The 141,594-nt window shown below is 45.8% G+C and overlaps 3 protein-coding genes and 2 long non-coding RNA genes across 16 annotated transcripts; 2 read left to right on the top strand and 3 right to left on the bottom strand.

Moving 5' to 3' along the window:
• Positions 1-15,365: 15,365 nt before the first annotated feature.
• Positions 15,366-32,711, bottom strand: LOC125334770. Of its 7 annotated transcripts, none has more exons than XR_007207224.1 (3): positions 30,717-32,711; positions 21,003-29,797; positions 15,366-17,134 (listed from the first exon to the last, which is right to left on the bottom strand). It is a non-coding gene; the product is annotated as an uncharacterized LOC125334770 (long non-coding RNA). The 7 variants fall into 7 exon arrangements; XR_007207222.1 differs by having other exon boundaries at positions 21,003-30,460; XR_007207223.1 differs by having other exon boundaries at positions 21,003-29,466; positions 29,643-32,711.
• Positions 32,712-36,884: 4,173 nt separating this feature from the next.
• PFDN4 (prefoldin subunit 4) lies at positions 36,885-39,304 on the bottom strand. Its single transcript, XM_048322185.1, has 4 exons — positions 39,199-39,304; positions 38,157-38,264; positions 37,585-37,728; positions 36,885-37,302 (listed from the first exon to the last, which is right to left on the bottom strand). The coding sequence occupies exons 1-4, from the start codon at positions 39,244-39,246 to the stop codon at positions 37,171-37,173; spliced, it is 432 nt and encodes a 143-aa protein (XP_048178142.1). The 5' UTR covers positions 39,247-39,304; the 3' UTR covers positions 36,885-37,170.
• Positions 39,305-43,159: 3,855 nt separating this feature from the next.
• On the bottom strand, positions 43,160-48,810 carry LOC125334946. Its single transcript, XR_007207286.1, has 2 exons — positions 48,726-48,810; positions 43,160-45,477 (listed from the first exon to the last, which is right to left on the bottom strand). It is a non-coding gene; the product is annotated as an uncharacterized LOC125334946 (long non-coding RNA).
• Positions 48,420-57,195, top strand: LOC125334945 (1,25-dihydroxyvitamin D(3) 24-hydroxylase, mitochondrial). Its single transcript, XM_048322183.1, has 12 exons — positions 48,420-48,605; positions 48,750-48,940; positions 49,274-49,367; positions 50,045-50,141; positions 51,280-51,371; positions 52,115-52,226; positions 53,558-53,703; positions 54,007-54,173; positions 54,352-54,430; positions 54,854-55,048; positions 55,142-55,253; positions 56,006-57,195. Exons 1-11 carry the CDS (start codon positions 48,420-48,422, stop codon positions 55,250-55,252), a joined length of 1,470 nt encoding a protein of 489 aa, XP_048178140.1. The 3' UTR covers position 55,253; positions 56,006-57,195.
• A 21,333-nt stretch (positions 57,196-78,528) lies between these two features.
• On the top strand, positions 78,529-114,501 carry BCAS1 (brain enriched myelin associated protein 1). 6 transcript variants are annotated; one of them, XM_048321888.1, is made up of 13 exons: positions 78,536-78,630; positions 82,045-82,118; positions 82,210-82,291; positions 86,614-87,140; positions 91,894-92,046; positions 92,552-92,596; positions 94,778-94,918; positions 97,775-97,810; positions 98,072-98,272; positions 102,692-102,859; positions 105,229-105,288; positions 108,549-108,800; positions 113,581-114,501. In XM_048321888.1, exons 2-13 carry the CDS (start codon positions 82,050-82,052, stop codon positions 113,653-113,655), a joined length of 1,809 nt encoding a protein of 602 aa, XP_048177845.1. In that variant the 5' UTR covers positions 78,536-78,630; positions 82,045-82,049; the 3' UTR covers positions 113,656-114,501. The 6 variants fall into 6 exon arrangements, with proteins under 6 accessions (XP_048177850.1, XP_048177847.1, XP_048177851.1 ...); XM_048321893.1 differs by lacking the exon at positions 94,778-94,918 and having other exon boundaries at positions 78,529-78,630; XM_048321890.1 differs by lacking the exon at positions 97,775-97,810 and having other exon boundaries at positions 78,530-78,630.
• The last annotated feature ends 27,093 nt before the right edge of the window (positions 114,502-141,594 follow it).

The following is a 141,594-nucleotide window of genomic DNA, read 5'->3' on the forward strand; positions in this document are numbered from 1 at the left end:
AGTTTCAAGCACTGAAGCGCTTTCGCATCGCTGCTCTCCTGCAGACACATCCAGGGACCTTCCTGCATCTGCAGAGCGGGCTGGGGGATCAAACAGGGTCAGGGGGTCACCATCCATCCTCCCCGTGCCTGTAGGGGATTTATCAGAGCCCGCAGAGCATCAAAGCCCGGCTCTGAGCCGGGGCTGTGGCAGCGCTGGGGTGAATCAGCCTGTGCTGATAGCGCCTGAAAATTGCATTTCCCCCACTGCCTGCTTGGGATTTCCTGCCTGAGCCAGCACAGGGACATTGATCCCAGAGCTGGTCCCAAAATCTGTGAGCGCAGCCTTGGTGGGGCCGGCAGCGGGCAAAGCAGCGCTGCCAGAGGCTCAGACCTCAGCAAGGGCTGGGTTCTGATCATTCCCGTGTGCCTGAGGGTTGGGATTTCACTGTGCTGCCTCTGGAGGAGCATTTCACTGCCCCACAGCACCTGGAGTAACTCCTCAAGGGATCCTTCCAAACAGGACCTGGCCCTGCTGATGGCAACATCAAAATCTCTGGGATCAACCAGCATTTTCCCATTCTCTCAGGGCTGGAAATGCCAATGTCAAGCTGGGAGATTTGGCAGCCAAATGTGTAGAAATCCTACCATAAATTCATGTTTTGCCTATTGTATGTTCACAAAGGAACCCAACTGGGAGAGTATTAATGGCACCCAGGGAAATATTTAAGGCAGGACTTGTATTTAATGGTGTCTGATATTTTAAACGACATTCTGTAGGAATCTGAACCTTGTAACCTTGTCCAGAAAAAGATTTGGGGTTCCTACCAGCTCTCAGGCTGTGATCAGTGCTGGAACAGGATGCTGGTTGCTATTACACAAAATTATTACATAAAGTACATCATATTATTATTTAAATAATTTGCCATTATTATCCTGCAAGAAAAGCACCAGCTAAGTTTCAGTTGAAACCCAAATGTTCAAGTGCTTTACTTGAAAATTCAAGTAGAAGCTTCTTTGCTTTACATCACAAATTTAAACACGAGCTGTTTCTAAATTGGACTTCAATGTACACATTTATAGATTCCAATACCAGTTGGTTCCAGTGACATTTCTTACCTATTGTTTTGCCCTAAATACTCATTCCTGAGCTAATGTCGAGCTAATCTGATGTCTGTGTTAACAAAATAGCTGTAAGGCAAATCCTTCTCCTGCCTCATGCTGCTTTAAGCATTTAATGCTGCACGTCTACAGAAAATTTATGCTTGGAATTTTGTTTTTTGATCTTTTTATTGCTGTTAAATGAGTTGGGGAAAAGGAGATATTCTAATTATAGTCCTCGCAGATGGCATTTGGAAAAGACACCAAACAGTGGCAGTTTACAAGGCAGTTTGTTACTCTGTGCTGCCTCAGGAGCAGTAGATTTGGGGGCTGGATTTTAACACTTCCTTGGGCAGGGTTGAATTTGCAGGAGCATTTGGGCACCTGAATAAAAGGAATTGGTTTGAAAACAAAGAGCGTTCCCCAGGACTGCGGGTAGGAAAAGCCAAAGCTCTCCCAGTGCCCTGGAGCTGGTGGGAAGGTGGGAAGGGTGGATTTTGTCTTCCTCTCTCTGCAGGACGTGGTGCAGGAAACAGAAGTTTGCCAGAGCTGATTTCAGTTTTGTGTCAGGTCGCCCAAAAACAATGCACAAACTCGGGGGTTCTGACTGTGGAACATCTCAATAACATTATTTGTTTATTATTATCCAAAGTTTATCAAGTTTTCCAACAAAGCTGCCACGAATTGAGCACCTGCCTGCAGTGGGGTGGGATTTGCAGACTTTTCTCATGCAGCTCCTTCCCCGAGGAACCGAGCAGAACCACTTAATACCCAATTATCCTTGATTTCCCTGCAATTTACACAGAAAATATTGCAAATTGTGTCTCTCGTAAATGATTTCAAACGAGGCCTCATGAACACAGGTGGCTTTGCTCGCCTGGCTCTGGGGGCTCATCATTGTCCTGACTGGGGGACACACACGGATCAGCAGGAGCAGAGAGGGGAGAGAGGCACAGCTATAAATATACAAAATAAATATACAAAATATACAAACCCCACTCATTCCTAAACTAAAACAACAAGGACAACCTGAGAAACCTGCCCTGCCCAACATTAACAAGTCCTGCCAGCAGTGCCTCTGTTTCCTCACTGATAGTTAAATGTTACATTAATTCAGATTTCACTCTGTCATCATTTGTGGCCAGACACGTCTATCTCACTTTATGCTCACATTTTTTCAATCAGTAGTTTACAAAGCAGTTTAAATGTTACATGAATATTAATATAAAAGTGAATTTGGGTGGCAAAAAGCACTGAGGCAAAAGGTTAGAAATTATTATAAAATGCAGTGCTGAAGAATTACTGAACCTGTGTTCTCCATAACCCACAACAAAACATCTGCTGAAACTTAAATATTGTGTTAAAACCTCATAATATCATTATTATGGGACTCTTAAGGGTTACTCAAGGGTATTGAAATTCAAATTTTGGTCATTCAGAGTAAGTCCTTGTGAATTTCTACACTCAGAGCTTCCTTTTTCAACACAAACCACTGCCAGAAAAAACAAAAGGTGGGAATGGGAGAAGTAATTTTAAATTGCAGCTAATCTCGCTGTAACAATATTACCTGTCCCTTCAGACTGCCAGGGCTGGAGGCAGCAATGAAAACCTGGCAGCAACCCTGCTCCTGGCACTACTGCAGGAGTCGTGGGCATGGCTTTGTGCTCCAGAAATCACCTGTGTGCTTTGGGCTTTGCAGAAGGGCTCAAGGAAGCCCAGCTCTTAATGGATTTTCAGTGGGGTTTGGCCGCCTCCCTCTGCAGGGTCCTGGGGGAGCCTGGTTATTGCATTTGGAGGGAGGCTTTGCCACATGCAGGATTTTCCCATTTTGCTGCGGATTTGGGAGGTTTTAGACACAGGTATAAACTGCAGTGAACAGGGCAAAGAGCAAGCAGGGCCTGGAGCTCCTGGCAGCTGTGAGAGCAGATTCCAGGGGGTTTTATTGTGCTTAAAGCGGTGCCAGGCTCCCCTCTGCCTTCATTCAGGAAGATGAGGGGAGGGATTCATTCCTCTCCTGCAATTCTTGGGAATTTCTGACCACGAGCACTGAAAGGCACAGCCCTGACTCATCAAGAGCCTTCACTGTGCGCCTAAACCAAAGCACTCCCGTGGTGGCATCACAAATTAATGGCCTGACTCATGGAATGGTGTTTGAGCAGTGCTCAGGCCATGGCTGTTCCAGGCCTCCTTCCCTGAGTGATGGATGAGTAATTCCAAAGCCCTGGTTTCACTCTCCATCAATAACAGCAGTTATGAGGGTTTTTTCTGGAGGAACTGGTGTCTGCTTGTTGTAACTTTTGGCTGGAGTCTCAGTAAATCCGAACTGGCAGAGTTTGAGTGCCTTCAGCCCAGCCTGCACTCGTGGACACGTGGGTCTGTCCTTTGTCTTAAGAGTTTTCCTCGTGGTCTCCAAACAGGGAGGAATTCCTTCCCAATATCCCACCTAACCCTGCCCTCTGCCAGTTTGAAGCCATTCTCCATTGTCCTGACCCTCCATCCCTTGTCCAAACTCTCTCTCCATCTTTCCTGCAGCTCCTTCAGGTCCTGCAAGGCCACACTGAGGTCACCCCAAAGCTTCTCCTCTCCAGGCTGAACACCCCCAGCTCTCCCAGCCTTTCCTCCCAGCAGAGCTGCTCCATCCCTCTGCTCGTCCTGGTGCCTCCTCTGGGCTCTCTCCAGCAGCTCCAGGTCCTTCCTGGGGACCCCAGGGCTGGATGCAGGATTCCAGGTGGGCTCTCACCATGTCAAGTTCTTCTCCACAATTAATCTTTTACTGCAGGAATTCACAGAGGAGCAAAAATGTTCCTGCAGAAGGTGGGGACATCAATAATGACATTCAGGCTGTCAGGGCCACTCCTTTGGGCACCAGCAGGATTTCCTGGTCAGCCAGGAAATCTCTCATCCAATCCCTTGGATGTGGAGAGATGTCACCCCCTAATCCACTTTTCTGGCAGCTTGTTCCCACTTTTCTGAACATCCTGGAACAACACACAAGCCAATAGTGGTTATCACTTGATGAAAATAGGGCAATTTATCTCATGGAACACATGGATGTTTGTGGCTCCTGGGGACAGTTTGAGTCCCCATGGCACAGCCAGGCTGCTGTGAGAGGCTCAAACGTCTTCTTGGTTAATTGGGAAGGTTAATTGGGAGGGTTAATCTCACCTGCCTGGCGAGATGGATGGGGCACTGGGACTGATCAGCTCCAGTGAACCCTAATTCCCAGCTGTGGTTCAGTTCAGGACAGCAGAAGTGATGCTTGGATTGAGTCATGGCAATAAATCATGGATGAGTGCTTGTTTCCATGGCACTGGAGCAGCGTTGGGCCTGGAACAGGCACTGCTGTCATCCCTGCTCAGTCTGCTCACTCCTCACACTCTGAGGCACTTCCCTTCCTGAACACCAAACTTTAACAAATTATATTTCCTCTGATGAGAATCAGCACTTTCTATCAGGCCTCCTTTGGGCAGCGTTGCTAAAAAGCATTTCTGGGTAATATTTAATGTCATCATCACATTTTCTTCTTTGTTTCAAACTGTTTGCCACCAAACAAAATGTATAATTACAAATCTAATTACATAGATTGTCATTGGAAATGTGCTCAGCAATTGGGTATTTTCATGAGCAAAACACAAACCTACAATTGCTATTATTAAAGGTTTTGTGACACTCTTGCTTTAAAAGTGTGAGGAATTGGTGATTTTGATGAATAAAGTTCTTTTGTGGCTTTTCTCCTGGAACTTTTTTTCCTGTATCCAACTTAAATTAAGGAATTTGACTCCACTGCATTGTAACAAATCCTTGAAACCACTGCCAGGAAATAATAAAATTTATATCCAGTGGAATCTCTAAGTCCATTTTAAATACATTCAGATGTTGTTGACACCTCTCAAAAACAGACTGAAAATGTGAAAATCTGACTTTGTTTAACATCACCAATTGGTTTTTTATTAAGTTTTTAAAATCACATTTCTAGGCATTTTCACTTCAGAATCACAGCATGACCCTGAAGAACAGCTTGGTTTGAACCATCTTTTAGTCACCATAATCAGAATATGTGTGTGGAGTTTTGATTTAGTCCTGCCCATTTCTTAATGGACATCTCAGCCCAGACAGCCTCAATAATCCCAGAAAACATTTTGCCGTGGATTCACTGTCATTTTTTGCTTGTACCTTCATTTCTAGAAGAAAGGCAGAGAACTTTTTCTATATAATTGTGTTGATTTTACTTTACTGACTCTTTTTAGGGAGTTTGAGCTAATGCTAAGCAGGATGAAAACCTGATCTGGTCTCAGTAAATTCCCTGAACTTCAGCAGAAGCACCAGGAGCAACAATAAACTGCTCTCACATGGGCACTTTTTGCTCTAAGATTCCCAACCTAATCCAAAAGGAAGATTATCCTTTCACTCAACAAGTGGCAGTGCAGAAGATAAGCAATCATGCCAGCAGATTAGAAAGACTCCAAAATATCCTTGTAAAAATAAACTATTAAGGCTTTGATGTGTCCTTATCTGGCAGGGAGAGATTTCCCAAACATTCCAGAACACAAACAATTGCACTGCAGGGCTGAAAGGCAAAGCAATCAACTCTGGGTGCACTTTTGGAGCCTTTCATAACTGAGCCAGTAAAAAAAAGCAGTCCAGGCTTTAAGGAAGCACAAACCACACATTAAAAAAGAAATCAATATTAAATAAAATACAACTTGCACATATGGAAACTAAATAGCTCCTTGTAGCTTAATTCAAAGCATTAATTGAGCTGGGAAATATTTTTACTGATAAATATAAGAACGGGGGAAAAAACCCCTAACAGTTCAATAATAGAATTTAACAGATACAAAACGTATAAATTAAATCAGCCTACGTGGACTTTGCAATATTTTGAAAGATATTTGGGCAAAAAGGTTGCTCAAAACGAATGAAGTACCAAAATCCAGTGTGGTGAAGCTAAAAGGCCGGTCCTGCAAATATGAAAAAGATCAAAAGAGGGTTTCAGGTTTATTTAAAAATCTGATTAATTGAAAGTGAGTAACTGCAAATGGCCACGCTGGCAGAGCGTTGCATCAGAGAAGGTTTCAGATGGCTAATGGTAATTATGAAATATGTGACAAATTAACTCCAAGCAAGTGAAAATATACATGACAGATAAAAGCAAATATTACAGTGCTGCTCACAACTCCTCAGTCTTTCAGTGACAAGAATTTTAGAATCAGTCAGAAATTACTTAAAAAAAAAAATAAGATAAAAGCAGTAATTTGGGAGATGAAGCCACTGCAGTTCCAATGGGAGCATCCAGTTTGATGTCCCCTGGCATTGTGGAGCTGATCAATCTTCGTGGCTTTGGGGAAAATTAAGAATTTTTAGAAAAACAACCAACCCAGTCAAAAAGTCACGTTTGTGATTGACATTCCTCCCTGTAACTCTGCTTCCCTGTCACACAGTCAGGGCTGGGAAGAGCTGTGAGAAGAGCCATCAGCATCTCTGATATTCCAGAGGCAACAGGACTTGCAGGAGCTGAAGTGAGACCTAAACCCCACTGGCTTTCCTCTAAGCACCACCCTCCCAGCATTATATTTTTTATCAGTAAGTGGTGGAGTCTTGGCTCTTCTCCTGCCCCTGACGTGTTAAAACCGGCACAAATTCCAACAAAACCGGTGCTGCCCTTTAGTGCTGTGCCAGAAGCAGTTCTGGTCCAGCACAGTAGCTCACAGGAGCCAGCAAGAGGCAACATTTGGGATGTGCCACCCCAAAAGCTCCGTGCAAAGAGGCTTCCTGGGCATCCAGAGGCTGGAAACGTCCACTCCCTTCCTCCGGCACTCGGAGAGGTCCTGGTGGGGATCTCCCCGGAGGGAGACGTGCCTGGTTTGTGCTTCAGAGCAGGTTTGATTACAAGAAACATCCTTGTCTGAATCACTGCCAGGTAGACGAGCACAAGGCAATTAAAAGCACCATTTGTTAAAGCCCCATAATTGCACTAAGCCCCATAATCGTCTGCCACGCAGGTAAAGTGCTCTGGGTTGTTTTGGTTGGTTGGTTGTTTTTAATTTACAAGTACTAAAATGCAGGAGAAACGTTAAACCACCTTTTTTTTTAGTACAATTTTCCTCTCTTGGCATTATCCCAGCTCTGCAAACGATGCTGGCGAGCAGACAAGGAGCATTAGGAGCACGACACCCAGCCCAGACAGCAGCTGGTGGAGGCTCTCACCTCTCCCTAGCAGGGAACAGAAGGAAAAGCAGAGCAGCTTTACAAGAGGAAAATGATCCAACACACACCGGGAGCTTAATGGGATTTGCATCAAACCTGCAACTCGTTGAATAAAAGCGAAAACAACAAGACAAAGAGCTTCATTTGTGTGCTGGAAGTGAGAAAAAGCCCCGTCCCCCAGGGGAAGGAACAAGATTCCAGTGATGGCATCACTGGAATGGAGGGGCAGGTTAGGAATGCGAGCTCAGGTGGTAAAGATGTGAGCAATCCCAAAGCTGGCCATATTTTAGTGAGCTAAGTGCGGATCTGCCTTTCCCCCGTGGGGAGGGAAAAGCTGAAGGTGGCAGACGATTTTTCCTGTGTAAAAGTGAGTAACCACACAGAGGCATCAAGTGGATGAATGGGCCTCTCCAGCCAGGGCTCTCTCACAATCACTCTTTCAAACGTTACTGAATAAAAACATTTCTTTAGTCTTGCTCCAGTTGTTCACCTGTGACTGCACAGAAATTGCCCCCACCACGTCCTGTGGGGGAGGTTTTTATTCCTGCTCGGGGGTCAGATGTGGTCCAGAGCCAGGCAAGGGCCTCAGAGGAGCATCTGACAGCCACGGCTGTCACTGAGGGGGATGATGTGCAATAGGGGGATTTAACCCCAACATCTGGGTTTTCTACTGGTATTTATTATGGCAGAATTAGGATGGACTGTGACTAAATGATTAATCCCACAAGGTACCTATCAGTCCTCACAGTCACACCAGAGCAGCCCTTTGAGATCTGCATGGCCTCAGGTGTCACCTGCTCCCACCAGGGGACCAAGAAGAGGTTTTTTATAGGGAAATCAATCCTGAGGATTGTTGTGATTTCTTCAGAATAATCAAAAGCATCAGTGACGTGGAGGGGGAAGAGGAATTCATTTAAAATTAACAATTATTGGTGTGACACGATGGCACGAGGTTAAAGAGATGTCTTAGTGCAGACAGCTCATGTTTTAAAAAATTCTCATTACGTTTTGCCCTGGAGTAATGATTTATGCAATTAGGATGTTTCCTTCAGCTAACCTCTCTCCCTCTTTCCAGGTTTTCCAACCATCTTCATTATACTGGAGCACCCTCAATGCAAAATTCATAGCAACTATCAAGTCTCTAGGAAGTTCATGTTCAGTTTTTTTTTTTTTTTTTAAGTGCCTCAAATTAAGGAATGAGGACAACAAAATCATTTCACTGCTCAGTCTTAAAAATGTTGGAAGGACTAATCTTAAATCAATCCATGGATGTCTCTGATCCATCACAGAGACCACTGACAACACTGCAGGAATGCTGAATTTCTGTAATGCTGCAGCTCAGCCACACTCCGGCATTCCTTAAGGACCATTCATTTATATTTTTTAGGACATTTAAAGAAATTCTTCTCAAGGCAAATGTATTTCTTCTCCCACTGTTTGGTTCCCAGTCCGGTGCGTGTTACAAAGATCACATTACAGTGAATGAATCACAATAACTTGAAACCACAACGTGCTGCCACCTCCTTTTGAAGGATTTGTTCATGAATATGTACCAGAAACCCAGCGCTTGCCTTTTGGGCCCGAGCTGATCCTCACGTGGCTGTCACACAGCAGCATCCCAGATCAGGATCTCACTGAGAACTGGTCCAGCAGCGTCTGCCAGCACATTCTGAGGAGTTTTAGAGAACAGAGAGGCTGCATAATTAACAAGTCAGCACCCTGCAACCACCCCGAGGCAATGTGAGAGCTAAAAATGACTGGAGAAATGCAAGGAGTGGCAGAAGGACTCGTTCTGTTCGTTCAAATAATGAATTGGCTTCAAAGAATCGAGTGGGGCTGTTGTCTTAGTAACCCAGTCCGAGAGAGAAAATCTTCCGGGAAGTTGGCAAGCAGTGCCTGGAACATCTGCACACCCAGGCAGGCTGGCAGATCCAGGTTCTCTGGGAGGACCTGGCAGCAATTGTGTTGGAATTTAGCAAGTGCTGAACCAAACAGAACAAAAGAAGTTGCTTTTGCTGCCCCCATGACCCCTATTTCCCAAACAAACAAACAAACAAACAATTGAACTGGCAGGTCAGCTCAGGACACGCCTCGCTGGGCTGTACTTGGGGTTTTACATAAACGCAAACACAGCCCAGACCAGAGCCAAACCCTCCTCGTGCCCAAATTCCCCACTCAGTCAATAAAACTCATCAATAAAACTCAGAGCATTTCCTGTTACCCTGTTTGAAAGGATTTTCAGTGTTGTGCAAAAGAGAACTATGAAAATATGCACTAAAATCAGAAAGTGTGTTCAGGCACTGAACTGTCTGTCATGGAAACGTGTGCTGCAATTACGGTTTGTTAAAAATACATCATTTCCCTCCGGCTGCGCCATCTGCAGGAACTGAACTCACCTTTGTGGACAAGCCAGGCTGCCATCAGCATAAAAAACCAGAAAATTTATATAAAAAATAGTGTGGCCAGCAGGAGCAGGGCAGGGATTGTCCCTGTGTGCTGGGCACTGGTGAGGGCACACCTCGAGTGCTGTGTCCAGTTCTGGCCCCTCACTGCAAGAGGGGCTGGAGCGTGTCCAGGGCAGGGAACGGAGCTGGGGAAGGGTCTGGAGCCCCAGGAGCGGCTGAGGGAGCTGGGAAAGGGGCTCAGCCTGGAGCAAAGGAGGCTCAGGGGGGACCTTGTGGCTCTGCACAAGTCCCTGACAGGAGGGGGCAGCCGGGGGGGTCGGGCTCTGCTCCCAGGGAACAGGGACAGGAGGAGAGGGAACGGCCTCAGGCTGGGCCAGGGGAGGCTCAGGGTGGGCAGCAGCAGGAATTTCCCCATGGAAAGGGTGCTCAGGCCTTGGCAGGGGCTGCCAGGGAGGTTTGGAGTGCCCAACCCTGGAGGTGTCCAAGGAAGGGCTGGAGGTGGCACTCAGAGCTCTGGGCTGGGGACAGGGTGGGGATTAGGCAAAAGCCACAAGATTCTGTGATTTACAGAGAGGAAAAAAAAGAAAAAAACCCCCTTCCAATCCAAAAATCAATCTTCAGTAACCAAACTATTCTTTTCCAACCCCCACTGTTATTGTAAAAGAACAATTACTGTGGCAATCAGAAAGATTTAACTGGAGTGCCTGAAATGATCTCTCCTGGGCAATATTTCATAAACACGTCCATATTTCATTGGTTTGCTCTGCAAACAGCAGAGAACGCTGCAAGTCACACAACAAGCAGCCCTTTGCAGCATCACTTTGATTTTGGAGTGATCTGAAGTGAGGGTTGAAGAGCCAATAAAGCATTCCAGATCATCTGGGATCCCTTGCTGGAATTCTAAATGTGTTCCCCAAAGGAGAGAGTGATGCTCCTGAACCTGGAGTTCAATTTGCTTTAGCAGTTTAAGTGCAAAAGAAAGTTAATTAGTCATAAAAAAAGAAATGCTCTGTGATAAACATGGCAGCCCGATTTGTATTCAAATATGACTTTTTCTGGTCTAAAATAGAAAGCAAAGCAATTAGCCTGCACAGGCATTAACTGCTGGGGTTATTCAGTGGATAATGAGCAAATGCAGCCGCCCGCCACTTCCCTCTGCAATGCTGTTTCTCATTGACTTTAATGCATTCCTAACATTAGGGTTTGTTTACCATTATGGTGATTAACAACAGGATCAAACCCCGCTCTCAGCTGCCTTACAAGACCAGAAAATTTATTGCAGGAGCAGCACTTGGCCCACTGCAATTCCTGAATTTCAACCACAGCTTAGCAGAGAAGCGATCTGAGTGCTCAAAACGCTCTTCAAAGTGTGCAGGCAGTGCTGAGAGTTTGACTTGGTGGCTTTTAAAATGTAAATAAGAAATTATCAGAGATCTTCAGCTCGTGGAATGTGTGGAAATAAACAATGTCTTCGCTGAAGGAAATGCAGAAGTGATGGAAACAGCAGTGAATGACCCAGGAAAGAAGCACTGGGCAGCCCAGGGCAGAGCTGTGGAGAGGTAGGACAGGGACATGAACAAGGACACTGCAAATAAACCCCTGAACCTCTTTCTGGAGGTGTTTCACTGCAGCTGGACATCCCTCATGCAGAATGACACCTTCAAGGGGCACCTAAGAGATTGAGAGGGAGGAATCCCAAATCTTAACTCAAGTGATTTAACCTAATTTGAATTGCATTACTTTTCTCCTCCCTCTTGGAATATTCATTGGGAATTTTGACAGATCAGTTTACTGCCAGTGAGACGAAAGATATGCCTGTCAGCCAATGTTTACGAGTCAGTCTTCAAGCTGAGAGAGAAAATTAAAACCATTACCATACCACCAGTCTGAAGCCAAACTTAATATCACACCACATATTTGGCAATTAAGCTGAATTAGATGAAATGAAGGGAAGAATCCTTCACCTTGGCTGGAATTGGAGTTTTTGCCTCAGCACATCCTCCAGTCACATTTAAATTACAAATCTGAGGAGAGGGGAGAGGGAAAGTGAGCTCACCAAAACATTCTGTGTTGTACAATCATGTTTTCAGAGTGTTCTTGTTCCAAATCTGCCAGGAAGTTCTGCTGGGGTCAGCTGGAGATGGAGCAGGGTGTGATATCCTCATCCTCTGGAAGTTCTGGATTGCTCCACTGAATAACCCCAGCAGTTAATGCCTTTGCAGGCAAATGCCTTGCTTTCTATTTCAGTCCAGAATATCTGAATACAAACTGGGGTGCCAGAGCATCCTCTGGAAGTTCTGGATTGCTCTGGGCATGTGCTGCCAATGGGAATTGTTCTCTCTGCTGCTTTTGCCCAAATTTTCACCCAGCTCTGGCAGAAGCAGCCAGACAATTTGATTCTTAAAAAGAGCCCCTGATCTCTGGAGAGAAACAACAGAACCACAGACATCCTTCAGCTTCCTCCCCCTCTGCCTCTCCACACCCAGGAGAGGCAGAGTGAGAGCCCCTGGGATCAGGGACAGCAGGATGGGACCTGTGCCCACCCCAGCACTGACCAGGGAGGATTTTCCTGCTGTGTCCCAGCAGATTCTCAGGCAGCCCTTCACCCCCAGGATGAAGCCCAGCTCCTGGCTGAGGGCTCTCAGCTCACCTCACATCGAGGAATGGTCCAGGAATAACCAGATGAGACAGGAGGAGCCCGAGGCGCTTCCCCAGGCCCATGAGAAGCACCAAGGCAAAGATAAAACGGGGATTTGCAGCCCTGGTTTATCTCGCCAGCAGTGCACATCAGCTTCAGAGTTTGTCAGCAGTGAGTCAGGGCTCGCTGACAGGTGGAAAGGTCAATGTTTTCCTCTCTCTGAGCAGAGGAAACTGAGGCTGCTGACTCAAAATCAGATTTCCAATTATTGGCTTGGCTGATTCATCATCACTTTGTCCCAGCTTTAGCATGAAAAACGTGGGGCTGTTGGGAAGAGTGAATTGGGGTTTCAAATACTCTCAAAAATTAACTGTTTGGTGTCTGTTTAAAAGCATCCAGAGTTAAATGGGAAGGGCAGGTAGGGAAGGACAACGCTGAGGGAAGGAGGAGTAGGAAGAGAAGTCTGGTGGAGTTTCGGCTTAGAAAAAATCATGTAATCATAGGATGGTTTGGGTTGGAAGCGACCTTAAAGACCATCCAGTTCCACCCCCCTGCCATGGGCAGGGACGCCTCCTACCAGAATATTTTCTATTTGATTATTGGCTGTAATTACATTCCAATTTAACAAGCTCCAGTAACTTTTTCTCCCACAGAGAGCAGCCCTACTATCATTCAGTAGACTGTGTTGCCCTGTATTTTAGCAGGTTCATGTTTTGATTGCCACAGGACTTCCCGAACTAAAAAACTAAGATAAAGTCCCTCAAGGCATTCAAAGTGTATGTTGCAGCACTAAATACTGACATAAAAAGTCCTTTGAAGCACTTTGGAAATATGGGAGCAGAAAACGATGTCAATAATTTTTAGCTCAATCGTGGCAATTTTGTGACAAGAGCAGGGGGGTATTTTGTGGGTTTTTAAGAGCTTGTTCAGGGTCTTCAGTTTAAAAAGGATTAGCTACCACTACCCAAAATGGTGTTTTAGAGGGAGGAATTCAAGGTTTTAAGTGCTCCTCTTTGTGGTGTTTCAGACATGAATCAAACACAAACCGAGCTGACACCTGTGCAAAGGGATTTTTTCACTTGTTCACTCTGGGACCCAAACAGAACAGCTGAGCCCCCAGCCCAGAGTGGCACAGAGCAGGATTTTCCTCACCCCTTACAACCTGCTTGTACTTTATGAGCAGCCCAGGGAACCACACTCCTGCTCTTGTGCCTATAAACCTTTATTTGAGCACTCTGGGTGCAGCAGGAGTTCAAAACCAGGCCAGACAATGCCAGTACTGTAACAGGTGTTCATTTCCTTCTCCAGCATGTTCGTTTTGAACTACTCCAGTCTGGATGTTTTCTGTGGGCAGGCAGGGAGAAGAAGGGAGAATCCAAGTTGCTTTTGCCAGTACAATGCCTGGCTCGTGCATTTTCAGCAGCCAGCACAGGAATGAGTTCATTTGGAATTGAAATTCGCTCATTATAATTTCTTTTTATTACTGGCTCCAGACCAAGCGAGGAAGTGCTTTCTAATATTCAGAACATGCTGTACAATTCACTGCTTTACAAACAATTGGAGAAAAAAAAATATTATGATCAGAAAAGGGTATTCTAGTTTGGGTTCAGTTAGACTAGAAACAGGAGTGGGAAAACAGAGAGAAACTCACAAATTTTGGTGAAACAATTCTGTGAGTCTGGTGCTCACCATGCTACCTGTAATATTTCAGTAGTGATTAACACAGCAGTGCTCCATGAACCTCTTTGCTTTCCTCTATTAAGCTATGCTGGCATTGCCTGTAAAAAAAACCCCAGAAAAACACTTTTCTGAGCATTTAAAAAACTCCAGCAAAAAATTTTTGGTTTCCACTGCAACATGGTCCAGGTGAGATTCTGACCCAATAAAGCAAAATTTACATTTTTGGAGGGAATTTCAATGAAAAAATGGCAAAACCAGGAGCCAAAGTGCTGGGCAGTGGGGGGAGAGGGTGGGGAATAGGGGGGGAAGGTTCCCGTGGGCGCTGACAGCTCAGGAGCATCCCTTGAAAGGATTCAGGATCCAAAGGTTTGGTCAGCACCAGCTCAGAACCACGAGTTCTGCGTGGCTTTGGCCACCACAAAGAGTGAGCCTGAGCCAGAGAGGTCCTTTGGTTCCCTGCACCAAGAAAGAGGAACCTGATTCCAAGCAGATTTCCCCCAAACCTGACAAACTCATGGATGAAACCCACCCGTGCAGCAGCCAGCAAAGGTGAGAGCTCCTGCTGTTCCCAGACTGAGCAGAAGTGGGAACAGCGGGAATTCTGCTCCTGTCTCACTTCCACGGTGCTGCTCAGTCTGGAAAACAGCCTGATTGCCCAAGGAGATGGGGTTTGATCTGCCCTTGGTCTTTTCCCTTCACAGGGAATTCCTGAGACTGCAAATAATGCCAGGCTTGGTTCTGTAGGATGAGCTTCCCAAAAGGCACTGCTTGGGTTCTTGGCAGCCCTTGGGATGCTATGGAGCTTCATGTTTTAATGAAGGAGCAATCCTGCCAAGGAAATAAAGAGAAGTGCCAGAGAGAAATTTCTGAGCAACTTCCCATTTCCTGACAACTGCAGAGGTAGAGGCGAGCCCTTGGAGTTTGCTGGGTGGTGAGAATTTGGGCTCTTTTCCTCACACCTCCTGGCACTGCCTTTTCATTTCTCGCTGGTTTGTATCCCAGCATGTTGCTTCTGCAGCTCTGTGTCCCCAGGAATGTGGGAAGGGGCTGCCAAGTGTCCTGCTTTTCCCATGTGCATTCCCTGCCTCCCGAAAAACCAACACCTGGAGATGTCAGTGCGCTCAAACCAAAAATCCTTCCATTTGTTCTGCAGGTCCAGAAATTCCCTGGTGTTCTATAAAACCTGGCACAGCTCATGCCCAAACTGAGATCCTCCAGAGATGTTTTGTTGCGTCCGAGTCAGAGGTTAAAAAAACCCCACAAAAATTCCTTATGGCTGGGTCATCCCAGCAGTGAGATAAGGAGCTAAACTCTTCCAAGGGACAACTAAAAGAATACATTATTAGATAAAACAAATTATAATTCTATTGAGTTATTTTAATGAGCCATTGATTTCAGCAGCAAAGAGAGTGCATTAAGGTGTCAGAAATGTAAATGGCTAAAAGCACAGTGGGGCATTTGGGAAAAAGCACATTATCCTAGTGACATATTGTCCTTGTGAAGTGCCACCAACTCAAAGGGGAAAATAGATCCTGTCACCAAATTTACACTGGAATTGTCAGAATTAAGAAGATCTCTGAAAGATAATGTATTATATCGCTGTATTCAGTGTTTGACAGAAAGTCTTTTCTTTCCACGGTTTCTCAGTGAAGTCAGACACCTCCTTTTTCCTGCTCTGTGGTTTCCCACTGCAGATGAGGCCTGTGCACACCAGGAGTGGGAATTTGATAAACTGATGATAAATGCCCAACCTTCTCCTGCCTTTATTGGGGATATCACCTTGTGCAATATTGCAGACAGCTTTGATTACTGTCAGAAAACCGGAGCAGGGTGAACCCCACCCCACCTCACACAATAATTCTGTTTCCTCTCTATTTTTAATCCCTACGCTTGGGCTTCACTGAAGAAATAAATTTTCTCCTGTAGCACTTGCAGAGCTGGGATTTCTTAGGAATGAGAAAAGTCTGACAGGAGCCACATGAGCAATCCAGGCAACCTGGCCTTTGCTGAAATTAAAAAGTTGCCTCTTTCTTCCAAGGATCACAAGCAGTGAGAAAGAGCCTGAAAGAAGAATTTAGCTGACAATGTAACTGCATGAGCCTTTTTTCTGCCCCCAACAGCTCCACTTTGGATCCCAGCTGTGTTTACTGCTGTGGCAGAAAGCATTCTTTGACTTGTAAGCTGATTAAATTTGACCCAGAAGTTAGAGAAAAATGAATGTAGCATTCTGTTAATCCATTTTTTTTCTGCTAACCATCCGGCATCTCATAAACAGCCTAACTCACACAGCAAGCTGAAGAAGTGGGAATAGTTTAATAAAATATTACAGCTTGCATTTAGTCCGTGCTAAATCGAGAGGAATGCTATCAGAGCTGCTGCTCCAGAGATACAACGGGATCAAACCCACAGCACATCTCCGAGCTGCCTCCCAGGATTTGCAGACAGCACCAAAGGGAAAAAGACTGAAGTGAAAAATGAGCTGGCTGGGGATGGCTGTGCCACCGAACCTCCCTCAGCCCCACAAACAGGCCCTTCCCTCATTCCTTCGCTGGGATATTTTAGTGGGACTGCCTGGGAAATGCTGTCCTGTGTTCTGCCCCTTGGGGATGGGGCAAAGGGTTTAACTCTGTCTGTTCAAGCAGTGCTGGTCAGGGCCATCCTGAACAAAACTCAGGAGGATTTGTGGGACTGCAGAGGAGTTTTCCAAACTGAGGGTGCCACTCAGGCTGGAAATTGCTTCTTTCCCCAGCAACACCTTTAGGTGACCCCTCTGGATCATTTCCATACATTGTTCTTGGCCTGAAGCACGAGTTCTCTGCTGGAGCAGAAAAGGGCTGGAAAAGGGAGGGAAGGCTCAGGGCTCTGCTTTCCTGCTCGTTTGTGCTCCCCTCGTTTATAGGAAACTCTACATCTGCGGATGCAGCTGCACCTCTTTAACATTCCCACAGTTTCATCTTGATTTTCATCACCAAAATTTCATCTTGAGGCAGAAGAGTGGGAATCAGGGAATATCCTTCAGCTTGTCTGCTTTGAAAGCAGCTTTTCCATTCTCCCTTCCCACAGGGTCATGTCCAGGCAGGATCAACTTCTGGCTGTTTCCTTTCTCTTTGCCTTGCAGAGGAGAGCTATAAAAGGCAGGAAAATGGGAAATAGAAGGGCAGAACATGGAATAAACCAATCCTCGGTGTCACACACTAAACATGAACCCTCTGAAAACCATCCAGGTGATTACTCAGTGCTTTAAATCAGTGTCATTGTCCTGTGTAAGTCAGATGGAATTTGGAGACAGTCACCATCTTTTTATCTTTCAGGTTGTGACCTGGAGAATTTTACCTGCTTCTGCTTTTTAAATACTTCACTTCAGTTGCACACTTGATTTCCAACACCCAACAGAGATATAAAGCTGGAAAAGCACTTACAGGACCTGGTTCAGTGCCTATTTATTTCCTTTGATTGAAATATTTGAAATACTGTCAGGAGAATTTTAAAATATCCCATTGCTCCCCATACAAAAATCCCTAAGATGATGATTAGCTGCTAGAAATGAGATTGATACTATTTGATTGCAGTGTAACTTCAGATATTTAAAAATTCCCCAGATTTGTGCACGCAAATGCTCAGCCCTGTAGCTCTGTGAGGAGCAAACAGGATTTGTATATGTGAGCTGTCAGCTCCTTTGATCTGTGCATTCACTCAAATGCTCTTTGCAGCAAGTGCAATTACACATGTAAAGTGCAGAGCAAAATGGATTAAGCAGGTTTGGAACCTCTCAGAAAAAATTACCCCACGTACATTTTAAGCTACCCTTTTCAGAGCAGCTAAAATAAATTCTATTTATTTTAGAAGTGTAATACAGTTGCCAAGAACCCACTCCAAAATTATCAGGGGTAAGGATTATTGGTTTTACACATGATTTTGGGAACTGAGGCACCTCTGAGTTCAAGGATAACACAACCAGGATCAGCCTCTAGAAACCCTGTCAGCAACTCCTTTATGAAAAATTAAATGCTTGTTGCTTGATTTTTTTTTGCAAGGTCCCACAAAGATTTCCTGTCCAAACTGCAGCAAAGTTAATTCAAAGTCAGGCTGGAAAACGGGAATTAAACCCAATGTGCAGCAGCAGCAGGGGTGAAGGAAGACATGCAGAGTGTGGTCAGTCTCTGATCCAGCCAGGGCAGTGACTTGAATTGTTCATGGGAAGGATTTCAGCATTTTTCCCAATCCAAACAAACCCCAAATTCATCAGTGCCAGGAGAGAATAACTATCAGCTCGTGCACAGGTAGTTGTGCAGCTAATGACCTGGAGATGGGGTGTAATTAAAGCCTTCACTCGGAGGCTTCATGAACTCTCATCCACTTCCCTGTGCCCTCATTGATGCTCTGTTCATTAAAACTGAGCAGATCATTAACTCATTAACAACTGCGGAATGCAAACGCGGGGAAGCGAGGGAAGGTGATGTCAGAGGGAAGGCGATGTCGGAGGGAAGGCGATGTCGGAGGGAAGGCGATGTCGGAGGGAAGGTGATGTCAGAGGGAAGGTGATGTCAGAGGGAAGGCGATGTCGGAGGGAAGGCGATGTCGGAGGGAAGGCGATGTCGGAGGGAAGGGGAAGCGAGGGAAGGTGATGTCAGATGGAAGGTGATGTCAGAGGGAAGGCGATGTCGGAGGGAAGGGGAAGCGAGGGAAGGTGATGTCAGAGGGAAGGCGATGTCGGAGGGAAGGCGATGTCAGAGGGAAGGCGATGTCGGAGGGAAGGCGATGTCAGAGGGAAGGCGATGTCGGAGGGAAGGCGATGTCGGAGGGAAGGCGATGTCGGAGGGAAGGCGATGTCAGAGGGAAGGCGATGTCGGAGGGAAGGCGATGTCAGAGGGAAGGCGATGTCGGAGGGAAGGCGATGTCAGAGGGAAGGCGATGTCAGAGGGAAGGCGATGTCGGAGGGAAGGCGATGTCGGAGGGAAGGCGATGTCAGAGGGAAGGCGATGTCGGAGGGAAGGTGATGTCGCCGTGCTTGTGAATTGTGTCCCGGAGCTGGGGTGATAATTTTTTACAACTGCTATTAGAGTGGTCCTGTCAATGAAAGCAGCTCAAAAAAAATGACGAATGAAAGCTAAGAGGAATGAATATTTCACTGTTAAATAGCCAGCAAATTGCTGCTCTGGAAGGTACAACTCAAAATGCTGTTGGCTCTGATGTCTTGAACCAAAAGGTGCCCTTTTTTCTGTTTTAATACAGGAAAAACTCCCTGTGTCTCTTCACCAAGGTTGTACCATCCTGAAACACACGGACAGAGCTTGGGTAGAAAATTTTGTGGACAAACTGGAATGATTTATGCCCAATAATGAGTTACACACCATGATGTGTGCCAGAGGGATTTGTCCCCAGCTCTGCAACCTGCTTGGGACAGAGGAGAAACAGTCAAAGAGGAATCCTGATGGAATCAATCTCGTTTTTGAGAGTTAATCATCATCTTAGGGATTTTTATATGGGGAGCAATGGGATATTTTTAAACTATCTTTACAGTATTTCAGATATTTCGACCAAAGGAAATAAATAGGCACTGAATCAGGTCCTGTAAGTGATTTTCCAGCTTTATATCTCTGTTGGGTGTTGGAAATCAAGTGTGCAACTGAAGTGAAGTATTTAAAAAGCAGAAGCAGGTAAAATTCTCCATGTAAAACCCCCACATTCCCCCAGATCAGAGCAGTGCCCTTTTCCAGGCTGTTCAGCTGCCTTTAAAAAATGACTCCACTTTTACAAGTACCAGAGCAAAGGAGTTAATTAACAGGGCACTTAATCACATTTCCTGGCACCAATACATCAGGTACAGGTGTCATTTCCATTAACATCCTCCAATATTTATATTTTTCAAGACTCTGTAGAAGTGCTGTTAATGGAGTTGAGAAGAAGAGATAATTTTCTTGCTGCAGCGAGTCTGGATGATTAAGTGCTCGGGCTCTGGTAACAAATGAATGCAACAACCTTTAAATCCTTTCCATACAGACAAATTAATGTATTTCTCATAATAATATTGCTGGAAATCCAGCCAGGCCAGTGCGTCTTTGTGACTTTCTCTGCATGAGTCAGATTTACACCGCTGCACTGGGGGAAAAAATAAGAAAAGGGCTGTGATGACAAGTTGATAAACAAGGTAAAATAATATAATTTGCACTGTGCCATTTGTATGCTGTCAGCATGCACATAATTCCAGAAATTACTGTGGTGGATAAATCCACTCCAGGGCTGCTGCTGGGTCCAGGGAGCCCTGGTGCTTCCTCCCTGTGAGGAATTTGCACGACAGAGCCACCCAGCCCTTCCCTGCAAGATGAAAGTCACACTTCTCTTCCAGCAGTGCTGACATTTAAATGTGATGTCAATGTTACAGTCTCATCCTAATTTCCAAATCCCTTGTGCTAATAGTGCTTAAGCCTTAATTGCACATTTAATCATCAGAATTGCAGAGTGGCTCGGGGAAGTTGGATGGGAAAAATGCGGTGGGCAAAGACACCAGAGCAAATCAAACAGGAGAGGGAGAGAAAAGAAGTCATCTTCTGCTTTGCAGAAAATGTTAAACATGTTTTCCAGCCAGTGGTGAAATGAGATCCCTGTAAATACCAGCTTCGTGCTGCTGAATGCTCTCTGCTTACTGGAACTAATTATCTACAAATTTATCTGTTTGGCTACAATCTAAAGGACACACTGCCATCACCTAAACTCAAGCACTAAAAACTAAAAAAATTGTGCTCTGGACTCAGATTTTTCTGTAGCTGGCTGTTTTCTCAAAGCTCTGCACAGCAAATCTCCACCCCACATAAGAAGTGTTCTGTGTTTAAAGGAAAAGACAGATTTTTAACTTGATAATTAAAATACTTCAAACAGAAAATCTATCTACAGGCTGTCTGAACCCAGCATTTCAAGAGTCTCAATGAACTTGCCAAATGACTTCAGTCACCAAGGAAATAAAAGTGACAAAGTTTGTGAAATAATGAACTGAACCTGGGAGCTGGGATAGTCAGGAACGTTCAGCATTGATACTGAGATGTCAGAACTGCAATTCCTGTCTCAGTGCCTGGATCTCCTACAACACAATTATTTTGAGAAAAGTCAAAATGAGATTTTACAACAGTCCACAGGCAATAGAATAATTCTTACTACAGAGTTACTGTAACCATTTGTTACTGACACTTCCTCCTCCAGTGGAAGTCTTTTGGTGGCTGTGTAAAGTCTGAAAAATGAAGCTCTGGCTTCATAACTGAGCTGCCAGCTCCAATCACTTTGTTAGAACCAGGCAAAAATACATCTCCCTTCTTCAGAAAAAGTTGTCCAAAAGCAATTTGTTCAGCAAAACTTTAAGAGTTTTTTCTAAATAATCCAAAGGTATGAAGCTGATCTGGAGGCTGACCAAAACCAGGGTGAAGGACACAATCCAGCCCCGTGTCTGACAGTGGGAATGGCTTTGCTTTTGTGTCCAGCTAAATTCTGAAGTGTTCACCCAGAAAATCAATTCCTCTTCCGGTTTAACTGCCACCAACCCCAAACTGATCCTGCAGGGGAAAACTGGGATGATGAATGAAGGTGGGTTTGACCTTTTTGCTGCCATCAGTGCCGTTAGAGAGACGAGCACCTCTGAATCACAAGCAAGGCATTGCTGTGCTGCATTCTCAAATCCAGGGTGGGAATGGCATTCCTTCCTTTCCATGGGAACTCAGGGAATCCTGGAACCTCTGCCCCGTGGGTTTTCAGAGCCTTTGCTTTGGCATCAGCCGCACGTTGCTGCCCAGCCCAACCCCAGCAGAAATTGCTGTCAGGAATTCCCAGCTCTGTTGACATCAACACCAGCCTGCCTGAGGTTGTGCTTCTCCCTTTCCTTCAGGATTCTCCTGCCTCTGCCCAGCTGACATCTCCCTCTTTCAGTTCACCAAACCTCATCAGATTTGAAAACCTAAATTGTCTAATTGCACTTTACATACACCGGCCCAGGGAAGGGCTGGAATGATCCTCATGGTGTCAGCTCCCTGGAATCCTGATAGGCTTTACAACGATTTAAAGGAAAACTTCTTCCTCCTCAATGCACCAGGTGATAAACAGATGGAATCTCTCCAGAGCCCTATGAATTATCAGTAGCAAATCTGCACCTTCTTGTGTAGAAAATCCGATAAAGTATCTACTTCACCACCTTTAATTTAATCTACAGACTGACACCATATTGCTCCAAGCTTTATCTCTTTAAAAAAACCTCACAAAAGATGGACAGGCTGTGCTAATGATATTTGACAGCTTTTGTCCAGGAGAACACCCTCCAATAATGTATTTCCAAACTGCAGAAATTTCCCTGGCTGACATATGCTGTGAGTTCAAATGACTAATGGCAGGCTGGGATACAAAGTGGCAGGGATAACAGCCTCCTTCCCCCAGTTTATCACGAGCCCAAGCTTCTCAAACCAAGCTCAGCAGCAGCTTCATGATTTTTTGGGGGTATATTCTTGTTTTGGTGGGGCAGTTATCAGCCAATCAATGGGACAAGCTGAGAGAGGAGGTTTAGATGGGATATTGGGAAGAAATTCCTCCCTGTGAGGGTGGGGAGCTTGCCCAGAGAAGCCTGTGGTGGTTGTTCTTCATTTATAATTATTTTATAGCTTTAACTGTTTGCTTGGCTTGGCTTCGGTATGGAACAGGTTTTTATTTGGGTGCCTGAGCAGCTCAGAGCTGCATCCAGAGCCCTGATTCCAGCCCAGTCCCTTTCTCTCTTGACACTTCTGGATCAGCCTGGGCTCAGCTGTGGTCTGACACTGAGGAGCTGGAGATGAATCAGCCAGGGCTCAGTGTGCATTCCGTGTTCCTGCAGCCCTGGTGTGAGATAAAAACCCGGACAAAACACAGCCCAACTCCACAGGCAGCGAAGGTCCCACACTCTGCACCCTGTGTGTCACCTTCGGGGTTTTAATCAGTGCATGGGATCACACAGAACATCCAGAGCTGTCCATGGGGCCTGCTCACTCCCAGTTTGGGCACCTTTCTGGTGTGAGTAGAAACCAAAATATTTACAGGAAACAGATGCTATTTGCCTGATCTATTCCCTGCTGCTTCTTCAAACTTGCAACTCTCCACAGTTCCTGGCAGCTCAAGATGTTCAGCATTTGTAAATACCAAACTCTGGACAGAACTGAGCTCCTGGTATTGGTGGTGCAGTGCAGTCTTAAAAAAATCAGGGAGAAAGAGCAGCACCATCAATTCTGCTGTCCCAGAAGCCAAAAACAAACTGGAGAATGGGAATTGTTCTGGTCCAATTATTTAATCATTGAACATTGTAATGAATGCCATAAGAAAAAACATCATCACCTTCCCACAAAGGTTTTAATTATGCACTGTAAGCAAATAGAATTACATCCCATGTTCAGAATTATCTGGTGAGCTCTAAAACACCTTTTACTTTGTACCAGCCACTCTGTGTATCAAACAATCAAATCACTCTTAAATCTCAGCCAATGAGTTCCCAAAGTCATTGAAGAGATCATAAATGAGGTTACAACACTCGCCTGGTATACAGATAAATGTCTTTCGTATATCTTTAAGTGGTTATTAATGTCTGAATCAGTTTAGAATACATTAACCTTCAAGGTAAATTAGATCAATCAAGGAAATGACTCACAAGTCTGGGTCTATCTTTTTTGCTGAAATTCAGTGTGTGCCAAGAATTTAACAGCATTCCAGAGCAGCTTCCCCCTGAGAGGATGGCACTGCTCATGGAGAGGGGCTGGACACTCATTTCTGGAAGCTGATGATAAAGTTGTTCCTCAGGATGAGAGGAATCAATGATCAGGTGAGAACAAAATGTTCACAGTTGTGCAGAGGGGGAGTGATGCTGTCAACGTGGAATGACAAAGCCCGCGGAAATCGGGTGCAGTCGTATCCTCAGCTCCATTTATCTCCCACTCTGGGTTTATCTGAGCCTTGTTTATTTTAATTGTGGAAGTGGCTGAAAGCCTCAGTCTGGTCCATTTTGCCACAGTCCAGACATTGGTCACATTCTGCTTCAGAATTACTTCAATTTTCACCTTTTTGACAACAAATGTTACAGATAAAAGGTATTGAAACACTCAGTGGGAATGTGCCACTATTACAGCCACAAACGTCATCCTGTGCAGTGCTGAGAACCTGAGAATTCCACGCTTAGCCACTGTTTTCCACAGGAATATGAGAATATTAACACTGAGCACGAGACTAAGCTGAAGTCAAGTGGTTTTTAACATGATAATGGTGAAAGCTTTGGGGGGCTTTTGTTAATAATCGATTGTGCTGTTGCAAAAATGCCCTGTGTGCCAAGGCAGGGCACAGCTGCCAGGAGATAAATCCCTGAGACAAACTCGGGCTCTGTGTGAGAAAGCAGGGATAAGGATTTGAGAGAACCCTTCAGATCCCAGCAGTGATCAGTGTCACACCTCCCAAAACTCCACTTCCATCATCAGCTGGGAGAGGAGTCACCAGAGCTGCCCCTGCTTTTATACTCATAGCACACTGAAAATTGATGTCTCAAAACCTTTCCTGCCTGCTAAGGGGATTGTTGGATTAAAACTTCAAAGCCTGCAGCTTGCCTTGACATCAAACCACCTGCAATCACCAGATTTACCTCACTGATAGGTGACACACGGACGCAAAAGGGACAAAAAAGACCCTAAACCAGAAATCAGACCAGCTTTTAATACAAATACAGGTGTTCCAAGGGAGCAGATGGAAGTGCAAAGTGGGATCTGAGTGCGTGCTGGAAAGGAATTCATGCTGAATATGGGCTGTGGTGTGCTCACACTGCAAATGGAACACCTGACTTAGGACAGCATTTTGCTGTTATCCAACTTCTGAAACAGTTGTGGAGTTCTGTTCTTCCTTTACTGAGGACCTCACTCATTCATTGGCTGTGGAGAATTTCAGCCCAGGAGGGTGAACTCTGCAGAGAAAAGGGAGATCCAGCTACAACTAATCCCAATTTCTCCTGTGTTTGGGATTTAGCACAGAAATCCCATTTTGGGGGAGAACCTATAAAATTCCAGCCATTCAGCAGCAGGGCCCAAAAAATCTGCTCTTGAACTCTTCCCCTTTCAGCTTTCCTGTACCTGCTGAGACAATGTTCCCACTCCATCCTAATAGCAGGGAATTGAGTGAAAGCTTTGTCCTTGTGCATCTGGGGATAAAAGCAGCACTTCAGCAATCCTGTTGCAATGAGACACAAGGCTGAATGGGCGATGCTGCAATTAAAAACGTGGCTGTGTCGTTAAAACGAGTCAGTGTCCATTGGCATGCTAATTGAAAGCCTATTAAATATAGAGATAAATGCTATCTGAGAGATTATTTAAAACCCTGACACCTACATGATGTTTTACAAAGCTCTCAAAACATGGACTAATTCCTCCTTGGAGTAGCTGAGACATGAGTAAATAATCCAGCTAATCTGAGGAGGAGGAAAAGAACTGAACAGAAATTCCAGGAGCATTCTGGTGTTGGTTAAGTGTTCAAAAAAATGAGAAATTCAAAAAGTTCTTCTCTGGGAATTCCATCCCAGGGCCTCCCCACCCTCACAGGGAATGATTTCTTCCCAATATCCCATCTAAACCTCCTCCATGTCAGTGTGAAGCCATTCCTGTCACTCCTGATGGGAGCTGTACTCCTGCTGCCCTGCCTTCCTCAATCAGAGGGATTATTTTGGTGATTTTTATGTAGAATATAGGAAAGTCTCCAGTCAGTGACTTTGAAATAATCCATCTGGAGAGAAATTCTCTCCTCTCTGTGTTAATGGGCAGCTTACAGCAAATCCACCAGGTAAAAACAATGAAAATGATTTCCTTGTTGTGTTTGCACCCCTAATTCCTCATAGAGGAATTTTTGTATGGATCCACAGCCGTGAATCCAGGAAATCTGCCCATGAGAATGAAGCTCAGGTGTTTTTCCAAAGCCCTGTTTGGTTTTCCACGTGTGTTTTCAAGGGAATGCACTGTGAGCAGAAGACACGGCTCTACCACTGAGTATAAAACACAATTTAAACACTCCAAACCCTGCTGCTGTCACCTTCTCCCAGCAAGGTGGGTCTCAGCTCCTTCTCCTCCTCCCTTCCAAACGAACCAGAGTGGGTGTGAAATGCAAATCATTTTGTTGGGGTTTTGTGAGTTGTTGCACATTTCTCTGTTTGCTTTCTCTGTTGCTGTGTAATTATTCAGACTCCTCCAGCTCATTAATTCAATTCCATTTCACCACCAAAAGCCTGAGACTGCAGCGTTTTCCAAGCTCAACCACAACTTTCTCCTTTCAGGACAATTTGGTTCCCATGTTTGCTGAGGGTAACTGGTGTTGATGCCCAACAACCCAACTCCGTGGCCTGATTTGAGAAATATGAAGTGCAGAATAAACTTTGATGTGCACATTAATGCTGAAACAGTCCCTGGAAATGGCTGAGATTTTCAGGAAAGTTGCCTTTATACAGAATATATTCTCCTTCAGATTCCATTACAGCTGAGGGGCACTGATTTGGCTCTGAATTAATCCCTTTATCCTTTTATATTAATTGTCTGATTAATTTGTTTTTTCCCATTTGTGAATTATCTTTGCATCTCTACACCTCCAGTCATTAAAATATCAACATTTTACATTTTACAGGTCCCCATGTGAGCAAAGCCAAGAGCCTAAATCCCTGTTTTCCAGCACACTGGGAAGAGTGGGAACAGCCAACCTGACCCAGAGCTCACCACCAAGGCATCAAATCGAAAAAGATAAAAAGCAAACTTTGTATTCTCCTTTGCAGCACAAAGGACAAATGAAAATAGGTTACAAAATACCCTGGGAAAATTCCTAACTTTTATATCTAGAAGAGTTCCACCAGAGTGGGATCTTTGTCCCTGCTGTCCTGTTCAGTGTAAGGAAATCTTTCCAAGCTGTTCCTATTTGACATCAAACTCAGGAAATTCTGGAGATGATTCCTGAAGTTCCTGCATGTTGCCATGGCAACGGGCACCAGCTGAAACTTAGTGGGGCTATCCAATAAATCTTTGCTTTGCTAGGAAATGAAAGGCAATTTTATGTTATTAATGTTTGTCAGAGCAAATAGAAGGCAACGAAATGATGTGTTGGGAAGTGCGAGGCAGTGCCAATAAATAAATCCAGGCTGAGGTGACATCCTGGTGCTGATGTCACCAAGGAGCACCAGGAACACTTCCAACACTGGGCAGGAGCTGGCTGGGGAGGTGACAGCTTAAAAAGCCCAAAGTAAATGGAAAAAGAATGCAAAATACCAGCAAATATCACTGAGAATGCACGTGGCTGAAAGGAAACCACTGCTGGGGAGCAGGAGAAGCAGGGGGTGAGTTCTGAGTTTCATTTCAGATAAATTTGGCCATCACAGTGCAATATCAGAGTGAAAATACTGGGTTTTGAGCTTTGTTAAATTCTGACAGCTCTGTGTCCAATGAAAAGCTGAGTATAAATTGTATTTTGTGCCCTTAGTTAATTCTTCTTCAAGAACTTAAGAAAAAACTCACAAGCAACCACGCCACAATTTAAAATATCCTAAAACCTCCTTCATCCCAAGGTACTTTGTACCTGCACTAATGAGGTGCCAGAGGAGTGATGGAGAGGGAAAAATAGGTGCTGTAATCTCCTTGACTATTCCCAAATATTCCAATTCCTCCATGGCCACATCCCATAGGAATGAACTGTGAGGAGGATAATCTGGGAGAGGATAATTCCAAGACTTCTGCAATCTCACAGCAACATCCACAAGAAATATATCTTCAACTGTAGCTCTGTCAAATTAAATAAATTGAGCAAAATAAATTCTGCAGTTGATTTTCCTACCACTGGTCTAAAATGAAATATCCTGACTGCAATAAAACGTCATTAGGACCAAAATTCTTCTACACTGAAGTACATGTTGTTCTTTTACATAAAAATAATGACTCTTAATATTTATATTTTAAAATAGTAATTTTAGGATTTCTATTTGCACATGTGTTGCAGCAGCATTTTCTGCAAAATAAAAGTCAACTCCTCAAAATGCCATCCTGGACATCTCCAACTCACCCATTACTCTTCAAGAGCTGAAATGGCCACAATTATTTCACCTGGGTAGCACCCACATAAAAAACACCTGAGTATTTCTCCAATCCGTACAAGAAGAAACAAGCCCTAAGTTTAAAACCTCTCCCAGAGGCAGTTTGATCCCTGACATGTCAACACTGGTGCTGGGACGCATTTTCAGAAGCGAACCAAAGCTCTTCTGGCTGAACTTTTAACAGCAAGATTAAAAACTGGGGGGGAAAAGTGCTTTCACAACAGAACTGGAACTGAAAGCTTTATTATTTTTCCCCCAAGTGTTAATAAAAAGCAGCGTTGGAGGTGCCAGCAGTCCTTGGCCATGTGTGCTGGGATTAATAATTTTCCTCTGAGTTGATTGTACCCAAAGGCAGTCAGGTTTTATCTTATATATAAATATATATTTGTGTGCTAGACGTTGCTGTTCAAAGGCCAGGCCATACACAGGAGCTTGGTTAAATTCAGGCTTATCCCAGATACCCAAGGGACAGCAGAAATTTCAACTCTAATTAAAAAAAAAAACCAAACCAAACCTGTGCTCTCTGTCAGAGCATTGTAAGTCAGGTGTGCACAACCCTGTTTGTTACAGATAAGGCAGGAAAAGCACCCAGATTTGATGATTTGATGGAATTCTGTCCTGTGCCTGAAGGACAAAACTTGTCAGACCCTAAAACTCCACTGAACAAGGTTATTCCTCGCTTTGCTGGGCTGTGCTAAGAAATCCAACAGGAATTTTTCCTTAAGGAATGGCTGAGAGCAGTCCTGGCCTAGCCTGGAGTCCAACACTGAGCACATCCTGAGGTTCTCCTCATGTTCATAATTTTTTTACTCCATTTTTAATTGCACCTTTTAGCAGCTGGGTGAAATTCCCCTTAATGTGAACCTGTTTGATCTCCTGCTGAGGGAATCCTCCCCAGCCTGCGTTTGGTGCTCTGTGCAGCCCCATCAGCAGCTAAAGTTTAATTACGAAATAATTTGGTTTTCTGCATGACTCATGCAATCTAAATAAAGACAAAGTTGGTCATAAATAATTTCTGTCAGGCCTTATTATTCCTATATATATTCATATTTTTTTCTCTCTCATGAATCAGACTATTAGAATGACATTAGATAAATTATCTGAACCACTGACTCATGCAAACCAAACTGCTCAGCTCTGTTGTTCCTACAGAAAATGTGGCTTCAGTATTTAGAATTCAGTCTCTTTTTGCTCTTGGAAGTGATTTTATTATCACAAAATTATCAGTGCTTCGGCTACACACCGCTTCCTGTAATTACTGAATAATTATCCATCTCATTTGTATAGTGGAGTGTAAAGGGGTCCCAAATCTGCTCTACAAAATGTGGATTAATAAACATTGCACTGGAGGTTATGCTGGAGATCATCCTGTGGAAAACAGTTTTGTATCAGCTGAGATACAGAATCCCAGATAAGCCCTGAAAATACCTTCAGTGCAGGAGCTGAACCCCACCGTGTTTGACAGAGGTTTTACCAACCTTTAAAAACCTGGGGTCTCCTTGACAGCAGGAGCCAAGATGAGCTGAATTTCACCTGCACTTTACCTGCTTTAACTGCTGCAGCCAAGTGAAAAACCAGCCATGGGCGACTCTGTGACTTGCAAAACAAAACCTGTGTTGAAGTTGTATTTGAAGACGAAAGTAAAGATGAAGAGGTGATTCCATCCCTAAGGGATCCTTGGCCCAGCACTCTAAAAGCCCTGAGATTAAAGAACAGCACTTTGTGACACATTTCATCCTCCAGGTGTCTTACAAATGTCACTCCCTTGCCAACACAGAGAATGACAATGAACTATTTGCATTCTGACCAGATATTTAAACATTTATATTGCTACGTGCAACTAAATGATTCATGAGATTAGAGGGGAACAGAGTATCAGGGGTTTGTTCATGGGCTTCTATCACAGTTCTCTTGTTCAGGTAAGGGAAACATTATTAGAGATAACACATTCCAAGCCACCAAAATAAAAAGTACTTAGAACATGGGGTGCTGAAAAGAGTAAGTGCCAACTCAAACACAATTGCCAATCTTCATGACAGAAAGGTTATTGAAAGGCAAAACCAGGATGCTGTCAAATCTTTCCAAGCAACTGATGCACCATCTGCAAAGTCACTTCTACAATGACAACTCCAGAATATAAAAAGTGTTTCCTGCATGTTCTGTTTTACACATATAAAAATACCAAATGATAGCTTGGCACAGGAGCTCTGCAAACTACAAAAATTCAGAGGCTGAGCTGAAAAATTGTGAGGCGTAATGACTTGCAAACACAGTTGTCCAAAGCACACGAGGAAATTGGACAGCCCAGATGCAAGAAGGCCCCACTGAGCCAACAGGAAAGATGCACCACACACATAAACCCCTAAAGGGAGAGAAAATAAGGGGAAAATCAGATCTGTGGCACTGAAGAGTCTTCCCTAAACACCAGCACTGTATAAATGGCCAATCCCACTTTCAGGACCAAAGAGCAGCAAGCTCTCCACACCCTGCCATGGCAGGGGGGTTGGAAATAAACCATCTTTAAGGTCCCTTCCCACCCAAACCATTCCAAAACTCTTTTTTTTTTCCCCACAATGAAGCCATAGCCATACTGTGGCCTAGCTGGAAATGAGAGTCACCTGAAATCCCTGCAGAGCTGTGAAATGCTCAGCACAGCCGTGACTTTGAAACTGTCACCATCCAGTTAAGCAGCCTGGGATCCCTGCAGCCAAAGCTTCACTTCACTCAAACCAGCAGTGGCACTCCCCAACAGGTGAGAAATACGAAATAAGCGATGTACTTTTAAAGCCGATCTTTTGGCTGTACAGGTGCGCCTTTGGCTCTCTGCCGAAGCAGCCGGCCGTACCGCCCTTTGTGCTGTTGTCTCCGAATTGTCTCTTTTCTTAAACTTTCCTTCAAATTTTACAAATAGCAAACCTCGTGTTTCACAATTTGGGGCCCGTACGGGGATAAAGGCTCAGCTCTGGGATCTCCCGGGGAACCCAGAGCAGGGGGGTGCCCCCGCCGCTTTTGGCGGCCTCGCTTTGTGCTTCCCGGCGGGGTCAGGGGGCTTTGCAGTCAAACACCCGGAGCGCAAGAGAGGAGACAAAGTAACAAGAAAGGAAAGAAAAGGCTCCCTGAGGTACCACGGTAATTAAACACGTAAAATCTTGTGCACCAAGACTCCGAGAAAGGTATTTTTTCTTTTCTCTTTTTGGGGGGATAAAGGGGATGAAAGCGTGTGCATGAGACGCGGGCTGGTTACCCCAGAGCTGCGAAGCGAGTGTGGAGCCTCTGAGGCTGCGGCTCTGCTCTGCCGCGAGGGAAGCAGTCAGTAAAGAGGCGAAGCCAAAGATAAAAGGAGTGAGAGAAGCCCCGGGTTAACTGGGACGGGCTTTCAGGGGAGGGATTGGACTCCTTGAAGGAGGGGAGTCAAGAATTTCCTATTATGGGATCCGAGAAATTTAGGGTTTAAGACTGCCGGATTGAGGGTTCAAAAATTCAAGACATCTGGGCTTAACTCTGCTAAATGGAGGATTGGTTCCGAGACATTTGGGTTTTGAGGCTGCTGGATTGAGGGTTAAAACTTCAAGAAATCCAGGCTTAATTCTGCCAAATTGAGGATTACTCCAAGAAACCTGGAATTATGGGCCCAGGGGTGAATATTGGGCAGCAATTTGAAATTAAGTCTTGTGTGGTTGTGACTGATAGCGCCTGAGAAAGAGAAGTTGGAACAATAAAAAGGAGTGAGTGAGAATGAATGAGAATGTAGGTGATAGAAATGCTAAACCTTGAAATAGAACTTTATTTTCTGGAAGGAGGCGTATTTTATTAAGAGGCGGGAACTTTTGTATTCTAGGAGAAGAAAGGGGAAAGAGGCAGTGAGGTTTGAATAGTTGTTTGTTTTGCTGGTTTTTATTAAAAAGGTGGGAAACAAAGGCCTGGGGAAGATAGATAAGATTCTGAGAAAATGGGACATAAAACTAGTAAGCAAGAGTCAGGGAATAAAAAAGGGAATAGAGGCGTGCCAGCGGAAATACCCCAGGAAAGCCCTTGGGGAGTGATGCTGGCTAACTGGAATACAAACCCAAGTACAAAGGAAACGAGCAAAGTCAAAATGATCCAGTTTTGGATGTTTGGTTGGGCCGAGAAGGAAATAAGATCCGACCGTGTCTTCTAGCCCAGACATGGCTCTTGAAGTCTGGATCTGTCAGGCTTTATAAGTATTTGTAAATTCAAAAGAACTCGTTACCACAGAAGAAAGCAAGTACGCTTCATGCTGGGTGGGAAACAGAGTCTGAGGGGATAAGAATTTTAAAGTTGTCCGAGACCCAAAGAAAGGAGCAAAGGGAAAGCAAGAAAGAGAAGGGCTGGGAGCCCCTGGCAGCATCGCCCCCTCCATTCCCGCCTGCCTCGCCCCAAGCCCAGGCTCCTGTGGCGCCGCTCGCAGCTGCAGCGCCGCTCCCGGAGCCCGCGGTCCCGCCTGTGCCGGCTCTCAGGCACCGCCCGCGGCTCCACCGCTTGTCCCGGCGGCGGCGGCTCCGCCGGTAGCCCCGCTGTTCCCGCCGCCCCCTCCAGCCCCTGCAGCTCCAGCGGTAGCGCAGCCCGCCGCTTTCGGTGTCCCTGTGCCCGGCCCCAGCCCGGCTCTCCGCTCCACACCAGCCCAGCCCGCCGCTTTCGGTGTCCCTGTGCCCGGCCCTAGCCCGGCTCTCCGCTCCACATCAGCCCAGCCCGCCGCTTTCGGTGTCCCTGTGCCCGGCCCCAGCCCGGCTCTCCGCTCCACAGCTCCCAGCCCGCCGCTTTCGGTGTCCCTGTGCCCGGCCCCAGCCCGGCTCTCCGCTCCACACCAGCCCAGCCCGCCGCTTTCGGTGTCCGTGTGCCCGGCCCTAGCCCGGCTCTCCGCTCCACACCAGCCCAGCCCGCCGCTTTCGGTGTCCCTGTGCCCGGCCCTAGCCCGGCTCTCCGCTCCACACCAGCCCAGCCCGCCGCTTTCGGTGTCCGTGTGCCCGGCCCCAGCCCGGCTCTCCGCTCCACAGCTCCCAGCCCGCCGCTTTCGGTGTCCCTGTGCCCGTCCCCAGCCCGGCTCTCCGCTCCACACCAGCCCAGCCCGCCGCTTTCGGTGTCCCTGTGCCCGTCCCCAGCCCGGCTCTCCGCTCCACACCAGCCCAGCCCGCCGCTTTCGGTGTCCCTGTGCCCGTCCCCAGCCCGGCTTTCCGCTCCACACCAGCCCAGCCCGCCGCTTTTGGGGCCCGCCCCGGTCCCCGCCCCGCTCCCGATGTCCGCGGCCGTTCCAGCAGCCCCTGCCCCCGCTGCGTTCTCTGCCGCGGCTCCATTGAACCCGGCTTCGGCCCCGCGGGCCGCGCTGGGCCCGCCGGCAGCTCGGCCTCCTGTCGCCGTGGCTGCTGCGGACCCGTGCAGAGGCTCCACGCCAGCCTCTGGTACCGGCCCCAAGAGCTGGTGCCCTGGGCGGTGCCGGCAGCAGCCTCCGCCTTTGCTCCCCCGCTCCTGGAGGAATCGGCCTCCGAGAGGATTCCCACCTCCTACCCCCCCTCCCTCCCTCGCCTGCACCGTTCCCCTGGCACCGACCGCTTCTGCCGTTTCTTTTTTTTCCCCTTTTTTCACCCCAAAATCCCCTTTTTCCACCTCAGATTCCCGATTTTTCACCCCAAATTCCCCCTTTTTAACCCCAAATTCTCGACTTTTCGCCCCAAATTCCCGAGTTTTCACCCCAAATGTGAAAAACAGAGGGATCCGCCGGAGGGACCCGCGGTAATGCGGCCCGGCCGCGGAGTGATCCGCCAGGAGGGACTATTTGTGATGCGGTCCTGCCGGCGGAGGGATCACCGGTGATGCGGCCCCAACCGCGGGCGGATCCTTTTTTTCACCCTAAATTCCCGAATTTCACCCCAAATTCCCCCTTTTTCACCATAATTTCCCGATTTTCACCCCAAATTCCCGATTTTTCACCCCAAATCCCTGAATTTCACCCCAAATTCCCCTTTTTAACCCCAATTTCCCGAATTTCGCCCCAAATTCCCGGATTTCACCCCAATTCCCCAATTTTTAACCCCAAATTCCCGATTTTTCACCCCAAATTCCCGATTTTTCACCCCAAATGTGAAAAGCAGAGGGCTCCGCCGGAGGCACCCGCGGTGATGCGGCCCCGCCCGCGGAGGGATCAGCGGTGGCAAACGAGCTTCGCTCCCGGTACAATTTGAAGGGAAGTTTAAGAAAAGGAGACAACAGCGAAAAGGGCGAGGAGAGGCGGCGGGGGCGGCAGATTCGCCACGGCTCGCGGCGCCGCTCTTCCCTCCCCGCCCTTGGCATGAGGAATTCCATCCCGAGCGATTCGTTCCGGGCTTTTTGCCGGCGTTTTGGGGCCGTTCCGGGCGTTTCTCGCGGCCCAGAGGAGAAGGGGGGAAGCGCGTGTGGAAAGGGCGGCGCTCAGAACCGATCCGCCTCAGCTCTGCGGTGGTTTCCGGGTTCGAGCCGCTCTGGCCCGCTCGGAGGACCGCGAGTTCCGTTATCCCTAAGGAGCCCTCGCGGCTCTATGGTCATTCCTGGTCCGTGCCGTTATCTTTCTGTGTAATTTCCGGCTTGGAGCCGCTCTGGCCACCTTGGAGGACCAACAGCCCCCATATTATCAATGACCCCCTCTCAACTCTATGGTTGTTTCCCGTTAAGGGCCAATGGAGCCGCTCTGGCCCGCTTGGAGGACCGCGAGTTCCACTTCTCTAGGCCCAAACTGCCCCTTTTGCGGGTCCAAATTCCACTTTTTTGGGCTCCAAATTCCCCTTTTAGGCTGCAAATTCCACTTTTCCAACCCAAACTTTCCTTTCCTCTCTCCAAACTCCTTTTTTTTTTGCTCAAACCTCACATATTCGGGGGCCAAACTCGCCCTTTTTGGGCCCAAACTCTCTTTTTTGCTCAAAACTCCCCAGTTTTGATCTACCAAAATATGAAGATCGATCTAATATCGATATCCAACTGAGACGGACAAAAACTCTCTAACAGTTTAAAGTTAGAAAGTGCATGTTTTATTTGGCACCGGGCACTGCGTGGGATAGCTCCCTAAGATGCAGGGCCTCGATCCAAGCAAACACGATACCTTTTATTTCCAAATATTATGAATATCCAAAATACAAATGTATATTCATAACATTAACACCTCCCATTCTCTGCTTCATATGGAAATGAGCTTAAATGTCATTAAGCATGCACAGTGTGTGTTCTGAATGGAGTCGGTGGTCTTGAATTGGGCCAGTGGTCCCAAAGAAGATGAAGTAACCCATCCTCCTCATTTTGACCTTTTTGCTTCTCTGAGTTTTAACAATCCTAATTACTTTAGTGACCTCTAAGTTTCCTCTTGCATGACTTTTGGATGGGCTCCCACAAAGGGAGGAAATTGGTAATTGTGAAAAAGGAGGTTCACTCTCCTGTGAGAATTTGAAGGGTTTAATAGAAAGACAATAAGAGACACATAAAATAAAGCAAAGGGATAACGGCCGGGTGCCTTGGCGCTCTGCCAAGAGCACACCTGATGCCCGAGGTGAGTCCTTTTTATACCATTTTTACTGTCTGTTCTCTATTCATATTCAAACTTTTCCCGGAGCTGTTCTGCATGGCCACTCCTTGGTTCCGCCTTTTTAGAGCATGCGTAGTCTTCTGCCTTGTGGTTTTATTTCTTTTGATTCTTGGGGTTGGGCCCGCTAGGTAAGAGTCGATGGTGGGGTGGATCTCTTAATTCCCCACAGTCAGGGCTGATTGCAGCTTTGGGCCTCTTTGCCCCCCGGGCAGAGCGGTGATAGCGGCTCTGGGCTCTCCTGGCCGCCCGCTCTCCGGGCGGAGCAGCCTTTGGGCCCTTTTGTTCCCTGGACAAAGCGTTGGTCAGCAGCTTCTCGGGCCTCATCCTCTGTTCGCTTGGAGGTTCTCTTACTTGCTCACACTTGCTAATATCCTTGTTAAGAGAGAAAACTGCATCCACACAGCAAAAAGCATTTCTAACATTATATAATATCTGCCTTTATACTTGCGAGAAGCCAATATTACAATGTATGTTGATAACACGAGGAACTCTCACAATCACCGGACCGAGGGTCCCTGCCCGCGCTGGGAAACACAAAAAACCAACGGGGAACGGGGCTGACCGGGGGAAGGGAAACCCCTGTGTCCCCTCAGGGCCCCGCTCCCAGGGCTGGATTCCCAGACCTTGGATGCCATCTGCTGGGTGCTCCTCGTTATGGGTCAAACTCCAGCAGTTTTCACCTGGAAAAAAATACCCCTTTCGTAATTTCTTTGGTTATGAAGACAAATTAAGCCAATTAAGACATTTAAAAATTATATTCAACTCCTCCTGGTGATGGAGGCACAGATTAAGGATTGATGCTCACACAGCGACACAACCTATGAACAACTCTGACATCAATTTGCTACATAAATATGGATTTAGAAACTGCTCAGGAAAATTAGAAATTATGACTCACCACTGTGACTTGAAGCATCTTTTGGGATTCCCAAATAAAAAGCAGTAAATGACTGAGTATGGGGGCTCCAGAAGATTTTCTTCACTACCAAAAAGAGCTTTAAAGAGCCCTTCTTTGTCCTCTGGAAAATTCCTGACACGTGAGCTAAGGGTGAAACACATTTAGGAGCTCCAGGAGGGCTCTTAGAAACACCTGAACAGCACCACTGCCTAATCATGTCCCCTATACCACACAGCTTTTCTACAACAGCCACTCCAAAATTCCCTGTTTCCACTGGTTTGACATTTAAACCTTTTCATGCGTGGAAAACAAGACCCAGGAAACTCCAATTCATGCCTGACTTTATTACTTTAACAAACAATGCAAGTATTCCGAACTTGAGGCTTTACCAACAATGTGAAGCCAATGCTTTCCTGAACAAATAAATAACTGCAATAACCAAAATAAGGAGGTTCTTATTAAATATACAGAATTTTACAGGAAAGTAAAAAAAAAACACAAACCAACAAAAAGAAAGGGATGGATTTTCTTTTCTCAAATGTAATTGCAGCAATGTTGTCAAAACATTTAATAACCTAAGGAAAGGTTGGGTGTTGTGTTTAGAAAAGCTCTAACTGTCCTCAGCCTCCAGATTTATGTTATTTCCAAACTTTGCATAGAGCTGAACTTTGAGGTCAGACAACACCCTCTGGATCGATTCCACTCGGGATTCCAAAGCTTCGATTTCCTCTTGTAAACTCCTCTGAAAAAGAAATTAAATAAAAATCAACCAGTTCTGTACAACAAACTGAGCCAGGTTTGTCAGCAACAGGGAACCAACAAAGAGGTGCCCCTTTTCCAACTTATTCCCAGGTCTGGCTGCAGGATTTATTGCTGGGCCAAACAAAGCCTGGAGTGACGCTGGAGTGACTCAAATCCTAAATCCAACATCAATTTTAGACTGTGAAAGCTCCAAAGGCTGAACAGATCATCCCATCCCAGTGCCCAGCACACAGACAGCGCCGTCCAGAGGCTCCAGACAAACCTTTGCCTCCTCCAGCATCTCCTGCGTCTCCTCCAGGGAATGACTGATGAAGACATCTCCAATCTGGTAGGGAATCAGGTGGGAATCATCATCATCCAGCAGCATGATGTCATCACAGGCATCTTCCAAATTCTGAAGCTGTTTCTGTTTGCCAAGACACAAGAAAGAGGCTCCCTTTGTAAAGCATTTCACTGGACACTCTTGTCACAGCTGGATAAGGAACTCAGGGAGTTTGGATTTGGGGAACAAATCCCACCCACCACCAGGATATCCAAGAGACCAGTTTCAGAGCTGGAATTCAGCAATTCAATCCAGTAGAGACTCCTAGTCAGCACTCATTATCTGTCATTAACAGAATAATTAACTGTCCAGGCAAAGGCAATACAGCAGATTTAAATGTCACCAATCTCTGATATGCTTTTACCATTCTCTATTTCCAAAGGATCAGAAGCCTCATATCAGAACCCAAGCATTACTTACACTCATAGTAACTCGCTGCCCCTATTTTCTGTGTGCCAGCTGAAAATTAATTCAGGCCAATAAAAAGTTAATGAGATATGAAGCAAATATACCTTTTTCACTTCTATTTCTTCTTTCAGCTCTGTGATCCTGCTGGTATTCCTTGCAAATTTGTTAATTTTCTGTTGATCTTCAAAGGTGACATTGACATCTTCTGCAGCCTGCGAGGAGGAGAGGTCAAAAGGATGGATGATTACAGTACTTACGTTAACCTGAGTCTCACTGCAAAGCTACTCCTACAAAGTGTCTGGAAATCAGGCTGACAGCCACTACATTCTGCTTATGCACCTGATTGCTTGAAGTGCCTCTTCAAGGATATCAGAAATACCCATATTTAGCTGGGTAACATCCAATTAAAACATTGGCCATCCATAGCATCCTAAAGTCAAAGGTTTCCTTGATACTGGTGGCTGAACTGGGCACCCTGCTCCAAGTTTTCTCTGGAGAGAGACTATTGACAAGGGGGAATGGCTTCCTACTGCCAGAGAGGAGGTTTAGATGGGATATTGGGCAGGAATTCCTCCCTGGGAGGGTGGGGAGGCCCTGGCACAGGGTGCCCAGAGCAGCTGGGGCTGCCCCTGGATCCCTGGCAGTGCCCAAGGCCAGGCTGGACATTGGGGCTTGGAGCAGCCTGGGACAGTGGGAGGTGTCCCTGCCCATGGCAGGGGAGGAATGGGGTGATCTTTAAGACTCTTTCCAACGCAAACCATGATGATGATTCCGTGATTAGCCACCCTCTCGAATAAATTTTTCCTCACATGCAGCTTGACCCAGCCCTCGTTTACAGCGAGCCGCACCAGCAGAGACTCGGCAAGGCCACCAGCCCCGCAGGACAAGCGCGGCGGACAGACCCCGATCCCAGCGCCCTCAACTCCCGAGCAGCGACCGCGGCACTCTGAGCACGGCCAGCCCCGGCCCTGCCCACGGGCACGGACCAGCCGCGTTCCGGGCCTGCGGGAGCCCAGGAGGCGCCTCTGGGGCGGGAGGCGGCGGGACACAGCGGCCCGGGACACAGCGGAGGAGCTGAAACCTCCTCGGAGGGGATCGATCCCTGCGGAAAAGGAACCAAACCGCACCGCTCCCGTCCCCACTCACCGCCTTCTTCATGGTGGCGGCCATGTTGTCACCGTCGGGCTGAACCATCCGCCCTCCGCGCAGAGGAGGAGCAGCGGACAGGGGAAATAGAAAGAAGACAAGGAAAAAGTTCAGGAAGAGGTCACAGATCTGCTCGAATCGGGGATTTTCTCTCTTTTCATCGCTCTTAGCTCGGCGGGATGCCCCGAGAGGCCTCGGAGCACGGAATGAAGATGAAGCCACCCCTGCGGCGCTTGGTACAGCCCGGTGAGAGGTGCGGCCGCTTCTGGGCGGTGGGGCCGCCAGGGGGCGCCATGAGACGGGAATGGGATGGGATGGGATGGGATCCATGGGATGGGATGGGATAATGGGATGAGATGGGATGGGGTGGGATGGGGTGGGATGGGATGGGATGGGGTGGGGTGGGATGGGGTGGGATGGGATGGGATGGGATGGGATGGGATGGGATGGGGTGGGATGGGATCCATGGGATGGGATGGGATGGGATGGGATGAGATGGGATGGGGTGGGATCCATGGGATGGGATGGGATAATGGGATGAGATGGGATGGGATAATGGGATGGGATGGGATAATGGGATGGGATGGGATGGGATAATGGGATGGGATGGGATGGGATAATGGGATGGGATGGGGTGGGATGGGATGGGATGGGATGGGATGGGATGGGATGGGATGGGATGGGGTGGGATGGGATGGGGTGGGATGGGATGGGATGGGATGGGATGGGATGGGATGGGATGGGATGGGGTGGGGTGGGATGGGATGGGATGGGGTGGGATGGGGTGGGGTGGGATGGGATGGGGTGGGATGGGATGGGATGGGATGGGATGGGATGGGATGGGATGGGATGGGATGGGATGGGGTGGGATCCATGGGATGGGATGGGATGGGATGGGATCCATGGGATGGGATGGGATAATGGGATGAGATGGGATGGGATAATGGGATGGGATGGGATAATGGGATGGGATGGGATGGAATAATAGAATGGGATGGGGTACATGGGATACATGGGATACATGGGATGGGATAATGGAATGGGATGGGAATGGGATGGAGTAGGATGGGAACGGGATGGAGTAGGATGGGATACTTAATTCTATAATATTGCCTGAATTAAAATGATGTTGGGCTTTTTTTTCTGTTCCAAACGACTGCTCATTTCAAAACTCCTGTTCCAAACCAGTAGAAAAATGGAACAGTAGAAGATATTTTGGATGACCCTCAGGCTGAGTGTTACATTTTATCTTGGTGCATCATCACCATGCCTTGTTTCCCACTGAAAGAAGAAGTTAATCACCAAATTTCTCCCCAGAGAACCACGTTATTAATAATTTATATGAAATCATAATCCTAGCTCTAAACCTCTCTTTTCCTCAGAAAACAAACTCTCATCTCTCTGGCCATTCTGCTGCTCTTCCCTAAGCCAGCTCTTCCCTCTCCTGGAGGATCCCTCTAGGCAAGGACATAGTCTAAGCCGTGGTTATTTCCCTGGCTGGATTAACTGGATAATACACATTAGCTTGGAGCCAGTGCAATTTCCTTCAAGAGAAAAGAGGTGGATTTCACAAGAATTTGATGACTCGAAGGCTTTGAAAAGAAATCTTTTTCTCCCACATGCTCGGGCAAACTCTGTGGGATGAGCATTGCCAGGAGCAACTCACTGCAGACCTTTCTTATGTAAATAAAAGTGAAAACAGCGCACGAGTGCAAACAGCCAGCGTGGAGTAAGAGAAACCCAGTGAACCCGGTGCCCTCATTTCTCTCCCAGTTGCATAAAGGACTTGCTCCTTCTTGCTCTGGTCCCTGTTGTTGTTGTTGTTGCTGTGGTTGGCTTCACCCTGCTGGGATCCCGTCCATGCCCTGCCCTGCATCTCACATCTCCTCTGTGGTTCTTTGCACATTTTCTCCTTCCCTGCTCCAGCCTTTCGCAATCCAGCTCAGTGGGGAAGAGCATTCCCTTGCTTCTGCTGCCTCAGTGAGTCCTTTGGAGGACCCAAATTCTTCTCCCCTTTCCCTGAAGTTCCACAGACCTTTCTCAGGCTTTGGTGATCTTGAAACACCCACACATCAACAGGGTTGTGAATTCAAGGTGCACTGGAAATGGGGAGAACTTAATGGGGGTGAAGGGGTTGGTTTATCCAGGTTTAGCCTGGATGAAGGAGGTCACCTGGAGCAAAATGCACTATTTTAATTGTGCCATTGTATTAAAGGAGTGCAGCTTCCATATGTAGGCACAGGGATAGCAGGAGCATGACATTCCCAATATTCAGCAATGGGATTTATTGTGGAATGCAGGTCCTTGTCTCTGCCCTTCTTGTACCAGCAATGGAGGGGGGATGGAGGCTGAAGAAAAAAAATCCTTCTCTAAGGGTGTTCATCTTTTCAAAAAAAGATCTTAATGAGACAGCTCCTAATTATTTGTATGTCAAATCCCCCAATCAGAAATGTTTTATTCTTTTGTAATCTGAGGGAAGGAAGGCAGATTTTCTCACATCTCTACCCTCATTCTTTCAAAATATCCCCTCTTAGTCAAAAGCAACCTCACCATTTCCCCATTCCAGCCTCTTCTACGTTCACATATCCAACATTAGTTATTAAATTTCATTAGGTTCTTTCTGCAGGGCATCCCAATAAACTTTATCCCTGGTGAGGGAAAGTTCTCCCTGCCCTGCCCGTGGTGCTTGGCAGAGGTTCTGCAGTGTCCGCCGGCCACGAGGAGCCCAGGGGAGTTCCTGCTGCTCTTTGTGCCTCAGGTGGGAGCTGGAGATTCCCTTCTGCTGGGAAATCCCTGTGGCTGAGCACATTCGAAGAGCTTTACTCCACCTGTGTGAACAGCAGAGCACACACAGTGTTTTACAACCCCATCGTTCTCTCCCAGCAGAGCAGCTGCTGCCTTGTGCTGGTTTAATTCCAAATAAAAAGGAAAATCTGTCTCTGCTACCCTGCCCTTCCTCACGAGGACTTGGCTTCTCAGTATCGACAGGGAATATTCCAGAGTCCAAAATATTATCTCTATATTTCTCTCCCTGCACAGTTCACCTTGTTCAAGAAATATTTCTAGTGGTGGAACATCTCTGTTTTCCAGGAACTTTTTGTGGAAATCTCTCTATGGGACCTGAAGCTGCAGCATCATTCTTGCCTTTTTTTAACTTTTGTGCTTCATCTTCAATGAAAACTGCTCCCAAACTGCCTGAAATTAGGTCTGCAGTCACACCCATGCAGGTAGAAATAACTTCCTTTCTAAGAGCAGCACCAGTTTCAAAAATCAGTTTGTATTCCTTGAAAAAGGCACCTAAGGAGGAGCAGTGTTCCCTGCACAACCATCACCCTGCTGGATTCTTTCATGTGAAAGCACCACAGATTTATCTGCCGCTGAATCTGAAGGCTCTCAGGGGTCTGTCATTAATGTGTCCCGTCTGTGGTGTTACTCAGCGTTTTTTCATCTGTACAAATATCTTTTTCCTCTTTTATCTGTCCTTTTTTTTTCCTTTGGATGGGGGAAGTGTTGGCAGAAGCACAACAGAGCCTGGAAGAAGCTTTTCCTCAGAGACACACCAGAAATGCTCCTTTGCTGCTTCACCAACCAGAGCCATAAACACATAAAGCATTTTCCCAAGGGCAGCGTCGCACTCAGCACTCGGAGACCTGAAACCAAACCCTTCCCAGGAGAGGGCTGAGCTGAAATCCAGGGCAGGATTTCAGGCATTTTATCTGATGAACCAGCTTTAATCCCTGCAAAAGCAGGAACCAGGATGTGGCCCAGAGGGGACTGAGTTCAGCCAAGCACAGCCCAAGTGCCTCTTGCCTGACTAATGGCAAAGGCAGGCAGAGCTTGGCTATTTCTTATGGCTCTGAGGGAGGCAATGGAAGCCAAATGCACTCAGCTCACAGCAATCCACGGTTAAAGTCCAAACTCATCTCTTTGGGGTTTGACAGAAGTGCTTCTGGATTCATGGTATCTTCTACATATTTATTAGAGCTTTCAGCAGAAAATACTCCAGAGCCGCAGACAGGGTTGTTCCACCCTCCCTCTGCCCTGGGATGAAAGAGCAGTTCTCTTTAATAGTAAAAACATCTAAAATCTCCTATTTATTCGCTGTTTCTCAGAAATATAGAGACCAGGTATTAATGCAAACAGTAGTCGTGGGCAAGGTGGCGATAAAATGAATAACCAGCACCCCTCCTCTCTGAACACGTGCAGGGACAGAGCTGGGTGGGCGTCATTCAGGAGAAATTCACCAAGAATGGCACAATCAGCAGCTGGGGCTCAGGGTTCTGTCACCAACTTCACCTCCTAAACCATGTTCCTCACTTCTTGGCAGCACTTCCAGGCGCTGACCTCAGCAGAGCACCAGCTTGGAATTTCAGGGGAATTTAGACACCAGACATTAATATCTGTGAAACTCTAGAAAGATAACGCAGTATAATGCAAAAATAACACGAAATACTACATTCACACAATGGAGACTTTGTAACATGCCAGCACAAGAACAAGAAATGTTTCTTTTTGTGAGATAAATGCAAGCAAATGCCCAAGCCCAACATTATTGCTGCCTTTTCTTTGACAAACTGGATAGCAGCATCCAGCTGAAACAGAACCCTCAAACCCTGAGCAAGTGACAAGAATTTGCTTTCCAAGCCTTGGTCTGAGGTCAGTTTTACCTCAGCACAAACACATCCAGCAGATCGAAAGTGAAGCGATCTGAGCAAACACTGCGGCTTCATCCACAAATCCGGTAAATGGCAGCAGCTCGGGTGTGATTCAGGGGCTTGCAGAACCAGCTGGAGCAAATTCCTCCAAGGAGTCAGGCAACAGCTATTTGTACAGGCAATTAGACACTCATAAAACAATTAAAACCTTCAGATTCTCAACTTCATTTTAGATATAGAATTTTATTTTAAATTTCAAGTGTTGATGCTCAACATCCCCTGTGTTTCTTCCCTTGCTGTTGGCAAACAGGTTTTGGTCACTTATGTTGTACAGTCAGTAATTCCACTACAACTGAAAATATTCAGAATTTTTCAGTGTCAGCACACAAGTGCTGCTTTGGGTGTTAATACATGTTAATACATATGTTAATACATCTAATTGCACATAAAGGATAATGTAAATTACTGCTCTTCAGCACAGTTTTTCTGTAAGCAGAGTTAAACCAGGAATTTTTTGCATGGGCAAAAATCACCAAGATTTTATATACTCACAGAATCACAGGATGGTTTTGGTTGAAAGGGACTCAAAAAATCCTCTTATTTCACCCCCCACCATGGGCAGGGACAACTTCCACTGCCCCAGGGTGCTCCAAGCCCCGTCCAACCTGGCCTGGGACACTTCCAGGGATTCCTAAATGCTGCTTTTTAAATTAAATAAATGTTCCTTGCACAGCTCTGAGAGGAAGGTGGCAAAACCTTCCAGACTCCTATTCAAAGAGAAATATTCAGCCTGGGACAGTAACTATTGCACAAATCCTTCACTCCCACACCTCCCTTCCCTGCTCAGGCAGAGCAATACTGCTAAAAGAGACCAGAAACTGAAACATCCCAGAGAGTAATTCTAATCTTCAGGGAAAAATGCAAAACCTGCCAAGTCCTGAGTATTTCCAAGCTGGCTGTCAGAGCATCTTGTCCTGGGCCTCGATTCCTTGGTCTGTTCTCATCACTTTCTCCCTGATTGTCCCCCTGCAAGCTCCTCTCTAGAGGATGCAGAGTGTGTGAAGCATTGCTTGCTCTTCCAAAGCAGGTAATAAATGTTTACTCACAGAAAAGATGGTCCAAGTTTATTTTTTTTTAAGCAATCTTTGCTTGATTTAAGTCAAGAAACCTCTTCATTTTCTTGAGCTATGTGCTTCTTTGGAGGCTCCTTCAGTAGTGGAGTGTTGCAATGTTTATGGCTGAGGTGGACATCTCCACACAGGTCACAGCCAGCTGGAAGATTCCTTGGCTGGTGGAATTTGAGCTTTTCATCCATCCCTCTGTTTTTCTGGATCCCTCTCTCAGGATTACCTTGGGCTCAGTTTGCTCAGCAGAGCTTTATCTTCACACTGCTACCGTCATCTTGGAGGGGAGTAACCATCCAGAATGTGAGATAAGAAGAGGAGTTTAGAGGTAAAAACCAGTATTTGAGTAAAACTAGAATAAAGGTTTCTTTTGCTTTCATTTCCCAGTGAATGTGAATAACTTGGAGATCTCAGTTTTCAAAGCCATTTCAGTTTCTCTTCTGCAGAGTGGGAATTACTGTACTTTCCCATCAATATTTACAGAGCTCTAAGATCTTCATCTGGAAAGAGAATTAAAAGAATTGACACAGAATTAAAAGTGTATAAACAAACCCAAGCAAAGCCTTCAATAACAACCAGAGTTTGCAAGTTGCAATCAATTTGCCTTCCCCACATTGTGAAATACCCTCCTGTGACAGACACTCTCCCTGTGTCATCTTCTCGTTCTCCTGTGGCCCTTCAGTGTTTTGTATTAATTTAGAAAACCCAGAGACTTCACAAGAATTTTAAGGAAAACTTTTCCCAACCAGGAGACAGAGCAGAGGTCAGGAGACAGGAGCTGTGTGAGGTGTCACAGAGCAAACCTCCTGGAGTCACAGCATTAAGAAGGAAAATCCACCACCAATTTAAAGCTGTTTCCCACTGAGGAGTTATTTTGGTGATATTTGGTGTATTTGAAGTGAAATACATGAAAATCACTCCGGTTACTTTGCATGAACGCCAAGGTTTTGATCCGGAAGTTCAGATGTTGGTTTTAATGAGCTTCCCACGCACACCTCAGTCTCCTAAATCCAGGGGAGGAGCTCTGAGTTTGATGAGATTCCCAAGCTTTGTTCCAAGAATATGTTACAATTGTTCCCAAAAGGTAGAAGTCGCCATTACCTCAGCTCAGAAGGCAGCTCTAAAACTTGGACTTCAGGTACTGAGGGAATATTTAGTGGTGAAAAAGGTGTGAGCCAGCTGTGTGTACCTGCACAGCAGGTCTCCCACGGAAGCATCCCACTGGCAGATGGTTTCTTAAGGAATATTCTCTCCTGACATCCAAGAGAGCAGAAATCAAACCAAAAGCATAAGAGAAGCATAGAAAGATCAGCTCTTTAGTTTTGATCTGAAGCTATTTCCTGGTCTTTGACCTAAAATCTTCTTTGCCATAGTGGAGGAGTGAAAAGGGTTTTTCATTTTTCACTCATAGCTGTCATTTGCTGTTACATTGGAAAATATTGGGAAGTCTTGCAGACGGGCATCTGTGGGACAGTGGTGACACCTTCGCTGTTCCAGGTGCCTCAGTGGAGGGATACACCCAAAATTCAGCTCAAGAACACTGAACTGCTCTTGCTTTACTCTGGAGATAACCCTTGATACATTCTAAAGGTCACAAATTAAAATTATAGCCTTGGGTTTAAGATCTCTTAGAAAGGAAGGAAGAAGGGAAGGCTGCAAATGCCCTTGGAGCTGCACTTGAGCAGGAATTGAGGCAATCATTAGCTGTCCCAGCTCCAGGCCCAGCCGAGCTCCCAACACCCCGGTTTCCCTGCCAGGGACTTACAGCACAGCCACAGGAGTTAAATACAACCTTTTCCATTCTGTAATTTAAAAACAGCTTCAGAGAGAGAAGATTTCATATTAACAGGGTGGTTTCCTTCCCATAGCTGTGAAGAACATGGAAAAATTGACCTGTGCCCAGTTTAGTCTTGACTTGCCTGTTCCAGACTCTTCCAAAGACATCGTTTCACAGGCACGAAGCTGTGACCTTTCAAATGAGTTCATTTTCACTCCTTAAATAGGCAGAGGGCACAAATTGCCTCTTCCTGTCTGGTTTCTCAGAACTTATCGTTGAATGGAGCCTGAACTGCCTCCAAGGACAGCAAGATGTGTTTCAGTAGCGCTGCTTCAAAGCAAACAAATCACAGGAATGTCAGCTTGTGGTGTTCCCCCCAAAAAACGCAAACCTTTGAACCAGCTAAAACTTTAAAGCCTGCCTGGGAAGTGCTCTGACCTCGTGGCCCACAGAGTATGATCCCATTGCAGAAAATCGCTGGGATGGAGGGGCAGGATTGGGAAGGATGTACAAAACTCACAGAAAAATTCTGCACTGTACATTTTCTTTTCTTTTGTACATTTTCTCTCTGCTGATCACTGCTGCCTTGGTCTTTGTATTGTTACTAATTTGACTTTGAGACGTGTGCCTTTATGTGTCAAATCCATCTTCTGATCATGCTCTGTCCTACACACCCATTGTCTGCACACTCTGCCTCTGTCAAACCCTCACATAAAGGGGATTAGATTTCCCAAGGGCAGCTTGGAAAGAAGAGAAAAGGTGGTGTGGGGTGCAGGAAAATCAAAAAAATCCCCGTGGTAGCCAAGCTGTCTTTCCTGAAAATCCTCTGGATTACAGGTAGCTCTGTCTTGCAGCAGGATCCAGCCCTCTCCCTCTCCCTCTCCCTCTCCTCTCCTCGTGGTTCCTTTACCTGTTCTTGCTCCTCTCCTGCCTTCTCTTAGCCTCAAACTCTGAGTATTTCTGCGGAGTTTCTGATTAAAACACTGGCATTAACTCATTTTTGTCAGGATTTAATGGCTAACAACACTCATAGTGAAGGGAATTTTGCCTTCTCCGATGATGCCCACTTGCCCTTTCCTGGTTACTCAGCCAGACAGGGTAAGGGCAGTTCCCACCCCGCAGCTTGTTGTTCCTCAGCTCCCTGCACTTTTTTATTCCGTCCTTTTAAAGTGCAAATGCTGCGGGAAAACTGAACTATTCTGCCACCTGTGCTCTGCAGAGTGAACACCACAGCCCCTGCACGCTCATGCGGGTGCTCGAACTCAAAAACACGAGTTAAAAAAAAAAAAAAGAAAAAAAGAAAAATAAACCGAGAGAGAGCTACGAGATCGCTCGCACGAGCGCCAGGCGGGCAGCGGTGTCGCTGCGTGCGGCGTGGCCGGAGATGCGTCCCTTCCTCCGGGGGACCGGAGCCGCGCATCCCGGGCTCCCAGCGGGTCCCATCCGCGCATCCCAGGTTCCCAGCGGGCGGAGGCGCTGGCGCGGTGCCTCTCGTGCCTCGCCTGAACCTTTTCATGACCCGCCTGCCCCGCGGGCTCCGCGGGCAGGGCCGGGGCAGCCGCCCCACCTCACCCCACTCAGGGCTGCCATTGGCGCGGATGAAAGTCCAGCACCTCGGGCTGCTATAAATGCACCTATGCGCGGCCGGGGGCCGGCACCGTGGCCATGGGCGGCTGCAGCATCCTCCTCCGCCGGCTCCGCGCCCGCACCTGCGGCCGCGCCGCCGCCGCGTCCTCGCTGAGCGCCCTGCGGCCGGCGGAGACGCTGCCCGGGCCGCCCAGCTGGCCGCTGATGGGCAGCCTGCCCGACGTGCTCTGGAAGGGGGGGCTCAAGAGGCAGCACGAGACGCTGGTGAGGCGGCGGAGCGATGGGGATGCGATGGGATGCGATGGGATGCGATGGGATGCGATGGGATGGGATGAGGATGGGATGAGGATAAGGATGCTGCGGCGGGGAGCGCCCCGCACTCACCGCGGGGTTTTTTCCGCTCCCCAGGCTCAGTACCACCGGAGGTTCGGGAAGATCTTTCGCATGAAGCTGGGCGCGTTCGACTCGGTGCACATCGCGGCGCCGTGCCTGCTGGAGGCTCTGTACCGCCGCGAGGGCGCCTGCCCGCAGCGCCTCGAGATCAAGCCCTGGAAAGCCTATCGCGACTACCGCGACGAGGGCTACGGGCTGCTCATCTTGTAAGTGGCAGGCGCAGCATCCCGGCCCCGGGGAGGTACCGGGAGGTACCGGGAGGACCTGGGGTGCGGGTGCGGGGGTTCCGGTGCCTGGGGGATGCTGCGGACGGCGGCCGCTCCCAGCCCGGCTCCGGGGGGCACCGGGGGGCTCGGGCTGCGTTCCCGAGGGTGGCCGTGCCCCCGGGGCTCGTCCCCCGTCCCCGAGGATCCCCCGCTTGTGCCGTCGGTGCGATGGAGCATCAGCGGTGCACACGCAGCGGGTTTGGGGTTTTCTCCTGCTCTCGTTTTTCTTTGAGCTTTTCGCTTCCCAACCCCGCTGTGGTTGTTTCAACCCAGGGAAGGAAAGGACTGGCAGAGGGTAAGAAGTGCCTTCCAGAAGAAATTAATGAAGCCCGGGGAAGTTGTGAAACTGGATGCGGCGATCAATGAGGTACCGAGCTCTGAGAAATCCTTTCTCTCCCCCCGCTCCCCCGGCAGCATGGGGAATTAAAGCAGATCCGGTTTATCTGGATCGATGTTGATTTGCTCCACAGTGATAAAACCACGAGTTCAGACTCTGATCATTCAGGGAATAACAAGCACAAACTGATTGCCAGGTCTGAGACCACACAGAAACCTGTAGCTGAGACTGTCTCCACAGAAAAATAGGATTATTCCATAAGGGTACAGGCTCCTGCAAACAGCTTTTCCCTGCTTTTCTTGCAGTCGGTAGTTTTTGCCTTCACCCCTTCAGTCTTCTGCTCCTCCCCTCAGGGAACACGTCTGTCCTTAACCTCTGTGCTCCTCAGGGAGTTTGAGGAGCATCTGTGATAAACAGATTAACCCTGTTGTGAAACCCCCGTGCTGCCCCAGAGTGAAGGATTCCACCCCTGCGGAGGGAAGCTCAGTTCATCGAAGCACCGGTAGCACGAGAGTTGTGTCAGATCCAAACATTTGTTCACAGAGGGGGAAGTTGAATCTTGTTGAAAGAACAGGGAACAAAGGGATTCCTCTCCTGCAAGATTGTTATCTGCTGAAAAGGCAGCTGAAATGTTGAATTACACCGGATTTTTATTAGTTGATGTAATTTTATCCCCTTCTTTTCTCTCTCTTCTCTCCACCCTTTAGGTCCTGGAGGACTTTATGTACAGAATAGATGAAATTTGTGACCACAATGGACAGATGGAAGACATCTACTCAGAATTCAACAAATGGTCATTTGAAAGTGAGTAGTTTTTTGCCTGGAGTGCACCTGCCAGGGCATTTCAGCTAAAATATGATCAGGGATGAATGTGTTGGCTGATTATTTCCAAACTCTCAGCTATAATACCATAGAAAGAGAGTTGCAGAGCAGCCAGGGGACTGTCAGTGCAAAATTCATCAGCATAGATAGAAACTCTTCTGTTGAGCTACCTGCATGGCTTGTAAAAAATTCAAACATTCCAGTGACTTATAAATCCAAAAACCGGGGAGATTTTGGTTCATTTATCTGGAGTGGGATCAGAAAACACACGGCCTTTCTTTGTCCATATGATATTTGTTAATTATCAGCAGTGCAGGATCAACGAACTATTCCAATAACAGAGTGTTCACAGTAGGCAGGGATTGGAAAATCCCATTTCCAATGTTCACATTGGGATTGAGAAGCACTGGAATGAGTTACCAAGGCAGAGCCTCATCCTTAGAAACCCTTCAGAGCACACTGAGGAAAGTGCCAGGAATGACACAGGGCAGAAACTGGCTCAGTGATTCCCAAAAAAAGGGATGGTTGGGTGTAGTGACTGAACCAGCTCTGCCAGACCTGGCTGCTCTTGGCTGGCTCATCTCAGCAGCCTCTGGACTGAGCTCCTCAAAGTGGGGTTTTTTTCCACTGTCAGTGGTGATGGTGCATTTGGAAAGGGAGAAATAGGAAGTGACAGCTTGAAAAAAAATGAGGAAAAAAAGGCAAGTGGAAAGAGGAGGAAAGTGGTGAGTGTGGGATGCTGCCAGTGTTTGCAAGTGGTTTGTGGCTGTGGAAAGGAGTAGGGAATGCTGGAGTAGACGGCCTCTTCAAGCCCTGTTCTCCTGCCACTCGGTTCTCTTCAGTAAAGTCACCAAATATATGCCAAATATCCAGATCTGCTGCTCGTGGGGATCAGTGGCAATCCTAACTTGTGCAGAAATACTGCTGTAAGGGCCCTTAGCTGGAAACCCTCGATGGGGCCCAGGCCAACGAGCAGGAGGTGTTTTACAAGTGCTGCTCTAACAGGTCTGTGTCAAGGGACGTTTTCAAAGGCTCATCCAAGCCATTCCTTGGTAATAAACGATGCATCCCACGCCGCCTTTTGTTTATATAATTTAATTACAATATTGCCCAACAACAGGTATCTGTCTGGTGCTGTACAGAAAGAGGTTTGGCCTCCTGCAGCAGGACGTAGAAGAGGAAAGTCTGAACTTCATCAAGGCTGTAAAAACGGTATGGAAGAGCCTCTCCTGGGGCCGTGGTGATTTTCTAGCCCTGCTGCGCTGGTTTAAAGGAGGCAGCTGGAAAAAGCAGCTCAGGCTTCTGTGCTACGTGTCCCAAATGACTCCTGTAGTGCCCAGCTGATCCTGGGCTTCTGCTTCCTTTATGAAATGCCTCAGTCTGACAGGAAAAATGCTGTGTGGCCATCAGGGCACTCCTGGAAGGAGAGCTCTCAGCTTGGATGGGTGACTCTGCTCCCCACTGAGGCACCTGTGGTGCAACCCTGCTGTTTGCAGGGCGGGACTGCTGCCTTTGTGGGGATTATGCAAACACTCAGGATTTGGGGTTAGTCAGTCCTGCAGGCAGAACTGCCGTGCCTTTGGGGCTCTGGGGTAGGAACCTGCCTAATTTTAGTCATCAAACAGAGCCAGCCAGCCCTGCCTCAGTTTTTACCTCCATCTGTTGTCAAGGGAGAGAGAGGCACTGCCAAGAAGTAGCTTGTCCCACTTTCAACAGGTGCCTAAAATAAAGAGGATGAGTTCCCTGCTGAGGAAGCTCCTGGCTGTCCCTAATTTTTAGCTGGATATCCCCTAAGTGGACTGAGACCCATCCTCTCTGTCCAGGATGGAAAAACCACCAGAATTTTGCCTTCTTGAAAATTGCCCCCAACTTTCCAGCCTCGTTTTGTTCAGGGATTTCAAGTAGGTGGATTAAAGAGATTAAAGAGAGATTTCCCACCCTCTTTCCCACCACAGATGATGGGCACTTTTGGAATGATGATGGTGACCCCCGTGGAGCTGCACAAGAGGCTGAACACCAAAGTCTGGCAAGCTCACACTAAAGCCTGGGATGACATATTTAAAACAGGTCATTATTTAAACCCAATTTATCTCCTTTCCCTTTATCTCTGTTTTCTCCTTGCTGGAACTGATTTTTTCACACTTGCTGCTGTTAATCCCCGCCTTCAGCACGGTTTAAAACACATTTGTTGCACCTAAACACAGATCTATTCCCACGACTAACACCCAGGTTGTGGGGCAATATCCAATTCCCAGGGAAATCCCAGGATTCTGGCAACCAGCAGTGTGATGGCACCACTTTAATCTGTCATAAAAATAAATTTAAAATGTGTCATCTCTTTAAAGGCAAGGGTATAAATGAAAAGGGACTTCCCTCAAAGACTTGTTTTCTTGAGAAACAAGAATTGTGCATGCAACAAAACCATGTTTGCTAAAAAAAAGAAATTAGAGGTTTTCTGAACAACCTGGAACATGGTTGTAAATCTTAAAACCAGCAGTAATTTAAATTATAAGGTGCAGTTTGGCTTTTGCCATCATTTTTTGACTATTTAAAATGAGTTGGTCTTCAAAGCTCAAAAATTTCTCTAACTCCAGATATGAAGTTAAGTTTGTATTTTTAATATTTTTAAATTTCATTGATTTAAACAGTGAGAGGCATAACTAAAGGTTGAGAAAGCTTCTGGAAGGTTGTAACACTGAGATATTTCCCTTGGTGTTTGAGTCCTGGATACTTCAAGGCTTTTGGTCCTGCCAGCCACACATGCACTCATTTTATTGCTTCTTAGCTTATGTGCTTTAGGAAAGATGCTTCAAACCAGTTTTGCTCAGAAAAACCAGTTTGACACCTCCACTTAAAATGAATAATTCCTTACAGGAACTGGTTTTAAAAGTGGGGATACTCATGAGCAAAATCTATTTATTTTTATTTAAAAAATCCCCAGCATGTTGAAATTTGGCATCTTTGTGCCTTCCCCCGGTAAACCCAAGGTTTACATTTCCCCTCAGGGGGTCTGGGTGCTAAGTCCCTTTGATTTTTTAACACCTTGATCCCCTTTGAAAACCCTAGGTAATAAGTTTTACACACTCATGTTCCTGGTTGCTGAATATTTCCCTCAACATATCACCAATTTCCTCCCCTAATTTAAGAGAGCAGAATTCCCAAGAGCTTGCAGGAGCTCCTCTGTTCAAAAGGGATTTTGGGGACTGAATATTTTGTTTTAAAAGTGAAAATACCATCCTTTATTCGGTATAAATACACTCACTATTTACCCACGGCTTGAAAATAGAGCACAGCTCGGCACTTCTTTAAAACCCTGCATGTGGGACGTGGGGTTGCTGGTATTTTTATGGGATTTTGAGCGATTTTCCATTAATCCTGTGCTGCTCCTCCCTCCTCAGCCAAGCACTCCATCGACTGCCGGCTGCAGAAGCACTCTGCCAGCCCCCAGGAGGATTTGCTGTGTGACATCTACTCGGGGGGACAGCTCTCCAAGAAGGAGCTCTACGCTGCCATCGCAGAGCTGCAGATCGCCGGGGTGGAGACGGTAAAGCGGATTTCCCAAGGGTTTAAAATCTTCCCAGCTCCCCCCTTCCTTCCACAACCTGACCACCAGCATGCCTGGAAGTGAATTAATCCTGCAGCTGCCTCAGTGGCCCAAGTGCAGAGGAATTTTTACCTGAAATCACTGGATTTTTAATTCTGGAGGACAACGGGGACTGCTCATAATCCCTTAGGCTGTCAAAATTCCATAAAGCTGTGACCAGCCACAAATGTTGCTTTGAAGTTTTGACACCTTCTTCTGTCCCCACAAAAGGAGGATTTAACCTTTCTTTTCACCTTCTTCCAGACAGCCAACAGTTTGCTGTGGGCTCTGTACAACATTTCCCGCAATCCACACGTCCAGCAGAAACTTTTCCAGGAAATCCAGAGAGTTCTGGCTGCTCAGAAGAGCCCAAGTGCTGAGAGCCTGAGGAATATGCCTTACTTAAAAGCCTGTCTGAAAGAATCCATGAGGTAAAATTCCCAAAAAACTGGCAAAACCATCACCAAGCTTTTCACCAGCGTGTGTGCTATAGGGAGAAAGAATTTTCTAGTACACAGGATTTTGTTCACTTTGCTGTTTGAGGTAAAATATGAGAGATAAAGGAAGGCAAATTGCTGGGAATTTAACCCATTGTTCTCTTTCCTGCAGATTGACTCCATCAGTGCCTTTCACCTCTCGCACCATTGACACAGAAATGGTTCTGGGAAATTATGTGCTGCCCAAAGGGGTAAGGCAATTAATTCAGCTTTTTAGGATGTTTTTCCATTTATTAACTCCCCTTTAAACCACAGAAGCTGCTCATATTTCAGTCTCAAATTGGCTTTGCAAAAGTACCAGGCCCAGGATAAGGAATGAGGAATTCACCCCCAGGATTCCCATAAACACAAACCCACTCCTACCTGTGCTGCTGTTGGATTTAGGCAGAAATAATTTGCCTGACAACATTTTGATGCGCTGTTTCAAAATATTTCAAATTTTCCTGTGATTCTCTGAGGAAACAATGACCTTTTCGATGTTCCAATTAAGTTTTTGGGAATTACATGACCTCTTCTGAGGAAGCTGCTGCACTATATTTTTCCATGCCGGATCTGACTCCCTCGGGAGCTCAGGGCTGATTTCTAACGCTCTTCTCTCTCTTGCTTTGCTGCAGACGGTGCTGATGATAAACAGCCATGCCCTGGGCTGCAGCGAGGACTATTTCAGGGGCTGGGCTGAGTTCAGGCCCGAGCGCTGGCTCCAGAGGGGCTCCATCCACCCCTTCTCCCACGTCCCCTTCGGCATCGGGAAGAGGATGTGCATCGGGCGCCGCGTGGCAGAGCTGCAGCTGCACCTGGCCCTCTGCTGGGTAAACACCCAAAAAGGGGGTTCTGGGGGGGTTTTGCTCCTCCAGCTGATCAGATCCAGAGCCCAGCACGCTAATGGGGATCTTTTATTGCAGCTGATCCGTAAATACCAGATTGTGGCCACGGACCACGAGCCGGTGGAGACGCTGCACTCGGGAATCCTCATCCCCAGCCGGGCGCTGCCCATCGCCTTCCGCCACCGATGAGGTTTGTGCACAGGGCTCTCCTGAACACAGGAGGCTTTTTTTGGGACCTGGTTTGGGATTTTTATGGAAGAAAACAACTTGTGTTTGTCTCCATTCTCACAGCGCCAGAGCCATCCCGATTCGTTATTTTAACAGGAAATTTCCCGCATTTCACACAGCGCGTGGCTCTGGAGTTAATTTTATGTCCATGCTTTCTGTGCATGGTGCAGGTCAGAAAGGGGGAAATCCAAGTACAGCCACTGAAAATAACAGCCAGTGTCTTGTTAGAACTTCTCCACTGCATTACCAGAAGGTATTTCCCAGAAAAGAGCATTTGAATTTGAGCATCAATTTGCAGATTAAAAAGAAGATGCCTTAGTGAAGGAACTGCTCACTACAGAGTTCAGATAGCAAAAGTTGATTTGAAGCAGAAGGATAAAGAAAATCTATTTGTAAATAGTCAGGCAGTGTTGCAATTTACACATTTTTGAGTGTAGGATTTTCTCTCTCACAAGGCGATATAAATGAGCTAACAAATAACTTATTTGTACAACAACCTAAATTGAAAAAACAAGTCTCTGATCTAGAATTAAATCCTCCTATTAGAAATCAAGGGCATTTCAATATTGGGGCAGTTATTTTTTTTGCCACCCAGCACCACAGGAAAAAAAATCCCAATTATAATCTGAATATTCACTCCTTTAACTGAAGTTTGTTCCGTGCTGTTTGCTTTGAAATAATCACTATAAAGATTCCTTGTTTTGTTCAATACAGGTTGCAAAAAGTAAAGGAGAGCCCTGCTGCTGCTTCCTCTTAAAAGAGAGAACCATGAACTGGAGAAGTCAAAGCTGTGGAGGCTCCAGTAACCAGGGAAGGATTGCACAACTGCTGAGCCAGGAATAGCACCAGGAAAAGCTCCCAGAGTGTTTTATTGGGAAAATGTGCTTAAAAGGAAAGAAAAATGTCAAATGCTTTCATAGACCTGTGGAAATCCAGGGATTTAGTGCAGCTGAGGGATTTACAGGATGAGGAGCCCTGGAGGGTTATGGATGGGAGGTTGTTTAACAGCCCAGTTCGGGGAGAGCTGCCTCCAGTTTGGGACCAGTCACAGCTGAACTGGCCTTGGCAGCTTGGAGTGGGAGAGCTTGGGAAATCAGCTTGAGGGAAAGGAAACTGCCTCAGTTCTTATCAAATTACCAGTGCCATGAGAAGGGAGTTTGGAGTCTGGAAAAAGGCTAAAACTAGGCTGGGAAATTGGGATAATTAAAGAAATGGATTTCCTTGGCATTCTTCACTGCCTGGGAGGAGGGAAATAAGGACAAATGCGCATGGCAGGATTTATTGCTTTGGTTTGAACAGTTGCAGTCCTGTGCCTGGCACACCCTCTGCTCTTCCCCATGGATTTCCATCCCTCCAGCTCCTGCACAAGCCAGTTTATCCCACTTCTATTGTAAAAACTCAGTGGCCTTCCACTGCATGAAAAGGCCTGATCCGGAAATGGAACCACTGGAATCCTATGGGTTCTGCCACTGGAAATGATGATTATCCTAACAGGATAGTTACATTACATTAGTAACATAAAATTATGCTTCAAAGCACAATTTCACAGGAGATAAGGACCTTAAACACGTCAAAGGGGTCTGTTTCTAGTGGTAAAGGTTAAAATTGTCACTTCCCAATGCAATGCTGGGTTTTGGCTGTTTGCTCACTAGTTTTACACTTTTGCAGTTTCAAGTGCAGATTTAGATCTCTATAACCCTGAATTTATTTTTTTACATGCTGAACTGATGCAAGTTCTTACTATTTGTTGGTCTGTCTCTTGTTTTTCATTTGTTTGTTCTCCTCTGTTATGCTCACACAAGTAAATGTACCCCCATTACAATGTATAAAGCAATTTGTGCATTATCTGAGTATTTCTAGGCAGTTTTGTAAGAAAATAAAGAGTTTTATTTTTATCTCTAGAATTAGTCTTCTATGATTTATTACAGATTCTTTGCAGCTTTACAAAAGAGGCTTCTGCATCCTCAGCGTGGTCTGGACACGTTTCTGCCTGGCATGGAGGTCCCAGCGATGGGATTGTTCCATTCCTCTACCATGACAACAAGATAAAATCCATACAAAGTTCTGAGGAAGGATGGAAATAGCTTGAATTTTTGCAGAATCAGAAGAAATGGTGCATATTTTCAAAATGCCATCCCTCAGTCCTGTCCCTGGCAGGGTGAGGGTGACACTGAGAGCAAACTCAGCAGAGAAGTGGGATGGGAGATCAATCCCCAGAGAGCTCGGGCTGAGGTGCAGGTCTGTGTGTGGGACCTACCCAAATCCTGGGACAAAAATCCACCCAAAGCCTCCTTTTACAGCATTATAAATTAATATTACTGCATTGGAGCCAATGGAGCTGTGCCAATATGGAACAAGTGCTGAGAGAAACAGTTTGTTCAGTTCCAGGCATCTCCGACTGCTCACAAATGTTCTGATGATTTAACTTGTGGAGGCAGCCAAAGAGAAGTGGTGTTATCTCATTGAACTGCCCTTGACAGCCTCAGTATCAGCTGTTTCGAAACCCTTTATTGCTCCTGGGCAGTAAATCACAGGTTGATATTTACTGGACTGCTCAGGATTTTTGTTACTTAAATTTAGTGGCCTCAAAGATCCACACGGGTGTTGCTGTGAGGAAGGTTTTGACTGATTCTGTACCAGCTCAGGTACAAATCTGTGCTCTCTGCTGGATGACCAGCAGTCCAATAACTGCTGAGCTGGAAAATTGAGCTCCAGAATCTTCAGAGTTTTTCAGGTTCCTGAAGTTTGCAAAGAACTTCATTAATCTGCTACCTCCAAGTAAATGTCCAAAGCAATTTACCTAGGAAATGGGTAATTATCAAACTACACAGATAATGAATGACCAACCCAGACTTCCCCATTCAGAAACCAACAGAGCTTTCCTTTCCCTCGGATTTCCGGAGCAGAAACCCAGCAGGATGCCCTGAGATTAATAAATATCTGGGAAACCTTTTGCCCAGCGGGATAAATCCAGTGCAGTCCTTTGCTGCTTTGAAATGAGGCCCTCATTCAGAATTCCTATTTCAACACCACTTCCCTGGGATCATTTCCTGCAGTCACTCCTCAGAGGAAGGCAGCTGGATTGTAACTTTAATGGAATTAACTGGCCTCCATCTTCCCTGTCTCAAAAAGGAAGAGAGCAAGGCTTACCTGTCCAAAAGGAAGTGAATTCTGTTCAGGCTTTAGGCGTGTTGGAATTGAAAAGGCAAAGTTGGAGCCAGCTAATCCATGCTTTTTATGGATAAAGAATGCCGGTTTTGAGGCCTGACAATCTGGAATTTTTGATCTGTGCTCTGTTCCTGGCAAGCTGGTGCTCCAGCTTGTGCTCTGAGTCAGTCCCTGCAGAGGGATTTAGACACCTTCCTCTGCTCTCATTAGTGACAGAGAATGCTCAGGTTTGTCCCCTCCAGCCTAAGAAGGACCTTTGTGCTCAAAAACCAGATGCAGAATTCACATCTCTATCAATACTTTAATTAATGGGGCAAAATAACCCAAAATCTGAAAAATTAATTCTGCAAATTGTTTGCAGCTAAAGTTCATTTCAGGACAAACGTTCAGAAAATTCATCCCATGCCTCATTTTAAACATGTGAAGTTTCATTTTTAATTTAATGGCACTGCATGTGGGTGGGTGGGTTTTTAATGCATTATCACTTCTTAGAAGAGGAGAAAGACAATTTTCAGTCAGTTGTGGCACACATCTTCAAAATCGATGGAAGAGTTGTAGCTTTTTTCTGTTGGCAGAAAAGGCTCCTTTTTTTACTTCAGATAATTGAAGCAAGAGGTTTGTTGAGATTGAAGCTACCAGCAGCTCATTAATCCCTCACCCTGGGTGTATGTATAATTTGTGGATTGATATATCAAGGTGTGGGTGGCTGCATTCAAATTTTTTTTAAAGCGACCTTCCAGGCAAGGCTTGGAGAAAAGTGTGAGTATTGCATTATGAAACTGAGCACTGTGCTTATTCACTTATATTTATTCTTGGGTAGTTTTGAGTATCAGCTTTGAAGAGAGTGAAAACCAGAGTCTTTCTTGTCAAACTTCCTTAATGCCTCATACAATTCCTGTATGGATTTCACCTCCTATATTCCCACACCCTGCTAGCAGAGGAAGGACTACATTGAATTCCAGCTCTTGTCCATGGTTTTTATCTCAGTTCTGTCATCTTTGTGCCTTTGGAACAACCTAACAAGTTAAACTTCAGCTGTAGGACTTGGATCCAGAAGGAATTTTAGAGAAGTTTACATCGTAGGGTTTGGATGGAGCAGAACACTTCTGGAGCAATAATTCCTGACAGGAAAAGCAACAATGAGGTCTCTCTATAAAACAAAGTATTTTTCTCCAGGGGACAATGTCAAAACAAGTGCGGAATGGAATGCATTTAATAATCAGGGAAATGATCCTGTGCTTTCTTGGGCACGTTCCTCTCAACAAGTTCAAACTCTTTGCCTCTAATTTTCCATGTGTTGAGTGAACTCCAGGCAGTGGAAGGGAAGGGAGAAGGGAAGGGAAGGTGCTGGAGTCAGCTGCTGGCTGAGGGGAGCCAGGAGTACAAAAATTACCCCAAATTGGAATATGCATATCCATGGTACTTTACCCTCCACTATCAACTCCAGTGTCCCGAAACTGGAATGGAAATCAGAGTCTCATCTGATTCGTGCTGCTGGTGAACTGTGCTCCACATAAAAACAGGAGATAGGAGAGGAGCAGGGGAAAGGTGCAGGTCTTGTTTACCTCAGATTAAAGGGTGCCCTCACTGCAGAGGGACTTCCAGAAGCACAGAGTTGGCTCAAGGGGAAGAAAGGAAAAAGGTTCTCCAAATTTAATGGGAATAATGGAAGGAAATGTTTGGGAAGCCTCAGGCAGGTTGACTCATCCAGGCTTCCAAGCTCCCTCAAAAAAGCCCTTCTTGTTATCTCAGTTCTACCAACGGGAACCACAGGGAGATTTCCAGTTGAGATCAGTGCCTGAATCTGGCTCTGAATCTTTTTCTCCAGGGCAAAGGTACCCAGATATCTGCTCAGGGCTCAGCCAAGAGCCAGCTCAGTCCATGGACAAAGGCCACCCCCTGCCCAGACCTGGGAGCTGCTGTGGTGGCTTGGCAGGGACACCCAACCTCAGCCTGCAGACACCAAACACCATCCTCAAACTGCTGGGATTGAAGTGTCTGTGCTACCATAAAGCACAGTAGAAAACCTCAGCTGGGGCCCAAATTTTGGTCATTTTAAATGGGAGCAGAAGTAGAACAAGGAGGACTTTGGGGGCAGGATAACAATATAACTGGGACCATCCACAACTTTTGCTCTGTTCAGGAGATGCCAAGTGTTGGTGCTCTGGAAGAATCCTGTGTTCACTCTGGCTGTGTTTGAAAGCAACAGGAAGGAAAAGCTTTAAACATTGCTCCTTGTAACATTCAGCATCTCATTCAACACAAATGAGAAGCTTCAAAGCACACTCCACTAAAATAAAATAAAAAACCAACGAAGAGAACAGGAGATATTTTATATGCAGTCAATGGTATAAAGTTCTAAAGTAATTGGACACCCTGGACATTCTTATTTGGAGCTTCCACTGCCACTGGAGGTGGCACTCAGTGCTCAGGTTTAGGTGACAAGGTGGAGATTGAGCTAAGGTTGGACTCTTGGGGATCTTTTCCAACATAAACTAATCTGGGATTCTGTGATTCAAGACATACGGAGGGAAGCTGGCTCCATAAGAGACCAGGCATTTGGTTTCCTAAGAAAATTCAATTTTTCAAAGTTCATCTCTAAGTGCTCACTCTTGGAAGGGCTGATAAGAAATACAGGCTGAGGGAAACATTTGCAGGGAAGTGAAATGTCACTTTATCAGATTTATTAATTCCAGAAGCAGTGGTACTTCCTACCTGCCTATTAAATACCTATTTGTGTGCAGACTGAAAAGGATTTTCAGGAACAGAAAGTGCCAGAGAGTTGCAAGAAGAATTCAGGCTTGTAATTGCAATTGTAATTTTATTTATTGACTTCTGTATAGATGATGCTCTCATTTAGACACCATGGGCAGCAGTTAATGGGAGTCAATGGGAGTTAAATTCTTCTGGAATGGAAAGAACTGGTCCCTCGGAGCTGCTCATACCAATTCCAAAGGAGAGGGTAGCTGGGGGAATTTTTTAGGTGTGGTTTGCTCACCTGCAATAAAAGCCCTGTGGAGATTGCACCCCAAGGAACTTCGTGGTTCACAGACCAATTATGAGCCCTTGTCCTTCACCCCCTTTCGTGACTAGGGATCCGGGGACTTTGATCCAGACAAAACCCCTTTTTTGCAGGGTTGGTTTTAGTGGGATCACAGGGCTGCTCTGACTCACCTCCTGGCTGCAAAATCACTGGAGTCAACAATGGGAATGAGGCACCAATTTGTACCTGGGGATGAGACCCTGGAGCTGGGAAGGACAAGACAACCCTTCTGTGCAGCCAAAGGAACCAGGAAGGATCCCCAAGGTCTCTCTTAGGAGAAATATGGGTGCTGAATCATTTGGTTTGAGATGCAGACCCTCAGGTTCTTAAATATTAAAGTGAAATGAAGCCATCTAAAACCAGCAGGATTTTAGGTTTTTGTTCCAAACGCCAAAATTTCACTTTGGACACACAAGAACCTCTCGGGGACTTCCCCTCTGGTTCGAATGAGAAAGATCCAATTGCAAAAGGTATTTTTGTTGCTGAACAGTGGCAAAACAACTTCCCAGCACAGGGCCGGGCTCCAAGGGAAGCCTGGCAAGGAAGGCATGGGAAGGTGTGCCCCAAGACATTTTCCAGACAGGATAAAGCTTCGAACACAGTTGATTCATAACCCTTGTAAAGTTTCTCTTGCCCAAAGGCAGAATGGAAAGGGAAACTCATTGCTTAAGGAACTGGAGCCAGCTGTGAGCCAACAGATAACCACTGCAGGGGGGGGAGTTTTATTCATGTGTGGATACAAATGAATGGAATAAAGGTTTAAAAATAGCACATTTTACTGCCTGCAGGAGGAGTTGTTCAGAGAGGGACGTGGCCGATGCCAAATATTTGATCTGTGCTTTGATCCAGCAGCAGGGCTCTGGCAGGTGCCCTCAGAAACACAGAGCTCACTTTTTTTTTGCATATTCAACATTCCCTGGGGAAGCTGCTGCTGCCTCCGAGCCCCTCTGGGGGTGTGCTTGGCACCCAAAGCGGTGCCAGACTGGAAAAGAGATTTGTGACATGGAGAGAGAGGAGTGTGCTATTTATAGAAGTCAATGACATCCAGGGAAAAACAATAGAGGAACAACAGGAATTTCTGGGGGAAATCGGAGCCTGTGGGCAAATAGAGATGTGGAAATACCATTTTCCTGAGGAAGGTTAAAGTAGGGGGGGTCACAGAGTGCCTGTGCCATGCTGTGGAGCCACGTGCCCCGCATTGGCCAGGCTGAAGGACAGTGGGAACCAGGTTTGCTATTTTTCTAGACAATCCCGGAATTTAAAACTCCTTTGTGCTTGAAAACCAGATTGAAGAGAAGTTCTTTATTAGCAGAAGTTTGGGAGAGAGCAAATACATAAGCTGGATGCAAATCTTACGGGAAGCAGTCTTTCAGAAAAGCTGGGATTGTTTTTAAGATTAGCAGGTCTGTCACAAGAGCTTCCTCCAGGACAAAGATTTCTTTTCCAGTCAGGCTCCAAACCCATAGGCTTCAACATTATTATGTCAACAACTCTTCATTTTCATTTTGAAAGGGCATTTCATGGAAACCACCTCAGTCTCATGGCATGTTTTGATTTTTAGAAAGCAGCTCCACCCAAACACCTTCAGGCCCAGCATCATCAGGCCTAAACCAGCAGCAGCAATTGGTGGGAAAACCTTGGACAATCTTGGTCCGAGCAGGAAACCTTTACTTCTGCCAAAAGTTGCACCTTTTTGGTGTGTGGATAACGCTTAAATTTTCAGAAATATGCAGCCACTGCTCCCTTTCCTACCTGCTCTTGCCTGTGCACACAGAGATTTATTTCAGCTGCTAACCTAGAGATAGAGCTTTGCTTATCTGGCGTGAGATCCAGACTGTGATCAGGCAGTGTCAGTCCTGGGGGAAACCTGCTCTCCAAACCACTTCCAGCAGCCTGGGCAGCACTTTATCATATTCTCAGCTTGCACAGAAATCATAAATACGACATTATTAGTAACAGTTTTAAAAGCTCAGGTAACAGCACATAACTCAAATTTAATGCTGTAATTATCAAAAGCAGGTGGGCTCCACCTCCTCTGCTTCCCCTCAGAGTTTTGTCCTCTCATTTCATGCTGCACCTTTCCAGGTTCACCTGGTGCCATTGGTTAGGAATTGAGGATCCATCGATTCTCACCCTCAGTGCTCATCTCAACCTGTCAGAGTCCTTTCCCTTCCCTCCTGGAATCCCCCACCCACCCAATTTCTGTCATTTCCTGCGCTGTTTTCTCAGCCTGCCCCAAATCTCGGCTGGGACAAGAGCAGGCACTGCAGATAACACCTTCTGTCGTGTCCATCACCAGCCCATCACACTGGGGCCAGAGAGGTTGGTTTGGGCAGATATTGCCCCGTGGAGAGTCACTGCTGCCACTGATGGGGGACAGACAGCAGCTGAGACAGGGAAATCAAAAAGAGGGGAATGTTCCATGGAGCATCTCCTTTGATCTTCTCCAAGGAGAGGGAGAATTTACAGAATGTGTCCAGACAAGGAGGTTATTCATACACCTCGCAGTGCCTTCCAAGTGCTGAGGGGAGCCAGGGCACAGCCACTGTGGCTCCTTCTTTTTGGTCCTGTCACTGGTTCTTCCTGTGGAAACAAAAATTAGCCAGGATGGTGCAATCACAGGATTAATACTGGCACCTTCAAAGCAATAAAACTGAAATCTGTAATTTATTTCCTTGGTTGAGAATTGACTCAAGAGTTGCTTTATATTAATTTTGATTGTAGTTAATAAAATACATTGAAACATCCTCGAGCTTCATTTCATCCCATCAGCTGAAAAGTAGGGAAAAAAAAGGATATATAACAATTTGGAAATGCTGCCAAAAGAGATATTATAAATATAATAGATGATGGGGTTTTAACACATTTACTCCATAGCTTCTGAGGAATTCGGACGTGAGTGTCAGGGATCAGTTAGTTAGTATAGTATGTGGTGCTTTTACTAAGAACAGTTAAAGTTTCATCAGGGTTGGACTTTTGTGTGTCTATTTTTGGCATCCCTCGGTAGGAGAATGCACTGGCTGAACCCTCACTCCCCCCATGCACGCTGCTCTGCTATTAATAGCAAGGGGTTAATGAGTAACCAGTGCCAGGGCACGGGGTGAGGGGGAAAAGGGGAAAACCTTCCCCCTTTCAGTCGGCTCCAGTGGTCTTCCCAACCAGACACACACAAAAACCAGTATAGGGCTCACCAGGATGGCTGGGCAGGAGGGCCAGGGCCTGGGCTGGCTGCTCCTGGAGTGGGAAATGTCCCCAGCTGGGGACAGAGCAGCCCCAGCCTGAGCATCAGAACTGGTGCTGACATTGGCAGCCCCCAGCTGCGAGGGAAGGTTGGGAGAGCTGGGATTGTTCAGCCTGAAGAAGCTTTGGGGTGACCTCACTGTGGCCTTGCAGTGCCTGAAGGAGCTGCAGGAGAGATGGAGAGGGTTTGGACAAGGGATGGAGGGACAGGACAAGGGATGGAAGGACAGGACGAGGGAGAATGGCTTCAAACTGACAAAGAGGAGGTTTAGGTGGGATATTGGGATGAAATTCCCCCCTGTGAGGGCAGGGAGGCCCTGGCACAGGGTGCCCAGAGCAGCTGGGGCTGCCCCTGGATCCCTGGCAGTGCCCAAGGCCAGGCTGGACATTGGGGCTTGGAGCAGCCTGGGACAGTGGGAGGTGTCCCTGCCCATGGCAGGGGTGGAATGGGATGGGCTTTAAGGCCCCTTCCAACCCAAACAGTTCCAGGATGAACTGTGGCCAACCTGTCCCCAGATTCCTCCCTCAGCCCTCCAGGGGATGTAGGAAAGGGGCAGCACAGAGCATGTCCCAGGGAGCAGGGATGCAGGGACAGGTGGGATGCAGGCTCACAGCTCTCAGCTACACATTTTCCCCAGATTTCCCTAATTTTACCATGTTAAGAGCCCGTCCGAGTGTGAAAAGCAGGGCAGACTGATGGTGTCAGGAGACATAAAAGATCTGGATCATTTTAAGCTGCCTTGTGAAGATAATGAGGGTCAGTATGTGAACCAAAGGTGCCCCCATGGTGCAGCAAGTGGGAGTCAGTGTCAGTGTGGGGAACCAGCACATTGCAGCTGTGTGACCTCGGGATACAGCAGGAAAAACAGTAGGAAATCAGGCCAGGAGAGCTGCAGAGCAATGTGTGACACTCTCATGAGTAATGGGACTTTTACTTGAAAGGTTAAGTGAGAAACAGAACGGAGTGGTTGTGGCTCTGTTCCAAGGATAATATCTGGACTAATCCAGCAGCTTTGATCATCCCACCACACATCATGTTTATTGGTGAAAAATGCCAACATTTTCTAAGTTCATGTGGATTTCCCCTCTTTTTGATCTCGCAGCACCCTCAGCTTTCCTGTAAGGTTCGAAGGACTAATCCATATTTATGATAACATGAAAAAGAAAGTGTTCTTTATTTGCACATTTTCCAAAGTGGACAGGATTGAGACAAGTAATAAAACCAAGCAGAATGACTGGTTGCTCTTCCCTGCTCTCACAAGTTAAATATCCTTAATCATGGGCAGCCTCAGAGCAAGATTTCCACCAGCCCTTACTAGTTCAGAGCACAACAATATTTCCTGGTTTGGCGGTGATGGCTAAAATGGCAAAATCATGGCTGGCTGTGTTGGAAATGACCACTTCCCTTTTCTAGAGAGATCATAAATCTCCATTAGCCTTCGCCTCAAGCAGTTTGTTCTAGCAGAGAAGCTGTCATTCATTTAGTATGTTAATTGCTGGTTTGTCAGCCAGAACTGTCAATTAGGAGACTTGTGGACATTTTGTCCAGGGGAAGTCCAGACCACTTTGTTTGCACAGAGGATACTGAAAATATTCAGAGACATGGAAGTCTTTGTAGCCACTGTTTTTCCTTTGCCATGACAATGTTTAGAGGAATTATCTCCCAAACCCTTTTTTTCTCTACAATTTCATTGAAAACTTTCTGCTAGAACTGCTTCTGTGTTGAATTTCTTTCTCTTTTGCTCTCCCTCTCTGTCTCACCCAAAGCAGAAGCATCCTAAACCCCACACCCTGAACCCTGAGTTTGCTTCTGCATTTTCAGTTATTCCCCCACCCACCCATCCCATCTCCACATTGCACAAGCTTTCAAGCCCAGGTTTGTTGGTGCCAACAAAAGCATTGGGTAGTCAGTGGTGTGAAAAAGTCTCATTGAATTTTCTTTAACATTCTTGGGCAACCTGGTAGGAAAAAAACAGTAGCAAAGGGTGATTGGCTCGGAGCAACATATTGCAAAAGGTTTCCCTCCTTCTTACCAGCAATGAACTGCATGATCTGGACTGGGATAAATTCCTCTTGGAGAATGGATGAGTGAGTTTGCTGGGATTATCAGGCTTGCCCATGAGTAAGAGCACTGCCCTGGCTTCCAGCTATTGCTGATCTGAAGGAAAGCGGTTCCCATCTTTTATCTTTTATTGGACACTATTAAGGGTGGAAAAAAAAAACCATTGGAATTTGAGGTCTCTGAATCTCTGAGCTGCTTCCTTGGGAGTGTTACAGCCCATTTTAGCAGCTGGGTGATCCACCAGAGGAATTATTATATATATTTTTATCATGGTGTGGCTTCTCTAAACACCAAGGTTTTCAGAATTCCCTTTGGGACCAGCCTTAGCCCTCAGGAATGCAACCAGCCAGTATCTGGAGCATCAGGGCAGTCTTGGGAATGCCTTTCCTTGGGAGCAGGTTGGGAATGCACAGGGAGCCATGCAGGTGGGCCAGACCCTCCAACAGCAGGAGCAGCCCAGCCCTGGCTGCTGCCTCCTGCAGCCTTTCCCAGCACGTCCTGAAGGATTTGCTGAGTGAATGAGCTGCTCTTACATGGCAAACCCAGCGCCCCCAAGAGAGCTCCAGCTCTGGGGGAAACATGGAATATAACCATGCTGTGTGTGCACAGCAAACCCAGCTCACCCTGAGCGTGCAGAACAAATACCCAGCAGGAATCCCTCCCGTGATAAGGGAGAGGCCAACGAGTGCAGCCCATCCCAGCCCTGGGAGTACGTGACCCACTCTGCCCCGCTGGGAAATTGTGGGGTTTAAACACCCCTGCCCTCCTCCTGGGAGCTCCAACACCAGCCAGCAGCTACAGGAAAACTATATTTTCCAGCTTTTTTCCTTTCAATTGGAAATTTGGAGAAAAATATATATATGGGTTGGGTTTTTTTCCCCCTGAGTGGCCTCAAACTGTGTAAACTTTCAGGTTAAGTGCTCAATTAAAAGGTCAAATTATCCAAATAGAACACTGAAGTGTCAGGCAATAATTGTCCACTGGACTCCGTTACCTGAGGAGTTCATCGCGCACTGACCTCGATCAAATATTACCCAAGCTAGTGGTACGTGTAGTACTTCCTCCCAGTTATTTATAACTCCTCAAAATCCGGAGTTAGGGAAGTGCCAGGATCACCCTTCAGAAGTGTTTTCAAATGAAATTTGCAGAATACACACAGTAAAGATGCTTTTAGAATTCCCAAGCAAGTTTTTCCTGGGGAAAAAAACATAGTCCCTATCTTTCACCAGCATTACAAAAAGTGACATTTATGGAACAGAATATTTAGGCTGTTACTAATACTTGCTGAAGAAGTCTCATTTTATGCAACGTGCCCACAAGGTTCCTATGGGATTTCTGTTCTGACTCAACGCTCCAAGCTCATTCTTTATTTTTGACCAAACCCCCAGCTTCTGTTGATGCTGCATCTTCCTTTAGCAAGGGACAGCGACACATGGAAATCATTCCCACTGTGATTCCTGCTCAGCACCATCGGGAAAGAATTCCTGGCTGGGAGGGTGGGGAGGGGCTGGGATAGGATTCCCAGAGCAGCTGTGGCTGCCCCTGGATCCCTGGCAGTGTCCAAGGCCAGGCTGGAACACCCTGGACAGTGGAAGGCGTCCCTGCCTGTGGGACATGGATGAGCTTTAATGTCCCTCCCAAGCCAGCCCACCCCCTAGTTCCATGATTCTGTACAATGCTCTCATTGTTAACCCCTGGGCACATTAAAGGTGGTTTCCAGAGCTGACTAAAATGGGTGGGTTCCATTCTCTGGGGTTTGGACGTGTTTGGATGAGACCTGGAGTGATTCTGCCTTGTGCACTCAGCAACCCCGACAGTGCCACATGACCCAGAGATCCCCTTTCCCTTCTCCCTTGTGTGTCCCCTCTGGAAGTCACATGCCCAGCTGCAAAAACATTAACCACGGTGTCCTCTGTAAACCCAGCCCTCCAGCAGCTGCAGGAGCCCATCACCTGCTGTTTTCTGGGACATGTGCTCTATCCCTGATAAGGGCTATCTAATCACCTCACAGGGCTATGAACAGATAGTAGGAACACCAAAAAAAAAAAAAAGCTGCTAAAATATCTACTGCTCCTCTTTCTTTTAGAATTCTGTGAGCACACATCATCTCTACACAATGATAAAAAGCTGCCTGAGTCACTGCTGAGTTTGTTGTGAGGCCTGAGTGAGTGAGCCCTGACATATGAGTCACATTAAATCATTAACCGCACCTGAAAACACCAGCACGGACTCTCTGACCCCAGGGAACAAATTTAACAACACAAAATCTTGATCTGTGAAAAAAAAATAAAGCTAACTTTAGAATGAGACCAGTTGGAGGAAACAGTGGCAGCTGTGTGGCTTGAGACACAGCCTGAGTCATGTGTTGGCATTTACCTCCCCCTCCACCTCTGGCTGCTCAAGAGGCATCTTCAGAAAGTTTTTCAGGCCAAAATTGGGCTTTTTGTTCAAAGTGGGAACAAAGGGAAGAAGCTGGAGTAGGAGTCAATCATAACAGCCGGTTCATTGGCATTAAAGAGATAAATTTGATAGTTAAAGAAATGTTTAAGTTACTCTTAGTTAGCCAAATATTAATGTCCAAATCAGCTTCCCTTCGTTGTATTTCTTTATTTAAAAAACAATCACAATGATAACCTAATTTTTTAAAGGATGTATGAGTATGCCCTTGACCTGTTGACATCCACATGTTATTTTCACAGCTGGGACTTGTGATTTTACCAGAGATGCTAAAAACAAACCTGCCCATGAGTCTGTCATGACAAGAACAGCTCTTGTGCAGCCAAACCCTCCCCTCAGTCACCACAGCTTGTGTATTTTAACAACACAAGGGCAACAGTTGGAGTTGCAGCAGCATGGAGGAAACCCAGAGGGCTTGAAAAGATTATTTTTTCCAGAGCTGGCGGTTAAAGAGTAGAAATGTCACTTCCAGTTTGAGCTGTACAAACGTGCACAGACAGGTGCAGTTCATCAGCCAGGTTCTGAAGGCAAAAGAGAAGAGACAGAAAATTCCTTTGCAGGAGGGGGAAAGCGGCTGGAAGTACCTGGGAAGAGCTGTAGGGCACAAGGCTGCTTGAGAGCACGTCCTTTTGAGTCCCAAATGCTCAGAACTTAGAACTGCGGTTGATTATCTTGTGGCACCTTCTGCCAGGGAGGAAAAGGCAAGCCAGGGAGGGTTTCCCAGCCCTGGAAGAGACACAGATGCCAGAAGGAGTTGTGTAAATAATGTCTGGAACCTCAGCCCCTCCTGAGCCTTGGATTTGAGGACAGATGAGGCAAAATCAGCTTCAAACTCCCCTGTAGCTGTTGCCAAGTGGGTCGAGATCCCATGGCAAGGTATGAATTCCCAGAAGGATTTTGGACAGCCCAAACTTGTGCTTCCAATAATCCTAAATCTAGTATTCCAGTTGGCCTTTGGTGTGGGGACAGCACATGGCTGAGAGGTGGTTCCTGCTGGGGAAATGATGCAAATCCCACAGCTCAGAGAAATCCCGTGGGCTTATCCAGACTTCCCTGGAGCTCTCCCTAATCCCAAATTCATAAATGAACTGCAGAACAATTGCACAAAGATAAACACAGGGACAGCTCTGAGCCAGACCAAACACATTGGGAAAGATAAACTTTCAAAGCCATCCCTGCAGGATGAGCCGAGAAGGCCAGAATTCCACGGGCTCAGATTGGAATGACTGTCAGATTCTCCGGGAATCTGAACATGGATTAGAAGGAAAGACCAAATCCTGGACAAAACTGATGCTTGCTGCAATAATGGAAATTTTGGTTACAATAATCTCATCTGGTGGGAACAACATGAATGAATATTTGTTGCTGGGAATATTCTTTCCTACAGTTGTCTGGATGCCATCTAAATTATTGAACAATCAATGGAATTGCTATTCCAGGTGAGACCTTGGAATCCCCAGGAGTGATCCAAGACCTTCAAAGCAAGGCAGGAGAAGGGTGGTTTCAGCAGACACCAAACCCACTGCTCCTTATTGGGGTCTCTGAATCTCTACTGAGAGTTTTTCTTCAATGCTGAAATGTTTTATTTAATGTTATTTCAAAGGCACATGAGCAGCAGCCACTGTTATCCCAGATTTAGGGTTTTTCTGAATTCTTTGATTTGGTCGTGTGTGCTGTGGCCCAGACTTTGCCAGGGGTTGGTCACTGTGTTCACCAACATCCGAAAGAAGGATTTGAAAAGCAGCATTTGATAAAAGGAAACGTCAAGCCTAAAAGTGTGAGGTGTAAGGAGACAGGTGTGGCAGGAGGAACAGCAGCGACCAAACTGATAAACCCTACATTTATCAGGGGTATAAAGCAGGGGAATGAGGTCACAGCTGTATCTGGAGAGGACTCCAATGATTCAGTCCCTAAACCCCGAGTCCATAAGCAGTGCAGGTTGTGATTCCTGCCCCCGTGACCTGTGAGGGTGACTTTACCAATCAGGTGGATGGGGAAAGTGAAAAGCACGGCAGGCAGAGCGTTCCAGGCACTCCCAGTGAGTCACTGCACCAGCAATGGGAAATGCTGATCGCTGCTATTCCATCCTTTCCCCAGGTGCTGCTTCCTTCAGCTCCCCCAGCACAAATCCCTGAGGTGCTGAACTGCTCCTCTGAGCAGCCCCTTCCTGCCAGGCACCTCCTGCAGCTCTCCAGGGCGAGTGGCTGAGGAATGCCAGTCTGGCCCCCAGGAATCCTCATTTGTGTTTCAGAGAGCCCCAGCCCCTTCCAGCTGCCTACACCAGTCACCTGTAACGAGCCAGGCACGTATTTTCCCAAATCCATTTGCAGAATTCCCAGACAACAGGCTCCCTTCTGTCAGGAAAAGCGTGGGAGGAAGAGGGAAGAGAGAAGAGGGAAGGAAAAGGAGAGGAGAGGAGAGGAGAGGAGAGGAGAGGAGAGGAGAGGAGAGGAGAGGAGAGGAGAGGAGAGGAGAGGAGAGGAGAGGAGAGGAGAGGAGAGGAGAGGAGAGGAAAGAGGAGAGGAAAGAGGAGAGGAAAGAGGAGAGGAAAGAGGAGAGGAAAGAGGAGAGGAAAGAGGAGAGGAAAGAGGAGAGGAAAGAGGAGAGGAAAGAGGAGAGGAAAGAGGAGAGGAAAAAGGAAAGGAAAAAGGAGAGGAAAAAGGAAAGGAAAAAGGAAAGGAAAAAGGAAAGGAAAGGAAAGGAAAAAGGAAAGGAAAGGAAAGGAAAGGAAAGGAAAGGAAAGGAAAGGAAAGGAAAGGAAAGGAAAGGAAAGGAAAGGAAAGGAAAGGAAAGGAAAGGAAAGGAAAGGAAAAAGGAAAAAGGAAAAAGGAAAAAGGAAAAAGGAAAAAGGAAAAAGGAAAAAGGAAAAAGGAAAAAGGAAAAAGGAAAAAGGAAAAAGGAAAAAGGAAAAAGGAAAGGAAAGGACGCACTGAGCATCTCCTCGCTGAGCACAGCTTAAGGCCGCCACCTGCTGACGGGCTGCCGGGCATCCCGGAACTTCCATCGGCATCCCTGCAATTCCATCGGCATCCCGGAACTTTCCATCGGCATCCCTGCACTTCCCGGAGCATCCCGAAGCTTTCCTGAGCATCCCGGAGGTTTTCTGAGCATCCCGGGGCATCCCGGGGCATCCCTGAGCATCCCTGAATTTCCCTGAGCATCCCTCAGCATCCTGGGCATCTCTGCCAGCTGATGCAGAGAACATGGTCAGATTTAAAGTTGTAATTGCTTTTTACAAGTGGGTAAAACAAAGGGAACAGTGAAATGTTGTATGGAAATTGCAATTCCCAAGGTCGTGGAGGACAGGCCACGTCCTGCTCAGGAGTGTCAGGTAGTGATGTGTCACTGCTGGAGAGCTGCACTCAAACAAAATGAATCGTCTCCATTTAAAGCTCAAAAACTGATATTTGGGGCTGAATCCAGGAGCAACTGCTCCAAGCTGCATCAGGCCTAGAAGTCTTCTAATATTTTAAATTTTTTAAATCAATTTTGAGTTCAGATGTGACAAGTTGAAATCAGATGAGTTTCACTTCTGCCCTGCCCTCGCTCCTTGATAGAGAATCAGCAGCAGCGTTTCCCTCAGCATTGATCTTTGTGGGAGGAATTAACCCTGGCAGGGGAGAGCTGAGCTGAGAGTCGGGGCTGAGGATGAGAGACCTGTTAACCCCCCACATTCTTAAGCAGAGCCCCACTTCTGCTTTTGAGGATTTACACTTTTAAATATCTAATTTAGTCATGAAGTTCCTGCCTGGCAATATTATCCCCTTTAAAACTGTGGAATATTACTGGATTTGAGTATTATCGATTTTACTGCTGGTGAGTTACAGTTAGCCTGTAGATCCTTGAATTGCACTATGAATTCTGAATATCTGATAACTCCCCTTTGCCTCTTTTTGCAATATTGACAATTTTCTCACACTGATAATTATTTTTTTAAACCCAAAACTATCCAAACATTTCTAAATGCATTCAAGCCAGGAACCACTGAATCAATAAAACAACAGAATCCCCAGGTGCATAAGTTTTTTTTCACATTAAACGAGCGATTTCATGAACCAAGAGGATTTACAAATCTCCCTGTGCTGCCTGAAGTTCCTGTTTTGTTTCTCCCATCGTGGTGTCACCTGAGGCTGTGCTGCTGTAATGTCGCTGCCTGCCGGGGAGCTGTGCTGAAGGACAGGGCTGCTCAGGGAGCGCTGGAATTCTCCTGGAATAGAGCTTTGGCTCACAATTTGCTGAGTAATCCGGCGGGGTCACAGTGCTCAGATGAGGCGAACAGAAGGGAAAGGGACAGCCCAGGAGCTGGCACAGCTCCAATCTGATATTCCAGGGGCAGCTCCTCTCCAGTGGCAGCAATAAAATGATATCAAATTCTTATCCCTCGCAGCCTTTCAGGAAGATTAATGTTTCCTCCCACAGCTTCAAGCTTTTATCCCTGCAGCGGACGGAATCGGGGATGTCCATCCTTGTGTTTGCACTCGGCAGAAGTTTAGCAAATCATATTTTTCCAGGGAGAAAAATTGGCTCCAGCTGCCCAAATCCTGCAGTGACCTGAGGGGCCTCTCCTGTGCTGAAGAGGAGCTTTAGCCCTGTGTCCCAGGGCAGCTGCAGGAACGAACTCACAGCTGGGATTGCACGGAGAGCTCTCCCAGGCGATGCCCAAGGAGCAGGACACATCAGGACAAGGTGCCCGAGGCCAATCAATCCTGGCTTCTCAGGAGAAGTCCAAAGAAAATAGAAGATCTGGACCTTTCCCTCGTGCCTGGCTCCTCCTCAGGACAGGAGAACACCCTAGACCTGATCCATGTGGATCAAACACCCCCCAAAAATCATCACTTCTCTTTCCCTGCTGCTGCTGCAGGTCCCTGCTCATGTGCCTGCTACTTCCTGACTAAAGGCAGGAATTAAATACAGAATTTACAATAAGACTTTTTTCGCTGCTTTTTCATTTTAGTAACCCCAGCTCCTCAAATTTTCCATATTTCAGGCTTGGGAAGGGGAAAAGTGAAGCACTGACGGGGAAAGCAGAGCCAGGAGGCTTCAAAGCTGAGCCAGCTGGGGAAAGTCATGACCCAGGCTGTGCAGAAGCTGCATGAAGGAAGTGAATATTTAACATAGTGTTGTTATCATCGCTGCATATTTGATAGAGACTTAAAATGCTCATACAGGAGAATGATTGTGGTTCAAATGCCTGTTCCACCCACTGAGGCACCATGTCTACAATAACTCTCTGTTTCAATCCTGACACAGGAACATTTTATCTGTTCTAGAAGCTCCCACATGGAGAAATAGCTGGTGTGGAGTCTGTAATTCTCCTTCTTTAAAAATAAAAGAATAGTGACAGCAGGAACCTGGGGGATTTTTGTGATGGGGGAAGAAGAGACAGTCAGAGATCAGCAGCTCCCTTCCTACATCAACACTGTGAGTCACAGTCTGCAGAAACTCGAGGCTGAAATATCACTTGCAAAATGCTGTTCAGGCTCTCTCTGGGGAGCAGAACGAGGGAGTGTTTCCCATTGAGCTCCAGCTGGAGTGTGTGAGCCAGAGGCTGCTCCCACACCAGTGAGGATCTGCTGGGATTCCTCTGCGTTTGGTGGAGCTGTTGCAGAGCCAGACCACAGGAACAGGCTGCAGCCTCACTCAGGGCTAGGGGAAGCATGGGAATGATTAGAGATGATGCTGCTTCCCCAGAGCTCCCTGCACTGCAGCAATTATTCTCTCCTTTTCATTACCCAGTCAGACCACATTGGCGGAACACAAGACAGATTCAGCCATTAATGGGAACTCCGTAAGAGACAGCGGGGAAATCCGACTTGCTGAAAACATAACTCTGGGCAATCACCAGGAACCACCAACTGTAAAGGAGCCAGATCCAATAAAGCTTAGAACTTAAGCAGAACTTAAGCAGAAACAGTTTTCCCTGGAGCTCTGAGCCAGGCTTTTCAGGTTTGCAGGAACACGAGTTCAGATGTGCTTTCCTCTCTCAGTTCAAGGCAGCACCTGCTCCCCCACAGAGGGGATGTTTGTGGTGCTGGGGTGATGGGGGTGACTTCACCTCCGCACCAGCTTTCCAGCTGTCCCAAGGATTATGGATTTCATAATGGAGATCAGGAATTTAGGAGTGCCAGCACCTTATTTTGGGGTCTGTCAGATGCAGAAGCCCCAGATGTGTAACAACATCAGTCACTGCACTGCCTCTGATTTTTCGGAAGCCTACTTACATTGAACTGCCCATGTGGACCTCAGAGGTGTCACTGAGTGTTTTAGGAATGCAGGTTCCATGTGAAGAACCAAACCCTGTGGATCTCAGAGGCCCAGGGGCTGGGCTGGCTCTGGGATTCAGGTGGCTCCCACAGCTCTCCCTGCCTGGGATCCAGGATCCATCAATCCATGCAAATGCTGGGTTCTCTCACCTGTAAGAGTCCATCATTCACTCCATCCATCCTCTTGGGAGCGAAGCAGCAAAACTGACTCAAATCCTCATTTATATTTTATTCCAAACCATCAGAATTCCACTGGAGTTATGCCCAATTTTCCTTTTTGCTCAGCTGTTCTCCTGCAGGTTCCTTCTCTCCTCCCTTTCTCCTGCTGCCAGGGAGGTTTTGCTGCTCATCCCTTGTGCTCTGCTGAATAAACCTTGACAGCAGCAGCCAGATGGAAACCCTCACCTTGAATTCACACATCAGCCCCTCTCTGGACCACGTGTGGCAAGAGCAGATGCAGATATAGAGCAGCAGTCATCTGCTCCTCGATTGTCAATATTTGAATGCTCTTGGCTCTTGTTCTGGACAGTAATAAAAGAAGCTGGTTAATCATTTGTAATTGTTGGGAGCTCTGTGCCATTACAGGAAGTTTTATGCAGCTGTCAGATGCACAAGCCGAGCATTTCCTGCAGGGGAGGAAGATTTATTTGGTGACCGTTTCATTGGAGATTTTTAGAAAGAGAAAATAGCATTTTGATTGGTGAAAAATCATGAAAGCAGCACAGTTTCCTGTGCTTTGGAGAAGATTCTCTGTGGCTGCTAAATAATTCCCAGTTTGGCAAAACAAAACTCACCGTGTGCCCCTCTGGGCTGTCCTTGGTGAAAACATGGGATGGCTTTGAAATGACTGGAAAAGAATGTTAAAGAGTTGAAAGACACCTCAAAGAATGGATGGTTAATTGTCCATTAGGACCACACAACTGGGAAAAATTAATCAGGATAAACCTCACTGTGATGGCTCAGTTCAAGGAAAAGTCTTTTTTTGAGGCAAAGGAGGACTGTTATTCTTATATTCACAGGTGAAGTATATGATAATCCAAATTACTTCCTTCATGATGAATATTAAGCTTTTAAAGCTGAATTTGAAGACATTTAAGGAGCAAATAGACCAATGGAAAGCAAAACAGGGTGCAAACTTACAGTGAATTTAATGACCTTCTCCTACAGAAATGAAGCATTCCAGAATTAAATATTTGCATTTTGCATTTCAAAATCACTTTGAGATAATATTTTAACCTGAGGAGAAAGACCAAAAAATAAAAATAAAAATTAGCCCAGCACTATTGCACGGTGAGTGCTTTCACAGCCAGGCTGGGATTCTGTGCCTTAGCCCAGGATGAGCCATCCAGAGACCATTCCCAAATCACATTCCGTCTCTGGATGGGATTTTAAGACTGAAATTGAGGGATGCCATCCAAGCAGGCAGGGATTTACACCAAGCACAAAATGAGAAAGATGCTTGAGCCAGTGCTGGAAGGAATGAGGGAGTCAGGATATCCCTCCCTGCCCACGCGCTGCTGGGGTGCTGGGTGCAGATTCCTGCTCTGTTTCCATCCTTGCAGGTTCCTCATCATCCCCTGACACCCTCCACAGCCAGCAAAACCCTTGGGACAGATCTGTTTTCCTTTCCTTATCAGGGCTAGGAACAGAATTGTACCCAAACCCATAAAGCAACACCGAAATAAAAGTGGCAGCTGGATGATGCAAGGGAGTCAGTCCCGGGTTTTGCGATGGTGTTCCTTTCAAGCAGTAAAATAAGGAATTTTTTTCTTGGTATTTTGACTGCCTGCAGAAATCTCACCTTCCAAAGCCAGATTTTATTGCCTGAGGTGCTGTGAAAATTCAGAACAAAAGGCTCTCCCTGCTGCAGACACCCCCAGTGTGAGCGTGGGCTCCGTGACTCACCTGAGGGAGCAGCGAATCGTGACAGGGGGTTTAAAATATCAGCACTTAGTCAGTCTGCACACTCTGCAGGGGCTTAGGAACCACTCTGACTACAGCAAACCATCGTGCCACTAAAAGAACTTTGTTGTTTTGTGCCATTTTGGGAGAAGCCCGTGTTGGGAAGGGGTTTGTAGGTGTCCAGCACAGTGCCACCATTCCCAAATGCAGTGTGGTGAGGGGCTGCCCCAGAGCCACGGATCAGGAGCGCCCTGGGCAGGTTTGGGTGGCCAGAGAGCTCAGAACAGAAGGCGCCTGGAGAGGGCTGGGGAGGGGCACGGAGCTGCTCCACCCCGGCTGTGTTTGCACCCAGTGTTTGTGAGCACTCCCTGGGCTGATTGCGGGGCAGAGCAGGGACAGGGGCAGGGGCAGGGGCAGGGGCAGAGCTGTCGGGGCTGGGTGAGCAGCACCTCACCTGTCCCAGCTCTGGCTCCCAGAGACTGTCCCGGCCCCTTTCCCCCAGGTAACGCCTTCGTATCCTTCCCTAATGTGTGGCTGCTGCTGATTTGGCTTTTCCTGGGTTTTGCTTTTGTAAAAGCATTTTTTTGCACTTTTTGCATTTGCTTTTTGCTGCTCTGCTCCAGCAGTCCTGCCTGTGCTCTCCTGCTCAAGGATCTTGGAGGCTCCTGCAAGTCTTGTTTTCTTTATTTGGGGGTTCAAAGCACCTGCTCTGCCTGTTCCCTCGCAGTACCCTGGCTTTTTCTGCTCGAGGAGAGCAGAAGGGGAAGCTCAGCTTTGTGGCAGAGCCTTTCCCCCAGCCAGGCTGGCACTGATTGTTCACCCTGTGCCATTGTGGAGCTGTCCCCTCCCTGAGAGCCCGGGGTGTGAATGTTTGAACTATTTTGCTTTTCCCACTCGGCTCCAGTGCGGAGTGGCTGAAAGAATTGTACAAAACTGTCCCAGGAGCTTTAAGGACTGTAACTCAGCATATCCTGGCTGCCCAGCCCCTGCCAGGCTGGATTCAAGGTGTTCCCGGGTGTTTCTTGTTTGCTGTAGGTGACTCATCCCAACCCTTCCTCCTCCTGCCCCTTCCCGCTGTCCCTTGTGTGCCCACTGCTCCTCTGCAGCCTCTGCCAGGCTCGGAGCCACCTGGCCCTGCTTCCATCATCCCCAGCAGCTGTCTGAGGCAGCTCTTCCTGCAGGACAAGGCAGAGCTGCACTCAAGGTAAGCAGAATTTCTAAACTCTGTCCTGTTATCGGTCCTTTTTTCGCTCCAGGTCAATCAGAGCAGAAAATTCTGCTTTTCCACCTGGACATGGCCATGTCCTCGAGCTCAGCTGGGTTCCAAGGGGCGGGAAAGTTGATTATTTTCTATGGTATTTAAATACAACATATAGCAAGCTTTAGTGAGGAATTAACTGTGGGCTTTTGGCATTAATAGACACAGGAAAATCGATTCTTTTCCTTGGTATTTAAATACAACATATGGTATGTTTTAGTGAGGAATTAATTGCGGACTTTTGGCATTAATAGACACAGGTGATTGCAATATTCCAGGCTGGTCAATACATCAGAAAGGTGAAGCTTGGCCTTTAGCCAGAGTACTCTGCAGATCGCAGATTTTGCTATCATTTTCTCTCATATTTTCAAAGCTTTTACCACTCTGCCAGGACCAAACCAAAGATTTTTGAGAGAGAGAGAGAAAGGAGGATTTTCCCAAGCCTTGAACTTGGCACACCACAGTTCACATAACATTAAAACCAATTAAAAATACATCTTTTTCCTTCTGAATTATTTTCTGCTTTACAATGGAAGCAGTGAAGCATAACTTGGGAAAGGGATTGTTTCAGAGCTGTAGAAGCTGGTAGTTCATGTTCCTTTTGCAGTTGGGCTGCATTCCAGCTGGCCTGAGGGAGCCCCCCACGAGAAAAAGATCCTTGGAACTCAGTGAAAAACCTGCACCTAGAAAGGAAGCCTAAGGATGGGAATTACTGCAGCTCCTCCTGACTTTTAAGGGCTTTCTTCACATCTTGAAGAATGTTCTTGTACCAGAATGATCTCTTTTTCCCCTCTCAGTCCTCAAAATTTGTCTTGTCCCGATAAAAGTTGTCAAATTCTCTCTCACGATGTGAGGAAGAACTTCCCATGGAGCCCTGGCACAGCTCCCGGGAGGATGTGGGTCCCAAACCCACCTGCAGGAGCTCCTGTGTCACTGCTCCAGGTGACCCTGCCTGGGCAGGGGTTGGTCTGGGTGATCTCCAGAGGTCCTTCCAACTAAATTATTCTATGATTCCGTGATTATCTAATTCACAAACACATTGGGAGAGCCCCTTTATTTTCCAGAAAACCTCTTTGCCTTCACTTTTAATAACTTCAGCTTCAAGGCATGGGATAGCACACGAGAGAAAAATGGACTTGATCATATGAACAGAGGTGTGAGCACTTTGGGAAAAGCAGAACCATTCCATGGGAATGCCAGAGCTGGAATTTTTGTTTGCACAGCTCTGGAGCCACACTCGGGGACAATCAGCTGCCTCGGCAGCAGCGATTTGGAGCCGTGCTGGCAGAGCTGTGCCATCACCTGCTCGGCAGCTTGAGACGCCGCCAGCTCGATTCCATTTTCTGTGTTTGTACCGCCACTGCTGCTGCTCGGCTTTGTCTGTAGGTGGCAGTGACCTGTCAGTTTTCTGTGGTACACGGCAGAAGCAGCACACGTGTATTTCGCATCTCATACAGCGGTTTGGGGTCGGAGGGACCTTAAAGCCCATCCAGTGCCACCCCCTGCCATGGCAGGGACACCTCCCACTGTCCCAGGCTGCTCCAAGCCCCAATGTCCAGCCTGGCCATGGACACTGCCAGGGATGGAGCAGCTGCTCTGTTCCATGTGCACAGTGGAGAGCTGAGTTTGGCGTTTTGGGATCATATATAGGATTGTGCAGCAAGTTCTCCCACTTTTGGCAAAAAAAGGCCTCTAGTTCCTGTCCATCTTTCTATGAGACAGTTCTTGTGAGTGAAAATATTTTGAAATTCCACACGGCCACTGTGTGTGTTTTATCTCAGCGAGAATTGTAAACTGGATTTTAGGAAATGGCTGAGCTCCCCTGGAGCGAAATCTGCCAGAGATTAAAGCCTGTGGTCCCTGCTCTGCATCAGCTCCAGACAACTCACTGGCTGTGAGGAAATCTGCATCAACGGGAAGCTGGAGGGGCTGAGAATCAGCTACAAATCATGGTTCAAATTTTAAAAAAGAGAGGAATTTGCTTCTCTCTCCCCCGACCCCAGATTTTACAGTAGATGTGAGAAAGGAAGGGAACCTGCAAATGCTCCATCCTCTGCCTGAGCTGTGCTCTGGCACAAACCAGGCCTTGGGAGTGCAGAACAAAAGCAAATCCTCCAGATCCAAGCACACACTAAATTTACCATCGAGACCGAGCAGCAGGGCTTGAATCTTGTTTTTTCTCCTGTCATAGGATAACCCTGGAAGTTGCCAGGAAACAGAATCCCAGAGCAAGGACAAGAGGCCTTTGTCCATCCACGGGGAGGCACTGGCTGTTTTCCACCCCAAATCAGAACTTCTGATTTATGCTGGGAATATCAGCTGGGGAGATAAAATCCCTGTGAAATCCCTCAGCAAACAGAGCAGAGCCATGGGTTGTGGCTGAGAGCTGGCCCCGCTCTCCCATTCCATTCCTAGGGAATGTGATTTACTAAAACTAAAGTTTTCCTTTTTTCTGAGAGCTACAGTGGTTTAATTAAATTTAATATAATTTATTTAAAGGAGGCGTTCTCCTCCATTCTTTGCAGCTTCACTGATTCACACAGGCAGAAAGCAGAGCAATAATAAATTTGGGAGCTGTGGTGGCTGTGCAGGACATCCCAAAGGATGAGCACAGCTCCAGCCCTCCTCTCTTTGGACACCTGCCTCTCTCCAGGCATGGCTCATGAGACTTTTTCCTCACTGTTTATTTGTGTAGCTTTAACAGCAAAGACACATTTATATCCTGTCTATAGGAACTCCCCTCTTCACTTGGGTCTGCTTTGCCCTTCCACCATTTTCAGGGGGTGTTTGGCCCCAAAGAATTTACAGAGCAAGCTCAAAGCATACATAAAGGTATTTTTAACTAAGGGGAAAAGAAAAACGAAACAAAACCCCCAGAAGATTTATGTGAACTTGTACACAAGCTACAGTTCAGAGTTTCCATGTGTGGTTCCTTTCCATGCTGCCCCTTTTCTTTCTCTCTGCCTTTTTATTAAATAAAAGCCAAACCAAAATACACAAGCTGCTGTAATTGATGCACAGGTTTTAGCCTCATTCTGCTGCTGACTCCATGCTGCTCTCTCCTGAGCCCCAAGGAATGCTGCAGGTGTGACTGCAGCCAGTTTGCCTCCACAAACAAGAAAAGTTTGTTGGTTTGTGGCGTTTTTGGGGAGCAGCTGTGAGCCCTGAGCACAGGGGGGTTGGGGCAGACTGGTTGGGGCAGGCTGAGGATGGGGCAGGTGCCTTGGGAAGGCAGGTGGGGCTTCTTTGGGATTTTAACAGCCTGTCCCATTGGCTGTCTCTCAACTAGAACTGGGCAGTGAATTCATGTCAATGACAGAGAAAGGGTTATTTGGGGTCTTTGTCTCCTCCACCTCACAGGAGTGATGGGGAATACCCTGAGTGTGCCGGAGGAAGCTGAGGATGACAACACCTGCACAGTGAAGAGTTACCAGGTGAGCAACCCTGCTCTCACCTCCCCTGGCTGCTGCCAGTACAATATTCAACCCCCTGATGTCCTAAAAACTCTGTTCTCTGTTATTTCAGCCTCTCTCCGAGTCTCCTGACAGCACTAAAAATGGCTCTGTGGTGTTTGCTCCGAGCCCTCCCCCGGCAGTGAACGGAGAAGGTATGGGCTGGGACAGGGGGTTGGGTGTGCCCTGAGGGAGCTTTGTACTGTACAGTAAATATCAATGCATGGCTTGGAATTAGGGGATGAGCCCAGGTTCCAGCTCCTCCTTGTAAGTGGGGTTCTACAGAAGCTGGAAAGTTTAAATGCAACAAAGAGAAAAATAAGGAATTCCTGCTGAGAAATTCAACGCTGAAAAAAATACTTTGTTATTCATTGTTAAGAGAACCCTCTCAGTCTGTCACAGGCACTTGAAATATCTAAATTTAGGTAAAAATTACCAAAGGCTGGTATGTGGATATGCAGATGGTTTCGATAACAGCTCAATCCCTGTTCCATGGCCCAAATTTCCCAGTGCCATCGCACTATAAGTCATTTTCAGCAGTTGCCTGCCAGCAAAGCCTCTCTCTGTGTGTTTTTCCTGGTGTAAACCAGCAGAGTTCTGAGGAGTAAATAAAAGCCAGATGATGTGCTCTGCCTGAAGACCTAGCAAATACACGTACATTTTACTCCTCGTAGGTAAAATGAAGCATATGGGACTGTTTTCCTTAAATGGATTACCTAATTAATGTAATTGCTAAATCAGTTTAAGTGGCAAGTTGAAAAATTAGATGGTTCTATGTAGGTGTTTCTTGTATTTTAACTTTATTCCTCTTTGAAAAGCAGTTAAAATCATTGAGATACAATTGAAATCTCCATGTTTGTGCAATGTAATCAAGGTCTTGGTGGAATAAAAGTGATAGAAGTCATTACTATGGAAAACATGGTAGTGTTTCTAAAATGAAATACTGCAACAAATAGCATTTTTGGGGTCTAAAGTGAGGATTTCTGGGGGAGCCAGAGCTGAAAAAAGGGAACCTTTTTGTACTTTCAGTAACAAAAGTACTTGGGGGAGCAACAGGTGATGGAGGGGAAGGCCAGAACTGGAAGTTTTCTGTCTCTAACTTGCACTACAAGGAGCAGAAATGCAGGACAAAACAGGAACAATTCCATGCAGGGTTTGGGTGGTAATTACATGCAGATTGAAACAATGACCTGCTCCTAAAAAGAACAACAAAGGAGTTAAAAAGATTACAAATGGAGAAAAGTTGAGTGAAGATGCAGCTCCTTTGTCCCAGAGGATAAATCCCATTCAGCAAATCCTGCTAGCAGCCAGAACCCAACAGAAATCCTGATTGCAGCAGCTCTGTGTGCCCCTAAGACCTGAAATGTGAAGTATTTCAGGTGTGTTTTGTGTTTTTAGAGAATGATCATTGCTATTCTTGCTGCTGGCTCCTCTCCCCCATTTCCATTCATTTCAGGACATCTGTAGGTAAATAACAATGCAAGCTAAATTAGGGAAACAAGATGATTCTTGGAGCATAAACTTTATTTGCACTGAATAGTGGAGATGGCAAAAAGATATCAGTGAGTTCCTTATCTTTTTAAAAGACAGGGAGAATGTTTTATTTGGGATTAGTATTTGCTGCAGGAATTCATTCAGGGCTGTTGTACCCTGTACTCGCCTGCTCTGCTGCAACTCTTGGTGCCAAATGTTGCCTTGTAGCCCTTAATGGTTTCTCCATGGCCATTAAAATCTATTTTCTCCACAATTATCTGAACACCAGGGGAGAAAAAAAAGTGCTGTGTGACTCTAATTCCATGGCTAAGCAAAACATTTGTTTGTGGCTGGCTTGTACTCAAAACAGAGGAATGAGATGAGCTTTAAAGTCCCTTCCAACCCAAACCTTTCCACGATTCTGTGATATTGCATTAACCATTACTCTTCTCCATACAGTTTTTCTTAAGTCAAGGAAAAAATATTGGTCTAATCTGCCAAATTCCAGAAAAAAAAAAATCTCTTTGAATGTGTTCCTACAGAAGAGGGACTTTGTGTAGCCTCAAACTTTCCTTTTTAACACACCCTGATGAAGGGACGGGGAAAGAGAGACAAATCTTCTGCAGTGTGACTGTCTTTTGTTAAAGAGTTGAAAGGCAAATGCCCGAGCAGGAGCAGCCTGAGCTGCAGTCTGTAAATTGTGTATTGATTTTCATTTCAGAGCAGCTTTGAATCTCAGTCACAAAGAGCAGCTTTGATCTGCTCGCAGACCTGGCCTAGAATTTGGGAGGTTCTGCTTATCTTTGTGATTCTGCCTCTGGACTGAGGAATAAATCAGGAAAACCACGGCACTTCTGTGTCTTTAAAAACAAAGATATCACGCACTTTTCACCCAAATACTGGGATTTCAAGGCTTTTCTCCCTCAGTTTGCTGGGCCTGTTCAGTGCAGCCCAGCCCAGCCGTGTCCCACGGGTGGTAGGATCTGCTCTGCCTCTGTCAGAGCAGACTTTCCTTGGAGCAGCTGGAGCTGTCCTGACACAGCACACACACAGCAGAGCCCATGGCAGTGACATTTGCCAGGGCTTCCATTCCTTCCATGATAATTAGAGATAAAAGGAGCTCCATAGGTTCATGAGCTGCTACTTGTTTAGCTGGTTTTCTTAATGATGAGCTTATATCCCTATTTTTATGCTGAAGACAGTTTTCCTGTGGTTCATCTGTTATCTGTTACATAAAGCAGAAGTTCAGCATCTATCACAATTCTTTTCCAATAGATATTGTTTCTCCTTTCTTTAGCTGAGGAAGGGTTTTTGATTTTTGCTTCCTTCCTGAGTTTCCAACTATAATTAGAAGTTCTTTTTCAAACATTACTACAGGAGGCTCAGGAACCTACAACCTAGTGGCCCCAGCTGAGTATCTAAATAAGTGCTGGAATAGCTGGTAATTTGTACTTTTGCTTTTCCTGTCAGGGCATTGAAATTGAAATAGGTGCTTGTGAAATATCACAGGAGGATATTGCTGGCCAAGGATTTTTGCCAGGAGAGTTGTTTCCTTACAGGAACAGCAGTAGAGAGAATCCAGGAAAAGAAACTGGAAATCTCTGCCTGTCCAGAACAGGTTGTGCTGAGGAGCTCTGGCCACTCTGCCCAGAAGCTGGGGCAATTTTGCTGTGAAAAGCCAAGGAATAGCCCTGAAAATGGGGATCTAAAATGGTTCTGTTTTCCTAATCTCAAAGAATTTAACCAATGAATCTGAGCACTGAAGGTATGTGTTGTGTGCAAGATGTGTTTCAGTCAGGGTTTTCTGGTATCTTGGGTTTTCTTTCTCTTAAAAGAAAATGTGAAAGGCATAATATTGACTAGACTATTACAATTATAATTTGAAATAATTTCAATTTTGCATTGAAACTGACAATTTTGCCGTTCTAATTCAGCAAGTCGTTTTGAGCCTGTCAGTTTTTCACAGTTATAATTAAATAGATCTAAATTCATCCTTGAAATGTGGCAATGATTGACAGGGAAATGAGATCCATATTCCAGCCCAAGTAGGAAAGAGAAGCTGAAGCTCAGGGGGAGCTGTAAGGTTTACCTCTCAACAAGACCCTTTTTTTTGGGGGTTTCACACCACATCATCTGTGCAGCCACAGAACAGATCCAAGCAAGATTATTTTTCTTTTGTCTCTTGTTTCTTTTGTCTTCTGTAAACAGGAGCTGCCTTTTCCTGTCTGTGAATCCCATACTGGGGATTTTCACCTCAGCTATGGTATCAAAGCACCATTGTCTTATAAAATCATAAAATACACTATTCAAATGAAAGATTTTTCTCACCTAAAGGTGTGATGGTCACGTGTGTACACACGGAATGATTTGTGTGAATTTTGGGGGGGGGGGGAAATGTGACTCTGAACCGCAGTTTGGAGGTCAAGACAGTCAGAAATGTAAGGATAAGAAACCCAGCTTGGATATGATTTATAAGTATTCAGATCAGGCTTAAAATAACCTGCAGGCAAAGGAGAAATACAGGTAGGAGCTGCACTGTGGAGAGCAGGCAGCAAGGCAAGGAAAAATGAGCGAAATCAGTTCTGACTGCACAGCCCTGCTGGGAGTTCGGCGAGCCAGGAAATGGGATCAATCCTGCTGGTTTCCAGTCTTTTTGTTTCTTTAGCTTTGACAGAAGAGTGGGTAATATATTGATATGTAACTGTCTCGAGTTTTACTGGGGGTTTTTTTGCCTATCACTCACTTTAATTTGCTGTCCACTGGGCTAAGTAGTGACAAACGGGGCTGGTATCTGACTTTGGCAGCTGCGAGGGGGTTTGCAGAGGGTAAAATTTGCACTGATTCAGTGAGGGGTGGCAGGGAAGCAAAGAGCAGCTCTGGGGGATGAGCAGCAGCACCGGGGTCCCTCTGTGCGCCCCTGCGCGGCTCAGAACCGGCTCATCACAGCCGTGATTAACGGTGCCCCGTTCCTGTGGGATAATTCCCGTTTATCCCTCTGTTCCAGCGGATGCCAAGGCGGGTGCTGGACGGGATAATGCGGCCATTTCTTCGGCGGAGACAACGGAGCAGAGCCCCGCTGCCCGGGCGGGCGGGCAGAGCCGCGGGAGCGCTGCCAGGAGGGCTCTGCCAGCTGCCAGGCCCCGCTCTGTGCTCGCCTTTCCCTGGGCTGTACCAGGGCGTTCTGAGGAGCCAGCGGCGGCTCCAGCCCCCGGAGCAGAGAGCCTTGATGCCACCGGGCTGAACAAAGCCCCAAGTGAGGGCACACAGGGGCCCGGGGCAGCTGCGCCCCAGGAGGGAACCCATAAAAACCTGGGCCAGGCCCCGCTCCAGGACATCGAGCTCACGGGGACACCTGAGGGACAGGATGTGGCCGCCCCAAAGCCCAAACATGTGACCCTCTTCGACAGGATCTTCAGGCTGGAGAAGGGCAAGGAGAGGACACAAGGTGACCCTCAGGAGGGAAGGCAGGGGTTGGACGTTCCCAACGGGAGCATCACGGCCGGCACACCCAACGGGGTCCCGCTGGGCAAGGCAAGTGCTTCCCCAGAATATCCACTGATTCCATTTTCACTAGTGAAACCTCCTGGGAATGTAACAGAGTGGGATAACTCCATGTGGGGGTGGGAATGGACTAATGTTACCCTTAAAATGACCACAGTTGGGGTGGCTGGACAGAGGTGTGGGAGAGGAACCTGTGGCCGTGGGGTGAAGCTCTGTCTCAAAACACAATCCTGGCACTGACCTCCAGTTTAATTTAATTTATACTTCCCTGAAAGGTTTGGGCAAGACAGCTCCAATTGCCAGGAGGAACAGCTGCCAGATGCAAATAAAAGCAAAAGCACCTGAAACTAAAATAGTTTCTTGTGCTTTAAGACCTTGGAGTTGGACATGGGATGGTTTTTTAAAAGTTCTTTGGTGCGTTTTATGCCATTCTTAAAATAGTCCCACTTCCTGAGCAATAGCAGCTGGACACCCTATTCATCAAAATAAGGAATATTATGCAGCAGTAATTTTTGTACTCCTGCCTGTTGTGATTTTTTTAGTCAAGGAAATGTCCATTAGAATAGATTTTACAGGATGAGAATGTGATATAAGAAACTAAGGATCTTTCCTGAAGAGCATTCTGGTCAAGTTAATGCGAGTTTAGGTTTTGCCCTTCCTGCCAAGTCTGATGTCAGCAAAGGCACTATAGGATTAATTTTTAGGTAATTAACTACTGAACAAGCCTATCCCCTGGATGGGAATAATGCTGTAACTCTTAGTTCTGCTGAGAGGTGGAATACAGGAATTGGTGATCGAGTTCAAACCCTGTCCAATGTCAGGAGCAGGAGGGAAAACCGATGTGTAAATACCATTTTAATAACAACTGCTTGTTTTGAGCAGGTTGGGCTTACAAATAAGATTGTGATCACTGATGCTTTGGGTAGTGTTGAACTTAACTTGTGAGATACACACTGCTTACACTGCCAGCATTGCAAGTTGTCCCAAAAGTCTTTTATTTTTAATCTACTTTGTCTTCTCTATCTTAGACCTTCTCAAATTTGAAGATCACATTTCTTGTAAAAAGTTACACATTGTGTAATATTTTTCTGAGGGTTCATTTTTAAGCAAAATCGGCCTCATTTTCCACCCCTGCCCTTCAGGAGTGCTCCCATCGCTGGTGTTTCAGACACCTCTGGATGCACGTTAAAGAATCCATGAAGGCGTCCAGCACCTAGGCAGGACAGGGTGGATCATTTGGAATGAATCCTCAGTTCAGGCCAGGCTGGCACTTCTGTGTGCGGCCTCTTAGAATGAGAGAATTTAGAATTTCAACACCCCGAATTCCTGCAGATATTTTTGACTGTCACACACCAGTCTTCCCCGTGGCTGGCAGGAATCGTCTCTTTTCCCACCAAACGCCACATTCTCATTTCCTATTTTGCTGTCGCTGCACTGCTTTCACTTTACAGAGTGGGGGAGGTCACAGTTGGTGCTGCTGAAGGAATGGTGTGAAGTGGAAGGAAAGAACAATTTGGAGCCGTTTAAACTAAAATTCAGAGTTAAACACTGCTGGGAGCAAACAGTCCTGTTGAAAGATCAGATGAGGCAGTGCTGTAGGAGCAGGATCAGGGACAGAAGAGAACCTAAATCATTCTTGCAGTTCAAACAGCTCCTGGAAGCACTGCTCATCCAGATCACGCTTTGTTATATCCATAACACCTGGATTTCTTATTAATTCCTACTGATTTGGAGTTCTGCTCCAGTCCCCTTGTACCCATGCACACCCTGGAGGTCCCCGATGGGAATAACCTGGAAATGCCAGGCACTGCTGAGCTGTGGGTGGTGTTTGGTCTGACTGGGAGTGTCTGCAGGATCCCAGCAGCTTTTGGCACTGGGAACCTGCCTGAGAGCAGGTCTGCTTCTCAAAAATGCCTCTTCATCTGAGGTGTGTGCTTAAAGCTGCCCCATGGAAATCTTTGAGGACTCACAAAATCGGGGTTTGAGTCCCTCTGTGTAAATAAATGGCAGAATTGTATCACAGGGGAGAGGAATTTTAACCTTATGCTTGAATTTCTGGGCTATAATTTTGTGTTTGATTCTTCAGATATGAAAAGGAATATGTGGTGAAGGCAGAGAGGAGTTAAGCACCTTTTCTGTGGAAAATATATCAGCTAAACACTCCAGCGCGCTGCCAAATTTAGCTCAATCCCTAAAACAAAGGCTGTGGCTCTGCCTTGCAGCACAGTTGCCTTCTGTTCCCTCTGAAGTTCCAATTCTCCTGTAGGATGGGAGAATGACCAAGCCTAATTTAATTACTGTTACTGTAGTAACTACAAACTGGTACCAAATAATCATACTAAAAATCAAGATACTGCTGCCAACAGCTCGTTTTTCTCTCTCTCTCTCTTTTTTTCCTTTGTGGATTATGACTTTAGTATCTGTAAATGCTAAAAGCAAAGCAAAGTTTCCCTGCACTGAGTGCCAAGACAAAACAAACAGCGTTGCTGGTGAGTAAGAGAGAGGCTCCACAGTTGTAGCTTAAGAGCTGCACAAACATTCTGTGTTTGCTGAGCCACTCTTTATTTTTGTGGTCTACAAAACTACATTCAGAGCACAGCATAATTAAAACAAGGGCAGAATTCATGAATTCATGAAGCATTTACTATGTAAGCCAAAGAAAAGATAAATTATATGCCTGAAATGTTTCACTGAGCCATGATTCATGCAAACAAAAGTGCTGGCAGGAATACATTCTTTTGATATGTTTGGGGTGGTTTTTTTTCCTGATGACTGAACTGAAACGACAGTATATTTAAGGTGTTTATTACCCCCAAATTTAGCTTCTCAAAGACGTGAATTAAACATTTACATAGCATCTATTAACTTCTAATACTGCCCTTTTGTTATTCCTAGGGTTTCTTTCATTATTTGCCCCCGGGGCTTTGAGCAGGGAACTGCCACAGAGGCTTTTGTGGTGATTTTGTGGCTCTGGAAACGTGATCCTGTAGCGCTGTGCATTATCTGTGCCTGATTTCTGGGTTGATGGCCCGAGCCTGTGCTCCTCCTGCAGGAATATTCCCATGGGAGCACAGGATGGATCACAGCCCCCATCCCAGCCCAGATTTGAGTGTATCTCTGCAGCCAAGCGCAGCCTTGGCTTGGGAGTCATAGAGAGGGATCCTCGAGCAGTGCAGGGTCATTATGGGGCACATGTGAGCTGTGAGGTGGGAGTTCGGGATTTTGGGATGGCCCCAATTCTCAGGATCTGCAGTGGCTTTCTCTTCAGTGTGGCTTTGTCAGGGAGATGCCCTGGATCAGCCAGTGGTGCCAGAGGTGCTGCAAACAGCTGTGTGCAGCAAAGATCCTGCCTGCTGAAATGCATCCCAAAGCCAGGGCTTGGGTTTGTCTATAATTAGAAAAAATGATTAAATCTGTTTATTTTTCTTGATGGCATCCAGCACTAAAGAGCTTGATGGCACCAAGCACTTGGGCTGTGAGCTGCTTTTGTTCAGCAGCACTTCTGCCCCCGCCTTGCCATGCCTCACTTGTCCCTCTCACACCTGGAGCAGAGCCAGCACTTTCCATGGGACCAGAGCTCTGTGGGTGCCACCCCTGGGCTGGCATGGCCACGCGTGTCCTGCATGGGACAGATTGTTCCTGGGGCCACTCTGGGACTGGCAGCTGCACAGAGCGGCGTTAGACCCTTCTCAATGGCCTGCTGAGCATTCCAGCAGTGCTGTGCTGCTTCCTGGGCCAGCTTGGAAAACTTGGTGGGTGGGGAACTACACAGAAGTCCCTTCTGGCATTTCAATGTATACTTTCACTGCCTGTGTTCTGTTAACACTGCCCACTCCACACCCAGCTGATCCCTCTGAAGCTTTAAAGCATTTAAAGTCAATTCCTTCCACTGGTGACATGAAGAAATCCATATTATACAATTGTTGTGGTATTTTAAGCACCCAGCACAGGGAAAGGTTCTTTAGAACACTTATATTCTAATTTTTCCCACTAAAAAAAGCACTGAACTATAATGGACTGGTTTGGAAAAAGCCCTTTGATGTCACTTAGACACTCTTTGATGTCACTCTCACTTGTGTTGAGTTTTCCTGCGCAGGCTCAAGGCCAAGGTGGCCAGAGTGGCAGGTAAGTCCAGTGTGAGAGGTGCCAAAGTCTCCAAAACTGGTTCAATAAATTGGTTTTTTAGAACCAGACCCTTGTACAGGTGTCTAAACTGAAAACAAGTACCTTAAAATTACATACTTGTGAGTGCCTGATCACTGGAAAACTCCCTTTCGGCTCTGGGAACTGCAATTCCATGAAGAGAAGAGGCAGCTCCATCTGGCTAAGGGGAACTACTTTGAGTTGTTGCCTTTTTCCTTCTTTTAATGTGTGCCATGTTTGTGTTTGATAGATAAAAATTATTCCTGGCATGGCAAAACAGAGAATCAGAAGCAATCTTTGTATGGTGCCCTCAGACACGGAACTGTCAGAGGCCAAAATCTCAGCATTTGCTCCCATTTTTCACAAGTTCAGCCATGAAAAGAGAAGAGTGGAGTTTGGGACTCGCCCTGTGTTTGTTGTAGCTGAGAACAATGTTCCCCCAAGCAGCGGCAAGTGCTGAATCTCTGAGGAAAGAGGGAAAGGAGAGGCACAAACGCTGGATTGTTCTGGACCCGTGGGCTGGACAGGAATGGTTGGAATTGCTGTTGTGACTCTGAGCGACTCACAAAAGTCACTTTTGCATTCCACTGGAAATCAGGCAAGCTGGCACTGAGCAATCTCTGCCCCCTTTTTTTTTTAGGAGATAGATGAGTGCACCCAAAAGGACCTTGGGCAGGACTCTGCAGGTGAACAGGGCCTGGCTGCTGCAGCACCTGGAAGGGCACAGGTAGAGCAGGACAGTCCCCAGGCAGCTGCAGGACAGGGCTCAGTCATGAGCTTCCTCAAAACACTGGTAAGTTCTGCCTCTCCTTTCCATCTCTTTTGTGTTTAAATTGCTCCCAAAAATCCCCTGTGGGATTGAATAAATTGTATAAATAATGTAAAAATGTGTAAATAAATGTAAAATGTTCTCTGTCCTGGGCACTGGAGGAATGAGGTGAGAGGCTGTGGAACAGTGAAATGATCAAGTGAGTGCCCCCTGCTCTGCAAACTTCCACTTCTGCACACTCACAGATCTTTAACTGTCTCAAAGATCTTCTGCTTCATATTCATTTTGTGCCACCTCTAAAAGTTCATTTTTATTAATTGATTATAAGCTTGAATAGTAAATATTCGATCCAGGCATTTTTCACTTTAGCCACTTTACGCTTTTCTCAAGAAATATTTGCGTTATAAATTTTCCCACTTGAGGAAAGCAATATTTGTCTTTTCCTTTTGTGTAAATAAAAGCTGCTGATTTCAAACTTATCTTTTGAAAGGCTGAGTTGAGTGACTGTTTTTCCTCAAATTCTTTTAAGGTCTCCCCAAGCAAAGCTGAAGCCAAAAGTGATTCTGAAGACAAGGTAGGCAATTCTTTTTACACTGCTCATTAGATGTTTTTCACACAGGGATTTCCTCTCCATTTTGTTGGGTTTTTTCCCCCAACTGATGTCACCCTTTGAAGTAATTTAAAGTATTTTTCCCCTGGATAAAGTGGAAAGGAAGATGAGAATAAACAGTGCAATTCTTTATAGCATCTGTTGCAATCAAAATCCGTTGTGTTTTCTGCAAGCTTGGTGATGATTGGTGATGCTTTTGGTTACTGCTCTGACTTGTCCTGACCTAAAACTTCAGATCACTGCAGTGAAAACTTTGAGTCCACAAAAAAACTCTGTTTGCTCACAGTTTTCCCTGTGCCATGAAAACAATTATGAAACCAAGAATAAACCCCTAAAAATGGAAGTGTTTTTTCCATGCAGATGTTAGCCCAAATCACATCATTTTTGGGTTTTCTCCTATATTTTTTATTATTTTGTCCTATTCAATGGTTAGTCTTTTCAGCAAGCTTGGTGAGGACATGGGGGATTTTCGCTCAATAATTCTGAATAACTCTGAAAATCATCCACCAGGGTGAAGGTCTTCCAAGCTATGCAGAAAATGCAGTTATTAAAGTGCCCTGGCTCAGTGAGACCTGCAGCTCTTCCCAGAGCTGGTGAACAAGCTGGTTTTATGGAAACAAGCCGGTTTTATGGAAACAATCCCATTTCCATCCCTGACTCTGTCCCCTGCCCCTGTGCCAGGTGACTGCTGCTGTGCTGTAATTTGGACACAAATATTCTGGGTGGGTTTGGCTGTCACACCTGGCAGGGTAAACAAATCCAGGTGACTTGCAGGACGTGCAAACTCCTTCCAGGAGATTAAGTGGGAGTTCTCTTTACCTGGGAATTCCTTTATCTTCACAGTCTTCCTGATATGGTATTTGCACTTTATTAAAGGGGAAATATGTTTAAGAGGTTAATTTACCAGCTTCCAGGTAGAAAAGGTGCAGATTTTTCGGTTGATAGGAAGTAATGGTCATTTTTTTTCCCCAAAAACCAGCTTGTGTGTTAAAGGTAAAGCTTTGCTAAGTGAAGTTTTGCCGAGTTCCGTGGGGCTCTTGGGTGGCTGCTGTGCCTTCAAATCATAGACCCATGGAATATCCTGGAGCTGGAAGGGATCCCAAGGATGATCCAACCCCTGGCCCTGCACAGACCCCCCAACAATCCCACCCTGGGCATCCCTGGGAGCGGTGTCCAAGCGCTCCTGGAGCTCTGGCAGGTTTGGAGCAGTGAACAATCCCTGGGGAGCCTGGGCAGTGGCCCAGCACCCTCGGGGGGGAAGAACCTTCTCTTTTTGTAGGATCAGGCTCTTATCAGCGCTGGCTCCGGCTCTAATCTGCTGCTGGCCCACGTGTGCTCCCGCAGGTGGGCGCGCCCTTGGTGACCGTCCCTTTGTCCTGTCCACACCGGGTGATGAGCCCTCCTCGGGCAGTTCCTACAAACCAAGAGGGTGTTTGGACAAGATCTGCCCCAAATCCCCAACCTGACCCCGCTGTGGCAGACCCTCAGCTGGTCCCGTGTCACTCTGCATTCAGGAATTATGGGAATTTTGCAGGGAAAAGGGTCAATTTTGCTGTGACAAGTAGTAAGGAATAATCTTACATCCTCCTTTGTGCCAGGTAACCAAAGGCATCTTACTGCTTTAAATCCTGAGACCATGAACAGTTAATTAATTTCATGGACATTAATGCAAACTTGAAATATTTTAGGCGGTGTATAGCATGAATATTCACACTGCCCTTTTCCTAAATAATGCATTATATGAAACATTTTAAAGTCCCTATTAGGCTGCAATAAAAAGACTGAAGGTTCCTCCAAAGATTTATATATTTGCCTATTTTAAAATTATAAATCCTAAATTGCTTCTTCATGAATTACAAATACAGAAGTTTGTGGTATTTAGGTTTCAGTTTAGTGGAGATTTTAGAGGGAAAGTTGTGGTTTAATTTGGAATGAGGTGGATCGTCTTGGCTTTTATTTTGCTGCTCATGAGAAAGAAACTCTGAGGAGAGCTGAGTAACCACCCAGGAAAAATAAAACATGATTTGTCCAGGGCTAAGAGGGAGTATTTCCCTTTAATCCCACGTGTGTGAGCAAGGGAGTAATGTCTTTGATGAAGCAAATATCTGCAATAAACCCTCACCTCCCCCTGCTGTTGTGCACAAGGGCTCCAAGGCGGAGAAGGGCCATGGGGGGCAGCCTGCCCCGAAGGCAGCGGCAGAATCCCCCTCCAAAGGAGCCAAGAAAAAGAAGGCAGAGAGCCCCAAGCTGGGGCACAGCACCTTTAGCAAACTCTTTAGGCACAAGGTCGGTATGAAGCTCCAGGAGGAGCAGAACCCTGAGAAACCACAGAGGGCTCCTGGCAGAGACAGAGAGAGAGGAGTTCTCTCCCAACATCTGGCCAGATGTGCAGAGCTCTGGCAATCCCTGTGGGAGCATTTCTGTGCCGGGGGGGATGGAAACCATCCTCACCTGCAGAGTTCCTCTCGTTGGGCCCTCTGTGAGCTCGGGGTTCTGGAGCAATTGCTGTGACAATTCCTGCCCGGTTACTAACACGGACTAAACCCCCCAGCCACTAAAACGAAACCAAATCAGAGCTGCTGATGAACGATGAATTTTGCAGAGGTGAACAGAGCCTGCAACTGTCAGAGAGCTGCACTTCAGGTTTTATGTCATTAATGTGCACCATCCCTTGGTTAAAATTGGCATTTGGAGGCATCTGATACGGCACAGAGGAGGTTGGAACATGGAATTTCCTGCAGAAGTAGGGGTTTCTCACTGAGAGCTAGAAAAGGAATTGGTTATAATCTTAGTTTAGTTTGGAGGGGAAAAAAGATCAGGTTTTGATGGATAGTTTAAAGTGCTTAAAATGCCCAGTCAAGCAAATGGCTGTTTCAGAGGATGTGAGCTTTTATATCAAAACCCAAAAATCACTGAAAACTTTTGGTCTCAAGCTCTATATTTGGGGATTTCTGCACTCTCTGAAGATAACCCATGGCAGGGATGCAGAGAACTGCAGCTTTTTAGCCCAGAGAATGTAGAAGCAGAGACCCTTTCAGCGGGGGAGGAACGTAATTAATATTTAATGCTCCCTCCAGACACCCACGTGGAATTTCTGGTGAGTAGGGGGCTTTACAATCACGAGCACAAGCCATGCTTTAATAAATTTTAAAACCAAAAATGTTCTTTCCACTGTCTCATTTTGAGAAAAAAAAAAATGTAATCTGCATATTACTGATATGCAGATTACATAATATTCCAAATGGAATAAAGTGTACAGTTCTTGCCAAAAGCTTAAATTTGAGATCTCAGCTTCATTTTCTAATAAAATTAAAATATGAATTACCTGTTCATAATGAGTTAGGGCTTCCTGGTAAAAGCCAAACCTGGATGGCATTTTTTAACACTCAATTCCAACAATTAATCTTGCAATAAGTTGTAGTGAGAAAATTTCCTGGAACATTTAATGAAAATTTAAAGAGCTTTTTGTCTGGAATGACAGCAGTTATCTTGAAGGAATGCAAGAGCAGTAAATTTTTACCCCAGCAAAATCTTTCTTATAAAATATCACCTTTAAAATAGCTTTTTCTTGTTTCTACGTTTATTTTCACAGTTTTCTTTCCACATACAAAATACAGAAGCAGGAACTGAGATATTATTTATGACCTACTAGGAATCCAGGAGATGGATTTAAATGGTGCCAACAGTTTGCTTGTGAGGCTGGTTAAAAGTGGGAATTCAGCTCAGAGCAGGGATGTGACAGGCAGGCCCTGGAGTTACCACTTCTAGTAAAAAACCATGAAAAATATCGTTTATACGTTTAAGTTTGCAATGCTTTCCACGATGTGCGAACTGGACGAATAGATAACCAATTCCTTTATTTGAAATGAACATTTTAACGTATATATTTATGTTTAAACACTTCACTGTCTCCTCTGACAGTGCTTTCTCTGCAAATTGTTCAAAATACGCTTCTCTACCCCAGTCCAGTTTAGATTGGCTGTGAGTTAACAGAAACACCGTTTCTCAGGCTCCTGTGGTGCAAAATACTAACTTTAAAGCAGCTTTTGATGCTCTTCCCACCCATATGTATTTGCCTTGCGTTACATCCTAATTTTGCAGTGTGACTGTGTGGATTGATGGAATTTTTCCTCAGAAGAGAAGGGTTAATCCCTCACTTCCAGCACTAACTCTGAAGCCGGCCCGTGGCATTCTCACACTTGTTCTCACCTCCTATTCTGGATGTTGTTTGTCAGAGCTGAACACAAAAAAAAAAGTTCCTGGCTCCTGCAAAATAACTCGCCTGCAAAATCCCTCCCCTGTTCTGCCAGGAGCTGTGGCAGGCTGCTGGAACCTGGCTCAGGCTGTGGCTGGATGGTTTTTTGTACAGCTCAGGTAATTCTTCTTCGGTGTGAACTCTGCTGGGTGAGGGGTAAGAGGTGCTGGAGTATATCCCTGGCCAAGGAGGAGTTTAACTGGATCCTCCTGGGTTTGTGTGTTTTGCTGGAATCAGGAGCCCCATCGCTGAGAATGATGTTTTTACAGAAGGGAATCCCACCTCGTGCCCAGAAATATGAGAGGATGGGTTAAACCAACCTCCAGCACCTGCAGAGCTGCAGCTCCTGCCTTGAGTTACAAAGCCAGTGCTGTCCCGTGCCTTGGTTCCCAGGTTTTCGTGTGCTGCCTGTGTTCTGTATCCCAGAAATCACAGCCTCCTGCTGGAAGGTGACGGGAGCACATCCCTGATGATGGTGTGGGATTCCCATGGAAAACACCCAGCTTTGGTGTGTCTGAGAGCACTGGAAGCTGCACACACAGAAAAATCTGTTAAAGCTTTAAAATTCTCTGAAATTATTTACCTGAGCTGAATTGGAGTATATGGAATACGGGAATGCATGTACAAATAGACGTATTTTTAAAGAACAATTGAGGACTGCAAGCACAAAGAATGCAGCACCAGGCTGGTGCAGGTACAGGATGGCACCTGGCATTCCCTCCAGCAGCCTCCCCTCTTCCAGGGATCAGTTTCCATGGCTGCAGGAGCCAGGACTTGATTTCACTAGAAATCAAATAATTGGTGGCACAGACAATTCCTGGCCTGTGTAACTGCAAGTGCTGCCGTTGCCTCAGACAGACCCATCTTTGTGTTTTGTTTCCCTCCAGGCTGCGAAAGAAACCCCACAGACAACCAACACCAAAGTGAGTAGGAGAGTTTGAATTATCTGTAAGGCAGGAAAAGGGGAATTCTTGCTGGCATGTTCAGCCTCTGAGTGTTTTAATTTATCTGTGTTCTGGGGGGGATGAGCTTGCTGTGTCTTTTGCTTCCCTGTTCAAAGTGTCCCTGCACCTGGAAGGGCAGGGATGCAGCTGAGCAGGGAGAGGTGGTGCTCACTTGCACCAGGTGATGCCTGAACGTGCTGGATTTGCTCTTCACGATATCCATGTCCTTCTTTTTCCCAGAGCCCTGAGCAGCCTGCTGTTACCTGTGTAAAACCAGACAGGAATGTCCCTCCCTCCCAAGAGCCGCCGGCAAAGCAGAACCCGAAAGCACCGGAGGCCGCGGCCCCTCCGCAGGGAGTGACCAGCGAAGCCCCCCGGGAGGGGACCAAGGACAAGGGCTCGGCCACTCCTCTGCCCCTGAGCAAGCTCTTCTGGAAAAAGGTACTGGATCTGGGAGCTGGGCAGCTCCAGGCAGGGATTGGAGCTGATTCCAAGCTCAGCTCAGCAAAGCAGCCAAACCCACCACGGGCAGCGGCTCCCACGTGCTAAACGTGAGGGGCACAAATTTTATCTGTGGAAATTTTTTTGATTTTATGGCATCAGGAATGTTGTTCTCTCTCAATTCAATGCTTCTGTTAAATATCCCCCAGAGATCGCAGCACTCTCTACCAAAATTTATCACTAACAGAGATAAAGCTCTAAAACCCTGTTTTGTTTCTTTGCTTTAGATGTCTGAAGAGCTGGGATTGGCTGGGTCTATTCCTACTCAACAGGAAAAGTTCTGTGGCAGTGCAGATCAGGCTTTAAGTTTGGGGTCTCAGATGCTTGGGAAGACACATTATTCTTCAGGTTAAATAATGATTTTAACTTAATTTAGGACTAACTCTCAAAACACAGTTCCTGTTTCCAGATCCTTATGGTTTATAAGCTGAAGTTTATTCATTTCATTTCATAGAAGGGCTGTGTTAAACTTTACTGAGTCACTGTATGTTGAATAACTGCTTTTCTGGGCTTCTGCTCAAGCTCAAACCCAGAAATTTGCTGCTTCCAAACACCCAGGTGCTCCTGAGTGGCTGCTGGTCCTTCTTTAGCTGTGTTTTCCTACTGGAGATAGAGTCTGGATATTTTATTTATGTTAAAAAAATGAAGGTGTTTAGATATTTACAGAGTAAACATTCTCAAAAATAATCAAGGCTTGAAGCATTTGACATTCAGGACTTAATTTCCAGGGGATCTGAGTGAATCAGGTGCTTGGAATGAGAGGAAAGTTGGGAAGAAGAGGGAGAGGGAGGTTTTTTCTGTAGTTGTTATTGCTACAGAAACCTCCTCCTCTGGTAGTCTGGCTTATTGGAAAACAGAGCGGGGAAGCAGGATGTGTGCTGAACATCAGGATGAAATAAGGGAAAGAAGAGGCCTGCTGGCAGGCTCTGGTGTGTCATTTTGGTGTAAAACAGAGCAATAAATCTGGTCTGAATTCAGTAATTTCATAATGGAGTAACGAGGTCTTTTAACAAAAAGAGAAAATGTGGAGGAAGGGAAAATTTTCTTGCAGAAAATTAGTGAGAATCACTCCTGTGGGGGAGAAATCAGTGGTGATGGTTGGTTTAAAATATTCATCTCATAGGCTTTTGGTAAAATTTCAAAATCTGATTTTGAAATACCGACCCAAATTAATTATAGATATTTTCAGTACTGTGTAATGTAGGCTCTGTCCACACCAGCTCCCCAAATCTCGTATTTCAGCTAAAATAGGGTTTGATACCTGCTCTGAGCACCTTTAGCCCTGTAAAAATCTTCAGTTCTGGGATCTCAAACACCTCCAGGTATAAACCTTGCACCAAAATTGCCTTTCACTCATGTTAGTTGATAATGCTGGGTTTAATTTCTCCTACATCACCCTCAGCTCTTTGTGTCAGGGGATAGAAAGTTTTGTAGGGAATTCTCTACCACTCCAAGCAGATTTTGTTGCTGCCAAAAATATTAAGGGCTGGTTAAAGCATTTACACAAATGCACTGAATTACAGTAGTCTGTGAAATCTGAACTTTGTCAAACGATCTCCTTTCTGTTCAGTTAGAACTTCTTGGGTCTGGGATCATGCTGAGACCAAATGTTTTTGCAACTTTTCTGGATGGAATTTCTGCAGTAGAGAACTGAATTTGGTCCTAAGAAATTTTTTTTTAAAAGATCCTCTGCCTGTTTGAGCATTGAATCCTTTACCTGTAAAAGGCTGATGTTGCTTTGGTGAGTTTTCTTGGAAGAGAATGATATTGTATTTCCTTTGGTGAAAGACCCTGGTGACCCAGTCAGCTTGAAACTAAATAAAATGAGGAGAGATGTACAAAACCCAAAAAGACAACAGGTTGGCCTCAAACACAGCTTGGTTTGAAGATTCTGTGGGGGTTTTCTGCAGTGAATTTATCTTTTTCTGGCACATTTAACACACTGTCCTTTCCTAGGACAGAGAATCCAAGCTCCAAGAGGTGGAGAATTCAGAGTCAGGAGTAGTTTTGCTTTTGAAGTAACAAACAGCAACCAGAACACTCAATAGATCCAGGAGAAGCTCCAGCTTCTCTTTCCAGGCAGTCTCTTAAATATCCATCTTCTGATGAGCTTTCACTTCAAAGTGCAGCTAATGAAGTGCCTGTCAACACGTGGCAGTTAATGCTGCTGCTCTGACTGCAGATGAATAAATATGGAAAGGGAAAATGAAAAATTCCTTATTCAGCTGCTCAGCTGGGAGCCACTTTGTATTTGCCCCATTTCCTGATCAGTCTTCACAAGAATTTTCAGAACTGTTACTCAAATATTTGCTGTGCCTGCATTTTTCTTCTTTTTTCAGGAGGAATACTAATAGGGAATTACAGTGGGCAATTTCCAATATTTGTGTTGGAAACCTGCTTTCAAGGGCTCATAGATATCTGATCAGAGCAGAGAAACATGATGCTCCACATTTATCTGATCAAAGCAGGCCAGGCTGGGTGGAAGGTGATCAAGGCAGCATTATTTAGACTGCTCTGGGAACTGTCTTTAAAAGCAGATGAGTTTTCTTAAAGAACTTGAATTTTAAGCAACTCTGGCCATGCAATTGCAGGAAAATCGTGCTCTTTTTACTGATGTGCAAACAGCAAATTGGTTAATTGCTGGATGAAGCAAAAATGCGGAATCACAGAAGGGTTTGGGTTGGAGGGACCTTGAATCCCATCCATTCCCACCCCTGCCATGGCAGGGACACCTCCCACTGTCCCAGGCTGCTCCAAGCCCCAATGTCCAGCCTGGCCCTGGGCACTGCCAGGGATCCAGGGGCAGCCCCAGCTGCTCTGGGCACCCTGTGCCAGGGCCTCCCCACCCTCCCCTCCCTCCTTCCTCACAGGGAGGGCTTTCCTCTGTATATCCAACCCAAATTTCCCTTCTTTCAGTGTGAAGCCATTCCCTTCTCCTGGAGAAGAATTTCCTGAAGAAATGTGCAAAAAATCCCCTATGCCTTAAACAACTCAGTGTCTGAATGGCTGACTAACCCTTATTTAACTGGACAGGGATTTTGGAAGTTGGCATTCATTCCCAGGGTGCCTTTGTTGGTTGTGCCACCAATTCCAGTGCAGAGCCAGAGCTGCAGAGACAAAACTCCTTCGGGATGCAGCAACGTGATCCCAACCTGCCCCCTCGGAGTGATGAGCTCCCAGGAGCTGAGCTCTGCTTTACTGAGCTGCTGTTTCCACTCCTGCACTGAATCCTTTCCTTCCAGCAAATAGATGGGGAATTGATGATATGGATGTGTGAATAGGCAGAGATCCACAGTAAAATTATTGTAGATTGATTATCTCAAATCGGGTCATAAATATAAATTAAATCTACAATTCCACAGGGAAGTGGGATGTGCTGCAGCCATCTCAGGCAGCAGGGGATAAGGAATATTTATTCCCTCATCATTCTTCTCCCTGCTGCCCCACCCCCAAAATGTTGTTTCTTCAACAAAAGGGGAGTCAGGAACAAAGCAAAATCTCTCCTGCTGCTGTAGGAGTCCATGGTGAGCCCCCTTCCTGAACGTGGGGTTCCCTGCAACTTCAAAATATGACAGAACTAAAAGGTAGAATATTGAGTAAATATATTGGATGGCTTCCATATGAAGAACGACAGAAATTGGGATTTTATTTGCTCAGAAAGGGAGATGACAACAGAAAAACTGCTGTAAAGTAAAAGGGGAACAGGAAATGTCATTGTTCAAAATAAAAGTTGCAGAGTCCAAATAAAAGAATGTGATGACAAACAAGAATAAATCAGTGACAGACAAGGGGGAATGCCTTCAAACTGATACAGAGGAGGTTTAGATGGGATATTGGGAGGGAATTGTTCCCTGTGAGGGTGGGGAGGCCCTGGCACAGGGTGCCCAGAGCAGCTGTGGCTGCCCCTGGATCCCTGGAAGGGTCCAAGGTCAGGTTTTAGCAATTAATTGTACCCATGGTATGTTTTAATTAATCTTAATTCTTCTTTTGTGTGCAAATTCCTGGGTATGATCTTTCTCATATTTACTGGTTTTACTTTAGTGTCATCTTCTCAGGACATGTATTGCTGTACGTAATTTCATTTCAATTCTTTTAAAATCATAGTCAAAGCTAAAGTCTTGTGTTTGGGAACCGGCAACTCAAGAAAGGTTATTCCTTTAATGTATATTAACTGGTGAGATTTTAACCCTTATTTACTTTTTTTCAATGGGGATTAATCAAATTCCTGAAGCAACATGAAGAGACCAATGAAGCTGAGGATGCTTTTGTGCTCCGTTTGATTGTAAAATTAAAAAAAACCCAACCAACTCCTCACAGATTGAGGCTGAATGTGTTTTCCACTCTCTTTCCCAACCCCAGAACTCCTCGGAAGAAGCAGAGGCTGTCAGCAATGAGAAGGCAGAGGTGGCTCTCGAGGCGGCGGCTCCCGACAGGGACGAGAACAAGAGCGCAGAAGCCGCCGAGGTGAAACCGCGAGGGGCGGAGAGCAAAACCCCCAAGGCAAACCTGAGGAAGTTTTTTAAGCTGGTAAGAGCAGCTTTTCCCTTCGGGAGCTCAGAGAGAAGCGATCGCTGCCGGGCTGGGGGGCGAGGCTTGGAAAACACTTTGCCTTTGTCTGGGAGGGCTCAGGGACGAGCGATGCTCCGGGATGCGCGGCTGGAGCTGCTCCCCGCATCCCTCCGCGCATTCCCCGTCCTGCATCTCCCTCTCGCGGCTCCTCCCGGAACGTCCCGAGGGCTCCGGTGGCCCTTCCCCCGCCGAGGTGGCCCAGGGAGCTCCAGGGGTGGCCACACCGAGGATGCTCCGCTGCTCAAACGGTGGATCCTCCTGGAGGATCCCATCTCCAAATCCATCTCCAAACCCGCCTCCGAATCCGTGTCCCGCTGGCCACGGCGCTGTCAGACCTCCCTGTGCTGTGACCTGTCCTGTGCTGCCTTCAGGGAGTTGTATTCTTAGCGGGACAACTTTTTTTGGCAGTTGATGTAGGTCAGGTAAACTGGCACAAGAAAGGAAAGGGGGCAGTCACTGCTGCAAAGGTCCATCAGATGGGAAAAAGGCATAAAGTATAATCTAATCCTGCTTCCCAGAGGAATATCATTCCCAAATCATCTGCAGTCTCTGTGCTGCCCTACTTCCCCACATAATCAAACTCGTGGGCAATAAATAGCATCTAGAATCGAGAATAACAAATTTTATTTTGTTGCAACTATTCATGAAAATGCAGCAAGGTATTGGCTGTCCCCACCCTCCTCCATTGAAAAACATCCCAATCCACCCTGATTGCTGCAGAAAACTTTTTGGGAAGCCTTGGCCAGCAGCAATCCCAAGTGACCAGAGGCAAGGAAAAGAGGTCAGCAGTGCTCTGGAGAGAAATCCTTGGGATTGTTTTGTACTCGTCTCACTGGCAGCAAGAGGGAGCTTTGTCTAGACCTCAAGGTCTTTTCTCTGTTATTTTTACCAAAAAAAAAAAGAGAAAAGAAGAGGTGGATTAGAGAGGCTGGCTGAAGCAGGGTATTTTTTCCTGGTTTGGAGTGTTTATAGGGGAAAAGGTAACACTGATTGCTGTTAGAGCAGAAACTCTTTTTTCTGAAGGCATTTGAAGACTTGCTGAAACAGAAATGCAAAGTAGATCTTATCACAATGCATCTTCAGGCACTCTGGACCGGGTTTCTCTCCAGCACAGACCACACTGTGCTTCCTCCCCTCCACCTCTGCAGCCTCCTGCACAGATAAAGCGCCATGAGCACAAACCTGCACCAGGCTCAGCAGCGGCACCTTCCAGAGACAGAATTTCCCCACAAAAGCCATTAATTGTCCTGGGGTTGTTTAATTTTCTCTCCTGCTGCTGCCATGTATTGATTTGCTGTGGTTTGATAGGCAAATCAGGGTCTGAGTAGCAGTGACACCGTTTGTGGGATCGGGGTGATGCTGTTGTGCTTTGAGTTACAAATGTACGAGCTGCAGCAAACCACAATTCCGCCTGAGCTATCTTTAGAACAAAAGTCACATCCTTTCATTGTTTTCATTGAACTTCTGCAATGAAAAATGACATTTAAATTTGGGCACTCTGAAATCCTGGAGTTTACTTTACGCTTTGCTGCTGAGCTCTGTGGCTTCTGTGGTGCCCAGGAGAACACACTGAACATTCCAACGCATTTTTAATTACAAACGCTCATTCCTGTTGTCTCTTTTGTAGCGCTGATTGTAACTTAAGCTTAACCTAATTCTCACAAAGCTTGTACTATTTACTCACTTTGGTCAAACAGGTGTTTCTCATTTTTAAATCTAGGTGGAAACAGGGGATTTTACCTTAAAAAGATATTTCAGAGTCAAGGTTTGCTCTGCGTGACCTTCCAGTGCTGCAGCCTCAGGCTCTGCTTGGATTGTCCAGGCTGGGAAGAGTGGGAACCAAGGAGGATCATTATTTAGAGGCTTAAGGACTGCAGGAATAAACTGGAACGCAAAAATCAGGATTAAATAGATGCTGAGGACAAAATATAAAAACATCCCTCTAAAGATGAGTGGGCTTTATATTCCCATCACATGAGCTTAGTAGGGTGGATAAATAGAGAAGTCCCACTAGGTCTTGTAGGACAGATTTGGCTCTGAAGAGCAAGGAAAAGCTCTCCTGGAAAATTCCAGCGGCAGAGCTGACAGCAGGTTCTTGTTTAGTGGCTGAAGTGATCCCTGCTCAGGCCTTAGTGGGAAACCTGACTGGCAAGAGACAATCCCACAGAAAAGAAGCCGCGAAATCCACCCTGGAGATGGGGATGTTTCCAAAGTGGAGTTGCTACAATGCCTGGTTTTGTTGTAAAGAGTGGCTTAAACTCAAACCTTGATTCCTGTGAGCTTTCATCCAGACTGAATGCCTCAAACAGGACCCTTTGTTATTTCAGTCAGTCAAGGGTGGTGGAGGCACACCCAGCTCAGAAGAGGCAGATGGCCCCAGCCCCCCTGTAAGTGGACTTTTTATTTTTGGCCTGGACTTTTTCATCCTCTGGTGATGGGTTCTTGCCACCTCTTTCCACTCAGCTCTGCCTCTTGAAATGCAAAAGTCCCTGAGAGAAAAGTGCTACCCTCACTGAGCTTCATATATTTACTCCTCACTTATCTGCTTCTTTTATCTATTTGTAATATTAAACAAGATTTTAAAGAGTCAACATCATGTTCCTTTTCTTAAAATAATTAGTGGATTTATGTTCAGTCTTCTTCCCTCTCTTGCTGCTATTTGACTTTCTGCGAGTGCCTCAGCTCAGGCAGTGGAACTAAATACACACAGAATTATTTTGACTTTGTTGATTTACTTGCCTTCTGAGGAAAGAATAATTTAGGTGGAAGCTCTACAAAAGAGAAATGAAAGTGAGAATGAAAACTGTTCGCTGCAATGTAACGAAAGCCATCAAAATATTTGTTTCTTGTTCTGTTTTTTTTTTCTTCCATGTTCATAAAAGGTGAACCCAACCTTTGGGTGTAATATTTACATTCTATACTTCAAGGCTTTAAAAAGGCTTCAGAAAAATCATATTTTGATTAGAAGTACAAATGCTGTTAATTTGAGAGTCAAACCCTCATCTGCTGCAAGTCAAGATATGCAGAAGAATTGCATTCAGTACTGAGAGATAAAACAAGGTTCTGGGTATAGACTGTTTCCTTTAAGAGAAAAACCGAAGTTGCATTCAAAACTGACATTTCAGAATTTCCTTTTTTTTACTAACTGTAAAATTATTTCTCTCTCTTCCTATTTTTACAATGTCTGATGACACTGAGGTTAATTTTTATGAATTATGTCTCTAAAAGCATCCTAAATATAGAAGGTCTTGTCTTGTGACATTGAATCCTTCTTTTATACAGGAGTTTTGTGAAGTGGCCTGGGTAAGACACCAAAAGTTACAGTCCTGGATCTATTTTATTATTTTAATGAGCAGCCAATTTGCTTCCATTTTTGTAAATCAGTTTATTGTTCCTCCTCCTTCTCTCCCTTGCCCTGGTGTAAATTCGAACAGTTTTATTACACAGAGGAGCCCAAGGAAAACTGGATCTGCTGCTGACTTCTTCCTTTTTAGGGGATTTCTTTGAAAGGATTTCCTTAAACTATGCCATAGTGTCTCTGGAATGCTGTGATTCTTCTCCCCTTTCCATCCCTGCCACTCTGTACCCTCCAGAAATTTCAGCACCACTCCAAAACCCGCAGAAATTCTGGGCTTAAAAATCAGCCTTGGATCAAGGTCTCCTGTAAGATAACGGGGGAAATACTGCCCATCTTTTCTGTTTTCATTTCAGTGTCCCTGCTAATGTTGAGGGAGGCAGAGCAATCTGCCAGGAGCAGCTCCCCTTTGGAGTAAGGAGCATTAACATCTTTCATTTTTCATAGGCCTCACTTCGCATTTCCTGAGCTGCTCCCATCAATATCAAATATGCCAATTTCCTGCCTTTCAAGGTTAATATGAAACACCTCAAAGAGATTATCTGATGGGGCGGCTTTTTGCCTGGAAAATGTATTACGAATATTTTTTTAAAGTGTTTTGTCTGCCTGACATCAAAGGCCCAGCCTGCTCTCAGCAATGGGGACCACTCTGCCTTGGCTGCAGCGCTGTCTCAGGCACGTGTGGGGAGCAAGGCTCTCATTTGACACCCACAGAGCAAAGCCACAGATTTCACAGAATGTTTCTGAGGGTTCCAGCCTCTTCTGGCCCCTTTGAACTCAGCTGTCTCTGGGCTCAGTGCTGGGCTCAGCCCCAGAGCTGCTTTTGGGGCGCTGTGGTTGTTGCTGAGGCGCAGGTGAACGTTTGCAACTGCACCAAAGAATCATTTCAAAGGTGAGCTGAGGCAAATTAGAGTGAGAAGGGTCTTGGGAACCAACTGCTGGGGCAGCAGCTCAGGGCTCCCAGAGTTCAACTGAGCCAGAGACAACATTAAACTTGCTCTGTGCTCATCCTTGTGCTGGGAGAGCTCCTGCATCCCTTGGGCACTCCAAAGCAGGTGTAATTTCCCAGGTGAGGTGACCAGGACACAGGTGGGCTGTGTGGAGTATCTGTGCAGCCCCAGACCACGCCTCTGCTCTCCTGTGACCCTACTGAATCTGCTTTAATGAGCTATGAATCTACTGATCCCCTCCATCTCCACATGCTCTCCTGCATTCTGTCTCTCTAGAGTTTCTACTTTCAGGGTTTTCTCTGAAATCATGATATCTAAAAATGTTTTTGCTTTGAATGAAAGCTAAGCCTGTTGCGTAAGCACATAACCCCAGGCCTTTAGAAGAACACCAAATATTTCAAGACTAATGGTAAAATTCCCAAAGCTGGAAAAACACACATTATTTTAATGCACAAGCACTAAGCTTGGGCCATGTCCTGAGGACAGATGTGAGATTTCCAGCTTTTCAACATGGCAATCTTGTGCTTTTTTAATGATGGTAATAAATAAAGCCATATGGGGTTTTTTTTGCATAAGAAAAAATAAAGTCCCATTTGCAAACAGATTTCCTGGCAAAAACATCCTCATTTACTACTTTCCAAACAGAGACAATTTCATTGTCTGATCCTTTGTTTGCCAGATATGACTTTTTCTTCTGTGAACTTCAAATGTATCCTGAACTTCTCCAGGTTCCAGGATCTTCCCTTTTACTCTAGATAGATGCTTTGTGATTGTGGGTTTTTTGGCAGATTTTCTGTCTCTTCTTTTGCACTTGTACATGACATTTTCTACCATCTTCTGGCCTTCCATAGCCAAACCCTGTGTTGCTCATTTTTGGATGGGGTGTTGCAGTTTCACAGGGAATTTGTTTTTATCCTTTGCTTTATGGGGTCTTTTGATTTTTTTCCTCTCTCAAATCTTTTCCTTGCACTTTTTGGGTTCTTTCCCTGCTTGGGGTGCAAACCCTGGGGGTGTTTCAGTGGGCAGTGACTCTCTGTGCATGCTCCCTGCTTCCTCAAGCTGCTTCAGCACACACATAAATGAAGTTGTTCCACGCAGGGATGGTTTGATCTTGCAGTCTTTGCTCATGTAATTCCATCAGCTCCCTGGGAGTCCTTCCCTGAGCCAACACTGCAGGAGTTCATCCCAACCTCTGTAAATGAAAACCTGCTGGACAGCAGGATTGCTCCCTGCCAGGTGGCCTTTCATTTTTAAAAACTTTTTTTTCTAACATATTTATGGATCTCCTTCCAAACCCTTTCTATTCCCCACTAAAAATAACCCCTGTTTGAAACCACTGCAGACTTTAAACGCCACAGAGAGGCCTCTTGCCCCATCTGAGAGCGACCCTGGGGGCCAAAGGAGCAAAGAGGGCTCCAAAGACAAGAAGTCCACGGTGGAGCTGGGCAAGCAGAAGGGCAGGGAGCAGCCGGAGCCTCGGGAGCAGCCAGCAGCCGACTCCGACTCCATCCAGAACGGCGGAGACGCCGCCAAGGAGCCCTCCTACAAGAAGACAGAGAAGAGGCAGTCCCTTGGAGGGTTTTTTAAAGGCCTTGTACGTTAATTTATCTTCCTTTTTTAGCCATTTTCCAGCTGATTTAAGCGCTCAGCCTGCAGGCTCTGGTCAGGGGGGACTTGTGCAGCAACTTCACCAGCAGGACTTGGGCCAAAGAACAGCGAGATTTTGGGAAACGCAGGAAAATTCAGGCCTCGGGGTGCTGATTCAGGCAGGGATGGTTTACCCAGGGAGAGCTGTGATTGTTCCCACAGCCCTGGGTTTGGGGCCCTGGCTATGGGGATGACTCAATGTCCCCGTAGTGCTGAGCCACCTACGAATTACAGGGTGTTAATTAAGGAAAAGTAGAGGTGGGGTTGGTTTGGCAGAGGAGCCTGCCTGCCCCCATGGGGGTGCAGCTGGGACATCCCTGCAGAACCAAATCCCTGCAGAACCAAATCCCTGCGAGGTAAGAATCAAGAGAAGGCACTGGGTGCATGAGAAGCAACATAGGGGCCACAAGATAAGCACCTCATGTTAGCCAACAGTTATAGACTAAAGCACACCAAAAGTACACATGGCATTTTTAATTCTTGCTTTTTGCTAGATCTTAGGTTAAACTTGTCAGGCCCCCTTCACTGAAACCTGAAATGCAGAGATGAAAGAATTCAGCACACAAAAAATCTGAATTTCCGTAAGGTTTGGCGCTGCTGATCCAACGGTGGTTTGGGGATTCCACAGCGCGTTAAAGAGATGGAAATTTATTTTTTCCACTTGTTCATGTTCAGGGGCCTAAATCATTTGTAAGGATGCTCCTTTTCCCTCACTCTGCCACAGCAGCAATGAATCCACTGTGGGGTCATTTTTAGCACCTTTTGGAAACCTCGTGTGAAAACCAAACTCCATCACAGCTTTCAAGACACAAAGAAATGTGAGCGTTATCTGTGGTGATTCCTGGTGAATCTGGCTACCCTGAGAAACTCACAGAGCTTTTTTTTCCTTCCTCATTTCTAAGGTTATTGGGATAGAAACAGAGCTGGGCAACCCTTCAAGTAGAGAAGTCAAACAATAGAGATTGAAATGGTGACAGAGTTAAAAATCTGTAGGACACTGGGCTGTAAAGCTGCCGTGCAGAGCAGGGTGACTCACAGGCAGATGTTCTTCCACATCCTAAGACATGTTTGATTTGCATAGATTTCACAGAATTACTGTGGATCCTACAGAGGGAGATTTGCATCACCAAAGTAATGACATATTCCAAGGGGAATTAGGAAAAAAGATAAAAATAACTTTCTGCAGGATAAATTAGCACCAGCTCAGCCATGACCCTGTAGTTCTGGGGTAAAATCCTGGTTCACTGTGAATCAGTGGGATTTTCTGGGGTTTCAATAGAGCAAGGAAGTGCTGGAGCTCACCTGAACTAGTTTAATTGGCTTCCACTTACCTTGGCTCTCAGTGAAGCCACAAGGAGAAATCTTTTTACTTGTCACAATGTGAAAAAGTCAGGATATTGTTTTACAGAGCTCTGTGAGCTGACTGAAGTCATCAAACCCATCCTCATGTGCATTTTTCTCTTTTTTGCCCCTTTTGCCTCCAAATTCTGTGTGAGTTTCCATTGTGCCCAGCACTGGTGCACGTGTGGAATGTGATATTTACGGACATAACAGAGATTTGTTTCTCTGGGCTGGAGATTTCTCTAAATGAAACACTGAGAGCCTTCCCTTGGCACAATTCTCACTGTGTGAGAAAGAGTTTTTCTGCTGACAGTGACACTTCCTGTTGTGTGGTGTCATCGATGTATCCAAAATTCCTCCGTGGAGTTTAACAAAAGACACAAATTTAGAATTCTTCCAGAAAGGGAGATCTGAAGCAGTGCCAGCTCGTGAGGAAACACCTTCAAAATTCATGAAAGACAGCGAGAGGAAAGGTGTCTCAGATTGAAAGGGCAAGAAGAAGCTTTTAGATCAAGGGAGGAGATTGTGAGAGGTGAAAAAACCATTTGAGAAATAAAACACAGAATGAATGTAGAGGAAGTAGAGAGGTTCTGTAAGATTTTTTTTGCTTGCCTCAGTGTGGCTGTACAGCCCCTTATCTTCTGCTGCAATTACAGAGGCCAAGAGTGCTCCTGCAGCTTCCTTCTCCATTAACAGAAGATGGCTCTTAAAAAAAGAAGGTTTTGACAAGAGTAAAGCTGATTTGGTCCGTTTATTGTCCTTTTAAAGTGGCAGCACACCACACAACAATGAGGTCTGTGTATGGGAAATCCCTCATGGAAAATTATTACCTCTCTTTGAATATCCCCAAGATTACCAAGAGCGGTGAAACTCCTTCTGCAGTGCTAAAAAATAATCTGCTCATCTCCTAGGTGATCAGCTGGAGCCCCAGGAAGGTGTAATCATTAATCTAAAAGTATCAGATCACACGCACCAACCAATGCCAGCACTGCCATTTCAAGATAACAGCTCGATTGTCTGAGAACAGCTCAGCAGAAAAATTCAGCTTTTTGTGGATAAAATAGGAGCAGGAGATATTTAAGAGGGGATCCAGCAGCTCACCCAGCCTGTGCTCACTGAACAACTCCTGTTCTGTATTTTACCACCACCCTCTCCTGGATCCCGACTCCCCTGGGAAAGGGCACAGAGCAAGAGGATGTCACAGTGCAGGAATGCAGATGAGAACACTGCAGCTCCAGCCTCTGCTCCCAGTTGGGCTAAAAATGCTGGAATTTTGGCTACAACTGGAGCCACTTATGTGAGCAAACAGCATCACTGCCCGACTGCAGGGTTTGAGCAGAGATAAAGTCCAGTGGTTGTTCCTATGGTAAAAGAGATTAATTTATAAGCTGTAGCAAATGTATTTAGGGAGTCTTTGAAAGATTAGATTAGAAAGAAAGAGGGGGAAAAAAGATGAAAAACATTGTTTCCTGAGCTGGAATAACTCACAGTCCCGTTGTCAGGAGCTGCGAGTGCTCAGCATGTGAGAAGTATTCAGATTTATTCTGATCAGAGTATGTGCTGCACTGACCCAGGCTGTTCCTGAGCAAAACCTGGGGAAAAAAATACTCCAGTCCCAGGATTTTGCTGTGTGTGCACTTTAAAATGCTCTGCCCAAACCAGCATGTTCCAGCCTCGCTGTCACAAAGCCGTGAGCTGGTGGTACCTGAGCTCCTGAATCCCAGGGCAGAGCTGGCATTTGTCCCTTCAAAAGGCAGAACAAAGTTCTTTCTTTCACACACCGGGCTCGGAAATTCCAGTTCAGCAAGAATCATGAGCCGGTCTCCCTCAGAGCTTCCTGCTGTAATCGGCAACCACCTTGAGCATGGGTGCAGCAGGAGACTGCAGTGAGCAAACAGCGCGACACCTCTGCGAAACGAGTGCTAACAGAGGCAGAATGGGGATTATCTCCAAGGAGCCTCCCCTCCTGTCTCCTCCCTCCACCCGTGTATAGGAAGAAAGGGAAAATGGATCACCTTATTTCCTAGATCAGTTTAGAGGTGACTTCATCATGCTCTGACAGGGGCTGTAGCTGACAGAGCCCATTACTCCTGTGATGTGGGAAATCTTTACCTGATGTGTAGGTTTTTAGGCTTTCTGGAAACATTTGGAATGGGTAGCTCGCTTAGTTTTGTTTGATGGATAAATGATGGATTTGCTGCTACCTGTAAATGGCCAAACCTTTTTGTTCTGCTCTAGAGCATCCTCCAAACTCAACATCAGGGGAAGCAGAAGCAAAGCCACTGCAGCCAGCTGAGCTGCACAAGGTTGCAGTCAGTTTAAGATGGGATTTTTCAGTCCATTGTGATTTTTGGCTGCTCTTTTTCTTGCTTAGATCCTCCAAGGTGAAACATTAAAAGAAGATCAGTGAGGTGGAGCCTAATCAGTATAAAAAACCCCGCTGTTTTTACTTCCCTGAAGGGGATGACAAAGTGGAGACCTTTCACTCTCCATGTCTGACACAGAATCATCCTGAAGCGGTGGCTCAGGTTTCCAGGAAAGGACAATTCACAGATGATTCTGCCCAGTTCCTATCCTCGGGAGAGCACACAGAGTCACCTTTAGCTTTGTCGTGCTGCATTTTCTGCTTAGCATGGCAAGATTTAGGCTATGAAGAGCACTGACAGCCCGCTGTGATAACAGTGACCTCAAACAGTGTTTGTGGGTCCGTTTTGCTGAAGTTTTCGGAGCTTCAAGGCCAGCAAAATTAGGTCAAGCACCTTAAACCAGAGCCAAGTTTTTGTCAGTTAGTGAAAAACATAGCTGGTATAGCTAGAGCTATACATTTCCTTCATCTAAACTGGATTAGTGTCTTGGATGGGTTCCAAACCCAGAATTATATTTGCAGTGTAAAAGAAGCTTTATCACTCAAACATTGTCGAATACCTGTCATGCATAAAAGTATTTAATGTTCCTTTAACCTAGAGCAGAGCAGGGCTGGCTGTAGTACACCATTAATCATGCTTCAAGGACTCTGAGCAGGGTTGCACTGAAGCATTTAGGGTGGGGAAATTTTAGAGAAAGTTATGCCAAAACTACAACACTACAGGCACACAGCAGCCTGGCTCTGGTATGTGAGCCCAGTTCCTGAAAACAATTGTTTCCATGCCAATTGAGAAAATTATATTAAAATAACCCCCTCATTTAGGCAGAGTCACAGGCAGAGGTTCTCATGATATAGGTGGTGCTCATATATTCGTGCCTATTAAACAAAGAGCAAATTAAGAGAAGCGGGGAGATTAAATCAGTGTAAAATCTCTGGTAGCAAAAGTCTAGGACACAATTCCAGATTTGACCTTTCTGAAATACTTGGAAATGTTTCTGAAGGTGTCTCTCTTGTTCCACAGGGTTCCAAAAGGATGTCGGACGCAGAAGTGCAGACAGATCCCGTGTCCATCCTCCCCGCTGGGAAATCCAAGTAGTGCCCACCTGTGGCTGCTGAAGGGAGGCTCAGCAGCTCTCTGGGAGCTCCTGGCAGTGGAATTGACTCCTTTTCCTTCCCATGGCTGTCAGCAAATGCCCAAGGATAAAGCAAACACTGGGGTATCATTGCAGGTGTATCGTTGGCAGGGTTTGTTCCTTACCTGTTGGAAAGCAGCTCTAAAGTTCCCCAAGAAATGTGTTTAGAGAAATGTGGATGGTTTGAAGTGTGTAGAGGGGAGAGTAAGTCAGGTAGGAGGGTGGCAGAGAATGAAATAAATGGCAGAAAAACAGAGCACGTGACAAAGGAGGGGAGCGAGGCACGAGCAGCAAATCCTCCACTTTAGAGAGCTTGAAAGCAGCCAGGAAAAGCACCAATCCCTTGGAAAAATGTTATGCTTCAATGTAAAAACAGCCGAGCCACTTCTAGTGGGGTTTCAACAGAGCTGAAATTAGAGCTGAACCCTTCAGTCTGATAGAATCAGTGGTGAAAAAGTCCTACTTCCTATTGGTTATTAATGTAAATTAAAACGCTAAAATGCAAAGGCTTGACGTGATTGAGGCAGCTCCTCTCTTGGCCGGGTGAAGTGGGGTAACAAATTAAAACCGATTTAAGGTTCTAATAGGACACAAGAGGGCACCCACGTCCCCTAACGCCGGGCTGTGCCTGCCAGCCCAGAATTAATGTTCCTTAGATCATAGGAAACTTAGTTGTTTATCCTGATACTTGTTTATATCCATACTTGTAATTAATCCTAATAAAAACCAAAATCGAAGCTGCCCAGGCAGCTCTCTGCTTCACAAAACTCCTGTAATAACTGTAGTTAATAAATTTTACAGAAAATTAAGATTTCTGTTTGTTCAATCCTAGCCTGTACAGGGAGCCATGGGCCTGACATTTAAATCCACACTGATCTTAATGATACAATACTGTATATTTTGACATCCTTATCTTTAAATAAACTAATACTTATCCTTTGAAAAAAAAAATCAGTTGCTGCCTCAATTTTCAAACAAAGTTTGTTATTTACATCCCTGTGGTCTGGTGATTAATGTGACTTTAAGGCATAAATCAACACATACAAACCCTGCCTGTGGAGGGAATAGCTGATATTCTCTCTTTATTTCAGTGACGATTATACCTGGAAACCAAGGGAGAATTCTGTAAATTCTGCAGAATTATGTTTTTAACTAGTCAGGGAGGACAGAAGTGAAAAGCCCCTGCAGCTAAGTGGGATTTCTGCTCTGGGTTCTGCAAACCTGCAGGTTTGGGGTGCACAACCAAAACTTGCTGCTGGTTCTGTGCACAGAGAGCACAGACCAAAGGTTCTTTAGTTAGAGTGGCACTTTCTGCTCCCCTCCCTGGCACTTTCATGCCTTATAAAGAGATATCACTCCATGGTGACTGCTCACAGGTTTTCAACCTGATTCACAACCCCTCCTTGTCCATCTGGGCAGAATCAGTGACTCCTGTGCATATTACTGGATTACAGACAGTAGATATTGATACTGATATATTATATTATATTATATTATATTATATTATATTATATTATATTATATTATATTATATTATGGGTGGGCCAGGCGTTCTCTGGAGGAGAGCAGCTCTCCCCCAGCCCCGCTTCGGGAGCAGGCCTGTGCTGGCTGCAGCCTGTGTTCCCAGGCAATCAGGGCTGCTGACCACGTGCTCTGACCCTATCACTTGGCAAAGGGGCTGATTTGAGGAATCAGGAAATCCTCTTGGCAGAGAAACAAGCCAAGCAGCGAGTGTAGCTGTGGGTGCCCTCATGGCACAGGGCTCTCGTTGCAGATGAAATAGAGTAACCCTGAGCGCTGGCACTGCCTCCCACGCAGAAATTGCCCAGTTTGTTTGATTCCTCCTACTAACAGCAGCAACAGCAGCTTTAGAGAAGCCACTCAGCCTTCCCATAAAGCAGCCACACGTGGAGCCCCAAGAGGAAGAAAGGTCTTAGGAGAAGCATCCTCAGTTCAGCGGAGCTTCCACATTTCACGCGTGATGCAAGAAACATTAGAGTGCAGCTTTCATGTCCGGGCCCAGGAAAGCTCAACAAGTCATTGGAAATCAAAGCTGGGGCAGAGGCTGCAGCCCAGGACAAAGGAAAAGAGCAGCCAAGGCAGTGCATTGCATTTAGACCCTGTTGTCAACAAATAAACTCTGGTTTTATGCACGGGATCTCTGGAGCAGAGCTGAAGCAGATCACACTGTTCAAGGATCTCAGAGTTTTGTGTGGGCATTTTGGAAGGACTTTAAGCAGGTAGTTCCACCTGATAAATATAAAAGGAAATGGATCGAAATTGCAAGTTTTCATGTAAGAAATGCTGGCTTCCAACACACAGATGTTCATCTGCCCCTCAGGAAGAGCAGGTTCCCCATGAGGTTCTCTCTGCCAGGTGTCCATCCCACTGTCCCCAGGAGCTGAGCTCACCTCCCCCTGTCTCTGCATTCCCAGGGAGGGCTGCAGAGCCATAAACTCCTCTGAGAATATGCAGAAAGCACCGACTCTGTCCCTGCTGGCCATGCCAGACCTGTGTCTACCCTCAGAGCAGGCTTCCAGCTGGAATGTGACCAGGACCTTGCCCCTTGTAAGTTTAAGATCTTTCACTTTAGGAGTTGAGTCTGTTCACATTGAGACAGGACCTGACTTCCACTGTTTGTGTTTCACAGCTCTGCACCCACAACGTGTTCTAAGAGCACCTCAATACCTTTTTATATGTAAATGTTTACAGCTGGCTTTGAAGCCACTCCTGCAACAAAATCCGTGGTTTCCTGCATGGAAGGATGGTGTGACAGGAGATAAACACAAAGGGGTTGTGGCTGTGGGGACTGACCCCGTGTGTGAGGCTGGAGATGGAATAGCTCTGAATTCTGTACAGTCTCACGCTCTTTGAGAATATCAGTGAAGAATCTGGATTTGCTATAGACTCCACCTCTTCTGGATAACACACCCTGGGCTTTACTGGCAACTTCAGCAGCTCAGCAGTTCTGAGAACACAAAAACAGGAAATTCTGCAGCAGCCCTGACGGAGGCTGAAGATGCGTACGAATTCCTTAAAGAAGTGTCATTTTCTGAAAACAAATTATCAAAAGCCTCGAAGAAGAATAAACCTCTTAGCACCACTCTTTGCTTTTACTTAATCATTTCCTATTAAAGTTGTCACCTGCTGAAGGGCAGAGGAAAGCAGCCTCCTGCACAGGAAGCACCAGAGATTTGACTTTAAACCGGAAAGGGACAAAGTCCAAATTCCTTCTTTATCACATCCCAGCGTGAGCAGGTGATGCAGAATCCAGCACTGCCCCTTCACCTACCTTTGCACAGAGCAGCAGCAAGGTCCTTTATTCTTATCACAGGGCACAGGGAATGATAAAGACAGACCCTGAACACAATTAAAACACAATTAGATTTTGCAGACTCATCTTAGTTCACCAGTTTCAGGGATGTTTGTGGTTACTTCATTGGAGTTGTTTGGAAAACAGAAGGGAAGTGGGGATTAAGCGGCAGAGTTTTCACTTTTTTTTTTGCTGTCAGCAGTTTGGAGTCGATTGGAGAAATGGATTCTGAGCTGCTAAAGGCTGAGATTTTATTACTTCGGTAAATGAAGCTGAAGTAGCCCAAATGTTGGGACTCTGTCATCACAGGAAGCTTTCTCTCTGCAGCTTTTGAGCCCTGGCAATGGCTGCCACGAGTGAAGGAAAAGAATTGCTTGGGAAAAATTTGCTCGTAAAATTGAGCTGAAGCAATCTTTTTCCTATTTTTGTTTAATTTTTTTTTTTATTTTTAGCCACTGCTTCACAGTATTGAAAAGGCACATAATTATCAAATGTTCAGGCATCCTTCATCAAATTCAGTAATCAGGGCTAGATAACTTTATTACTCCCAATTTATTGCCACAAAATGCTGTATCAATATTCACAACCCCAGTCATGGAGCAGAACCAGTCTTAGATGCTACAGAAAAAATTCTCTCTACCCCAAGAACCCAGGACTGGCCCACACCTGGAGCATTTTGGTCCTTCCAAATGTGAGTGGAGCAGCCCTGCCAGAGACAGGAGCCACACGAATTTAATTCCAGTGTGACTGAATCCATGCAAAGCTTTTATTGACATTGTGACTACACTTGAGAATCATTTTTTGGCTCTCTTTTCCCACTTTGTAGCCTCCACACAGTCCCACCACAGTAAAGCTGCCAAGTAAAAATGAAGTTTTGCCCCTGTCAATCTGCTGAGGGGGGGTCTGCAGGTGCCACAGGGCCCAGCAAGGGTTAAGGATCACACAGGGGTCAGCACTGCTGGGTTCATTTGGGAGCTGATGAGAAGGTTTAATCCTCTGAACGGGATGGGGAAGGGAGGCAGAGCCAACGGGAGCTGCTGGAGGAAGGGCTGGGTTTTCATAGGAGCAGGTAAGAGCTGTGCCCAGCCAATTTTGGGGGAAATTCATATGTTTGGTGCCTTCTCAGTTCTTTTATGGCTTCCCAAGGAGACACCAGTCCTTGATAAGATTTTTTTGGTTCCAGCCTTGTCTGGAGTTTGTGGGGTGATTCCTCTGGAGTCTGTGGGGTGATTGCCCCGGCAGTGCTGTGCAATTGCTTGGCTCCACCCCCACTAAACCCCACCTTTGGGAGGTGCTGCCCACCTGCACCCCAGTGCATCCATCTGCTCTCCCACCTTTTTGCTGGAAGCCAAACTGTGGCCTCGGCCACCTAATTCAACCCTGGGAGCATAAGCAGCTTTGGCCTCCTTAAATAACCATTTAAAGGTGAATGGCAATGGTAAAATGTAAATTTAGTGGAGCCTGGATGTACAGGGGAATACTTATCACAGAAATAATGAGTTTTTAAAGTGGCCTTTCCCTATAAAATGTGCTGGGAAGGAGAGGATGTGACACTAAAGTGTCTGAGACACCCAAGCAGGGCTTGTATTGAGAGTTTTGATGGGAAAAAATGATGGATTTTGGCATGTCAGCATAAAAGACAGACAGCCGGAAATGTTCTTTCTTGGCTTAATCTTGGGGGGAGGTTGTCTGTGTTTTCATTCATTCTCAACAAACAAAATTCTCTGCATCTCTTAAGTTTGTAACTATCTCGATTAGTGCAAAGAGATTAAGAAATGGGGTAAAAAGAACCTGAATTCTGTGTTCAGAGCACACAGGAGCTGTGGCCAGGAGAGGGTTAAGGGAAATCTCCTTTTCCCCTGGTCCTGTGGCTCTGTGTCAGTCACAGAGCTGACCTGCAGTGATGTAACATAATATGGACACCGAGGCTTTTACCAAATGTCACTTTGAGGCAAAGCATGTGCTTTTAGAGAAAGTTGTTTGTTTTAACTGAGCCCAAAATTAAGCATTCATCATCCTGTCTCCCGGAAAGCATATTGTCCTAGCTTGGAAAAAACTGAAACTAAACCATATGCTGAAAGGGGGGGAGTTTAGAAAAATTTCCTCGCTTCCCATTCAGTCTGTGCCTCATTTTTTGAGCTTCAAGGGGGGAAAAAATGTAATTGCTGTAGACAGGGTAAAGATGGTAGCTGCTATTCCTAGTCCTTTACACAGAGTAGGTGCTTTCAAGAACTTGGAAACAAACACGGTACTAAAATTACTGCTGCTTACTGGCAGAATTGCCTGTAAATGTCTGAATTCTAGGCTGGAAATAGTATTTAGGGGTTTGCAGAGCGTGTTCCTCAGGCTTTTTGTTCACAGTTGGAGCTTTGTTCTTACGGGCACACGGCTGCCAAGAATTTCCTAAGCAACTCCTGATTATGCAGACTTCAAATTTGGGGGGTTCTGCTCGTAATTTCACCAAGAAATGAATAATGTATAAATGCTGATTCTTTGGCAATGAGATGTCGCTGAGGACACCCGAAATTGATGTTTTCAATTTCTCCTTTATCTTGAATTTACTCCTAATTGACTCTTCATAAGATTGTACTGTTAGTTCCTATAAAAGGTGAAAAATGTGATGTTAGTTTGGAACTGGATTTGGAAGTTTGGGGACAAATCACTGTTTTTGTGGAATATTGTCCATGTTTTCAGGATAAAAATTTATTGCTGGACTCCACATATCGACCACATTTATCTAAGTACTTTTTTATATCTGACTTCTTAATACACTTAGTTGATCTCTGCCCTGCCAACAAGAGAACACAAAGTTCTCCTGAAAGATCTCAATTTGCAAGCTGAGATAATTAAAACTAATGTAGCAGTCTGGTTGTTATCACTAGCAGCCATCTCAGATATGTAAAGTGAGATTTTTATTCCAGTTGTTAGCCTGAATTTAACTGTCTGTAGAAAAAAAAAATTAATTAATTGGCAGTTTTTGCAAGTTAATGCAGTGTTGGTCTTCAAATCAGACACCTCCAGGAGGAGAATGCTTTATTCTTCTCACACTTACTTATCCTTCTTGGATGTCTCTGGGGTTTTTTACATCCAAGGCAGAGATACAGAGGACATGCAATAAGAGAGGTACATCCACGGCTCAATTTCCCTTTTCCCAGTGTTTATTCCACCTGAGCTGTTCCTCCACAAGCCAGGTTTGGTGCCAGTTTCCAGCTTTGCCAGAGCCCTGGTTCTCCCGTGGCCGTTGTTCAGGTGAGAGACGTCCACACTTAGGCAAGACAGACTTTTCCTTTTTTGCTTTTTCTTTATTTTCTCTTGTTGCGCATTAAATTTTCATCATCAGAAGCAGTCCTGGGCTGTTTCTGATTTAATATCCGGCCCACAAGGAGGTTTAGGCTGGGGCCAGGTGATGAACAGTGTTGAGAAGCTGATGTTGCGGCACTGCAGAAAAGCTCAGCTCAGGTGGGAGAGGGAAGGTGCCGGGAGGGAGGGGTCCACACTGACCCGAGCTGCGCACAAGCTGCTGCAGAACCACCTGCAGGACCCGTTGTCAGCACTGAAATATTAAAGATTAAGCAGAGAAAACAATCCTGGCTATTGAAAATCAGATTACTGCTGTCATGCATGTGCACTGGCAGGGCAGCCCTGCCACAGATGGACACTATTAAAGGCAGAAATCAAACACCAACATGTGTTCCAGGCAGAAAGAGACCCTGAGCTCACTGGTGAGCAGGAGAACGCTCGGATTTATTTTTATATCAGAAAGGTGACCAAGACTGGAAGCTTTTTTAGGCTGCTCCAGTGCTGGTGACTTGGAACTCTGTGTGATTCTCACAAATTCCAATCTAACAAATGCAAAATGCAGTTGTCTTTTTCTTTCCCATGAAAAAGTCTAATGCATGAACCTGGGTTCATGGAAGGTCTTGTCACTCTTCCAGGCAGGTTTCAATGTGCGGCAGGATAATTTAGATGTCAAAAAGCAACTTGTTTTTACTGTCATTAAATGGGTTTACACCAGGATTCCCCAAACTGAATGGAGTCACAGAGTGCAGAACAGAAGCAATGCTGCAAATCTCTCCCAGGATGATAAATATTGCAGCTACTTCCTGGATTACTTGGGATATGACAATTCTGAAACTGAGTCTGGGCAGAGCAGGGAAAAGGACACTGTCCCAGACCTGCGGTTGTCACAGCAGTGAGTAATCCCAATCCAGCCTGTTCAGGCTGTGCAGGGCAGGCTCCTCCCCTCCCTCCTGGCACAAACCCAGGCAATATTGTCACTTCCCCGAGTTCTTCCTCGTGCAGCAGCTGAATCCCATCCCTGTCCAGCTCCCCGGGCACTCCCCCGGCGCCTTTGTCTTGAGAGTGTTTGGGACACAAACTCTGAACGACATCACTGCTGTTACTACACAATTGGGAAGTTATTCCCCCAGAATTGTATGTATTTTTTTATCATCAGTTTATCAAAGTTTGCTGCTTTTTAAAATTTTTTTATTCTTTTTACCATAGCCCTGCTGTTGTACTGCAGTCAATCTGTAATAATGTTAGGTTTGGTTTATATATATAATATATATATATATAAAAATATATATACTGTAGTTTTATATATATTATATATATATATAAAATATATATATTATAATGTTTGGTTTAAGTTTTATGAAGGCTGTCGAGAGGATCCTGTGGATTACTGAGCTCAATAAAATCTCTGTGCCCTACAATTCTGTTTTACACACAACTTCTTCGCCCTGCAAACTCACTCAGTGTCAGCAATAAAACCATAGATGCTGCTTTTCTACCAGGGCAGGAATGAGTTGCTCTATTCAGAAATGTCTGCCTGAAACAGGTTTTCCAGGCAGTGTTTTGTCAGTGTGTGTGCACACACCATCCCAGCGTTCCCGGGACCTCAGGGATTAAGTTCCCATAAGCATACATGATATAATTTCTTCCAGGACCAGACTCACGTGGTAACGTCATTGTTATACAACTGCTTTTCTCAGCTTTAAAATAACGACATGAAGTGCCAAATAATCAAAAGGTTTCTTCTTCCTTGCCTCCACTGCTAATTTTTCCAGTGTGAAATTGAAAAGGCAAAAAATTAAAAAAAAAAAAAATGTGAAAAAAGTAGAGTGATCTGCTGTCCCAACAGAGCCATGACATCCAAAAGAGTTTTGTTATCTCCCCTTCTCCACCCCAAAGCAGGTTCAGCACCGTGGCTGGCCCAGCTCTCACACAGCAGGATGTTCTTTGGCATGTGCTGAGCACTGCAGCCCAGCCTGCCAGCCTTCACCTGTCTGCGGCTGACCAGAGCGTCCAGACCGTCCCCACCCTACTGGCACCGTCTCCTTGGCCTATTGCCCCGCACCACTCCCTCCTCCCCGTTATCCAGCCCCAGCTCTCCCTGCAATGCCAGCAGAGGGCACCTGGATTTAGTTCCTCACACGTTTCAGGCTCTAAAACTATTCAAGCAGTTGCACTTTGTTTGGGTTGGTTTTTTTCCTGTTGTCCCATTCATAGAAACCTGGAGACAAAACCCAAACCCCAGACAAGCCAATAATCCCGATCTGCACGATCCCAGTTTAGGATCCAGGATCCCGCTTAGAGCCCAGGGAGGAGCTGGGGGTGGCACTGCAGGGAAGGCACCGCTGTGGTGAATTCCAACTCATCTGCTTTCGTGAGGAGGATCCTTCCCATCGTGGAGGGAGGATAATGAAAGGCTCCTCCGAGACGTTTTCGGAGCAATTTCTGCCCATCTCTGGGTAAATAACACTTCTGCAGCCTCAGCAAAACCAGGGCTTATCCCAGCTCCAGCTCAGCACCCCCCCAAACTTCCCTGTTCATTCTCTGTTTGCTCTTTTTGGGTATTTTGATATTTTCTAGGATTTACAGTTCAGACTGGATATTGTGCCCGGTAATCTCTGTTCAGGTTTCCTGTTAATCCTCGCCTCCTTCACGAAGGATAAAGCAATGCCCCTGTATGGTTTAAATCCCAATACCTGGCTCAGAGAGCTCCTGCTCGGCTCTGTTTGGGGTATCATTGCGGTGGGGTATCATTTGGTACCTTTGTTGGGATCCCACTGGTTAAAAACTGATGTGGAGCACACAAAAGCCAAGGAGTACCAGAAAAGGGGTGATGATAAAGGGGAAATGAGAGACTGATCCTTGCAAAAGCCAGTGTGCTTAAGACAGAAAAGAATAATAATGCAACTAACACTAAAAATGTAACTGCGCAGTGTGACAAGAATGCTAAGCAAGCACAACAGAAGTGCTTTTAAATTAAAAAGAGAGAGGATAAATGAGAATAAGTGCCTTATGTATATGAAAAGATGTATTTCCCCACTCCATTTTCCCTTTGTCTTTCAAATGCAGAAGAAACAAAAAAGGTCAGGAGAGATTTGGTCCATACCACAACACGGAAGTCACTTTTTGCGCTGCTGTGAATGTGGTATTGTTCTTCTCTTACTGTCCCGTTCAGAGTCAGAACGAAATTGAAACAATGCTACTGATGAAGGGCCAAAGCCCGTGGTGAGAGGAAACGTACTTACCTGTGAGCCCCACCACGCTGCTTTGAGGAAAAGCTGCTGCTCGTTCTCAGCAGCACCTCCTCAGGAAGCAGCTTGCCATCTTCTGCCTGAGCCCTGAAAGATCTCAGTGTAAGGTTTCCTCCCAGCCCTGCCATCCACCTGGGCAAGCTGGGGTGCTCAGGGAGTGTGGGCCAGTGCCCTGGGCAGCTCCAGGCTCCCCATCCCAATCCTGGATGCTGTGTACCCACACGAGGAGCCCCTGCCCAGCCTGGGGACTGTGGGATGGTCCCAACCCCACCGTGGGCAAAAGGAGCCAGGCTGCCAGAAACCTCCTCACTTTTGTGCTCACGTTCACGGAGTTCAGGCCAAATGAGCCACAAGGGGCCATAAAAAGCAGTTTGAGAGCAAATTCTGAGTTGGCAGCAACGAGCGGCTGAGTGGGGATGGAGAACCTGCTGAAGATTTGGTGATAAGCTGCTTCCAGCTTTTCCTCCATGGGGAGCTATTGATTTATTATCAGAATTCATTACCAGAATTAATCCAGTTTAGGTGCTTCCCCTCAGTGGTGATGCAGCTGCACAGTAAAAGGAGATGGACTGAAGTTGTGGTCAATAGGACAGTGAGAGGCACAGTGAAAAAGAACCTATTTTCAGGTAGTTCTTTTCTGACCATGACCCCATTATAATGGATGAAATTTTGAAATGTAAAGCCCAATCAAATGCATGCTGGACACTGATACAAAATATTTGTTTGCAGGGCTGTCAGGGCTTGCCAGGAGTAAAAAACCTTCACAGAGGGCTTCACATCTGCCTGACAAACTCCATGGTGTTTCCTTGCTCCTAGTAAAGATCACCCAGCAGCTAATTCTCTATCAAAGCTTAAAGACCAAATAAATGCAGCACTCCCAGGGCCTGTGCCCTGGTTTTATTGGCGTGCACAACAAAGGCAGGTTGGGAGCGGCTGGAGAAATGAGAAATGCAACTTCCCACGTGCAGCAGGGCTTTTTCTGGCTTCAGGTTTGCTTCAAAATACCTGTTCTTAGAAAGAGCTCTAAGAAATCACTTATTTTAGGCTCCAGATAAAATTCTGGAGGGAGAGGGAGAAAAAGAGAGACAATCTCCCAAGTGCAGCCGCAGTTTGCAAGGCCCAGAGGGGTTTATTGGAACCGAGCAATCGATATTTTGCAGGGTGATTTATTCTGTGAAGCAAGAACAGCCCTTCCTTCTTCAAAGCCTATCAAGTGACAACAGGATTGAGGCACAAACCCCAATTCTGGAACTTGATGCAGAAGATCTGGGGATCTCTCCCCAGCCTGTGCACAGGGACTGATAACCTGCGAGCTCCTGCCTGTTTGGGCCAGAAGCTGTCGGTGTTTTCTGTGTCAGAAGGGGTTACAGAAAGAGAAACTGCTGATTTTGTTTCCACACAGGAGATGTTTGAGTATTGGTGTGCTCAAAAAGAAAAAAAAAATCTCACAGTACTGGAGTAGGGAAGTGACATTTTTAATGTCAGTGAGAGACAGGTTGGGTTTGGAATGAGCAGGCTGGGCTGAGTAAAAGAAGTGACCCAAATCTGAACTGCAAGAGGCTCAAAACTTTGTTCTTCTTCTCTTCAAATCTCACTCAGTGTGTCTCACTTTACCCTTTAATACTTAAATGACTTAAATTTAGGCATTGGGTAGTTTAGATGAAAAATAGTATTTTATGGAATAAGACAAAATAAACCACTTAGAATTGATCACAGTCATCATGATTAATCGAATTTAACCCTTTTTTCATTTTAAATCACCTGATTCAAATTGATTTATTCACAGTGATTTGTCAAATAACTTGTGCAAACAACCCCTGTCCTGTGATTTTTCCGTAGATGGTCCAGGAGCAGCCTCACATTGTTCAGCTTTTTGTCACATGATCGGCCACAAGTCACGTTCTGTTATTTCTGTTTCCTGTTTGATGACAGAAATAAGAGATTTGCAGGCCTTGCATATTATCTGATCTATTATGCAAATAAACCCAGCTTCTGAGAACTGACCCAAGAACACTTTCCCTGCTGTTCCACCCAAAACATGTTTGGCTTCAGGACTCCTGCCAGAGCTGCTTTTCCTCAGAGTCCTGGAGAACAACAATGCACAAATCTTTCTTGTTTGTGTTTACACACCTTTTGTTTAAAATTCCATCTGAACAGTTGCTCGGTTGATTTATCACGTTCATTTCTTGTATCATGGGCCAGGTTCTTTGTCTCCCTGTGGAAAAGCAGTTTGAGGCTTCCATGTAAAGCAGCTCCATGTACATTTGGGGGTGTTTTGCTGCTAAATTCACACACCAGTATGGAATCATGGAGTGGGTTGGGTTGGAAGGGACCTCAAAGATCTTCTCATTCCACTCCTGTCATGGGCAGGGACACCTTCCACTATCCCAGGCTGCTCCAAGCCCCTCAAACCTGGCCTTGGACAGTTCCAGGGATCCAGGGGCAGCCACAGCTGCTCTGGGAATTCCATCCCAGGGCCTCCCCACCCTCACATTAAAGATTCCAACAGCTCCGTGTGGGACCCCAGAGCTGGATGTAGGATTCCAGGGGGGGCCAAGTTCAACTGGACACAGAGCTGCTCGTGCAAAGGCCCCAGGAACACCTTATACCAAAATAACACCTTTCATTTACAGGCTCTTGTGGCCCTGGCTTTGTTGTCCATTAGTAATTGAGCTAAAATTAGAAAAAAAGTAGCACAAATGGGTGATGGTTGAGGAAGAGATTCATTTCCTGTAGCTCACAGAACCCTGCTTTTAACGAGCTCAGCCACAGCGTTTAACATCACCTTAAATTAAAATGAAGGAGCAGAGATCACACTAAAAAGGAAAGTCACTAAACTAATTCTGTGGCAGCTCATAAAAGACATTTTTGCAAAGGTATGTTTAGCAAAAAGCAAATGTTCAAGCACTGTCTGTGGTTTGACCAAACTGGACTTGCTCACTTTCAGGTGCCTCTGAAATTCAGGGGGTGGGGGAGACACAAAGAAAAACCCATCATGGAGAACGAATGTCAGCTTCTAAGAATAATACAAAGTACCCATTAAATTCCTGTTTTAAACCCCCATAAACCATCCAGCAGTAAATAAGGACAGGCAGAGTGCTCCGTGCCACCCTCTCAGCAGCAAGGGGTGTTCCTGGAGGTGGCAGAGCCACCTGTAATCCCCAAATTGGGTAATTCACCCAGGGGAAATCAGGAGCTGATTATCTGCAGGACTCTTGGAGTTAAAGTGCTTTATGAAATCACACCACTGTAACCAGAATTCTGCTCAGGTCAAACCCAGAAAGGTTTAACAAGGTTACATTTAAGCTAATTTTAGCAATAAAAACCCCATGGTATTTGGTTTTGTCTATTTATTTTGTAGTTTAGACTACAGTTTAGACTACAGTGCTATCAAATCTAAAAAGAAAAATAGAGAGTTTACAAGTCTAAATATGTGAGACCTTTTTTAACATTTGGAATAGATCCAGCAATTCAATGTCTTAGTCCAAAGTCAGACTTTCTGCAGAGCTGTAGTTTTATTTTTGTGGTTTAGGTGTATCTGGGAAGGGGGGAAGAACTAACTGAGTTTTGTTGTAATTCAGTCAGAACAAAACACAACCCCTTAAAACTGCAGTGCCTGAAATAAATACATCTGACTAGGCTGGATTCATGCAACATAAATAGAACAAAACAATGCCAGCAAACTTTGATTTTGTGACTTGGTGTAAATCAGTAAATGCCTCAGTTCATGTTCATTCAATACCCCGATTTTAAATAGCATTTTTAACTACACTGTAGGGGCAATTTTAAATTGCTATTTTTAAATAAAAAAGGAGATAAGTTTGGGCAAATGGTCCATTTAGTCCCCTGTCATTTCAGGATTCTTCCATGCTCTGGACCTGTGATGCTATTTATATGTGAAAATCAACTCCTAGAAAAGATTCCTTTAATAATTCTGCTGGAATTACCTCCTCTTTGGAGTGAGGAGTTTTGCTCAGAGGTCAGTGTGTGGCCAGCAGCAGGGTCTGTAGTGGATTTTGGAGCACTGGATCGTTTCTGCATCTCAGGATCAAAGCTCTGCTGGGATAAGATCTTTGTTTATGGAGAAGCTGGGCCGGTGATGTGTTTGGGTGTTGTTTTCTTTATTCTTTTCCTCTTTGGAGTGAGCTGGTTGCATTTTGAGAGCAGAAGGAACCGTCAGCATCTCCCTCATCTCCTGCTGGAAAGGCTTTAGGGAAAGGGAGGCTGTGCTGTTACCCAGCCTTATTTCATTTCGTGCCAGTCTCTAAAGCTTACACACACCAAATATTTTAGGTTGTTATCATATCCTCCCTTAATCGTAATTTGGTCACATCACAAGCATTCAACCTTTCTCTTGTTGTCTTCTTCTTGCTTTTCAATAAGTTAATTTACTTAATTTACTTTCTATTCCCTGAGTTAGCAGTAGAACTCTATAAATAGGCATTGGGGGGGGGGGGGAAGTGGGAAATTTTTGAAATCAAAGTGAATTCATATAGAAATATTAAAAATACTCAGCAATGTAGCAACTTTTTTTTAATTGAAAGTATTAAGATTTTATTTTTATTCTGTGTAAAGATAACAACAATTGTGCAAATTAATCCTGGGTGGGGTTGTGTGATTTTGTTTGGTTGGTTTTGGTTTTTTTAACAATCCTCTCCCTGCCTGTTCAGAGCTCCTGAGCAATTCTAAAATTAGTCACTTATGTTAATTTTTTTTCCCAGGCTCTCCAATGATGATTTAATTTGAGCACACTTATGATTTATGTGAGACAATAAATTGCCCTTTCCAAACAATAGCCTGGCTTTGGGAGAGGAGTTGGGGCTGGCAGAGGAGCGAGCAGATGATGCTGGAGAAGCTGCTTGGAATTTTAAGCTGATATTAGGATGGCTTTTGGTCAGGCAGGGAGGCTGCCCTGCATTTCCTCCGTGTGTGGAACATGAAGTGTCCGAGTGCAGTGATGGGGTTTCCTGCCAGTGGGAATTGTTTAGCAGCTGATCACTCCATAAAGCGCCTGAAATAGCCGGGAATAGGAAATTCCTGCCGCAGGGAGAAGCAAAACCCTCAGAGGCCTCCAAATGAGGAAGATGGAGCTGTGGTGGCTTCTGTCACTTGTCCCTGAGCTGGGGTCGCTGGGCTGTCCCCAGTGGGAGTGGTGTGGGCACTGGGGGCTCTGGGATGAAGGTCCTGCTCCCCATCACGTGCCCAGCAACAACAAAAACCCCGATTCATCCTTTCCCTCACAAAGCTTGCCTTTTCCCCCCCCTTTCCCATCTCTTTTTCAAACATCCAATTGTCAATTAAAAATCGCAGTGTTTCTTCAAATGGTTGGGGAAATGCTGTTTTCCAGTGGGATAGGAGAAGCAAACTTTACGGGCTGGGGGAGGGGAGCAACAACAAAGCACTTATTCTTCCCTTTCCCCTCCCCCAGAGAGGGAGGAAGCAGAGGAGTGGTGGTAGAAGTAGGAAGAAGAAAGGAATTAAAAAGTAAAGAAAACTTGAAAGTGGAGTAAGGAAAGGAATTTAAAGGGGAACTGTACACTTTTAGCAAGAGGGCTGAACGCTGGGAGGTAACGACAGCTCCGCGTTTAAGCGAGCCAGTTCCTTTAATTTTCTATGCGTTGTCCTGCTGATGCCAGCTGAGTGACCGTGATTGATTCCAAGGGAAGGTGTGGCCTAAAGTTTTAGGATAAAGCACAGAGGAGATGATTTGTGTAACTTCCCCACTGCTCACACGCTGGGGGAGAGGTAACTCACTCGCAGAGTTTCACCCCAGAGGTTTCATAACCTTTAAGCTGGGTGTGTGCTGATTCCGAGCGGCCAAGGCAGCGTTCAGAGTCGGCCCGGCTTTGTGTGCTGCGAGCTGTGCTGGGAGGATTAGCCCAACCACCTGTCACTAAAACATGAAACTCGGGCAGCAAAACAATGCTGTACCTTTCCAGAGGCACTCGGAGAGGCACACCTTGGGGGGCAGGTCGGAGGGAAGGTTTTTGTGAGGGAACATGCTTTTGTCTGCCAGCGTGAAACTTTTCCGCTGCTGTCCCTGCTGCCAGCTTTGCGTTTCTGTGATTTTTGTACCCTGTCTTCACGCACACACACGTGTGAGGACACATGAGCACACGCACTTGGGCTCAACCCACCGCTCCTCAGTCCTGGACCTGAGCACATTTGCACTGCTCAGGCTGTTGAAAAGCAAAGTTTATGTTCCATGCTTGAAATCACGTGCTTTTCCAGTTGTGGTTGTAAGCGCAGCACAAATAAAATATATATAATATTGACCAGCATGCTGACCTGGGGCAGAACCTCTCCTGACCGATTTTCCTCTTAAATCCTGGTATTAAACACAGAGATCTTGTTTCGTTTGGTTGTAATTACTCCTCAGTACAGAAAAGCAGGGTTTCCAGTTCACAAGGTTTCCTTTCCCTTTTTTTTGTTTGCTTGCTCATTTCCAGCTTGTTCTGAGTCCCAGGAAGATGAAGTTTTTTAATTTGGCTGCAAAGCAGCTCCACAGCCCTCCAGGAATATTGACAAGGACAGCAGGGAAAAGCCAGGAGCTGCCATGGCCCAGCAGCTGCCCCAGCCCTAGGCTGGACCTGCCCCAGCCTCGGTGCCTGCTCGTCAAACCCAGGATGTTTTAAATAACATGTCCCAGGCTTGGCAAATTGTGGTTGCCCAACAAAACCTTGCTTTGTCAGAAACTTTCTGCCCAGCTTTACTTTTGAGTAACATGCTCCATCTGACCCAAGAGTAAAATCCTCTTTCTTGGGGCAAGGAGTGTATGAGTAACTGATAATGCACGCCCAAAGTTCTCCCACTGGGATTAATAGCAGTCCATAAATATTGTTTCCTTGAATTATATCTGGAGCCATCGCTCAGTTTTGAATAGAATCGAACCTGCTTCAACCAGATCTGTGTTTGGGCCTGAATTTCTGCTCTGGGAACTCTTAAAGCAGAGGCTCAGTGACAACACTGCTGAAAACTAAAACTGGGAGGGTTCCTCGTTCCTCATTCCTCCCTGCAGGGCAGAACACCGCGTTTTTGACAGTGACCTGGACAAGCATACCAGCCTGTTTACTAGCTGTTGGAAACCGGTTGTAGAGCCTTTGTGCATGAACTTAGCAGCTGTAACAAGAGACAGGGGTGTGTGGAAGCTCAGCCTCCTCTTCCTCGTTCCCTGGCAGAGCTGCACCAGCACACACTTTGCAGCACCAAGTTGTTACTGCCTGTGCAGCCTCAGGTTGGCTTTTTCCCATTTCCTTAACAACGAGGTTTGGGGTTAAAAGAGGAAACAAAAATGTGCAGCTATTCCTATCTGAAAACCAGACCTTAGCTCCCGGTGGTTCTTTTCCTTTCAAAACACGAGCAAGATTAAAAATAAAGAAGTGTCAGTGTGCTAATGTTTCAGTTTCTAATCAGTTCACAAATGGCAGGAAATTAACTGGCTTTTCATGAACATCTGTTCCACTTCTGGCTTGAAAGGTTGGAGGCAAATGCTATCTGTCAAATCTAATAGTGAGAATCAGCAATAAATACACTTTTCATTTTCCACCCCCATTTCTCTATTAGCCATTCAAAATAGTACATTGTAGCCAAATGCCCTGGTTTCTTTTCCTCTTGTGGTTTTTTTTTTTTTTTTGGGGGGGAGGGGGGGGGTGGGGGTGGTTGGCTGGTAATGGAGAGGATGATGAGCTGTCTCGGAATAAGGATCAGGAAAAAGGTGGTGATTACAGCCCTGCAGCGCTGTACACCTCATCCCGAGTGCTTCTCAGGTGAAATGGGCTTTTGTGAGCACTTCACAAGGGCTTGGGAAGCAGAATCTCTTTTTCCTGGTATTATTTAAGTGACTTGAGGAACTAAAGGTCTTGTTGCTGCAGCAACAGTCTCTGTGAGGATGTCACATCCAAGTGACTTTACTTAATCACCTTTCCAGGCCTTGTGTGCCCAGGTTCTCCAGGCTGCAGCAGCAGCGCTCCACAGGACAGGTGTAACTCACTTTGTGCTGAGCTTGTTTTCTTCAGGTTGTGGGGAGTTCATGAATATCCAACCACTTTGGGAATTTGCTGCCACCTTGCCTCACGCTGGGACTGGAATGCTGGCACATTATGCTCTTTTCAGTGCTATGTGCTGGCTGTTTTCTCCTCCTTTAAAACTGGACAAGCATCCCAGATTTCCTGTTCACTGCTACGAGCTGATAGGGAATTCACAAGCCCAGACTCACCTGGAGTTTGTAACAGCTGTGCTTCTCTTGGTTCCCTGCACATACAGGGCTTGAAATCCTTGGCTGAAGAGACATTGGAATATCTGCATTAAACTCTCATAAATTCTGATTGTTCCTGAAATTGGTGTCAGTAGCAATTCAAAGAAAAGTTGCTCTGGAGAACAGAGAAGCTGAGCAATGCATAGACCACTCGGTTTTGGGCAATCCCCAGCTGAAATAGAGAATGACAGCCCAGATAATGCAACAAATGGCCTAAAAAGCACCAAAAGCTTCCCAGATTCCCTCGTGGGGTCCAAAGAGGAGAACATTAATCAGGCCAGACAGAGGAATCTGTAACCAAACAGGTCTAGCCATTACACAAGAATACCACGCAAACATGAAACTGGAGGAAAAGATCTTTATCAGCCCCTCGCATGCAAAACCGTAGGGGGCAAACTCAGAGTGTTCTGTGCACTGATCCAGCTCCAGATGGAGGTGGTGCCTTGTTTTCTCTCCTTACTGGCAGCAAATCCTGGTCTCACACGGAACACTCAGTAAAAGTACTTCCCCTGTGTGCCTGCTCAGCATCAGAGCTGCTCTTCCCACCATTCTGATTGCTTGACTTGAAGTAGGACTGGAGCTTTATGGGGCAGAGAGGCTCAGAGGGCTTCAGAACTGATACATCTCTCTTAAGCAGAATTCTAAGGTTTTAGAAAAGTTGGTGCACGCTGTCTTTAATCATAAGATGAAGTTACTGCTAATCTGCAGAGCTCAGACAAGGGACAAGGCTGGGTTGATATTTCAGGGTGTAGCAGGTGCCTTAAACTCCCTCTGTGGCTGATGCTATGTCTGTTATCCATGAGAACACTTCCCCGATTTGCCTTTTTGGTCATGGCTTTCCTTAGCCTTGTCCAAAACTCGCATCACGCAGTGGCAGTGTGGCTGAGGGGGTGAAACATTTCACCGTTGCTTCCATCCACCCAAATCCATGCAGGAGCTCAGCCACTGCTGGCTTCCAGTTGGAAAGACTTCATAAAGAAGTCCTGTGGTGGAAAGGGATGCCACAGGCAAAAGGCACCCCAAAATGATGGTCACTGCCACAGCTCTTCTCCTCCTGGGACCAAAAGGCCACTGAGACTACAGAAGCACCTATCCCTCTGGCCTTATCATCATGTCTTATCACTGCTCAATGCTGCCTGGCAGAGGTTTAAAAAGGCTGTAAGTCATTTATTATTGCTCAGCTCTAAATTCTCAAAGCTCCCTGCAAGGCTGGGGAATAATTGCCCTTGTCTGACTTGTGGGAAACTGAAGTGGAGCAGATGTGCTGAGAGATAGAGATTTGCTCACGCCACCAGAGTCAGGTTCCCTCAATTTACTGAATAGTGCCAGGCTCGTATTGTTCCTTCCTCAACAGTTAAACAAAAATAAAAAGTGAGTGCTGCACGGCTGCTGATTTATATATCCTTATTCAAACAGATCTGGTTTAATGAAAGGACAAGAAATATTGTCTATTAATGAACTCTGAATAATTATATCATGCTCTAAGCATTGAGTACAACAGTGCTCACTAGAGGAGGAAGAATCATTGGGCAAGAAAAAGAATTGTCTTGCTTGCAATTACCATTAAAGTATTAAAGAAACTGACGTACTTATCATTAAATAATCTCTCTGGAAGCTTTTGTTCCCTAATAAATTGCTCATCTCATGAAGTGCCATCAGGAGCACAGTAATTTGATTTGATTATGAGCCTTTACCTGCTTACTGGAGAACTGCTTGTAAATATTAATAAAGGATCCTCACCAGGGGAAAGGAAGGTACAAGGGACATTCTGAAATTAGGAAAAGAAATCATCAGGTGCCCTCCTCTGTTCTCAGTATCTTCATGGATTAAAAGCACAGTTGTTACAACACGGGTTTTCCTTGATTGCACAGTTTATCCCTCTGAAATGGTGCTTTTTGATTTGCTTTTTCTTATCAAGATGGAATGTCTTGGTCTGCAGTTCAGTGCTTCCGCTGAGTTTTTTCACCCACTCATTACCTTGAGTTTTTTACTTGCAGGTGGAGAATCTTCCCCTGTGCTGCACAGCATCACCAGAACCTTCCAGACAGACCAGGTGGATGGGGAAAAGAGGTTTGCTCTGGCCAAAAATGCATCAGAAATCTGCCATTTCCCCCATTTCAAAAATCCTGAAGTGCTTCAAGCCAGAAAACAAACACATTTATGCAAATCAAAATGCCAGGAGGTTTCTACAGCCGCTCTTCAAAATGCCAAGGCACTTGTTCCACTTTCTAAAGGCACCACAGTCTCCTGTGAACACAACTTGAGAAACTCAGAGCTCTACAGATTTGGTCTCGAGTTTCTGCTGTGTCCCAGAACAACCTGTGAGTTCTTGAAAAACAGCCACAAAAATAGCATGAACCTTGTAGTTTCATTTTTCAGTGTTGCAGGTCTGCAGAACCCGGAGCAGATGCTTTAACAGGAAGCCTCAGAAGGAGAATTAAAGGTTGTTTATTTTAATATTAAGTGGTTTTAATATATTAAAAGCTTTGTCTAGAAGGCAGATGACACATCCTGTCCCTGCATACCTTGGGCTGAGCTTTCTTTGGACTCTGCTTTCTTTGGACTCTATCTAACACTCAGGTGTTGATATGATCAGCTCCACCAGGAGCCTTTCATCCCCCCCATTAATCTTCATTTTATTGCAGTTGGTGGCAATGAATGTGGGATAAGATGCTACATTTGTCCCTAAATGATATCAATTTATGATTTCATGCTGTAGGGTCAAAGTTTCCTGGCTGGTTCTGTACTGAGTGTGGCCTTGTGGGGCCCTCAATGCCTCCTTTGTGCTCTAGTGGGAAAATCTTACCTGGGAACTCATGGAACACCAATCAAAGAGACACTCCTGGGTCCTGCTGGCTATTATTCTGTCAGCCATTTAAACAGCTCTTTGCAGAGAAAAAAAAAAAAAAACTTATTGAATAGGCAAAACCAGGAATATTTGTCTGGTTTCGTGTGGGTGAGGATTTCTAATGAGAGTTCCAGGAATTTTAAATATGTCTTTTCTGTACATTTTATTTCCCCATCTCTTACAGGTGTTTTTTTGGATAATATTAACACAGACCTTTGTGTCACCCACATCCTGGTATGCATCACCGCGTTTAACTTATTATCAGAAACACACAGAGCAATAATTTCTATTTTCTTCCTTTTTTCCACTGAAAAGCAGGGTGAGAAACCTGTCCTGGAAAAGTCCTACACAAAACTTCTCTGAAAAAGAACAGCCTGTGGAACGCGGAATGTTCCTCAGTCCATTTGGGGGGGGAGGGGGAGGGAGGGGCTGGTCAGATCAAATTATTCTCTAAAAACTTTAAAAACCTTTCTCAGCAGGGTCGGTGTTTCCTGCCCTCACCTCAGTTGGAATCAGTTTGGGAATACTGGGAATTATGGAATGGTTTGGGTTGGAAGGGACCTTAAATCCCATCCACGGCAGGGACACCTCCCACTGTCCCAGGCTGCTCCAGCCCCAATGTCCAGCCTGGCCTTGGGCACTGCCAGGGATCCAGGGGCAGCCACAGCTGCTCTGGGAATTCCATCCCAAGGCCTCCCCACCCTCCCAGGAGAGAATTCCTTCCCAATATCCCATCTAAACCTCCTCTCTTTTAGTCTGAAGCCATTGCCCCTTTTCCTGTCTCCACAATCCCCTGTAAATAGGAATGGTTCATTTATTTAGGCTTCTTCATTTTCATGAATCTTGACCTATGGGCTTTGTCCTGTTTAGATTACTTTGGGCCAAGACAATTAGGATTTTAACTAGAAGCTTAATCTACATTTACACCAGAGTGAGGGAATAGTAGCATTATGGGATAGAGCAGCTGCTGCTGGGTTTAGTTCAGGTAACAGAGGTAAAATGATATTAACGTGAAGAGTCAGCAGGAAGAAAAAATCCTCTGTATTCAGGATATTCTAAGGCATTGCTCCTTCTGCTTTACACCTCTTCTTCCGCCTGTCCATGGAGTTCTGCTTCCAGACCCCAGGAAAGAGTCAGGGATGGCCAGGAGGACGGGATGAGCTCAGCGGGGTTGGCCTGACCACTCCCAGCACACAGCCTGGGATGCAGATGGAAGGATAAATGTCCAGGTACCTTTCAGGGGTCTATGGTGAAGTTTTCCAGCTGTAAAATGAAGGCTATGGCATCTATTTAGCACTAACACTTACGCAGAAGAGGTGTGAAAGCACTTCATGGAAGTCTGCACTTATGTAATTACAGCTACTCTGTAAAAAGCATTCAAAAAAAAAAGTTTTAAATACTTAAAAAACCGAAGTTACTAAACACTGGGATTCTACAAAATGTTACAACCCACTATGGAATTTCAGAAATTTCATTTTATCCAGAAAACAAACAGAGGAGGGAGTGGAGCAAAATGAACACAGTTTTTATCTCCACGCTCCTCATTTCTGCAAGGGGGGGTGTGCAGCAGCAAAAACAAACCCTGGCCCTTCACAGTCACCAATTAGAACCTAAAAGTCTCATTTATAAAGCTTTGAATGTTTTGGGAAAGGGTGTCCCAGCAGTGTTTTCACACCAAATTCTGTGTCTGACCACAAACCAGATGCACACTCAGTGCCAGGCAAGCACACAAAGAGCACCCAGGGTATTTAATGAAGTCACTCCTTCTGGAGCTGGGAGAAATCCCTAGGGTGTTGCAGCTCTTCTAAGAACCCCGAAGCTTTTTTTGTCAGAAATTCAGCACATACCTGACCAAAAAAAAAAAGTTGTCTGACTGGTTTTGTTGTTTCAGCTGTGCTGAAGCGGGGAAGCAAACAAAGCTTCAGCATTTCAATTAACTTTCAGCTCTGACGATATTTTCAAGTAAATATTTATCAGTGTTGATGCCTCCCCCAGTAACTCAGCTTCAGCATTTTGTACTGGACAAACTGTTGGTTGCTATCAGAGATAAATAACGTGGGTATTTCTCTCGAGGAGGAAATGTGTCACTGCATCCTTCCCTTAGCTTTGGATTTCTTGTCTCCTCTGCTGGAATTTGTCCAGCAGGGGAGGTCTCACATCTCTTTTTTAGCACTTGACCAGATGAATGAGTTGTGATACGAGAACTCCCCGATCTCAGTGCAACCTGCAGTAAATGTGGGTTATTTTTCCTGCTGTCTGGAAGTGGCTGCCAGGCCCTGGGCATCTTTCTGCTCCACTGGTAGAAACAAGCACCAAAGGATGTCAGGTCAAACTCTCATCTCTCCCTTTCCACTCCATGCTGGCCTTAAAAAGAATAAAGTTTTGCTTTGCTGTTTCCAGCTGGTTTTAGCAGAAATCTACCCCAATGCATCTTAGTGTTTTCTTTTCAATATTTTCAAAAGACCTTCCAATTAACTGGTAATAATCCTGAATGCAGCACTCAGAGATTTGGGGTTTATTGGGACTTGGCAACTTCAAAGCAGCAGCAGCCCCGAGATCATCCAATTGCAGTTCCTGGCAGCAGCTGTTAAATCTTAAATTGCTGAAACATTATCTCCCATGCAGGATGATAGAGCCCGGCAAAATTGTGTGAAAATGCACAGGGACAAATCTGAAACTTGCATCCTTTCATACTTCAGTAAAACTACAAGTTAACTCAAGGGGGAAAGGCCTTAGGAAAGTGGTGATCAGCAGACAGCATGGAGACAGCTTATCTCTTTGATCAGAAGGTACTGGTATTAAATCACAGGTAAATAGGCTTTTGAAGTATAGCAGACTATTTAATTTCAAACCACCAACATGAATTTTTTTTTTTACCCGTTTTAATCAGCAAAAGTGACTATTTCAGCTTCGAGGGAAAGTGTCTCTAGCAGGGTGACCCGGTTATGCTGCGGGGTGACTGTTTCACCACACCCACAGCAGTGAGGCACTAAACACTGGTAAATAACCCAAAAAGTACTGGCTGGAGAGAAGACCTTTTATACATGTGCGTGCAAGAGCTAGGAGTGCCTTTATTGGTATTTATTCAGCCCAGTTATTGAGTTGCTATGACTCAAACACATGCTCATGTATCTGTATTTCCCTGCACCAGTTTAAAATCTGCATTTCTCATGGTGTAAGACCGGCCTTGCAGAATTAAGGGTCAATGTCTAATCTTTCCTATCTCTTGGAGTAAATTTGCCTCTTGATATCCCTCCCCGTGCATTCTTTTCGAGAGTGTGATTGTTCCAATCAGGGAGCAATCGCTGGAAGAAAGAAAAGCTAAATGCGATTAAAGTTTGAGCTGGCCTTTGATTTGCATGCAGATAGCGCCATTGAAACCTCTCTTTCTTAAAGATTTTTTTTTGTTTGGTTTTTTTTTTTTTTTTTTTTTTTGTTTCCTGCTCTAAATCTGTGTCTATCGAAGTTCTAACAGCTCAGGGGAGGTGAAGTTGATTTATTGGAGGTGGAGGGCTGTTACAAATGCAGGTCTCTCATTCAGTCACTCAGGCTTGAGGTCAGATTGGATGGGGAGCAGTTACAATTTGTCTGTGGTGATGAACTCTCATTATCTTAATATCCCAAGCAAGGTACCTGCTACAACAAAACCACTTCCTTTGTATCACTGGGTAAAAAAAAAATCAGCCTGGGTCTGTGTATTATAATCTGCCAAAGCTTCAAATCTGCACTTGCTGAAGAAAAAGGAGCAGAAACTCTGAGCTTGGTGCTCAGCTGGGCTAGGGGATGAGTATTTGACAGGTTAACCTCACATTCTGTTTGTTAAAACTATCAAAAGTTCAATCATTTCATTCCTTTTATCTGGGTTTAGTGGGCAAAATTTCAGCAAAAAGGTGGAGGGAAAGAGCAAAAAGTAAATATAAGAAATAGTCAGGCAGCAGCCTGAGCTGGAGGACTGCTGTGATGGGAAGGCAGTAATTGGGGGAAGAGGCTCAGGTCTGACACCTGTGTAATCATCACAAAACTTCTTCTTCTTCTCACACTGAATTGAAATAATCTGATCCAAAGCCTCTAAATTCAAGAGAAGGCAAGAGGTATTTTTACCTCAGGACATTTTAACATCCCTGAAAACGATCTTTGATTGGCTTAAGGACAATTTAAGACTTGGATGCTGAGGTAAGAGGAGGAACAATGACCATTCTTTTGGCTCCGTGTTAAGATCTTTGTGGTTCTGTTTTGACTACAGCAATTAAACACAGCGGTGCTCAGACTGGAAATGTTATTTAGGATAAGAACTGCGGAGAAAGTGAGAGATTTTTGAAGGTTAACCATAGAAGCTCTATCTAAAGGCATAACACAGCGAAATTCTTCCACCCAGGCTGTCTGGAATATCTGATCCGCGATCAGTTCTGCGAGGACTGAGCAGCAGAAGGGCATTTTGGAAGTAAAAAGCAAGAGCTGAGACCTTTGCCCAGTAGATTCAAGTGTATCTTAGAACAAAAATAGACACAGAGCTGTCAGTGCAGCAGGGTTTTTTCTGCCCACAGATGTGGTGTGCACTGTCAAGTCATCTGTAAAGCGATTAAAAGCTTTTTGTTCTAGCTCGGTGCAAGGGAAGTTTCTCCATGTATTTTTAATGTGGGAATAGATCCATTACATCCCTGATGTGGACAGGCACTAACATCCAGTGACATCTCGATATTGATTAAATATCAAAGCAGTTATTATTTGTGACTGATCCTCACTCGAGGAGCACAAAACATTTTGGTGAGACAGCTCTCCAGAGCGCCATTTTAATGGATAAAAATGCCGGTACAACGTGCGTGCCTTGAGATGTTGGAACGCACATAGCTCCCAAGTATTTAAATCAAAATCATAAACACGACCCCGTTAGAGCTGCACTGTTCCTTTTTTTTCCTGAGCTGTACAAACACAGAAGTAAAATAACAGCTCGGTAAATACGTGCCTGCACTTCTGCAAACGCCGCAGCTCGGGGGGTGTAAATACGTGCAGAGGGGTATTTCGTGCACTTTTATTTACAACGCAAGTGTTGATCTCACGGAGCAATGGTGCAGCTGGAGGAGCTGTGACTTTAAATGTGCCCAGTTGGGGAAAAAGTGTGGAAATCTTCAGACGGGGTCGTGGGTGGCGTCTGAAAGGGGAGTAAATGTCTTGCAAGGTTTCACTGTGCAGTCACTCATCTCTTTCACTGGATGTTTTGGATTATTTTGACTAGATTAGCTCGCACAATGTCATGAAAAGCACCTAGCCAAGTGTTCCGATAAGGGATGTACTTCTCATCCTTTTGTTTTCCTGCTTTTCCCCCTCCTCCCCCGGCTCCGTGTGTCCCAGCCCTGGGAAGAAGCAAGTGAGGCATGGCAGAGCTTCATTAGGCTGCTGCAATTACACCCTTCCAACACTTTTAGAGCAAAAAAAGAAAGCATTAAACCAGGACCCGTATTACTGAGCCCATTCCACACTGGAAGTCTCACTTTATTCTTCCAGGAGATGCTCAGTTCCTCTCCTTGTAATATTTCAGCGTTTCAAGGGTATGGAAAACCAGGGAATTTCTAAATTTCCCACTCAGTGCCTGTCTGCATCTTGCACTGCAGGTTGTAAGGGTTCCACTCAGCTTTCTGCAATCCCGAGGTCGCAGCACCCGAGGGAAATGGATCCTAGAACGAATCCCAGAATGGTTTGGGATGGAAGGGACCGTCAACGTCCTCCAGTCCCATCCCACGCAGAGACACCATTCACTATCCCAGGTTGTTCAGTGTTCAAAGAGAGAAGTGCCAAACACCTCTTGCAGACAGTGACAGTCCAGATATTGGGGTTTGGGGTTTTTTTAATTGCACGATGCCAATTATAAACTCTCTTTGCTAATAACAAGAAGATTTTATGAAGAGTTGTCCCCAAAGCCACTCAAAACAGACTCATTAGTTGAGTAATTTCAAACCAAATCATTGTTTTTCTCATGAAACAAGGCTTTCACTTGGGTCTAAATCTCAAACTGTAGCAGAACTGGGAGAGAAAGGGCGAAGTTTCTCTTTCTTGTTAATACCAGCACAGTCTCAAATGTTCAGGAAAAGGAGCACAAAGCAGTTGGACCAACTAACCTGTATATGGAAGGAGGAATTGCTTAAGTGAAGACAGTTCCTTGGCTCTCACACTTGTATAAGAACAAGAAATAAACCCAAATTTGAGTTGTGAACAGTTTTGCATATGGAGAATTTGATAAACCTGTAATTAAAACAAATTACAACAAAGCAAACCCCAAAACCCCCAAATATTGGGCGATTTTTGTTAAAATTCTAGTTGGTTGCTGTTGTTGATGATGAAATATTATCCATTTTATCGAAGAAAATGAATTTTTTTTTAATGGAGAAGAACACAGAAGACCCAAAAAGGAACAATTTCAGCCTTGATCTCTAATCCTGCTCTGTGCTGCTTTGTCTTCTATCACTAAAATTAGAATTAAAAAAATGAAAAGCCAAATTAAATATGTTTTATAGGTTATCTGAGAGATTAATTTGTTCCAGGGGGTGCAATCTCTGTGTTTGCAGAGCGTTTGGTCACCGCTGGCCCTTCCCATCTCGCTCTCCCGGCAGGATCAGACACTTTTTATCTGCACTGCTGTCTCTGAGTTTCAAAGCACCAGCTCAACGATAATTTTACAACTCTGGCACTTTCAGACTTGCTCAAGCAAAGAACACAATCTTTAAATCCAGCTGAATCCAACACTTGTATTTATTAACAAAGTGGCACCGGGCCAGAATTCCCAACACAGAACCTGTTTGCTCATAATGCTGCCTTTGTGAGGATATCTGAATTTCTGGAATTCAGACCCACCAATTTGCTCAATGAACCACAAAGCATTTCTATTTCGTGGCAGGAGGAATTAGGAAAAATTACCAGCCTTGCATTTTTTTCTTTTCTGAGCTC

Source organism: Corvus hawaiiensis, chromosome 17, assembly GCF_020740725.1.
Source record: "Corvus hawaiiensis isolate bCorHaw1 chromosome 17, bCorHaw1.pri.cur, whole genome shotgun sequence".
Taxonomy (NCBI): Eukaryota; Metazoa; Chordata; class Aves; order Passeriformes; family Corvidae; genus Corvus; species Corvus hawaiiensis.

What these genes read in the sequence shown, in the direction of transcription:
- PFDN4 (XM_048322185.1), bottom strand. Translation starts at nt 39,246, where the DNA reads ATGGTTCAGCCCGACGGTGACAACATGGCCGCCACCATGAAGAAGGCG. An exon ending in AAGAAATAGAAGTGAAAAAG is followed by an intron (nt 37,729 to 38,156) that starts GTATATTTGCTT and finishes CTTGGCAAACAG; the next exon opens with AAACAGCTTCAGAATTTGGA. An exon ending in AGATGCTGGAGGAGGCAAAG is followed by an intron (nt 37,303 to 37,584) that starts GTTTGTCTGGAG and finishes TTTCTTTTTCAG; the next exon opens with AGGAGTTTACAAGAGGAAAT.
- LOC125334945 (XM_048322183.1), top strand. Translation starts at nt 48,420, where the DNA reads ATGGGCGGCTGCAGCATCCTCCTCCGCCGGCTCCGCGCCCGCACCTGC. An exon ending in AGAGGCAGCACGAGACGCTG is followed by an intron (nt 48,606 to 48,749) that starts GTGAGGCGGCGG and finishes TCCGCTCCCCAG; the next exon opens with GCTCAGTACCACCGGAGGTT. An exon ending in AGATCGCCGGGGTGGAGACG is followed by an intron (nt 53,704 to 54,006) that starts GTAAAGCGGATT and finishes ACCTTCTTCCAG; the next exon opens with ACAGCCAACAGTTTGCTGTG.
- BCAS1 (XM_048321888.1), top strand. Translation starts at nt 82,050, where the DNA reads ATGGGGAATACCCTGAGTGTGCCGGAGGAAGCTGAGGATGACAACACC. An exon ending in CACAGACAACCAACACCAAA is followed by an intron (nt 97,811 to 98,071) that starts GTGAGTAGGAGA and finishes TCTTTTTCCCAG; the next exon opens with AGCCCTGAGCAGCCTGCTGT. An exon ending in TGAGGAAGTTTTTTAAGCTG is followed by an intron (nt 102,860 to 105,228) that starts GTAAGAGCAGCT and finishes TTGTTATTTCAG; the next exon opens with TCAGTCAAGGGTGGTGGAGG.